The sequence below is a fragment of the Somniosus microcephalus genome, chromosome 32, assembly GCF_052327205.1.
Source record: "Somniosus microcephalus isolate GS21.2 chromosome 32, FLI_Smic_1.0, whole genome shotgun sequence".
Classification (NCBI taxonomy): Eukaryota; Metazoa; Chordata; class Chondrichthyes; order Squaliformes; family Somniosidae; genus Somniosus; species Somniosus microcephalus.
The window spans coordinates 14,381,121-14,484,514 of NC_141018.1; the positions used below are offsets into that span (position 1 = coordinate 14,381,121).

Below are 103,394 nucleotides of genomic sequence, written 5' to 3' on the forward strand. Positions count from 1 at the left end.
CTGCTAGTCGTTACAGCTGTCAACGGCATTTTAGCACCATCTCCTAGCACTAACATGTGGCGCAAACCACACGAATTTTTCCCCATTGTGCATTAAATGGTATAGCAATCCCTTCCACATAAATCAGTGTATTATCCAGCTTAACATAACTATGTGGAGGGAAATGGCACATTACATCACGGGCAGCACTGTGCTCCCCAGGACCCACACCCAGTGCAGGGGGAAGTTTAACAAGCTCACACGGTGGTCAGGGTGAGTGAAGGCTTCAACAAATGCTACGTACCATCATCTGTACCACAAGCTTCACACACTCTTCAATGCACCACACCCCCAGCACTCACCCACCAACAATCTCTACCTAGCAACACTCACACCCACATCTCACACCTTGCACACAATGGCAGCTAGTCAACTATGGCAGGCACAAGGGTCATTAGTTATTAGAATTCAAGTGATATGTGTGATATGTTTATAGATAAATTTATTAATGGTCTTTGGAATATTTTGTGGTCTCTCTCATTTCACCTTTGTGCCCAGGAGGACGCTGTGATATGGCGTGAGACAAGGATCGTATGATGGGGATGTGGTGAGCTACGGGGATCTGGGGTTTCACTCATGTGAATCGGAGTCTGATGAGCCAGAAGGCAGCACGGTGGCATAGTGGTTAGCACTGTTGCCTCACAGCACCAGAGACCCGGGTTCGAATCCGGCCTCGGGCGACTGTCTGTGTGGAGTTTGCACATTCTCCCCGTGTTTGCGTGGGTTTTCTCCGGGTGCTCCGGTTTCCTCCCACAGTCCAAAGATGTGCGGGTTAGGTTGATTGGCTATGATAAATTGACCCTTAGTGTTAGGGGGATTAAATACGTGGGGTTACAGGGATAGGGTGGGATATGTGTTGGTGTAGGGGTTACGGGGATCGGGTGGGATATGTGTCGGTGCAGGCTCGATGGGCCGAAATGGCCTCTATCTGCACTGTGGGGTTTCTGTGATTCTGTGAAGGCCGATTGTCTCGCTGCCTCCGCCCTCGTTCCTGGTCATCCTCCTCCTCATCCTTTTCTGCCTCGTCGTCCTCCGGAGGTAATCCTGCAATCCCGCAGCCCCCAAGACTGCGAGGAAGTGTTGTGAGCAGGAGCCTCTAATAAATAATGAGTGACTTCTGCACTTGAATCAACACTCCCAGTCACCAAAAAAAAACTTGAAATAACTAAAGAGTTCCAGTCGCAGGAAGTAGCAAACAGGCACTGAAACTGCAGAGCCATGTTAGTTGCAGCTGATTGGGGATGGTGCCTTTAACCATCGTTGCTGCAGCCTGCTTCCTGCTGGTAGACGCCAGCTCTCCCTGTCGTTGTTCTGTGCTGCCCTTAAGGTAAGTGGCTATGACGAAGTTGGGAGATGGGAAGTCCACTGAGCGTTGCACACTCACTCCATGATGGCGAGGTACACTTAAACCCAGGCCCTGTCTGCCCTCTAAGGTGGATGTAAAAGAATTTCGAAGAAAAGCAGGGGAGTTCTTCCCGGTGTCCTGGCCAATATTTATCCCTCAACCAACATCACTAAAAAAAAAACAGATGATCTGGTCATTATCACATTGCTGCTTGTGAGATCTTGCTGTGCGCAAATTGGCTGCCTCGTTTCCTACATTGCAACAGTGACTACACTCCAAAAAGTACTTCACTGGCTGTAAAGTGCTTTGGGACGTCCCGAGGTGGTGAAAGGCGCTATATAAATGCAAGTCTTTCATTTACACTGGAATGTCAGTCTAGACTGTGAGCTCAGTTCCTGGAGTGGGAGCTTGAACTCAAAGGCAAGAGCGCCAAAGGCCAACTGCACACAAAGCAAAAGACAACAACAGCTCACAGTACTACAGTGCTCCTACAAATACATCTCAGTTAGACAGTCAGATGGAGGAACAGTACGGGAATTCATTTTACACAGAAGAATTACTTGTATTATATTCTGTTTTTAGATTAGTTCTGCAGTTAAAAAAACTAAAACTGAAAGACTGTAACAAAGGTTGTATACATCAGTCTGTAAGGCCAGGCTGGGACATGTTTACATTTAGATATGCTTTATGACCTCCAACTGGAGACTCACTTCTCTTTCTGTGCCTTGCTATCCTGATCATCGATGCTTTCTGTAGAACTTTGGGACCATAATATTTAACAGGTCTGGAACATCTGGTACTGAAAGTGGGTAAAGGGGCATGGATATAAATCCCTATAGATAGGCGCAGCTTCGAAACGGTATAACTACGGTGAGATCCTAATCACAGGTGGGATGAAATCGGAAGGAGAGAGAGAGGAAGTTGAGCTCAGCTGGCTGTAATCTTATGTGAGTGCATCTTATGTAATCTCGATGTTGGCCGTAGTTATGTTGATTCATTTATCCTTTAGTAAACCTTCAAGTGGTTAAGATGGAGAAGTAGTGTTTGCCTGTTAGGGTTAAAATCGCCCCCGATCCTGTGCGAAAGGCACCTACGCCGCCAGCGCAGGGCTCCCGCAATACTGCTACAGTTAAATGATCAAATTCCTGAATGCGGCCTAAACCCACAGGCTCCCGTTTCAGAGGCAGCCGAGCCAAGGCCGAGACTGGTGACCGCGGTCTGGCGGTGGCCAGCGAGGCACAGGCTACCCGTGAGGAAAGGCACAGAGGAACTCTTTTTAACAACAAAATAAACACGAGAATAACGCAAGGGAAGGAATTGAAAACAAAGTGATAAAAATAAAGAGGACTGGGCACAGATTTGGTGAACAGAAACACAGGACTACAGACGTGCTCTGAAAGGTGGACTTTAGGAGCTGCACCAAATTCTGTTCTGGGGAGGGTGTTTAACAATTTCTGTTTTAGTAAGGGAGATAAAGCTGAGCTTGGGGCATAGCCGTGAGTTTAATATTGGGCCAATGCTGCTCACCATCTGTCAGTCTGATTCTGGCTCATTAGAAACATAGAAGATAGGAGCAGGAGCAGGCCATTCGGCCCCTCGAGCCTGCTCCGCAATTGCTCAGCCATTGGCTGATCAACCAAATTCAGTACCCTGTCCCTGCTTTCTCCCCATATCCCTTTAGCCTTAAGAAATATATCGAACTCCTTCTTGAATATATTTAATGAATTGGCCTCTACTGCCTTCTGTGGTAGAGAATTCCACAGGTTCACCACTCTCTGGGTGAAGAAATTCCTCCTCATCTCAGTCCTAAATGGCTTACCCCTTATCCTTAGACTGTGACCCCTGGTTCTGGACTCCCCCGCCATCGGGAACATCCTTCCTGCATCTAGTCTGTCTAGTCCTGTTAGAATTTTATAAGTTTCAATTAGCTGTTTAGTTATCGATGTTTCAGTTAAATACAGACAATGATTCAGGTCAGCGCCGAGCTCTGCTTCACGCTGTCCTGAATAAGGGTGCGACTGAACTGCAATAAAAGCCCCCCAAAAAACGCCTGTCCTTTTGGAGTGTTCGACTCATCCGCACAACCTCCAGAGACACCCATGCCTATCAATCCTCCTTGTCAACAAGACGGGCTGATGAGAATGTTTATCAAAGTGCAATTTACTGAGACAGCAGTTTCCTATCGTTACGCTTTTTTAATGACCTTGAAACAGTTTATTCTTTTAGAATTTGGGCAGAGCTTCTCGACAGAAAATGCTGCTCCCGAGGGCTGTTTGCTGCCGCTAATTTGACCCGGGTCGAATGTCACATCAGCTCAATCAATGTCAGGTCAGTTGGCAGCTGCAGCGTCTCAGCTCCTCAAGCTGCTATTCAGTGGATTAAGAAAAACATTAGATTGACAAACACCAACATAATTTCCGTAAATTACCACCAACCAGGGGAGCGTTCTGTCTGATCGGAGGTGGTACCTGGTCCAGCTGGCAGTCACGGAGCTGTTTCTGTGATCGTGATTAAGGGGGTTACTATGAAACCGCAGATTAACACTACAAGTGAGTCTCTTGTACTCGCATTGAATTGAGATGGATTCACCACCATTTATAACATGAACTGCAACATAGGAACAGGAGAGGGCCGTTCAGCCCCTCGAGCCTGTTCTGTCGTTCAATTTGATCATAGCTGATCTTTATCTCAACTCTATTTACACGTGTTTGCTCCATATCCCTTAATACCTTTACATAACAAATATCTATCAATCTCAGTTCTGTCATTTTCAGTTGACCCCCCCAGCCCCCAACAACTTTTTTGAGGGAGAGAGTTCCAGATTTCCACGACTCTTTGTGTGAAGAAGTGCTTCCTGTCATCACCCCTGAACGGCCTGGCTCTAATTTTAAGGTTGTGCCCCCTTGTTCTGGACTTCCCCCCCCCACCCCACACCATGTGGGTTGCGTCACCTTCAGCATGTACATCCTGCTCACCCACGGCCTCTAACTTTAGACACGGGGAACGTTGGTGCTCGTGTGGAGCGGAGAGTTTGTGCAATGACACAACAGGAAACACGATCCCATCCTCGAGTATGATCTGGGTGCGGCCTCGTTTAGAATACCGTGTCCAGTTTTCTCCCCCCTCCCCCTGCCCCTCAACCCTTTGGCCGTGACACATCGGCGGTGGGAATTCCTGCTCCGACGCCATAACTTTGCCATGACTGCGGTGTAAAATCCCCCCCCGTACATGGTAAAATCGCACCAGCAGCAGAAGGGGAACGGCTCCGAGGAAATTCCCCACCCGCCATCGGCCGCCATTTCCCAAAGCAGCTTTACCTCAGCTGACAGACATGATTTCACAGCACTGCAAAACACGGCGACGCGCCACGTGTGGGCAACGCTATCTTGATAAAAATGGCGCCGGACTCTTCAAAACTGCGAGGAGGGCCCTGCAGGATTTCTATGGTAACGGGGCAGTGAGATTTCTGAGAGACAGGCCATGGTTCTAGTGCCCTCTGGTGCTCACGTTTTAAGCAGTCAGCAACAATGGGGAAACTTCTCAGGCTCCTTCGTCCAATTTATCTGTCGCTTCTAAATTCTGATTGAACGCGTGTCTGTGGGTAACGAGTGTCTCAATTATTCTCCGCATAAACATCAAATCGAGTGAATTTGCGCCTCACTGTCACACTCGAATATGTTTGAACCTCAGATGTAGCAGAGAATTTAAATTTTTCCCTCATTATCAGAAACACTACAACATACAATGACTCGTGATGACCTGCGGGATTGCTGGCCGATAAAACCAGTTCAATAGTCAGGGCTGAAGCATCTTCTCCTGGGCTTTTCCCGTCATTCCATCCTCACGCCCCCGCAATACGATGTGTGCCTCTCTCTCACCACCCTGGCTCAACACAATGGCTCTGTTCCTTCCCTGTCACCCACCCCTGCCAACAGAGTCTCCTTGTCTTTTTCCCTTTCTCTTTCTGTCTCTCCCGCCTCTCCCCATTTCTATCTGGTGCATTATAGAATCATAGAAAACTACTGCACAGAAGGAGGCCATTTGGCCCGTCGTTCCTGTGCTGGTGTCTTGGAAGAGTAGTTGTGCTTAGTCCCACATCTCTGCTTACCCTGTAAGTTCCGCATCCTCAACTACCTGTCCAACTCCTTTTTAAAATTATTTATGGAGTCAGCTTCCACCATCTTTTCAGGTCGAGCGATCGAAATCCCGACAACGCTCTGAGTGAAAAAAATTCTCCTCATCTCCCCTCTAGGTTTTTTGCCAATGATTTTAAATCGATGACCTCTGGTTATTGACCCACTCGCCAGGGGGAATAGTTTTTCTCCCTCTACGCTATCAAAACCTCTCGTCATCTTGAAAACCTCGATGAGGTCACCTCTGAACCTTCTCTGTTCCAAGGAGAACAGTCCGAACTTATCCAACCTCTCCGCATAACTGAAGTCCATCATTCCTGGTAACATCCTGGTAAACCTCCTCTGTACCCTCTCTAAGGCCTTTACATCTTTCCTGAAGTGTGGGGTCCAGAATAGTCCACAATACTCCAGTTGAGGCCTAACCAGAGATTTATAAAGTTCTTTTATTATGTGTGTGTTCTGTTTTATTTATTTTGTGCTTTATGTGTATATGTTTTTAGGTTGTTACTTGTATATAGAATCATAGCATAGAATGATACAGCACAGAAGGAGGTCATTCGGCCCATCGTGCCTGTGCCGGCTCTTTCAGAGAGCTATCTAATTAGTCCCACTGCCCTGCTATTTCCCTATAGCCCTGCATATTTCTCTTTTTCAAGTATTTGTCCAATTCCCTTTTGAAAGTTACTATTGAATCTACTTCCACCGCCCTATCAGACAGTGCATTCCAGATCATAACTCACTGCTTAAAACATTTTCTCATCTCTCCTCTGTTTCTTTTTTGCTAAATACCTTAAATCTGTGTCCTCTAGTTACCGACCCACCTTCCAGTGGAAACAGTTTCTCCTTATTTATTCTATCAAAACCCGTCGTTATTTAATATGTATTTAATACTGTTCTTGGGATGCGGGTGTCGTTGGCAAGGCCCCATTTATTGCCGTGCTGAGAAGGTGGTGCTGGGCCTTCTTCTTGATCTGCTGTAGTCCGTGTGGGGATGGTGTTGGGTAGGGAATTCCAATATTGAAAATTGTAATGGTTGTTTTACAGCCGGGCCACTATAGAGGGTATCGGAGACTGGTGTAGGCCGACCGGATTGGCGTGGTTGGCGTGTTTCCCTGAAGGACATTAGTGAACCAACAATTTGGCAGCTTGCGGACTTTTATCTCTGTGCTTTTATAGGCATGTTTTGTGCATGTATCTGTTTTGTCAGTTTTTTAAAGTAATAATTTTCTCTAAATGCCCTGTCACTTTGGCCGCGATTTCGCCTACCTCGGCGGGTCCGGTGCGGCCGGGGTCGGTGGCGGGTTACGACCCCGCTGCTGGCTCCAGCCCGCTGTCCAAAGTAATCTAAAGCTGATTGGGGCTTGTTAAGCCCGCCCAGAGCTTTTCCCGGCCAATTGAAGGAAGCGGGTCTGATGACATCACTTGATGACGCGTCATCAGCCGGTTTCCTTAAAGGGACCATGCGCAAATTGATTTTGACAGTTGCGCTGTCGGTGTTCTACAGCATTGAGGTGCTGCAAACACTGACAAGCACTGCAGAGGTGCACGGCTGCACCCATGCTCGCCCAAGACTGCCTCCATATGCTTATAGAGGGAGTCAGAGCACGCAGGGAGGTTCTCTTCCCTCCCCAAGAGAGCAACACAGCCTCGCTGCATATTGAACAGGAGGGCACAAGCAGAGATGTGGTCAGGAGGACCAGCCTGCAGTGCCACAAACCTTTCAATGATCTCAGTAGATCACAAAACGTTACTGCAAAGCCACACGCAACCTCATCCTGCTGTGCCACTCTTCACATCCCCATCACTCTGCCTTCCCTACCCTACTCCTGCACATCCTTACTCATGCCAACTTACCTTGCACCTCCACCCATCCCTCTCTATCTACATTATCACTTCCCCAACTCACTAGCCACCCCTCACATTCACCCTCATCCTAGTCCAATCATACCAACTTACAACACATAAGGGTATGCACTTGGGTGTTTTAACCAAAGTTCATGTGAAGTTTCTGTTAATGTGGTGTCAAGCATTGAAATCTTTATTTTCAACACTTTGCGTTCTTGGACAGATTTGTGTGCACCTTTGGAAGTGGCTTAGTGAGTTGCAGTGAATGGTGAGACATAACGGTACCCCCCACAATGGCGATGAGTGTGAAAGGAATGGCTTGAGCATTGTAGGGATGCTTTATGGTGTTGGTGTGGGGTGGTGCCAACCTGGCGCATCATGTGGCAGCCAGGGTGTCCAGCGTCAAGTGAAGTAAATCTGGTTATGGTGAGGCCATTCCTGGCCTCCGAGCCAGCAATGTGGTCAGATGCTGATGGCCTGTGTCCTGTGCAGCATCAGTTGATTGTGGAGAAGGTTGGTGTTGTTGGTGCTGCTGGTGTGCCTGGTGCTGTTGGTGTTGGGGCTGATTGTGATGGGATTCTGAGGACCAAGATGAGATAGTTTCAAGGGCACCGATGCTGATAGAATAGATGGCAGGTGAAGTTGAGATGACAGAAGCAATCTGTCAATGGTGAGAGAGGTTGTTCCAATGAGGTGACACTGGATAGAGAGTTTTCTCCAAACACTTGCAACCTGTAGAAAGCTCGATCTGTCTTCCAAATGCAGTAAGCAACAGCTCTGAGCTTGGAAAGTGAACAGCTGTGAGATTGGAGCTTTTATAGCACATTTCCAGCTGTCAAGTTAAGAAATTATCCCATGGTAACACAACTCCCGACCTGCTTACCTGACACAATCCCCGAGCAGCGGGGAAGCTTTGGACGAATGCTTAAAATTTAAAGGTGAGCTTATAATAGTTTTTAAGCTCTTAATCATCTAAATTGCCTCCCCCGCCGCTTGGTGTCGGGTCTGTTCAGCGATGACAGACCCGACATCTGGGAAACTAGCGAGGCGGTGGGCTGACAGCGGGTTCCCTTCTCGCTGTCAAAATTTTTTTTTCCCCACCCGACCCGCCACCTGACCCCCTGAAAAATTCCCCCCTAGTTTATTTTTTGAGGCTGTGCTTAAAGCAAAGACTTGCATTTATATGGCACCGTTCATGGCCTCAGGACATCACAAAGTGCTTTACATCAAGTACTTTTGAAGTGTAGTCACTGTTGTAATGTGGGAAACGTGGCAGCCTATTTGCACACAGCATGCTCCCACAAACAGCAATGTGCTAGTGACCAGATAATTTGTTTTAGTGGTATTTGTTGAGGGATAAATGTTGGCCAGCATACTGGGGAGGACTCACTTGCTCTTCTTTGAAATAGTGCCATGGGATCTTTTACATCCACCCGAGAGGGCAGACTTGGTTTAACGTCTCATCTGAAAGACGGCACCTCCGACAGTGCAGCACTCCCTCAGCACTACACTGGGAGTGTCAGCCTGGATTTTGTGCTCAAGTCTCTGGAGTGGGACTTGAACCCACAACCTTCTGACTAAGAGGCGAGAGTGCTACCAACTTACATTATTCCAACTGTTGTATTGGCTCCTTGTAAGAGCAAAAGATTCATTAGCAATGTAAAACGCACAAAATTATAAAATCACAGAATAGTTCAGCAGAAACAGCCCATTCAGCCCATCAAATAAGTGCTGATGTTTTTCTTTACATGAGCCATCTGGTCTCCTGCACCTCCTTGGCTTCGAGAGCTAGGTAGGTCTCTAATAGCATGCTTGGGACAACAAGCAGAAACCTTTCTGTTAGTTACTTTACCTACAAGATCTATCCTGTGCCTCTACAGGTATTTTCTTTAATTTTCATTAAATGTGGCAGAGCATCATAAGAACAGACCTAATTTTGTTTTTTAAACTATCAAAGGAATTCATTAAACAAAAGATTAACAAGTGAATGTATGACTGTAACATGACTTCAATGGGGAAAAAAACGGGCAGTATGTACAGCAGGTAGCCAATCCACTACCAGCAGTTCTCCTCACCTGCTGGAGCTATTAGCCCCATATAATATAAATATTAAAAACATTACTTCTGCACAGATGTCCTGTCAACTTTTACCATTATAAATTCTAATGTCTATGTCTATAATGGAGATTACCTATGTAAACATGTCACGCTGTAATTACACTCTTCCCCCAGTTGAGGCACTGCAGCATCACCTTGGTATAATTATAGTGTGACAAGTTTACATAGGTACTTTCCATTATGAATGTGGACATAGGAATGTACAATGGTAATACAAAACTAACGACAGAATGTATGGCTTGATAATGGGGATTGAATTACGGCTGTGTTCTGTGGTCTAATTGTCCCCCGGTCTATATCCCCACTTCACCCGAGACTGTACGTGGTCTTGACTCCCTGTGAAAAATGCCACATGAGATTGACTTGTATCCATTTAACAATCTTACTTCTTTATGCACTTCCTATTTACAAAACCTTACTTCCGGTTGCCACACTTTTGCACCAATCTTTTTTTACCATTATAAATTCCAATGGCCCAGAAATTGCGCTAGGTAATAACAGTGAACGAACAGTTATTACCCCTTTGAAACTGACTGCAACTTCAGGATTTAGCGCTTGCGCAACCTAACGCGGAAATCCTGAAGTTGCGGTCAGTCATCCACTGGCTGCGCTGTGGCCCGCCCCCGCCCCATAGCCGGCAACCAGTGAAATCAGTGAAACTGACGAAAACTTGGGCTTTTCTGCAGTAATATCGCTGTTAAATACCACATTAAATGTTAAACCTTGTTGGATTAGGAATAACTGGGGTTTTAACAGCGTACTGCCTGCTTAACGAATGTATGGCCCTAAAAAGACTAATTTAAATTTTGTGGAGTGTCAAATTTCTCCATCATAAGTAAAAATTACAATTTTTAAGAAACTTTAAAAAATGTTTTTCAGATTTTTTTAAAGTTTGTTCATATTTATTGCAGATTTACCTTTTCCCCACGTTAGAGCCCCAGTCTTTGTTTTGCTCGCTAACATTTTTAAAAAGTCAGAATAAAAGGAGCTTCTTCACTTCCTGGTTCTCGGGCTGTGAGAATTCTGCATTGTGATTGGCTGCTTACACAGCTTGTTGACGTCACAGCAGCTTGCGCTATGGAATTCCCACTGAAACTGCACTGATCTCAAGTGAACGTTGGAAAAGCCGAACTACTCGCCACAGAGATGGCGAGATCTTTGTGGGAAGCTTTCTTCGGGGCCAGTGGTGAACGCCTTTGCTTCGCCGCTGGCCACAAATTACGGGCCCGTGTCTACGTTTAAACTGGAAATGGACTACGTAAGTCATGGAGACTGTACAGCGTAGATGCATCAGGATGATGCCAGGGATGGGAAACATTGGTATGAAAGAGATTTGAGACACTGGAACTATTTCCACTGGAGCAGAGAAAGCTAAAAAGAGACGTAATGGAGCTTTTTTCAAAATAATGAAGGGTTTTAATAGAGTGAATAGGGAAAAACTATTTTCTCTAGTTAGGGAGTCAGTGACAAGGAAGAAAAAAGAACTTGTACTTCATGACCTCGGAACATCCCAAAGCCCTTTACAGCCTAGATTACATGCTCAATTTCCTGGACCCACAACGCCTCGATTTTAAAATTCTCACCCTTGTTTTCAAATCCCTCAATGCCCCCCCCCCTCCCCCACTATCTCTGTAACCTCCTCCAGCCCTTCAACCCTCTGTTCCTCTAATTCTGGCCTCTTGCACATCCCCGATTTTCATCGCTCCACCATTGGTGGCCGTGCCTTCAGCTCTGGGATTCCCTGCCTAAACCTCTCCGCCTCACGCTCCTCCTTTACACGCTCCTTAAAACCTACCTCTTTGGCCAAGCTTTTGGTCACCTGCCTTAATATCTCCTTATGTGGTTTGGTGACAAATTTTGTTCGATAATCGCTCCTGTGAAGTGACTTGGGATGTTAAAGGTGCTATATAAATGCAAATTGGTGTTGTTCTGACTCAGGCACAAGTGTGCTACCACTGAGCCAAGGCTGACACAGGGTCATCAAGTTAAACCTGTCACTAACAGAGTGAGGAAAATTTAGGAGAAATTTCTTTACAGAGGGTTGTTGGAGCCAGGAATGCTTTGCCACAGGGAGTAGTAGAGGCCATTGTATATTTTACGGGAATGTATTTCAAACAGGTAAAGATACAGGGCTATGGGGAGAGAGTGGAACAGTGTGATTCATTTTGGATTGCACTAGCAAATAACCAGCAGAGAAACGATGGGCCAAATGGCCTCCTTTTGCGATGTAAACCTCTATGGTTCTAAACTCACCCTGTAATTGCAAAACGTGATCGCCAGGTGGCAGTGCATCATTGTTTCCCAAAAGGTCTATCTCCAGCTGCACATACACCACAACAACTTGCATTTATATAGCGCCTTTAACACAGTAAAACAAGTGGGGTTGCGAAGCAGTGGGGTGCCGCAAGGCTCAGTGCTGGCGCCTCAGTTATTTACAAGCTATATTAATGTCAGGTGAAGGGACCGAGTGCAATGTATCCAAGCTTGCTGATGATACAAAGCTAGGTGGGACAATAAGCTGTGAGGAGGACGCAGAGTCTGCAAAGGGATATAGACAGGTTAAGTGAGTGGGCAGTAAGGTGGCAGATCGAGTATAATGCAGGGAAATGTGAGGTTATTCACTTTGGTAGGAAGAATAGAAAAACAGAATATTTTTTAAATGGGGAGAAACTATTAAATGTTGGTACAGAAACAAAATACTGCGGATGCTGGAAATCGGAAATAAAAACAGAAAATGCTGAAAATACTCAGCAGGTCGGGCCGCATCCGTGGAGAGAGAAACAAAGTTAATGTTTCAGGTCGATGACCTTTCGTCAGAACTGGAAAAAGTTAGAGATTTTAAGCAAGTTCAGGGGCTGGGAAAGGGGGGGGGGGAAAGAACAAAAGGGAAGGTCTGTGATAGGGTGGAAGGCGGGAGAGATTGAGACAAAAGGGATGATGGTACAAGGCATTACCATCTCATTTATAAAATACTGAAAGGGCTGGATTGCACACCTATTGATCGATTATTTCAGATTGGTGAGGACCAGGGGGACATGCAGCTAAACTATGCGGAAGTAGGAAGAGGCTAGATGTTCGGCCCGTCTTCTTTTCCCAGAGCAGTGAGCCTCTGAAATGTGTTACCAGCTTTATTTCCTCCCTTATTGGCCCTGAGTTTTTTTTGCCTCTCCCGGGAGATTACACGGAAATGGGGGTGGGCTAGGAGGTGTCTAGTCACGGTGCTCGAGGCATCACGAGTGTGGGGCAGGGGCTCGGTGGACCAGCTGGTCTTTTCCTGACCATCATTTTCATATGTTTGCGTGCACTCCCTGAACTTCTTTCGATTGTATGTTCGTTGTGCGTTCACGTTTATAATGGGAGCTGCCTATGTTAATGTGCCTGTTGTCATTACAGTAAACTCTTGTTTAAACGGCACTTCATCATCCGGAATTCTTTAATAACCGGCAAAATAGATAACCGGTAATCTTGCCAAATCCATCCATTTTTCCGAGTCCGAGTTTCCCGCGGTGGCCGAGTTAGTCAGTGGTTTTTATTTTTTTTGTGTTAAAAATTGCCCACCTCTCTATTATCCGGAATTTTTCATCAACCGGCACCATCCTGGTCCCGTAGGTGCCGGATACGAAAGAGTTTACTGTATACTCTGTCACAGGGGAGGCGCTGTAGTGGCAATGACAACATCTTGCATTTATATAGCGCCTTTAACATAGTAAAAACGTCCCAGGGCGCTTCACAGGAACGCAAATCAGACAAAAACTTGACATCGAGCCACATAAGGAGAGATTAGGACCAAAACTTGGTCAAAGAGGTAGGTTTTAAGGAACGTCTTAAAGGAGGAGAGAGAGGTGGAGAGGTTTAGGGAGGGAATTCCAGAGCTTAGGGCCTCGGCAGCTGAAGGCACGGCCGCCAATGGTGCAGCAACAAAATCGGGGATGAGCAAGAGGCCAGAATTGGAGGAGCGCCGAGATGTCAGCGGGTTGGAGGGCTGGAGGAGGTTATAGAGATACAGAGGGGTGAGGCCATGGAGGGATGTGAACACATTCCCCGAGTTAGAAGTCTTCCACTTTCTAACCTTCACAGGGAAGTTATTGCTAAACCTTTACAAATCTCTTGGCTAGGCCTCGGCTGGAGTGTTGTGGCCAATTCTGGGCACCACTCTTCAGGAAGGTTGTCAAGGCATTGGTCAGGGTGCAGAGGAGATTGGCCAGGATTATACCAGGAATGCGGGACTTCAGTTCTGTGGCGAGACTGGAGAAGCTGGGGGTTGTTCTGCTTGGAGCAGAGATGGTTAAGGGGAGATTTGATAGAAGCGTTCGAAATCATGAAGGGTTTTGATGGAGTACGTTAGGAGAAACTGTTTCCAGTGGCAGGACGGTCGGAAACCAGAGGACACAGACTTAAGATCATTGACAACAGAACTAGAGGGGAGATGAGGAGATTTTTCTTACGCAGCGAGTTTTGATCTGAAATGCACTGCCTGAAAGGGTGGTAGAAGCTGATTCAATAGCTTTCAAAAGTGAATTCGATAAATACTTGAAAAGGAAAAATTTGCAGGGCTATGGGGAAAGAGCAGAGCGGGGGGTGGGGGGGCGGGACTAATTATTCAAAGAGCTGGCATAAGCACGATGAGCTGAATGGCCTCTTTCTGTGCTGTCTCATTCTTTGAAAGGAGGAGGAACTGGGGAATTACAGTGGGCCAAGTTTCCATAAACAGTTTATTATAAATATGGACACAGGAATTTATAATAGAAATATAAAAATAAGGACAGAGCGTGTGACTTCAAAATGGGGACGTGAATTACATCTGTGCGCCCTGGGCCATTTATCCCCCGGCCTCTATCCTCGCTTCACCCGAGATGACACTTGGTCTGAACTCCGGGTGTGCAAAGCCACAGAAGGTCAACTAGTATATATTAAAAAATGTTATGGCCTCGCGTGCTTCCTGTCATTTTACCATTATAAATTCCTTTGTAAACTTGTCACATTGTGATAACATTTTCTGCAGTTAAGGGGAAGCTGGATGAGGGAGAAAGAATAGAAGGATATGTTGACAGGGTGAGATGGAGGAAGTAGAGTGGGAAGGGGCTCGTGTGGAGCACAAACACCTACACAGACCGGTTGGGCCAAATGACTGCGCTGTAAATTCTGCGTAATTTCCACTACTGGCAGGAGAGTATAATTACACTGTGACAAGTTTGCTTGGGTACTTTCCATTATAAATGTGGGCACCAGAATTTATAATGAAAATAAAAATAAGGGCAAAGTGTCGAGCTTTAAAATGGGGACTGAATGACATCTCTGTACTCCAGTCCAATTTTCCCCATCCTCTGACTTTGTGTCACCTGAAGACTACACCTGGTCCTAAATCCCTGTGTAAAATGCCACCCGAGGGCACCTAGAAATCTAGAAGTTGTCATTTTTTGGTTTGTAGGCATTAGAAGCAAAGGCTTTATGAAAATTGTACAAGTGCATTACTAACCATCGGATAAAATACAAATCGATATCCATTAAATGCACAGAACCTAATGTAACTGTCTTTCAAAAAGAAATGAGAGGTGTCTCAATACACTGTGGTGCATTTAAACACCAGCTTCAGCGGTAAACCGGGAAGGGTGATCGAGTTTGAGGAGCCGGTACAAACCAGCTCTCCAAATCTGAAATGATCTTGGGAGCGATTCACTCCGTTCACATCCTACAGTGTGAGTGCAGCTTTAGTATATGCTTGCATGGAGTGCCAATAGATCTTCTAAACTCACTATCTCACTAGTGTAACTGTTAGTGCTGCGGCCTTCTGTTATGCAGCTTAAAATCCTCTCCAAGCACATCCCAGGTTTTGAAGGCAAAAATCTACCATTGTACTGCTGGGTGTTTTCATAATTCAACAGGACACAGTCTGAGAATTTTACACATCCACCTTCAGCTGCACTAACTACACTGTTGATAATGATTTGATTGCCAGTAAGCCCCATACTTATGATCAGGATTACAGAATATTAGAGACTATAAGTGAATCTGAATGAGATATGACAATACTGTACAACCGAAAAATAGAAAAGGTTCAATTCTCTAATAAAGGTCCTTTGCTTTAGTGCAGCACCTGCATCATCACTGGCATTTAAAATTTCAAACAGTGAGTGTATGTATAAGATGACCAAAATCTTACAAATTTGCGTTAATCGCCGCAGTGGAAATTTGTTCCAGTGTGTTTCAATGGGATATAGGCTCGCAGGCAGCTACCAGTGTTGAGATTCCACTAGATCTTGCCTCAGACTGATTTTCTTGAGTGTTTCATAACCAAGCACCAAGGCGAGAGTTGTTGGAGCTGTGGCTAAGATGCGAGCAGACAGTCCCTTGGTCAAGCCCCTTGCACCTTCTTCTCTTAGAAGCTGCATGAACGTTTCAATTATCGAGGACTTGCCCCCCACCTGAAACAGAAAACATTAATGGAACCTAGCCAATTACTGCACTCTGGAAAATCTAGTGTGTTCCTAATAGACTTAGCGGCTTTATCCTGGCCTCGTTCTCGCCTCGTTATCACATCTCCCTCCCACCCCACATCATATTTAGATTTAGATATCTTTCCAATAACATTTAACAAATTCTTCCCTATGTTTTCCCTTAATATTAACCTGGTATTACTTGTACTAGTCAAGAGGTTTTCCTAAAGGTTAGATATCGCACTGCAAGTTGAGCATCCATTTAGATTACTGTGAGATCTTGTCCGTCACTTGGTTCTCAATGTTACTCTCTCCACCAATTATGGAGAGCTTATTTAAAACAAAGAGAGAAGCATACCAATGTTTAAATGATATCTGCCCTAATTAAAAAAAGAAAATACTGCAGATGCTGGAAATCTGAAATAAATACAGGAAATGCTGGAGATACTCAGCAGGTCAGGCAGCATCTGTGAAGAGAGAAACAGAGTTAACGTTTCAGCTCGGTGGCCTTTCGTCAGAACTGGAAGCAAGCAGGAAATGGAACAGATTTTAAAGCAGGTTTAGGGGCTGGGAAATGGGGGAGGGGATGAAAGAACAGATGCCCCTAAACTTGCTTAAAAATCTGTTCCATTTCCTGCTTTTTTCCAGTTCTGACGAAAGGCCATCGAGCTGAAACGTTAACTCTGTTTCTCTCTTCACAGATGCTGCCTGACCTGCTGAGTGTCTCCAGCATTTTGTTTTTATTTCTGCCCTAATTAACCTCTTTTCCAAGAGAAAGTAACCGTCACTGTCTAAAGCTTGGAAATCATTCCCAGTTTCTCTTTCACAGTATTCCTTATCTTCCTCAAGTCTGAAGACAAAAACTGCATACAATATTCTAAGTGCGAGCTAAACAATGCATTACTTTAAAATTAATTCTTGGGATGTGGGCGTCACTGGCGAAGCCGGCATTTATTGCCCATCCCTAGTTTCCCTCGAGAAGGTGGTGGTGGGTCTTCTTCTTGAACCGCTGCAGTCCGTGTGGTGAAGGTACTCCCACAGTGCTGATAGGGAGTTCTAGGCTTTTGACCCAGCGACGATGAAGGAATGCGATATATTTCCAAGTCAGGGTGGTGTGTTCCGTTGTGCCTGCGGCCCTTGTCCTTCTAGGTGGTGGTGGTCGCTGGTTTGGGTGGTCCTGTCGAAGAATCCTTGGCGAGTTGCTGCAGTGCATCCTGTAGACACTACACTAACTACAGCCACAGTGCGATGGTGGTGGAGGGAGTGGATGTTTAACGAAGTGGATGGGCCGCTGTTCAAGCTGATTGCATTACCTCTCTGCATTAATTCTTTGCAACAGATCTCTTACGATCGTGCGTGTTTTACTAATTGCACAATGGTTGTGCCAAGACATTTTTAATGATCTTACACTTTCAACTCCTGCTTGTACTTTTGTCTTCAAATGTCTTCCGTTTATATTTGATTGCAAACTGTAGATTTTCCTATGTTTAAAGCCATTTGGAAAATCCCCTGCCTAAACACCAAATCTTGCTGAATAATAATTGTGTCAATGACCCCACTAGATAAACAGCTAAAATGCTGGGAGCTTCATCACCAATACTGGGCCCTGGAATCAGAAAATATATAGAAGCAGTTTTAAGCTCTGTGAACACTGACAAAACAGTGCTAACTTACCCCTTTCCCCTTCGCTATTGTTTTGTTGCCTGACATTTTGTGAAGGTAGTGATTGTTGGTGCCTTGGTGGGTGGCTGTGGTTCTCAAGTACCGCGGCGACGGAGCCATTCTTCATGCAACAACCTGGGCAATCAGTGCCAGCAGGCTATGGTTGCATGGAGGCCGTTTCGGCCAAATGTGATTCTGACCAGCACTTTCAAGGGGAGAGAAACCATTGATGAGCAATCGGAAGCGGGAACTCTGGTCTGTTCCCTCTCTTCCCCCTAGCCCACAGGCACCAGCTGTAGGATCCCCACTGCCGTAGTTACATTTGGCTAACTGCACAGGACAGGAATTGAATCTGGGACCTTCCTGACCTGTGTCTTAGTACGACACTGCACAGCCCATTCAGCCATGGAACCACAGGGAGTGTCAAGTATATGTTTAGAAACAGGAATTCCAATACCAATTAATACAAGTATTATTGGTCAAACTGCTAAATTACTTCTGTCCTTCTCTCGGTAATAAGATTCCAAGTTTATGAATTTTGAATCCTGATAAAAATGGAAGCAATGTTTAACTTAGACTTTATCCATTCCTTTTACTTTTGGAAAAACAAAATCCAAGGTCAACCACAGCATTTAGGTGAATGGAAAGGGGAGTGAAATTACACACAAACGGCAACTCCACGGTCCCACCGATGAGCTGTGACGTAAGAAAACTACTAGGCACTTGGTCAGCGTATTAAACAAGGCTTTAATCGACTGTTTCACAACATGGAAGTCTAGTTATCCTTCACTAGTTCCCGTTTACAAAATGTCCCTGAGCAAGCTGGGCCCATGCCCGAGTATTTATACTCTCCCTGGACAGCGCCACCAGCAGGCCGCCCAGTGACTAGTGGGGTACCGCAAGGATCGGTCCTAGGACCCCAGCTGTTCACAATATATATTAATGATCCGGACGAGGGAATTGGATGTAATATCTCCAAATTTGCAGACGACACAAAGCTGGGTGGGAGGGTAATCTGTGAGGAGGATGTCGTGAAACTCCAGTACGATTTGGACAGGTTGGGTGATTGGGCAGAAACATGGCAAATGCACTATAATGTGGATAAATGTGAGGTTATCCACTTTGGTGGCAAAAACAGGAAGGCAGATTATTATTTGAATGGCAATAGATTGGGAGAAGGGGAAGTGCAAAGAGACCTGGGTGTTCTTGTGCACCAGTCACTGAAGGTAAGCATGCAGGTGCAGCAGGCGGTTAAGAAGGCAAATGGTATGTTGGCCTTCGTAGCAAGAGGGTTCGAGTACAGGAACAAGGATGTCTTGCTACAGTTGTACAGGGCCTTGGTGAGACCACACCTTGAGCATTGTGTGCAGTTTTGGTCACTTTACCTGAGGAAGGATGTTCTTGCCATGGAGGGAGTGCAGCGAAGATTCACCAGGCTGATACCTGGGATGGCAGGAATGACGTATGAGGAGAGATTGTGTCGATTGGGCTTATACTCACTGGAGTTTAGAAGATTGAGAGGGGATCTCATCGAAACCTATAAAATTCTGTCAGGCCTGGACAGACTAGATGCAGGAAGGATGATTCTGATGGCCGGGGAGTCCAGAACCAGGGGTCATAGTCTAAGGATAAGGGGTAAGCCATTTAGGACTGAAATTAGGAGGAATTTCTTCACCCAGAGAGTGGTGAACCTGTGGAATTCTCTGCCACAGATGGCGGTGGAGGCCAGTTCATTAAATATATTCAAGAAAGAGTTGGATATATTTCTTAAGGCTAAAGGGATCAAGGGATATGGGGAGAAGGCAGGGACAGGGTACTGAATTTGGATGATCAGCCATGATCTCATTGAATGGCGGAGCAGGCTCGAGGGGCCGAATGGCCTACTCCTGCTCCTATCTTCTATGTTTCTATAAGTCCTTTCTACATGAATGGCACGATTTATGTCAAGCTGCATTTGCAGGGAGTGCGGATCAGAGAATCAGGACTACAATGCTGCAGCCTGACGTGCGACCCAGGCTCCCTGTGAACACAGCTCCCCATCGGGAGTGCGGGAATACGGAGTTCCCCTTGTGGTCTCCAGGGCTGTTTCTGAACACGTTCAAATTAGTCTTGTAATGTCTTGCTGGCATTTCACAAGTGTTCAGTAAGTATCCCTGATTTTTTTTCTTTCCCTCTCCCCATGGGTTTTGAGTTGGGTTCATTTTGCAAAAGGCAGTGGTTTTAAAACTTATTGAAATGTTGTGGGTGGTGTTTCTGCCCTAAACATCAAACCAAACTTAAGAGAGTCGGATACCTGGACTCCAAGGGTTAAATTACAAGGACTGATTACACAAACTAGGGTTGTATTCCCTGGAATTTAGAAGGTTAAGGGGTGAATTGATTGAAGTTTTCAAGATAATAAGGAGAACTGTAGTTAGAGAGAAGGGTCGCCACACTATAGGAAGGATGTGATTGCTTTGGAGAGGGTGCAGAGGAGATTCACCAAGACGTTACCTGGGCTGGAATGTTTCAGCTATGAAGAGAGACTGGACAGGCTGGGGTTGTTTTCCTTTGGAGCAAAGAAGGCTGAGGGGGGACCTGATTGAGGTGTACAAAATTATGAGGGGCATAGATAGGGTAGATAGAAAGGAACTTTTCCCCTTAGTAGAGGGGTCAATAACCAGGGGGCACAGTCTATGACTCGAAGGGTAGATAGAGAGAAACTATTTCCGCTGGTTGGGGAGTCTAGGACTAGGGGGCACAGTCTAAAAATTAGAGCCAGACCTTTCAGGAGTGAAATTAGGAAACACTTCTACACACAAAGGGTGGTCGAAGTTTGGAACTCTCCTCTGCAAATGAGAATTGATTCTAGATCAATTGTTAATTTTAAATCTGAGATTGATAGATTTTTGTTAACCAAAGGTATTAAGGGATATGGGGCAAAGACGGGTATATGGAGTTAGGTCACAGATCAGCCAGGATCTCGTTGAATGGCAGAACAGGCTCGAGGGGCTGAATGGCCTCCTCCTGTTCCTACGTTCCGAGGAGATAACAGGAAATTCAGGTAAAGCCATAAATGATGGCATAGAAACAAATTGCAACAGAAATCTGAATCCTGAGATTAAACTAGTAACTCGTAAACACTCTCGTGCACAGTATACGCAGAGCCTGTTGGAACAGGTTTTATTCCGTTTAGATTTTATCTTGCTATTGGCAAGTGTCATGGCCATGATAACCCACAGCTGATCACTTGAAAATAATGAGCTAAAACGATAGAAAACTGGAATAGGAGCCCTGAATGATTTTCACTTCCTTAACCCTTTTACACTTTTGTCTGAGATTAAATAACTCAGTACAATCTGGGATTAAACCTGGAGCCCTCCTGCTTAATGCAGCTCAGTACTGCAGTGGGAAGTGCAGTTACTCACTAAGCTGGCAGGGGAGATCCACGATCATCGCTGATATTAAATGGTCAGCCCCTTTAGTTCACTAGCATTTTTACAAGAACCCACGTGGTTTTTAAGACATTGGTAGTATCGATCATCTCAACGCCATCCAGGACAAAGCGGCCCATCCACCACCGGCTCCACCCCCTCCACCACCGGCGGACCGTGGCTGCATTGTGCCCTGTCTGCAGGATGCACTGCACAACTCGCCAAGGCTTCTTCGGCAACCCGTGACCTTCACTGCCTAGAAGGACAAGGGCAGCAGGCGCATGGGAACACCGCCACCTCCAAGTTCCCCTCCAATGCACACGCCATCGCCATTCCTTCATCGTCGCTGGGTCAAAATCCTGGAACTTCCCCTACCGAACAGCACTGTGGGAGTACCTTCGCCATACGGACTGCAGTGGTTCACGAGGACTGCTCACTACTTCTCAAGAGCAACTTGGGATGGGCAATAAATGCTGGCCTTGCTAGCGACACCGATGCTAGTGGGGAAACAATCCTGCTCCACCTCTACAAATGACTGTTTAAAGAAAAAAAATTCTCTTTGGGAAAAAAAATGGAAGCACATAACAAATCATAAAGGGTCTCCAAGTTAATAATCGTGAATGATTTTTTTTTTTTTAAAGTATCCTCACCTGAACCCTAGCCCTGACCACATCCATCGGGTTAGTGAGTGTAGATGCTGTGGCTGCTGCCAGTGATCCAGCCACTCCTTGAAGGACCAGATGAGGGCATTCGCTGGGAGCCCAACTTGACAGCTGCTCTGTAATTCAGACACATAAAAAGGCATCAATGTACACAATCAGACGATTCTTCATTCAGCCACCTTACTCTAATATCACAAGCACATGATGGCTTTTCCTCTGTGATTTTGTAAATTGTAATAGGTAACATACAATAGAAAGCATTTTACCTTTCAAAAATTAAATGGTTACAACGTAGGATCATTAACTTGGAGACCCTTTATGGTTTGTTATGTGCTGCAGTTTTTTTCCCCCCATAGAGAAACCTTTTTTTTAAAAAAACAGTCATTTGTAGAGGTGGAGCAGGATTATTTCCCCACTTATGTTTGTGGTCTGTGATTTTCTGGATCTACGCTAGGAATAATCCAGATGTGGTGCATATATTAGATGCGAGGAAGCATCTGGGATCTGATTAGAACTGAAATGTTCACGTTTGCAAAAGGATTGTGATACAAAAAACGATGACTTCAAGGGAGAACCAAATGAACAAAGTAAAGGTTAAATGGAACACCAAAATGGCTGGAAGATCGAAGGTAAGAAAGTGCAGAGTATTTAAGGAATGGTGGTGCAAATAGTTCTGGCCAAATTGAAACAGATTATGAGGCGAGAGCAGTAGCAGGATAAGCACAAGTATTTCAAAACATGCAAGCAATTTAGTAGGCAGGAGAATCGGAACATTTTAAAGACATGCAAAAATAGTTCAAATACCAGGGAGGCACGCAAAAAATGCGGAAGTTAAAAGAAAGAAGAGAATCCAGGCAGAAGTTTTGCACCTGGAAGATAATAGGACCTGTGGAATGAGTTACTAGAGAAAGCCATTGCAGCAGACAGTCTAAATGTGAGAGACAATTAGATGCATGTCAGGGAGAGAAGTGATTGAAGGATATGGTTAAAAGTTGGACAGCTGGAGTTGATGAAAAATGGCCTTTTCCTGTTCCTAAAATTCCATATGTTCTTACATAAGAGGAACCAGCATTTAACCGTTACTGCGGCACTGGCATTTAACCGTTACTGTGACACTGGCATTTAACCGTTACTGCGGCACTGGCATTTAACCGTTACTGCGGCACTGGCATTTAACCGTTACTGCGACACTGGCATTTAACCGTTACTGCGACACTGGCATTTAACCGTTACTGTGACACTGGCATTTAACCGTTACTGTGACACTGGCATTTAACCGTTACTGTGACACTGGCATTTAACCGTTACTATGACACTGGCATTTAACCGTTACTGTGACACTGGCATTTAACCGTTACTATGACACTGGCATTTAACCGTTACTATGACACTGGCATTTAACTGTTACTGTGACACTGGCATTTAACTGTTACTGTGACACTAGCATTTAACCGTTACTGTGACACTGGCATTTAACCGTTACTATGACACTGGCATTTAACCGTTACTGTGACACTGGCATTTAACCGTTACTGTGACACTGGCATTTAACCATTACTGCGACACTGGCATTTAACCATTACTGCAAAACTGCCACTTAACTGTTACTACGGCACTGGTATGTAACCGCTGTTGTGGCATGTAACATTTACCACGGCACTGGCACGTAACCGTTACCTCGGTACTAGCATTTAGCTGTTACCGTGACACTGGCATGTAACCGTTACACACTGGCATGCAACCGTTACTGTTACACTTTTTATACACCAGCCGTGTCCTACTTCATTCTATATTATTCATTGTACTGTGGTTACCAAATGGCTGTAATATGTAACTGCTGCACAATGCTTTAAGTCAACCCTGAAGGAAACTCAAAGTTTGAGAATGCGGCCTCAGTCTTGAAACTAAATTAGCCCAATGAAGTAGAAGTTGCTGAAGAGCGGGAGTTATTTTAGATTTTGCTAAATTCATTCTGACCAAGAGTAACGCCAAGTTCTCATATACAAGTGGTTAAAAACCACTCTCCTTCCCAAATTATTTGATGTCCAACACATTTATTAGAAGGCTGAGCTCAGGATGGGGAAAGAACAACTGCAACCTTACATACCTGCAAAGAAGTGATAAAAAGGCCACCACACTGCACTGTTAGGAATGTACGTCATCAAGGAGGCTAAATATCCTCTGTAAAACCCTCTCAGGCCGTCATTGCTGAAAATCTGAAAGATAACCTCCCGTGTCAGTCCAAACATTCGTCTGTGCGATCTTGCAGTTGCATACAGCTTGAACCTGCCAATGTCCCCTTCGTGGCCTGCCACCATCATGTGCTGAGAAATGACATCAACGGGCACTATGATGCTCTGTGCCACCAGCGCTGCCAAGCCTCCTGCTGAAAACGACTTAATGGCATTATTATCGCTGTAGTTGGACACGTACGTACGTACCAGCTCGTAGGTTGTGATATACCCTTGGCCAGAGACTATGGTGAATGTATTCACGAAAAACCCTCTGTAAAGTCCCCGTACACCCTCGGTTCGCAGGATTTTAAAGAACGCGTCATAAGTGCCTTCATAATGCCTCTTCCCCTTTTGGACCTGAAGCCTCGTCCTGATCAGTGTGGCTGGATACACCGTAAGACGGATCGACAGAGTCATTAACACACCAATAGAGTAGAATTTTGTTTTGTCCAGGTCCTCCCATTCTATTATCTGAATGTTTCGCTTTTCATGCATTTTTGGACACTGTTGCTCCTGATGTCCACAGTAATCTGTAAAAGGTCAGGAAGGGTGCTCAGTTTCAGAACTACTAATGTCATCAGGTTGACGTTAACTACTTTACAAGTTCTGAAGTCCATATGTTCTTCCCAAGATGTACATAAAATTCAGTGTGACTATAGGGCACTTGACACATCGACGCTCCTCCCTCCAGTACACGAGCTCTCCCATCACGGCATGTAATTTGAATTAACATTAAATAGCGCATTATATCAACTGAACAAAAAAGATGTTGCCTTGCTCCCACGGACCTCCCCAGCACTAATATTTTCTCCACTTACAGGGTGTTTCTCGAGGCCAGTGATTCATGCCTGGGCAAGTTGCATGGACATTAGTGGCATCTCTTTCAAGTGGCCAGTCTGAATTTGGGAACTGGGATAACAAGTGCCAGCAGAGCAGCCTATTCAACTGGGAAGGGCATCATTGCCAAGGCCTGTCTTGTCAAAATTCAGGAATTTTCCAACACAGGGGTTGTGGTCATCACTGAATAGCAGTCAGGAACAGTAAGTAATCCTCTCCCATCTCTTCCCTCACTAACCCAATTACGCCGGAGCTAATTGTAGCACCCAGGCCAAATATGCTTCATCCACGGTTGCCAATCAGGCAGATATTTCATGTGTTCACCACTGCAGTCACACCATGACTTCTTCCCTAATTGGTGCTGAGAAGGCATTTAATTTGGTAGAGTTGGACTGTCTTCTCCCCATGGTTGAGAATGGCCTTTGTAGAGACATTGAATCAGAACCCTTTACTCACACCCCATATATTTTTATTCGTTCATGGGATGTGGGCGTCGCTGGCAATGCCAGCATTTATTGCCCATCCTTAATTGCCCTCAAGAAGGTGGTGGTGAGCCGCCTTCTTGAACCACTGCAGTCCGTGTGGTGAGGGTACTCCCACAGTGCTGTTAGGGAGGGAGTTCCAGGATTTTGACCCAGCGACGATGAAGGATCGGCGATATGCTTCCAGGTCAGGATGGTGTGTGACTTGGAGAGGAACTTGGAGGTGATGGTGTTCCCATGCGCCTGCTGCCCTTGTCCTTCTAGGTGGTAGAGGTCGTGGGTTTGGGAGGTGCTGCTGAAGAAGCCTTGGCAAGTAGCTGCAGTGCATCTTGTAGATGGTATACACTGCAGCCACGGTACGCCAGTGGTGGAGGGAGTGAATGTTTAAGGTGGTGGATGGGGTGCCAATCAAAGGGGCTGCTTTGTCCTGGATGGTGTCGAGCTTCCTGAATGTTGTTGGAGCTGCACTCATCCAGGCAAGTGGAGAGTATTCCATCAGGCTCCTTACTTGTGCCTTGTAGATGGTGGAAAGACTTTGGGGAGTCAGGAGGTGAGACAGTCGCCGCAGAATACCCAGCCTCTGACCTGCTCTTGTTGCCACAGTAATTATGTGGCTGGTCCAGTTAAGTTTCTGGTCAATGGTGACCCCCAGGATGTTGATGGTGGGGGATTCGGCGATGGTAATGCTGTTGAATGTCAAGGGGCAGTGGTTAGGCGCTCACTTGTTGGCGATAGTCATTGCCTGGCACTTGTGTGGCGCGAATGTTACCTGGCACTTATCAGCCCAAGCCTGAACGTCGTCCAGGTCTTGCTGCATGCTTCATTATCTGAGGAGTTGTGAGTGGCACTGAACACTGTGAAGTCATCAGCGAACACCCCCACTTCTGACCTTATGATGGAGGGAAGGTCATTCATGAAGCAGCTGAAGATGGTTTGGCCTAGGACACTGCCCTGAGAAACTCCTACAGCGATGTCCTGGGGCTGTGATGATTGACCTAAAACCACCACAACCATCTTCCTTTGTGCTAGGTATGACTCCAGCCAGTGGAGAGCTTCCCCCCCCCCGATTCCCATTGACTTCAGTTTTACATATCCATATTATACACCAATCACCGCATGTGCCCCCATTCTACTTACAAAGAGCATTCAGAAAAAGCTGTCCCCTGGGCCCTTTCTCTTTGTTCTGGCCAATGGACCACCTGCAGTACTTATAATAATGAACTCTGTGGAACGCAAGCCGGAAGAGCCAAATACAAAACACCACTGTATGCAGGTGCCATATTAATACATATAACCAGGCTCACTGCTTCACTACCCGTCATTTCCCACATCATCAGCGTTCAGGTTACAAACCAAGGCACAATAGAGGCCATGTCTCTTACGCAAGACATTGCTGAACATATATAGAGAATTCTACTCAGATGCAGCATTCAGATACCAATCAGTATATCAGTGATCCTTACACTTGTGACCTTGCACACAAAGAACTACTCCCATTTATGGCCAGTATATACAACACCCTAGAGAAAGCAACCCGTCCATATCATTCCTTGAATGAGCAAACATGACAACACAGATAAATGTGGTGTCCCGGCTCCTTCATCTGTTCCAAGTAGCACCTGCTGGGGTTTGGTTCGATGGTTATGTGGTCTCGAGAGGTGCCTAGCTGCGTTCCTCCAGGTATGCATGTGATTCCTAAAACTCAAGGGACGCCTTGGCCTTCCAAACCTTAGCTGCAATTCAGCAGCCCAGCTTAGAGGAATTGTGGCTTGGGCAGAACCCGTGGGTGGGCACGGAGGCCGAATTCCCGTGTCTAACTTCTCCTTCGTACACCCCCAAAACATCCCATAATCACACTAACGATATCAATCTGAAAAGAGGCCTGCACTTCACTAAAGATCAGGTTTGCCAATTCTCCCTCCAAACTGGCGCAAAAACGACCTGTCAAGTCTGCTTGTTGGCTCTAAGCCTGGCACGAGAAGGGAATCCCCAGGTTGGGTCAGTTTCTCCACAGGGCACATGGCCCTTCCTGCAGCTACCAGACATATTTTAACTTCACTCAGCAGGCTCTGTTCAGGTACCTCCAAATCACACACTTCTTCGAAGTGCCAGCAACACTTCATAAGCTCCAGTGAGAACTGATTCCCACCCCAAAGCTACAGATCCTCAGCCCCAAAGACATAAATATATCCCTTCCCTGTACCCTACACTCACCTGCACATTGAGGGGCTCCACAGAAAGTTTTAACGAGAGCTTGGGAGAAAGATCCAGCCAATTACAATTTGTGTTAATGCACAAGGGGCCCCACTCCAAATCAGACACAAAGCTTACCACAGCCCGCATGAAATTCACGGATTCCACGCCTACCTGTTGCATGAGTACCGAAGAGGGTGAAGCTGGGCTGCCGTTCTCCTGCACACACTCTGATCTTGCTCCCAAGATCCAATCAGTCTGGGTAGCAATCTGAGATATCACAAAGGCCATGACCCACCACTGAGATGCCTCAGACCCACTTCCTCTGTTTGCTAGGCCTGTCTGAAGGATTCACAGACTGGCACAGCTCTCACCATTAGCAAAGCCATGCCCCCACACCCGTGGCTATGTGGACTGTGCACCTTTGGGACATGGAACATGCGGCCGTTCAAAGCACATGATACAGCCTTCACCTAAAACTGAAAGTACCAAGCAACCTAGATCTTCATTCCGGAGGCTCACACAAGCTCCATCTAACCAGCCCCACAACACATTCCTGCGCAGAAGAGTCACGCTGTTGTCAGACAGATAATGGACGAAAAACCACCACCCTCTCGCTGGTGCACACTGTGACCCAACCCACGCATGCCCTCAGAAAAGGTAGGATAGTCCTGTGCACCCGTGTCCAACTATCCACTCTGACCCTGAAGCAAGTAATATGTACAACTATGACATTAGTGTACCCGCCTGTAAATTTCATTAAATGTGCAACTGCACCCATATGTAAACAAGTGGGTGTCAGCCAGTGGCTCAGTTGGTAGTACTCTTGCCTCTGAGACAGAAGGTTGTGGGTTCAAGTCCCACTCCAGAGATGTGAGTACAAAAATCTAGGCTGACTCTCCAGTGCAGTGCTGAGGGAGAGCTGCACTGTCAGAGGTGCCATCTTTCGGATGATACATTAAACCGAGGCCCTGTCTGCCCTCTCAGATAGACGTAAAAGATCCTATGACACTATTTCGAAGTACTCCACCTCCTTCTTGGGGCGCTACTACTCAATGTCGCTACATGCAGCAGCGGCGCGTCATTGCAGGCCTCCGCCCGATTAAAGGGAAGGGGCCTAGCGCTGCACGCACCAGGGCCCTGCCAGACCACCAGGGAGCAGGGTGCCATGGAAACAGCCCAGTGCACAAGAGCGACCGCGGCCGGCACCCCGCAAACAAATGTGAAAGGTGGGCAGGTGCTGGCAGTCGGCCAAAATAAAAATGTCCGCCCGACACCTGCCCTTTAAATTGCGCCGCCACCCGCTACCGCTGCGCCCGGGCATTCGCCTGGGAACAGTTTCTCTCTCTATCCACTCTGTCCAGACCCCTGGTGATTTTGAACACCTCTATCAAATCTCCTCTCAACTTTCTCTGCTCTAAAAGGAGAAGAGCCCCAGCCTCTCCACGCAACTGAAGCCCCTCATCCCTGGAACCATTGTGGTAAATCTAAGGAGGCCTGGGCATCTTCCTAAAGCGCGGTGCCCAGAACTGGACACAGTCATTCAGTTGTGGCCGAACCAGTGTTTTATACAGGTTCATCAGTATGTAGGTCCGAGGCCGGCTGCTGCTTTGGATCTTCTATCCCGGCAAAAACAACACCTGGGCGCCTTTGTGGGGTCAGGGCTTCTCTGTTAAGGTCGGGGATGTGAGGAGAGGAGAGGCGAGGCTCCCACCGCATAGCACTGCCTGCCTGTCTCTCTCTCTCTCTCTCTCTCTCTGGCCCACCCTACCCTGGGCAGGGTTGATAAACCTCCCCCGAAATGGCTGGCGCCTTCCACCCCTCGGCATCGGCAGCCCTCATCACATCTCCTCACCGGGCCTCCTTCCCGGCTCAAACTCTGACAAGCGCCTCCTCCATTTAAAGCAAACCGACCGAAAGGAATTTGTTTTGTGTAGGATTTTTTTTTTGCTTGTCACTGGGCCGCAGCGCCGGTTGCTAGGGTGGTGGGGAGAGCGCCGGTTGCTAGGGAGGGAGGGGGCTCCGACCGGGCGCTCTGATTGGCTGGCGCGCGGGGGGCCAATGAGGCGGGCGCTTGGTGCGGGGTGCGGCGGGTCCGTGTTCGGCTCGGATGGAGCGATGGCGGCGGGCTTGGCAGGTAGGAGCCGGGGAGAGAGCGATATGGCGGGTTAGCAGGCGGCCTGCACGCTGAGGCCCGCGGAGGTGGGGCCCGGGTACGGAGGGGAAAGGCTCGGGCTTCTCCTTCTCGGACCCCCCCCCGCCGACCGAGGCTGCGGTGAGGTGACGCCTGGGGCGGGTTTAAAGGCAGCAGTGATGCCGGGCCAAGGGACGGCCTTTGATCGTGGTCCTGAGGGGGTGGGGACGGGATGGACAGACAAGGCCTCACTTCACACACACTCTGTGGGTTCCGCCTGCCCAAAGAAAGACTTGCAATTCTATAGCGCCTTTCACCACCTCTTTACAGCCAATGAAGTACTTTTCGAAGTGTGGTCACTGCTGTACTGTAGGGAAATGCGGCAGCCAGTTTGCGCACAGCAAGCTCCCACCAACAGCAACGTGATACATAGAAACATAGAAGATAGGAGCAGGAGTCGGCCATTCGGTCCCGCTCTGCCATTCAATGAGATCATGGCTGATCATCCAAATTCAGCACCCTGTCCCTGCTTTCTCCCAGATAATGACCAGATAATCTGCTTTAATGTTGATTGAGGGATGAATGTTGGCCAGGCTTTAATGTTGATTGAGGGATGAATGTTGGCCAGGACATGGGGTAAAACCCCTGCTCTTTGATATAGTGCCAAGGGACCTTTAACATCCACATGAGAGAGCAGACAGGGCCTCAGTTTAACATCTCAATTTAACTCCCTCGGCACTGCACTGGAGTGTCGGCCTAGATTTTTGTGCTCAATTCTCTGGAGCGGAACTTGAACCCACAACCTTCTGACTCAGAGGCGAGAATGCTACCCACTGAGCCACAGCTGTCTGGTGTGTGTGTGTGCAGACTCTCCGATTGAACAGGCTGCTGCCTGTTCTTTAAATAAAACTATCCAAGGGTCCCAGACCTGAAACGTTAACTCTGTTTCTCTCTCCACGGATGCTGCCTAGCCTGCTGAGTATTTCAGATTTCCAGCATCTACAGTATTTTGCTATTGTACTAATGAGAGGCTCCCCTATTAAAAAAAGTTAAACATCCACTTTAGAAAAAAAATCTTGTCCCCGTATGGTGCTGAAGCTGACTGTCAGTGCGGAGGGCAATAACCCAGTGAGCTGCTGATCCTTGATTTGTCCCTTAACTGAATCAAGGGAGAACTTTTGGGGAGGGGGTAAATGATAGTTGGTGCTGAGATTGAGGATGTACAATGTCCCACCAGAAACTGCTGGAAGCAGAATCCATCATAGCTTTTAAAAGGAAAGTAGTTTAATATTTAAAAAGCAGGGGAGTGTGTTCAAGTGGATAGATCTTGCCAGAGAGCTGGCACGATGTTCTGCCCATCAGTGCTGTAACATGATATGAACCTTAAATTTATAAAGCAATTTGCATGTTATTGCGAGCAAGGTATTGTAGTTTGCGTACGTTTGGTATACTACCCCATCAGCCTAGTCAGTTCTCATTTATTCAACAACAACTTGTATTTATATAGTGCCTTTCAAGGCGCTGCACAGGAGTATTACAGGAAAAAATTTGACACCGAGCCACATAAGGATAAATTAGGGCAAGTGACCAAAAGCTTGGTCAAAGAGGTAGGTTTTAAGAAGCGTCTTAAAGGAGGAGAGAGAGGCAGAGAGGTTTAGGCAGGGAATTCCAGAGCTTGGGGGCTAGGCAACAGAAGGCACAGCCACCAATGGTTGAGTGATTTATAATCAGGGATGCTCAAGAGGGCAGAATTAGAGGAGTGCAGATATCTCGGGGGAGGGGGTGGTGTTGTGGGGCTGAAGGAGATTACAGAGATAGGGAGGGGCAAGGCCATGGAGGGATTTGAAAACAAGCATGAGAATTTTGAAATTGCTTTGATACCTAGTTTCTGTCTTGTACTGATCTGAAAATGCTTTTACATAAGAAATAGGAGCAGGAGTAGGCCAATCAGCCCCTCGAGCCTGCTCTGCCATTCAATAAGATCATGGCTGATCTGATCCTAACCGCCAATCCACTATCACAGAACCATCTCCTGAATCTAACAGAATTAGACACACGAAATAGGAGCAGGATCAGGCTACACGGCCCCTGGGCCCGCTCCGCTACCCACAGGGCCATGACCGATCCGAACCTAGACTCATGTCCAAATTCCTGCCCGCTCCCCGTAACCCTTAATTCCCTTTACTTCTAGGAAACTGTCTATTTCTGTTTTAAATTTATGTAATGATGTAGCTTCTACAGCTTTTTGGGGCAGCATATTCCATGGACCTACCACCCTCTGAGTGAAGTAGTTCCTCCTCATCTCAGTTTTGAAAGAGCAGCCCCTTATTCTAAGACTATGCCCCCTAGTTCTAGTTTCACCCATCATCGGGAACATCTTCCCCACATCCACCCGATTAGAAATGGCCATTGTCTCTTGGTTTCCTGATTCTAAAGCAAGGAGTTGTCATCGCTACTGCAGCAATATTGCTGTCACTCCCAGGTTTATCAGCGTTTTGACATCGTCGCAAGGTATAAAAAAATTCCAGCTCAAGGCTCAGGCATCAGAAAGGGCAACACAGCTCAAGTACATTCAGCGGAACTTTAGAATTACTCCCTCCCAGTGTTTTAAGAGATTATATATGAACTCTTTGAACAATTTAATAACATTAGTCAAAGAATTCATATATAATCTCTTAAATCACTGGGAGGGAGTAATTCTGTTGTTCAGTTGAATGTACTTGAGCTAAGTTGCCCTTTCTGAAGCCTGCACCTTGAGCTGGAATTACTTTATACCATGTGACTTGATGCCAAATTACTGGAATACCTTGCAGTGTGCAGAAGAACCGAGGGACCAATGTGAGGTTAATACCCAATCCTGTTAACAGGTGCCTGAGAAATTGCTCTCCATTTTAGCTAGAATATATTCAAACCGGTTCTTTAAATTCTTAGTTTTGTGGCTTACTCTTGGCAAATCCATGTCCAATTTTTCAACGTAAAATTAAAAGAAAGACTTGCATTTAAATAGCACCTTTCACGACCACCAACGCGCTTTACAGCCAATGAAGTACTTTTTGACGTGTAGTCACTGTTGTAATGTAAAATTAAAACTTGTGTAACTTTTTTTTTGTTAATGCTCATTGCTGCTGGCCCACACGTTGACCACTGTGTGTAATGATAAGAATAGTAGCCTTCACTAAACTGTGTGGACACGTAATGGTCAAACCTAGGGTTGCAAAATTCTGGGAATTTTTAAAAGAGGAAACTTTCCATGGGAATTTTGAGTTTTTTTGCACACTGATGGTTTTTGTCTCTGACCCTTATATTATCTTTGTCGTCAAAATAGACATACTGTTCCATACAAATAAAAACAGGCTTTCAAAACTTTATTTAGGTTATAATTTTGAACTTTATTGAACCCCCACAAAAAAGACCCATCTAAAATAAAATAAAAAGAGCGTCAGCTTATTTAGCCTGTAATTTGTCCTTATTTTGTCCCTTTGAGTCTTCTACTCGTGAGTCTTCTGAGTCTTCTACTCCTCATTGCTCCTCCTGATTCTCTGGCTCTGACGTGTCCATTTCCTCCTCTGTGTCAGTGTCTAGCTGTGTGGTCGACACTTCTGTATCTGGCTCAATAAGTTGTAGGTTCGCCCGGATAGCCACCAGTTTCTCCACTCTCTTGTTAGTCAGCCTGTTGTGCACCTTTGTATGCGTATTCCCAAAAAGTGACCAGTTTCGTTCAGAGGCCGCTGATGAAGGTGGGATTTGGAGTATCACCGATGCAATAGGTGACAGGACCTCAGATGCACAAAGTCCCTTCCACCAGGTATGTGCACTGATATGCTTGCATGATTCCCATATCCCATCCCCATTCGAAAGACCTTGCTTGGTAGAGAACTTTGCCAGACTTCCCAGAACTTTGCCCACATCCAGATTGAGATGGTGAGAGAGGATAGAAATCACACTGTAAGCGCTGTTGATCTGTTCTCTGGAAAGTATTGGTCTCCCAACATGCTTTGGGTCCAGCATGTATGCTGCAGCATGAATCGGCTTGACACAAAATTCTTGACGCGTCTGTATGAATTGAACAATTGCCTTCTCCTCTGCTTTGAGCAGCAGGGATGTGGGTAGGGCAATGCTGATTTGTTCTTTTAAATCAGTAAAAAGCCTGAGAACATCTGACAAGACAGCATCATCTTCAATCTGAGCAATTGTAGATGCTACTGGTGAGAGTATTTTAAGGCTGCTAACCACTCTCTCCCAAAACACATCATCCAGCAGTATTTTCTTGATGGTGGTTTCCATATCCCCAGACTGGGATATTGCCATTTCTTGCAACGACTCCTTACCCTCCAGAAGGCTGTTGTACATTATGACAACACCACCCCATCTAGTGTTGTTGGGCAGCTTCAGTGTGGTGTTCTTGTTCTTTGTCATTTGCTTGGAGTTATAGGTTGCTGCAACTACCTGTTTTCCCCTGACATACTTAACAACTTGCTTGGCTCTCTTGTACAGTGCTTCCATGATTCTCAAACCCATGATGTCCTTGAGCAGGTTAAGCCCATGAGCTGCGCACCCAATAGACGTAATATGAGGGTAGGCCTCCTCCACTTGAGCCCAAGCAGCCTTCATATTCGCAGCATTGTCGGTAACTACTGCAAAGACCTTTTGTGATCCAAGATCGTTGATGACCGCTTTCAGCTCATCAGCAATGTATGTGCCTGTGTGTCTGTTGTCCTTCGTGTCTGTGCCCTTGAAGAACATAGAAACATAGAAGATAGGAGCAGGAGTAGGCCATTCGGCCCTTCAAGCCTGCTCCGCCATTCAACGAGATCATGGCTGATCATCCAAATCCTAGCACCCGGTCCCTACACCGACAGCCATCCCACCCAAGCCCTATCCCCGTAACCCCACGTATTTAATCCCCCCCTAACGCTAAGGGTCCATTTAAAAAAAATTTTTTTTTATCATGGCCAATCAGCCTAACCCGCACATCTTTGGACTGTGGGAGGAAACCGGAGCACCCGAAGGAAACCCACGCAAACACGGGGAGAATGTGCAAACTCCACACAGACAGTCACCCAAGGCCGGATTTGAACCCGGGTCCCTGGCGTTGTGAGGCAACAGTGCTAACCACTATGCCACCGTGCTGGGTGAGGAGTGGAGACGATGTAGTTTATGATGCCCTCCCCTCGTACATTTGACCACCCATCTGAGATAACTGCAACACAGTCTGCTATCGTTTCTTTGAGCTTTCCTTGGACTCTGTTATACTCAGCCTCCAGCAAATAAGTAGACAAAGCATGTCTGGTGGGAGGACAGTATGCAGGGCGAATAACATTGAAAAATCTCTTCCAGTACACATTGGCTGTGAGCGTGAGGGGTGAGCCTGTTGCATATACAGCTCGAGCAAGGCACTCATCTGCATTCTTCTGGCTATGGTTATCCATTGTATCAAAGAACCTTCCAAGTGGGCCAGGAGTTGCTGATGATAAGGAGCCTGATGCTGAATGAGAACCATCATCTTGAATGGAAGCAGAGGAACTCTGGGCTGACTGCTGTGAGCTTTGAGTGAAGTTGTTGCATTTGGATAAATGCTGCTGCATCTTTGTGGCATTCTTTACATATGGCTTTCTACAGTGTTTGCACATGTACACAGTCTTTCCATCTTTAATGCCTGGGGTAAAATGTTTCCACACATCCGACGGTAAACGTGGCATTGTTCTATGCAGAGAAATAAAGGGCATTCATCTCTGTGTCGAACTGCGGTCGATCAGCATGATTGCAACAGGGTGAGTACATTTTTGCTGATGCTCCATGTGATGGAAGCATGACCTGTACACACACGACGCTACATCACCAATAGTGTATTATTTTGTACATTTTAAATTGAAGGACAACAGAGTTCAACAAGTAACTGGTTTATTTGGTATAAAGTCTGATTTACTTACTGCATCATCACAACATCAGCAGAAAACAAAATGACTTCCCTCAGGACCCCTAACCTGGATCTTTAAAAAACGATAGCAGTCTTACAGATGCCTGCAGGCCAATCACAATTCGATATGCAAATATTACAAATAGAGGGAGCTAATCGCTCATCCACTCATCCAACCAATCAGGACACATTTGTTCACAGTCACACACAAAACTTGTAATTATTAAAACAAGCCAAGTAAGAAGATAAACATATATTGATTAAGAAATTCCTTAATAATTAAGATTCCATCTCTGTTAGTAATTTTAAGAGAGGACCTGTGGGGAAAAAAAAAGAAAGAAATACAAAAAAAACAATATTATGCTAGCATGTGCTTTTTTGGGCAAAATTCCCAAGCTAAACTTCCCGTGGAAAATTTCCGGAAATTTACCGGAAACTTTCCACCCCTTTGCAACCCTAGTCAAACCTAATAAAATCACAATTGTACAAATTTAACTTTATATCAAAACATATTCATTGATGAATGATGTAAATTGCAGAACTACTGATGTAAAACTTTATTTGGAGTAGTTAACTTCATTTCACTTCACCGTGGCTGCAGTGTGTACCATCTACAAGATGCACTGCAGCAACTCGCCCAAGGCTTCTTTGGCAGCACCTCCCAAACCCGCAAACTCTTCCACCTAGAAGGACAAGGGCAGCAGGTGCATGGGAACACCACCACCTCCAAGTTCCCCTCCAAGTTACACACCATCCTGACTTAGAAGTATATCACCATTCCTTCATCGTCGCTGGGTCAAAATCCTGGAACTCCCTCCCTAACAGCACTGTGGGAGTATTTTCACCTCACGGACTGCAGCGGTTCAAGAAGGCGGCTCACCACCACCTTCTCAAGGGCAATTAGGGATGGGCAATAAATGCTGGCCTTGCCAGCGACGCCCACATCCCAGGAACTAATCAAAAAAAACTTGTGGATTTTCAAGCTGTTAAGGCCTCTATGCGAGAAAGTGAGAGGCCCATGAAAGAAGAATATTAAAAATCCCTCTGCTATTATAATCATTCCCACTAAGATACTTTTTGGTGAGGCATAAATAGCATGTCATGACAATGCTGAGATCTCCACTTATATACGGTAATCATATGAAGGAAGAACTTCCTGATACCACTCCTGAGTTTGCCCTTTACTAGTTTGAACTTGTGGCCTCTTATTCAACGTTCCCCCCTAAGGTGCACGGGCTCGCCTCGGTTGGGAGGCCCCGCGCAGACCACTCACCAGCAGTTTCCTCTGGAAGCGATACCACGCATGCGGCCACACAGCAAATTTAAAGTGTCCGTGTACACACAATTTAGATGGGACGTTGATTCTACTCCTGCAATTTAATTTTAAAGTAATTGCCTGGATTTACCTATTCTACTCCAGTATCTTGTGTATTTCTATGATGATGTCGCCTCAGATGCTGAAAAGCCAAGTTTCTCGAGCAGTTCCTCATAACCCAGACCTCTAACGTTCATGGATCAGTCTTGTGGCTCTGTGCACTGCTCCAAACCTTGAACTTCCACCTTGTGTCTCGCTGGTCAGAAAAGGAAACCGCGCACAAAGTATAGTCTGATCAGAGCACTGTACAGTTTGATCATGACTGCCTCTGATTAATGTAAAGGAACAATTGAGCACCAGTTCTAGTGTTTAGATTTAATAATGTGGAACAATACAAGCAAGAGATGAATGATTTTAGTAAAGCTAGTTTCAAGTTGCTGAGGATTGAACTTGGGATGGCTTCAAGCAGGAGTATAACGCTTGAAGAATCTATTGGCGATCGTACACATTAAAGGCTTTACATGTTACAGCGGAAATAAATGGTTCAATAGGGAAGTTAAGAATGGTGTATAGCAAAACAAAGAGTTTTTAAAAGACTCAAACCAGGAAGAAGGACATTGGAAAAATATAAAATGAAACATCATAATTGCCTGGAGAGAATTTTTTTTAAATTGCAGTGTTTATTTTAGGTAGCACGCATTGTTTGCATATCTGCTATTAGAATTACGTCGAATATACAGCACAGAAACAGGCCATTCGGCCCAATATTTTAATCAAAATATCAAAAGAGCAAGTGATTATAGGGGTGAGATAGCAGGAGAGGAAATATAACGGCAGTTTAATAAAATCTAGAAGGCTCCAGGTTCAATCCCTGATTCAGTTGCTAGGAGTAGTTGGGAGCTGCAGTTTGCCTCCATGCTCCTGGGCCTGAGCCAGGATTCCCACTCCTGATCACTGTCCAGACAGTGCTGCTGAAAAGTGGACATAGGGTGAACGGCTTTATCTCCAGGATAACTTGTGGATTTAGTGCCTCGGCTCGTCAATGAAGAACAGCTACTTTTTACAAATTAATTCTCGGGGCGTCGATAGCAAGCCCTGCGTGTATTGCCCATCCCTAATTGCCCTCGAGAAGGTGGTGGTGAGCCACCTTCTTGAACCGCTGCAGTCCGTGTGGTGAAGGTGCTCCCACAGTGCTTTTGGGGAGGGAGTTCCAGGATTTTGACCCAGCGACGATGAAGGAACGGCGATGCATGACTTGGAGGTGGTAGTGTTCCCATGCACATGCTGACCTTGATTTTCTAGGTGGCAGAGGTCACGGGTTTGGGAGGTACTGGCAAAGAAGCCTTGGCGAGTTGCTGCAGTGCATCTTGTAAATGGTATACACTGCAGCTACGGTGCGCCGGTGGTGGAGGGAATGAATGTTTAAGGTGGTGGATGGGGTGCCATTCAAGCGGGTTGCTTTGTCCTGGATGGTGTCGAGCTTGTGTTGTTGGAGCTGAAGTCATCTAGGCAAGTGGAGAGTACTCCCTCACACTCCTGGCTTGTGCCTTGTAGATGGTGGAAAGGCTTTGGGGAGTCAGGAGGTGAGACACTCGCCGCAGAATACCCAACTAGAATAGTGATAGGAGACACTGTACTTGGACCTCGTGTATCTGGTTAGGGAGGGAGGAAATCAGCTAGGATTTGTGATGTTGGTTTTGCTGTAAAATGTGCACGTGAGGATAAGTTTGGGCTTGGTTGTGTCACGCCCTAATGAGTGAAGATCCTGTCGACACCATCTGTCCAAATTCCTTGAGTGATGTCGGGCTGCTGGCACTCTTTGAACTTCACAGGGGATGGGGGAAGAGTCTGAGGCAAGATGAAGCTTTAATATTCAGAAAATGACAGGACGAGGTGGTCAGACATGAGTGTTAAAAAAAAGTAGCTATTTAAATACAGGGATCGTGTCAAATTTAAATACTACCTACCTCGCAAAAAGCTAAAACATCTTGGTGTGTTGGAAGTACACGTATAGTCAAGGGGAAAGTTGGAGTATGCAAAGAAAGCCACGTTAAACGCTCAATGTAACGCCAAGGGTTCCAAACTAGAAAATGCCGGAAACACTCGGCAGGTCAGGCAGCATCTGTGTAGGGAGAAACGGTTAACGTTTCAGAAGCGGTTAACTCTGTTTCTCCCTCCGCAGATGCTGTCTGACCTGCTGAGCATTCCAGCATTTTCTGTTTTTATTTCCGCTCTCCAGCATCCGCAGTATTTTGCTATTGGTTCCAAACCAGAACAGGCTTATGAAAGGTGTTGCAAATTTATTGGGAGTTTTTTTTTTGCAGTGCTAAAGATTTTTTTAACTTTGCCTTTCAGAAGGCATTTAATGAAGTGGCTTCCAAGGTCCTTCTGGCTGAGGTGAAAGTCCTTGGATTAATAGGACGCAAGTTCAATAACCTGGTTAAATACCTCAGTGGGAAAAAGAAACAAAGGGAATGGCCCACGGTGATCATTCTGATCGGATCACTGTAACTGTGAGCACCAGAGTGCCCCAGAGTTCAGTCTTGGGACCTCCTGTTTTTATATATTTATAAATGAGCTTTGTGAAGCAGTTAAATGCAGAACAATGTCCAATTGTGGGAGGAAGTCGGGGGTTCAGAGCAAAGAAATAACATTTAACCACACAGAGAGCTTTTTGAAAGTGGGCCGATGAATTGTAAATGGTGTTTAATACTGAGAAATGCAGGGTAGCACAATTGTAAATTAAAATGGAAAATATGACTGCAAAGTAAAGGGCATCATTAAATAGGTCGACAAAACCAAGGTGAGCATTGAAAGTGTTGCAGTGTGTAGCAAACAAAATTAAAACTGGACTGCACTAGGCTAGTTCTAAGCTACGTTCCTCACACTAAGACCACGTCGAGTCCTGTCAATGTGCCATCACCCTCCTTAAAGGATTCAGAGGAGAATGAAGATGAATTTAGGTTTTACCTTGTTCAGAAATGAGATTTAATCTCATTAGTAAAAGGGGAACTGTGGCTCACAGTTTTAGTGCAATGCAAGGAGGCGATGAGTTGGATGTAGAGCGGGATCTCCTGGAGAATCAAGCTCGAAAAATCACGGGGCACGTTCCAGGCAGTGGAACCCAAACTAAGGATACATCTACAAAAGCAAAATACTGCGGATGCTGGAAATCTGAAATAAAAACAGAAAATGCAGGGTAGCTCAATTGTAAACTAAAATAGAAAACATGACTGCAAAATAAAGGGCATAATTAAATAGGTTGACAAAACCAACGTGAGCATTGAAAGTATTGCAGTGTGTGCTAAGCATTGCACGCTAAGGATGCATCTGCTTGGCGAGAGAAGATTCTGCCTGATCAGCCCCTTTTTTAGGGTGGCGTTCGTGGGGACGCTTGCGTTGGGTGGGAACACGATCAGACTCAAAGGTGTTTCTTTTTCCTGTCCTTTCTCCTGCCCCTCCCCCAAACCCACAGTCAAATAGGCTCCTGACACTGACTGTTTAGAGTCACACGTGCAGGATGACGAGGTGGATGAGGTACTTGGTGCTGGCCCCTGTGTAACTGTACTGCAGTTTGACTCCGTGTGTTGAGCGGAAATCTGAAGAAAAAAGTGGTAAATCGGCCTCCCACATCACAGTGGAAAGAAATGGTTCAATAGGGAAGTTAAGAATAGTGTAAAGCAAAACAAAGAGTTTTTAAAAGGCTCAAACCAGGAAGAAGAACATTGGAAAAATATAAAATGAAACGTAAAGATTGCCTGAGAAAATAAAATAAAAATTGCAGAGGGTATTTTGGGTAGCACACATTGTTTGCACATTTGCTATTAGTAGAGTTACATAGAATAAAAATAGGTGATCTCACGGAAACATATCAAATTCTTAAGGGGCTTGACAGGGCAGATGCAGGGAGGATGTTTCCCCTGGCTGGGGAGTCTAGAACCAGGGGTCACAGTCTCAGAATAAGTGGTCGGCCATTTAGGACTGAGATGAGAAATTTCTTCACTCAGAGGGTGGTGAATCTTTGGAATTCTGCACCCCAGAGGGCTGTGGAGGCTCAGTGGTTGAGTATATTCAAGACAGAGAGCGATAGATTTTTTTGGATACTAAGGGACTCGAGGGATATGGGGATAGTGAGGGAAGGTGGAGTTGAGGCAGAAGATCAGCCATGATCTTATTGAATGGCGGAGCAGGCTCGAAGGGCCAAAAAGGGCCTACTCCAGCTCCTATATCTTATGCTCTTATATACAGCACAGAAGGAAAAAAGTGACAATTTCACACGTGTGATAAATACTATTTTTTGTTCACCAGCATAATGAATGATTCTGTTGAAGTATTTAAAGATAATTGGATTACATTTAGCAAAGATGAGAAGGATGTGGATTTGTGGTAGGAAAATGATCAAGTTTTGAACAAAGGACAGGAATTACAGGAGAAGCTGAGTGTCCCGATTGCCTGTTCTTATCTCCTCTGTTATATTCCTGTTAACCTTCTGTGTGATTCGGACACGTTACTCATTGGGGCATGCTGTTTCTCTGTAAGCCGCTGATGAATTTACTCCCCCATCACGTGTTTGTGATTTTAAAGTTCCAGAGGCTTGAGTGGCTTCATATGTCCCACATTCCTGTTAACTTGCAATGTTTAGGCATGACATTGGCCCAAACGCAGGCGTTTGCCGATTCTTTACTGCCCAGTCTTCTGGAAGTTGCTCCAACCTCCAAAGCAGATGATGGATGCCAGCAGGAGGTAGAATCAAATAGAAGGATTAAGGTTATCTCGCCGGAAAAGAAAATGTGCGGAGAATATTACATTGGGTTAGGTAGAACAATATCGCATTTGAGTGGCTGCCGAGCTCAGTGGGAGCACTCTCGCCTCTGTCGGGCGGTTACGGATTCAAACGCGACTGCTGCTCTCGAGCACACAATCTAGGCTGTGTTGCTTCAATGTAGTTCTGAGAACGTGTTCAACTGGACGTCAAAGATCCCCCGGCACTTTTGTTTCTGGAGGACGGGCAACAAGCTCTCCTCTTCATCCCTCAACCAAAACAGATTATCTGCTATTTTACGTCCTTGCTGTGTGCGGGACCTTGCTGTGCGTAGATTGGCTGCAGCTTTTGCCCACCAAACAACAGTGACTGCACTGGCTCTGAAGCACTTTGAGGCTGTGAAAGATATAAATGGAAGTTTTTCTATTTAAAAAGAAAACCTCCCATTGACATTCAACGGCATTACCATCACCGAATCCCTCACCATCAACATCCTGGGGGTCACCATTGACAAGAAACTTAACTGGACCAGCCACATAAATACTGTGGCAACAAGAGCAGGTCAGAGGCTGGGTATTCTGCGGCGAGTGTTTCACCTCCTGACTCCCCAAAGCCTTTCCACCATCTACAAGGCACAAGTAAGGAGTGTGATGCAATACTCTCCACTTGCCTGGATGAGTGCAGCTCCAACAACACTCAAGAAGCTCGACACCATCCAGGACAAAGCAGCCCGTTTGATTGGCACCCCATCCACCACCTTAAACATTCACTCCCTCCACCACCGGCGTACCGTGGCCGCAGTGTGTACCATCTACAAGATGCACTGCAGCAACTCGCCAAGGCTTCTTCGGCAGCATGTCCCAAACCCGCGACCTCTACCACCTAGAAGGACAAGGACAGCTGGCGTATGGGAACACCACCACCTCCAAGTTCCCCTCCAAGCCACACACCATCCTGACTCAGAAGTATATCGGCTGATCCTTCATCGTCGCTGGGTCAAAATCCTGGAACTTCCTCCCTAACAGCACTGTGGGAGTACCTTCACCACACGGACTGCAGCGGTTCAAGGAGGCAGCTCAAGGGCAACTGGGGATGGGCAATAAATGCTGGCCTTGCCAGCGACGCCCAGATCTCATAAGCAAATAAAAAAAGAGGACTCTTCGTGTTACTGGAGCTGTATCTTTTCAAAACAGTTACACTGTGTGATGTTCTGTATGTACAGATTAAAAGGATGGGCCTTTAATCTCAAAAGTGGTGGGGGAATTAGCTCAGTCCTGTCACAGTGGAAGAAATGCAAACACGTTCACAGGAAGCATTGTCAGCAGAAATCTTTCAAAAAAACACCTTGGAATAGACAGGAATTGACCGTATAACTAAAGCGACACGGGTTCGAATGAGACCATTCTCCTATAGCTGAGCTGTTAAATGAACCTCCTTTTGTTGAAGGACAAATATTTCTGTCTCGGTTGCAATTTATACACTAGTCAAAACAAAAGATTTTTTTTCCCTTTAGAAAGAGACCAATTAATTCAACTTGCCAGCACCGACAGGGACCTTGCTCAGTACTGCCGTCCTTCATGTGCTTTGACAAACTTTTAATTCAATTACTGAAATTGAAAACTAGCCCTGACATGTTTTGCTTCTGGAGAGCTCCTTTCTGCTGGCTTAGAAGTGGTATCTGGAGTGGACTGTAAGACTTTCTCTTATCATCAAAAATAACAACATTTAAAGTCAAACTAGGAAAAGTATTTGGCAAACTAGCCGGTGGAAGATTAAGTATGCAGAAGTTCAAGGTTTTTATAACTTTGAATTCCTTCCTCACTGCCTGACTTTTACCTGGAATGTCTAACATTTATCTTTTGTTAATTTTCACCAGAATTTCATATTTTTAAAAAGTTCCCATAAATTTAATTTAAAAGAATAGCAAGTAAAATGCAGACATTCTCAACCCACAGACGTATTTGATTTGAGCAGGCTTATTATGCTGCAACCTGTGGCTGTTGCACGATATCGCTGTGCACAGCCCACCCAACACTCCTTCAGGTTCGACTCCTGTTTCCACCCATTTTGGCATTCTGCCCTCTCGCTGTCCTGCTTTGCTCCATTTATTTTCGCCCTGACCAACGCTCATCCCTGCCTCAACTACAGCCACTAACAACAGATGAACTAATCGTCTCTCTCCCTGTCATTTGTGCAACCCTGCCACGTACAAAATGGCTGCTGCATTGGCCGACACAATATCCATCGCATTGTATGTGAAGCACTTTGGGACATTTCCAAAAGATATGATAAGGCGCTACATAAATGCAGGTCCCAAAGTTCGGGACAAAGTCTCCAACATTCTACCGGAGTAAAGTTAGATTGCGTAGACACAAAGTTATCTGTCGTCTATTCCGGTCTCTCTTTTCTAAGGCTACCTCTCGGCAGTCTAAAGTGTCAGTAGCAGGTGACTAAAAGTATTCCAGGCTGTCCCTTTCAGGACAAGATTACAAAAGGAGGACAAGCTATGCCCCTTAGACCATTTGCTTCCTAGATGGCTTACATGAAGAGCAAGTTAAGCAGCCAAGAACAAACAAGAGGATTAGCACTCGAGGGCCCCAAGCACGAATTTGGATTTCATACTGTGTACAGTGTGCCCTTGCCTCAAAACCAAGTGTCCCTATAGTTGGGTTTGTATCTCTGTGTCAAAGGCTTTAGTTGCTGTGTCATGTAATTGTCTATTTAAGTTCACTGGCACTCGTGCTGTATATTCTTGTAGGCTAAGCACTTGCAAAATTTGCCTTGGGTATCACGATTTGGAATTAGCAACACACAAGATGAACCTGAGTCACTTGACTGACTGTCCTTATGGGCTAGCATGGCGCCAGACCTGCCAAGCAGTATTTGTTCACCAATGGCCCACATAGCACCCCACAAGCACAGGAACACATTGAGATTATCTGACGTTAGTTGGGGCCCTTGATTTGTAGGAAGCACTGGCCCATGGCCATGGAGTCTGCAGCAAGAAGCATGCCTTTCAGTGTCCTCCTCCACAGACTGGCCTGGCTGGGTTTGGCATTGTCCACATGAAAGCTGTAGAGGCAGAGCAGCTATTGCAATTGCCTTCTGACAGGAAAGGTATTTGGGGAGGGAGGGGGGGAAACAGGTAGAAGAACTGATGGATTTCTTTTAAGGAAACCAACAGAACATCTAGCTATGTCTAAAAAAAGTAAGCACCTCCTTCGTGCAACCAAAGGCGCTCTCCCTGAATCCGAACCACCGTGTAACAGCGTCACAACAGATACTCCCCTCTCACTTGGAACCCTGCCTGCGGTGGTTCGACTGATCAACAAACTAGTAGCATCAGAGATGATTAAAGAGTTCAGGCTTTTAGGAACCAAAGGTTTCTACTCCAGATATTTCGTAGTTCCCCCAAAAAGGCAGCGGGACTGTGTCCTATACTGGTCCCCCTTCCCTATCATTCAGTCTTGTTAGTCGCCACTGAACACCTTACCAAAACCCACTCTGTTCTCATTCAAAACTATCAGAGCCTGTGAAACTGATACTTTACGCACTCTAAACTTCAATCCTTTACGGATTGGCTGCTGCTGTGTTGGGGGTCATGTAGAAATAGCCAGTACGCTGCACAAACAAACCTGTAGTCTCATCCAAATATTTTCTCATTCTTAAAATCAGAAACACTCAGCAGGTCAGGCAGCATCTGTGGAGAGAGAAACAAGCATTGATGTTTCAGGTCGATGACCGTTCACCAGAACTGGAAGATGTTCGAGATGAATAGCATTTTAGCACGTGCACAGCCAGGGAAAAGGACGCAGGATAAGAATAAACAGGATAGGGTGGCGGGCAGGACTGATTAAATGGCAAAAGGGGTGATGGTGCAAGGCAAAATGAGGTGGTAAAGAGGCAAGTAAAGAAACAAAAGATGGATTCAGTGGAATAGTTACAGCAGAATAGCAGAGGAGGGGCGGGGGGGAAGCATGGATAATCTGGCAAAGAGCCGAAGGCTCCCGTGACCCAGGAGTGTGGCGGTGAAAGGTGGGTAGACCCCAGGGGTGCGGACCACCCCATCGGTTATGTACCGATAGGGGATCTCAACCCCAAGCACCAACCCACGCCTCTCCCACTGGCTCTGGCGCTGCCATCCTCCATTACCAGCACTTTCTGTCTGAGAGAAAATGGGAGCAGTGGTTAGACTCGCGTGTTAAGGCCCCAAGGCTGTAAAGTGCCTGGTAGAAAGATGAGGGGTTGTTCCGCGAGCTCGCTTTGAGCTTCATTAGAGCAGTGTTGGAGGCTGAGGTCAAGAGTGCGAGTCCGGTGTAGAATTAAAAGTGCCATGGGGAAGGAGGGATGAGGTCAGAAGAAAGCGAAGGGGAAGAAAGATCCAAAGAAGCATTGGTATCTTGGAGTTTCCTCATTCTTAGTTTGCCATTGAACAGTTGCTTTGTGCTGAGAGCGAAGTTCAGGCTAGTAGGTTTGGTACAGTTAGATTTAACCAGGGATATCTCTCTGCTAACTGAAGTACTTTGTTTTTGCCACTGGCATGTCAGGAACTTGGAAAAAGTCTGAGAAAACATTCATTCTGTTCTGTTCAAACAGGATACAGGTAGACTATCCTTTATTCGAAAACCTCGGGACCAGCCGTGTTTCGGTTTTCGGAAAATTTCGGATTTCAGAAGGTATTTTATAAGACTGGGAAATTTGTCGGGGGTCGGGGTCGGCGGGGGGTCGGGGTCGGCGGGGGGAGCGTAAGTCGTGCGCCACTCTGGTCATGTCGTGCGCACGACTTACGCTGAACGAAAAAACTTTCGGTTTTTAGAGGTTTTCGGTTTTCGGAAGTTCGGATAAAGGATAGTCTACCTGTATATTGGACTGCAGCCGAGGTGGGCTGGATGTGCCCCCGGCTTTCCCTTTTAAAACGACTTTTCTCTCTTCAGTGCCAACGTGCTTATCTACAGCCTGCTGCTGGCTGCAGTCGTTGGAAGAGCAGCAGAAACGGCAGTGTAGCGCTCCTCCAATGTTGTTCAGGCCCTCTGGTGCACGTTGACACTATCTGAAGCACGTGCTTTGCGCAAAGTCTAGATTAAACAGATTCTCTGGGCAGGACTTGGTGTTGCCGTGTCGGTTGGCCACAATGAATCAATTAACTGGAATGGGACAGACGCTTTGTAAATTCTGTTTTTTGGTAATCTGAGCACATCTGGGCATCCACCCTCATCTCCAATTGGCTGTGATCAGGTTGAGAATTGGAGAGGCTCCGCGATACCACCAATTGTTCTTTGGTGTGCCGGCCATGAAAAAAAGTCACAGATGTGAGAAACCCAGTGTTGGACCCATGAATTTCTACTAAACTGCAATTGCCCGTTGACATCCCCAGAGATATTAACCCTGTTGGATCGCAAGCTTTCATGCTGAGCTGCTGAGCTCCACACCTCTGCAGCAGGGTCACTGATGTTCTGGGTTTAGCCCAGCCACATGTTGCATCAAACCTTTGGCTGTGTCATTCACCTCTGGTTTTTATCTACTAAATAGTTTAGTCATTTTGTTACGTAGAGCTCAGGAATGTTGATGCTCCATCAGCCCAGTGAACTTCAACCGAGTTAACGATTGATCAGAGAAAACAAGTGGTCTACTGGTTTTAATAGAAAGTTATATAATGTATGCTAACTTTTTTTTCCCCCTTTCATTCTAGAACATCCCTTCCATCACTTAATTGAGCCATTAACGGCAGATCGTCCAGATAAGAAATACTTCAATGTTCTTAAACTCAACGACCCAAGATATGGTGAGATGCTTTGGGGCATTACTTCCATTTGAGAGGACGGGAAGGAGGGCAGGATTGTACTTCTGTGTGTCCCGTAAATGACTTGACATTTTAGGTTAAAGCTACGTGACTTCTCGTCGGTTATCTGGGGTCTTTTTATTCTCCCTCTTTGTCCCATTCCTTCCTTCACTACCTGGGTTCCGTTTGACATCCCTACAGCAGCGCTGACTGGCGTGCAGGTTTGTGGGTGGCTTGAAGCTGCATCCCTCTACTTGTATTTTACATGCTAAAAGCGCAGTTCTCTCATCGCCGTTTGTACCTGTAAATCGAGCGACTAGCTCCCAAAAGCTGAGTTGGCAAGTGTGCTGTTTGGTGTAATACTTGAGTCAGGCAGACCTGGAGCTCCCCGAGTTTGTTTCATGATCTGCTGAGTTGGCCAGTCATGCTATAATTGGCTCTGGGACCCCATGACGAGGGAGGGGGTAAAATTGGCCAGCATTCCTGATAGATGTGAAGATGAAAATAAGATTGGCAAAGAGAGAATATGAGAGTAGAATGGCGGTTAACATAAAAGGGAACCCAAAAATCTTCTACCGGCATGTAAACAGTAAGTGGGTAGTAAGAGGCGGGGTGGGGCCTATTAAAGACAAAGAAGGTCATATATGCTTAGAGGCGCAGGGCAAGGCTAGAATACTCAAGAGTACTTTGTATCGGTGTTTACTAAGAAGATGGATGCTGACAAAATATCAATAGAAGTGGAAAAGGTAGAAGCAATGAAAATTGATAGACAGGATATACTAGAAAGGCTGGGTATGCTTAGAGTGGACAAGTCGCCTGGTCCAGATGGCTTGCATCCCAGGTTGCTAAGGGAATTGGGGGAGGAGATAGCGTAAGGGCTTGCCATAATTTTCCAATCTTCCCTAGATGCGGGGGAGGTGCCTGAGGATTGGAAAGTGGCAAATGTGACGCCACTGGGTGTAAGGACAATCCTAGTAACTATATGCGGGTCAGTTTAACATCAGTGGTGGGTAAAGTTTTAGAAACAATAATCAAGGAAAAAATTAACGGACACTTGGAGAGGTTTAAGCTAATTAAGGAGAGCCAACACGGATTTGTAAAAGGCAGATCGTGTTTGACTAATCTAATTGAATTTTTTGATGAAGTAACAGGGAGGATTGATGAAGGGAATGCAATGGATGTTTTCTGCATGGATTTTAGGAAGGCATTTGACAAAGTACCACATAGAAGGCTGGTTAACAAAATTGAGGCTCATGGAATAGGTGGGTCAGTGGCAGTTTGGATAAGGAATTGGCTTAAGGACAGATAACAGTGAGTTGTGGTAAATGGCTGTTTTTCAGACTGGCGGATGGTAGTGGTGTTTCCCAAGGGTCAGTGCTGGGGCGCTGCTTTTTTTGATATATATAAATGACCTGGATCTTGGAATTTCTAAATTTGCCGATGACACCAAACTTGGTGGTTTGGCAAACGGTGATGATACCAATCGACTGCAGCAGGACATGGAATGGCTAGCAGAATGGGCAGACAAGTGACAGATGGTATTTAATACAGAGAAGTGTGAGGTGATGCATTTTGGCAGAAGGAACAGGGAGAGGCAATATACACTTAATGGCACAGTTTTAAAGAGTGTGCAGGGACAGAGGGACTTGGGAGTTAATGTGCATAGGTCCCTGAAGGTGGCAGGACATATTGAGAGAGTGGTTAGCAAAGCATATGGGATCTTGGGCTTTATAAATAGAAGGTATTGAGTACAAAAGTAGAGAAGTTATGCTGAACCTTTATGAAGCGCTGGTTAGGCCACAACTGGAGTATTGCGTCCAGTTCTGGTCACCACACTTTAGGAATGATGTGAAGGTCCTTGAGAGGGTGCAGAGGAGATTTACCAGAATGGTTCCAGGGATGGAGGAATCTTAGCTACAAGGACTGGTTGGAGAAGCTGGATTTGTTTTCATTAGAGCAAAGGAGGTTGAGGGGTGATTTGATAGAGGTGTACAAGATTATGATGTGTTTGGATAGGCTAGACGGGGAAAGACTGTTCCCACTAGTTGATGGTACAAGGACTAGGGGGCACAGGTTTAAGGTTTTGGGCAAGAGATACAGGGGGGACGTGAGGAAAAACTTACGCAGCGAGTGGTGATGACCTGGAATTCGCTGCTGACGGAAGTGGTGGAAGTGGAGACACTCAATGTTTTCAAGGGGAGACTGGATAGGCACTTGAGGGAAATAAACTTGCAGGGCTACGGTGATAGAGCGGGGGAATGGGACTGACTGGATTGCTCCACAGAGAGCTGGCACGGATTCGATGGGCCAAATGGTCTCCTCCTGTGCTGTTAATACTCTATGACTCTATGTCTAGTGGCCTGAAAGTTTACACATGGAAGAGTGGCTAATAGGATGAACTATCATGAGCTAGCGGACAGATGGTGACACCTGGAGAACTGTACCCAAGCACCAGTCATTGCCTTCAAGAGAGGAGGAGTCAGTGGGGAGGAGTGAGAACACTGCAAGTTAAGTGACAGCCCTGGGTGTAGAGATTTTATTTAGAGTTGGTCCTGATGTGACTGTGTGCATTTCTGCCATAGCGACCTCTCGTGTGCTTTGTTTACGTAAGAAATAGGAGCAGGAGCCGGCCATTCAGTCCCTCGAGCCTGCTCCGCCATTCAATAAGATCATGGCTGATCTTCTACCTCATCTCCACTTTCCTGCACTATCCCCATATCCCTTGATTCCCTTAATATTCAAAAAACTATCAATCTCTGTGTTGAATATACTCAACGACTGAGCCTCCACAGCCCTCTGGGGTAGAGAATTCCAAAGGTTCACCACCCTCTGAGTGAAGAAATTTCTCCTCATCTCAGTCCTAAATGGCTGACCCCTTATTCTGAGACTGTGATCCCTGGTTCTAGACTCACCAGCCAGGGGAAACATCCTCTCTACATCTACCCTGTCAAACCCTGTAAGAATTTTGTATGTTTCAATGAGATCACCTCTCATACTTCTAAACTCTAGAGAATATAGGCCTAGTCTACTCAATCTCTCCTCATAGGACAATCCCCCTCATCCCAGGAACCAGTCTGGTGAGCCTTTGTTGCACTCCCTCTATGGCAAGTATATCCTTCCTTAGGTAAGGAGACCAAAACTGTACACAATACTCCAGGTATGTTCGCACCGGGGCCCTATATAATTGCAGTGTACAAACACAAAACATAAAAGCAAGGCGCAACCAAGATAACATCCCTAAAAGCAGTGAATAATGATTGGGAAAATTCAGCAAAATAATCATATGCCGCTGCTGAACTCCTTGTGTCATTATATTTGAGATGCATGTAAAATGGCCATTAATTAAATGGCATCTTCTAGTTATTGCCGTGAAACTATAGTTGAATGCAAGACTGAAGAAATGTTTGTTGGATAAGATTGATCCTTTTAAAGTAGTTCATTTTAAACGCACAGTTTTGTTTGAATTAATTGAACTGTGACCTTAAAATTGATCTTTTGTTTCCAAAAGTGGGATTGCCGTACTCTATCCGTGTCCTGCTTGAGGCTGCTGTTCGAAATTGTGATGGGCTCCATATAAAAAAAGAAGATGCTCTAACTATTCTCGATTGGAAAAACCAGCAAAACCAAGCTGATGTTCCCTTCTGGCCCGCCCGGGTCCTCCTCCAAGACTTCACGTGAGTCCAGTAATTGTTTTGGGTAGAAAATTGAGCTTGGTGTTTAATTGCCACTTAATACTTGGAGGGAGAGGGAAAATGTATTTTATTTAAATAATACAATCCCCTGTTCACAATTTGTCGGTGGATATGCAATTTTAAAATTTGTCGGTGGATATGCTATTTTCAATAAGTGTGGCTCCTACAGGAAGTGTAGACTGTACAGAAGATTTTTAATGTCTATATACTTTTTATATATGTGTGTATATAAATTGTCATGTTTTTGTCACACTCTTGCCATCTTTTCCCATATAAATTCAAGTGTTCATATTTGTAACAGAGACTGCCTATGTAAACTTGTCATGCTGTAATTGCACCCTCATGGCAGTGTTGGCGCCATTGTGCCTCAGTTTTGCGTCTCCCAGCTCTCGAGCCTGTGCTGCCGAGAAATTCCACTGCTCCAACCAGTTTCCCAAACTGTCATACTTTGCTACTTAATTATAAATAATATCAAATCAAAATATATTTAATAAGGACAAAACTTATGACTTTGAAGTGAGGGTTGAATTGCACTTGATCCACTGAGATGAGGAGGAACTACTTCACTCAGAGGGTGGTAGGTCCATGGAATATGCTTTCCCAAAAAGCTGTAAAAGCTACATCATTACATAAATTTAAAACAGAAATAGACAGTTTCCTAGAAGTAAAGGGAATTAAGGGTTACGGGGAGCGGGCAGGAATTTGGACATGAGTCTAGGTTCGGATCGGACATGGCCCTGTGGGTAGCGGAGCGGGCCCAGGGGCCGTGTAGCCTGATCCTGCTCCTATTTCGTGTGTCTAATTCTGTTAGATTCAGGAGATGGTTCTGTGATAGTAGATTGGCGGTTAGGATCAGATCAGCCATGATCTTATTGAATGGCGGAGCAGGCTCGAGGGGCCGATTGGCCTACTCCTGCTCCTATTTCTTATGTTCTTATGACCCCTGCTCTCTAACCCCGCTTTATGTGAAGACTACACTTAGTCTTGTCTTCCCGTGTACAAGATCAAGGGAAACTGACTAGTATATATGATGGAAAAATATATTAATATTTAATAGTACACATTCTTTCAACCACAGTTATTTTTGATAAGTTGCTCTCCGGTGCAAAATACATATGTACAGGAAACTTTGTGATATCCGGCACCGACGGGACCGAGCTGTTGCCGATCTATCAGAACTGCCGGACATACAAAGTTAATGTTGAAGCATACAGAGGTTTTCATCTCCGTATCTGACAACAAACACTGTTGCTTAGCAACAGCTTCTAAAGAGTCGGCTGCAGCTGCAAGCGTCTCTAGCTGAAACTGTTGCTATAGCTACAGACCTTGCAGTGGCTGACTGGGGGAAAAAAAAGAACGAGATCTAAAAAACTTACAGAAAACGGCTCCTGATTTTTGCCGTTAGATCGAGTATTCCGGACATACAACCTTCGGATAAACCAAAGTTTCCTGTAACTGTCTGGTGAAGCCCGGATTGCCTGCGCTGTGATTCTTTTTGTCTCCTTGTACTTGGACAGGGTACCAGATGGAGCCCCACAGTTAAATTTAAGGCTCGACTTTTCGAAATTGTATTTTTGAAAGCGAGGGATGAATTTATTTGCAATATGGCCTTTATTTTGTCAAAACGTATTTAACTTTTATGAAAAATAACTTTTTTATCTTGTATCCTATCATTTAAAACCCTTCTATCATTTCAATTGTTTCGCGTCCTCTGTCTCCTCCCGCCGTGGCTCGGTGGGTAGCACTCTTGCCTCTGATTCAGAAGTTTGTGGGTTCAAGTCCCGCTCCACAGACTTAAGCCCAATAATCTAGGCTGACACTCTAGTGAAGTACTGAGGGAGTGCTGCACTGTCAGGAGGTGCCGTCTTTCAGATGAGACGCTAAACCGAAGCCTCGTCTGCTCTCTCAGGTGGATGTAAAAGATCCCATGGCACTATTTTGAAGAAGAGCAGGGGAGTTATCCCCGGTGTCCTGGGTCAATATTTATCCCTCAATCAAAATCACTAAAACAGATTATCTGGTCATTATCACATCGCTGTTTGTGGGATCTTGCTGAGTACATATTGGTTGCTGCGTTTCCTACATTACAACAGTGACTACACTTCAGAAAGTACTTAATTGGCTGTAAAGCCCTTTGGGATGTCCTGAGGTAGTGAAAGGTGCTATAGAAATGCAAGTCTTTTTCTTTCTCCCTTAATCCTTTCTTTCCACCCATCTTATAAAGCACTCATCTGGCATTCCGTTAAAGTGATGTCCATGAGCGACTGGGATGGTTAAAAATAAAGACCTTTTGGATCAAGTTTTTGGTCAGTCACTCCAGTTATTCACTATGGACAATGGGACCTGCGGGGAGAGGGAATTGCCTCAGGAATACAGATCAGGAGGGTTTTAAAAAGAGAGTAGAATGGGAACGGTTGTTGCAAATAGAAGAGGGAATGGAGTCTGAGTGAGCAGAAGTAAAGCCTTTTAAGATTGTTAACTTTAACAAAATAAGTGTTTCAGCTTTGTACGGTTAATAATACGATAAAGGCACTCTGAATATCTAGTAACAGTATTGCTGTAATGGGTTTGTTTTCAGTTCTGGTGTCAGTTGAAAATTTAAAGGGCTAGATTGGAATTTCACAAACCCACTGGCCGTCTAAGGGGTATAGGTGATCGTAGCTACCTATTCTGTTTTTACCATTGATTGAAACACGAAGTAGGTTATCGAGTTTGTTCTCGTGTTAAGGGGTATAGGTACAGCAGCAACGTACCCGTTAAGCTGTCCCCAGGGGCCGCACAGGGGTCTGGAGGTCCCGCTCAGGCCGCTCACCGACTTTTCAAAGCAAGAAACCGCATGTGCGCAAAAATTTGAATGGGCCGTGCAACCAGTTAAAGGGACCGCGCACCCAGAAAATAATTAGAGGGAACATTATACCGCTGCTGTTTATGACCGTCGCTAATGTTCTTCTACATATTCTTCCCTCTCCTTCATCCAATGGCCAATATCCTGAAACACTTTTCCTGCCAGGAGACCAGACCTGTAAAGATCCACTTGGATGACTTGCCTGTCATGTTGCTCCCTGACCTGATGCCACTGATCTGAATGACCTTCCTATTCGTGGATACTTATTCTGCCACATGAACCCAAATCCAAATGCTCTATACCCTAAAATATGAATATGCTTCTGACTGAGATCCTCTCATATCACCCACCATCCTGTTGGACATATATCTTTCTTCTTCATCATCACTGGGTCAAAATCCTGGAGCTCCCTAGCTAACACCATTTTATTTTTATTCGTTAGTGGGATGTGGGCATCGCTGGCAAGGCCAGCATTTATTGCCCATCCCTAATTTCCCTTGAGAAGATTGGGGTGAGCCGTGTTCTTAAACCGCTGCAGTCCGTGTGGTGAAGATACTCCCACAGTGCTGTTAGGCAGGGAGTTCCAGGATTTTGACCCAGCGACGATGAAGGAACGGCGATATATTTCTAAGTCAGGATGGTGTGTGACCTGGAGGGGAACTTGGAGGTGGTGGTGTTCCCATGCTGCCCTTGTCCTTCTAGGTGGTAGAGGTTGCGCGTTTGGGAGGTGCTGTCAAAGAATCCTTGGCCGGTAGCTGCAATGCTGGAATACCATTACTACAAGGACTTTTTTAAAATTTATTGATGGGATGTGGGCGTCGCTGGCTAGGCCTGCATTTAGTGCCCATCCCTAATTGCCCTTGAGAAGCTGGTGGTGAGCCGCCGCCTTGAACCGCTGCAGTCCATATGGTGTAGGTACACCCACAATGCTGTTAGGAAGGGAGTTCCAGGATTTTGGCCCAGCGACAGTGAAGGAACGACGATACAGGTCCAAGTCAGGATGGTGTGTGGCTTGGAGGGGAACTTGTAGGTGGTGATGTTCCCATGCGTCTGCTGCCCTTGTCCTAAGTGGAAGAGGTCGCGGGTTTGGAAGGTGCTGTTGAAGGAGCTTTGGCGAGTTGCTGCAGTGCATCTTGTAGATGGTACACACTGTAGCAGATCAAGGAGAAAGTCCACCACCACCACCTTGGGGCAACCAAAGTGGGCAGTAAATGAGGCCTTGCCAGTGTCATCCACATCCTGAGAATTTTTTTTAATTACTTTTACCCAGGCTAAATGTGGAAATACCAAATTGTCATATGTCCCCCTCCACTTTTTAGACTTGAAATAGCAATTTGTCAATTTATACTTCCTAATGCCACACTGCCAAAGTACAACTCTTCCTCCATCCCTCCCACCATACTGTATACTTAAAAAAAAAAAAAAAAGACTTGTATTAACTTGAATTCACAGCCAATGAAGTTCTTTTTGAAGTGCAGTTACTGTCGTAATGTAGGAAACGTGGCTACCAATTTGCACACAGCAAGCTCCCACAAACAGCAGTGTGATAATGACCAGACAAGCTGATAAATCTGTTTCAGGTGTTGGTTGAGGACACCAGGGAAGATACTGGTCAAGATAGGATTGCTTCCTTAAAAGACAGGAGGCTAGCTGTTGTTTCTGACTGTCTATTTATTTTCTTCCAGCGGGATTCCTGCAGTGGTGGATTTTGCTGCCATGCGGGAAGCAGTGAAGAAGCTTGGAGGAGACCCTACCAAAGTCAGTCCAGTCTGTCCAACTGATCTGATTGTTGACCATTCACTACAGATTGATTACAGCAAAAGGCAAGCAAACTAAACATGAGTAAGATTGGCCTGCAACCGCTGGAATTTTGCATTGCTGTACCAGTTCTTGCATAGACGCTTTGCCTGTGTATTCACTTTGTACTGCAGAGGTGACTCATTTAACCGTAACCTCAATGAATTCTGCAAATAGTTGCCAAAGAGTGTTTATTATTCATAGTAACGTCTCCTTTGCAAGTGCATGTACAATTAATTTAGGTTACTGGCAAAAGAGCCAGAGGGGAGGGGAGTTTTTTTTTAACGCAGCGAGTTATTATGATCTAGAATGCACTGCCTTAAAGGGTGGTGGAAGCAGATTCAGTTGTAACCTTCAAACGAGAATTGGATAAATACTTGAAGGGGCAAAAATGGCAGAGCTATGAGGAAAGAACAGGGGAGTGGGACGAATGGGATAGCCGGCACAGGCACGATGGGCCGAATGGCCTGTGCCAACTCTTTGTAAGAGTTATCCAAGTAGTCGCACTCCCCTGCTCTTTAATCGTAGCCCTGCAAATATTTCCTTTTCAAGTATAGTAGTGTCGGTGTGCTATAGTGTAGGCGTCCCCACACAGAAGAGTTTGAATACTACTGTGCTGCACACAAACTTTGAATCGGTTAACTTACTGCTGCAATAAGTTACACATTTACGGGTTCGGTAAATTAAGTTGTAGAATTGAACCGATACGAAAAGAAAATTCTGCTCTTGCTGTTCAAAATGGACCAGCCCAAAGAATAATTCGCAAATATAGCCATTATAGTTTTTTTTTGCAAATGTGATGTTTCCTCAGTGAGGTCCGTAATTGTACCTCTGGCTTTTTGTTTTTGGGCAGTGCCATACAAAATGCTCCGAATCCTGGCGGAGGTGATGGTTCCGGAGCAGCGACTCGAACATCCAGCGTCAAGCTAGCACCAAAAACCTCTCCATGCCGAAGCTCCCGCGGCTGTGTGAGTACATGCCACAGTCAAGCGGGCTCCGCGTCCTCAGGAAAACCCAGCGCAGAGATCGAGAACACGCCCTTGCTTTGTCCTTTCCACCTGCAACCTGTGGCCGAGTATGACCTTTTGTTCTGCTTGATCTCGATGCTGCTTAATGTGTTTTTTATGGAAGACCAGAAAGAAACTATTTTCTGAAGTTAGTGTGGACATTGGTTATTGCTTTGTAGTCTAGATTCTAATTTTGTACCATTTCAATAACGTGCCACGTTTGTCTTGGTTGAGAGAAAGCGAAGGCAGAGAAAGATTTAGAACATGGATGGAAATGTTTCTTGCCTGTCTCTCTCAACGTTCATCGTATACAAAAAATAATCAAAAAGGCTAATGGAATGCTGCCTTTATATCTAGAGGATTAGAATAAAAGGGGGTAAAATCATGCTACAGCTATACAGAACCCTGGTTAGACCACACCTGGAGTACTGTGTTCGTTCTGGGCACCACACCGTAGGAAGGATATATTGGCCTCGGGGAGTGCAGCATAGATTTACTAGAATGATAGCTGGACTCCAAAGGGTTAAATTACGAGGAGAGATTACACAAACCCTGGAATTTAGGGGTGATTTGATCGAAGTTTTCAAGATATTTAGGGGAACTGATAGGGTAGATAGAGAGAAACTATTTCTGCTGGTTGGGGAGTCCAGGACTAGGAGACATAGCCTAAAAATTAGAGCCAGACCTTTCAGGAGTGAAATTAAGAAACACTTCTACACACAAAGGGTGGTAGAAGTTTGGAACTCTCTTCGCAAAAGGCAGTTGATGCTAGGGGTCAATTGTTAATTTTAAACCTGAGATTGATAGCTTTCTGTTAACCCAAAGGTATTAAGGGATATGGGGCGAAGGCTGGTGTATGGAGTTGGGTCACAGATCAGCCATATTCTCATTGAATGGCGGAACAGGCTCAAGGGGCTAAATGATCTCCTCCTGTTCCTATTTGTAGCTAAATGCAAATGGCAATGCTTAGTTTAGTCCCAGTTAATGATCCGCTTTGTGCATCATTCTTGCAGTTTGACCGCAGTTAAGGTTTTAAAAGACAATCGAATTTGAAAGCTGTGTTATTATTTATTGTAAGGATTTCTTTCTTTTCTAGACCAGAAACATTATTAAGGAACCAAGAAATCGAATTCAACAGAAATAAGGAACGGCTACAGTTTTTTAAGGTGCGTCTATGTGTTAAAAATCTTGCATTTCCTGTCAGTTTTTTCCATTATAAATTCCTTTGTCCATAATTATAATGGAAACTGCCTATGTGAGCTTGTCACACTAAGTACAAACCCCCATTGAAGGCACTATAGCGCTATCACTTTTAACAAGTTTACATAGGTAATTTCCATTCTAAATTCCTATGTCCATTTTTATAATGGAAATATAAGGACAGAACATATGACTTTAAAATGGGGACTGATTTGTGCAGTGGTCTAGTTGTCCCCTGGCCTCTAACCTGCAGACTTCACTCGGCCGTGACTCTCTGTGTGCAATGTAGCACAGCACTACAAATCTTGGAAGTGTCGCATGACTGAAGTCTGCTTATGCTGTTTGGCACAATCAGTATAATCGCATGATGCAGAAAGAGAGCTGACAACATAGCCACTTTAAATAGTGAGGTGAAAAAACAAAGGAGCTGTTTCGAAAACAAAATAAGGACGTGGAAAAATGTAACGTTTCTTTGTGATCTTAATGTTGTCTAAACTCTCTCCCTTCCTAGGAATAGTGCAGTCAGTACTTGGGCTGGGGGAGGATTAAGGTGCTGAGACAGAATGCAGTGCAAGGTAGAATGTAAGCTTTTGGCAGCGATGCAGGATCAAACCGAACCCAGTGCTTATTTCGGGGTGGAGAGAGGAAGAGAAGAGAGAATGCCAACAAAGATACTGTGGTCTACTCCAACTGGTTATGACCATGCATGGCATCAAGGAAGTTCAACACCAATCTTTTGGTTGCAGCAAAAGCGTTGAGGTCTTTTTTAAGATTAAATTCCTTTTTAAAATCAGCTCATTCTGAAAGAAAGAACGTGCATTTATATAGTGATTTTTAAAGTCCACAAGATATCCCATGGTACTTTGAAGTGTAGCCGCTGTCATGCAAGCAAAAGTGGTGGTTAATTTGCACGCTGCAAGGTCCCACAAACAGCAGTGAGATTAATAACCTGTAGTTTGTTTTGCTGGTGTTGGTTGGGGGAATTAATGTTGGCCAGGACCTTGGGAAAGCTCCCTGCTCTTTTGTGAATACTGCCCTGGGATCTTTTACATCCACCTGAGAGAACAAATTCAGTTTAATATCTCATCTGAAATATGGTACCTCTGACAACGCAGCACTCTCACTCAGTTATTTAAGATGGCTTCACTCAATGTAGATTTTTGAAATATATTCCACCCTTGTTATAAAACAAGTCTTTTAAAGCCAAGCAATTTGTATATTACACCATGGTACATTTAGACATTTACCCTAACTCCATTCAGCCATGGCTCAGTTGGTAGCGCACTCGCTTCTGAGACAGAAGGTTGTGGGTTCAAGTCCCACCCCAGAGACTTGAGCACAAAAATCTAGGCTGATACTCCAGTGCAGTGCTGAGGGTGCCGTCTTTCAGATGAGAGGTTAAGCGGAGGTCCCGTCTGCTCTCTCAGGTGGACGTAAAAGATGCCACGGCACTATATCGAAGAAGAGCAGGGGAGTTCTCCCCAGTGTCCTGGCCAATATTTATCCCTCAATCAACATCACTGAAAAAAACATTATCTGGTCATTATCATATTGCTGTTTGTGGGAGCTTGCTGTGCGCAAATTGGCTGTCGCATTCCTTACATTAAAAAGAAAGAACTACTTGCATTTCTATAGCGCCCTTCACGACCACCGGACGCCTCAAAGCGCTTTACAGCCAATGATGTACTTTTGTAGTGTAGTCACTGTCACTGTACAACAATGACTACACTTCAAATGTACCTGATTGGTTGTAAAGCGCTTTGGGATGTCATGAGGTTGTGAAAGGCTCTATATAAATGCAAGTCTTTTTACAATAGTTCCCATCACTATATCTGTATAACGTGCTGTAATGCTTCCTGGTATATAGAATAAAGCAAAGGGTCTCACCTGAGATGTCAGCATCTGTGTTTTCTCCACAGGTGCTGCCTGACCTGCTGACTGTTTCCAGCATTCTCTGTTTCTATTTTAAGATTCCTTAGTGTCTGTTCTGTAAAAGCTAGAACATGTTCACAAAGTACAGAGCTGCATTCACACCTGCCCAACACAGTTCACAGCAACAGTGGGCAGCGACAGCAGTTTGAAATAAGCGCACTATCTTAGAGTGCTGTCTGATCATAAATATAAACTGCAAAAAGGCGAAAACACATTCTAATTTGAAGCAAACCAAAGCATAGAACGTAAAAACGAATGTTAAAAAGAATATTGATAGAACTGTTTCATGATGAAAATGAGATGGATTCTATAGCTTTATTTTAAATGGTTTTTTTCCCTCTTTCTCTCCCACTCCTCATTCTTTTCGATACAGTGGGCTTCTAAAGTCTTTCAGAACGTGACCGTGGTACCCCCAGGAAGTGGAATAGTGCACCAAGTAAACCTCGAATACCTATCCCGCGTCGTCTTTGACCTGGGTGGGGTTTTCTTCCCCGACAGTGTGGTGGGCACGGATTCTCATACGACAATGGTGAATGGTCTCGGAATCCTAGGATGGGGTAAGTGTGGAGCTGATTTCACTCACTCATTGTCCCTCATTTCTTTTTAACCACTTAAATTGTGGGACGAGAAGCGAGCGTCTTCTTGACTTAAAGTAGCTGTAAAAAAAAAAAATTGGCGACACTTGACTGTTTAGTTATTTACACTGTTTTGAGTTCATTTTTTTTAAAACTATTGGTTTAATGTGTGTAGTTTATCTTTACAATCTATATTAATGACGTAGATGAAGGGATCAAGTGCAATGTATCAAAGTTTGCTGACGATACGAAGCTAGGTGAAAAGGTAAGATTTGAGGAGGACGCAAAGAGCCTGCAAAGGAATATAGACAGGTTAAGTGAGTGGGCAGAAAGGTGGCAGATGGAGTATAATCACAGAAACCCCACAGTGCAGATAGAGGCCATTTCGGCCCATCGAGCCTGCACCAACACATATCCCACCCGATCCCCGTAACCCCTACACCAACACATATCCCACCCTATCCCCGTAACCCCACGCATTTAATCCCCCTAACACTAAGGGTCAATTTATCATAGCCAATCAACCTAACCCGCACATCTTTGGACTGTGGGAGGAAACCGGAGCACCCGGAGGAAACCCACGCTGAGGTTATTCACTTTGGTAGGAAGAATAGAAAAACAGAATCTTTTTTAAGTGGTGAGAAACTCTGAAATGTTGATGTTCAGAGGGATTTAGGTGTTATATTATAAGAACCACAGAGAGTTAGCATGCAGGTACAGCAAGCAATTAGAAAGGCAAATGGCATGTTGGTCTTTATTGCTAGAGGATTGAAGTACAGGAGTAAGGAAGTCTTACTACAATTGTACAGGGCCTTGGTGAGACCTGGAGCACTGTGCACAGTTTTGGTCTCCTTATTTAAGGAAGGATATACTTGCCTTAGAGGCGGTGCAACAAAGGTTCACTAGATTGATCCCTGGGATGAGAGGGTTGTCCTTTGAGGAAAGATTGAGTAGATGGGCCGATACTCTTTGGAGTTTAGAAGAATGAGAGGTGGTCTCATTGAAACATAAAAGATTCTGAGGGGGATTGACAGGGTAGATGCTGAGAGGTTGTTTCCCCGGGCTGGATTGTCTAGAACTAGGGGGACATAATTTTCAGGATAAAGGGCTGGCCTTTTAAGATTGAGATGAGGAGGAATTTCTTCACTCAGAGGGTTGTGAATCTTTGGACTTCTCGGCCCCAAAGGGCTGTGGATGCTCAGTCGTTGAGTATATTCAAGGCTGAGACAGATAGATTTTTGGACTCTAGGGGAATCGAGGGATGCGGAGATCGGGCGGGAAAGTGGAGTTGAGGTCGATGATCAGCCATCATATTGAATGGCGGAGCTGGCTCGAGGGGCTGAATGGCTGACTCCTATTCCTATTTCTTATGTTAAAGAGGGATTATCTCAATCAGTGGTCCCAAATTATTGGAATGAATTAGAATTAACTTTTTTAACTGTATTTTCTGAATGTTTTTGTTGACGCACTCATGACCTCACAGGAGACCAGGTTTGAATGGTTTGGAGGCTGAAAGTGAAGGAGCTAAACTGGCGGTGATTACGTGCAATGCCATCTTCGTATGCTTCTTGTGTTGTGAGCCTCAACTCTTCTGACCCACTTCTTTAGTGTCGCTGTTTAGAAAAACCCAAATCAGAATAAAGTGAAAGGCTCTTGCTACTTTTTTAAAAATGAAATTCTTTAGCAGCTGATTCACGGCATTTACATGTGTTGGAGCTTGTAGATTTGTGCCTTTACCTCAGTGAATTTTTCAAGCAGATGTTGGTTGGGCAGCACTGCCTGGGAGCAAACAGTAACATTTGTGTGGTCCCAATGTCTGTTCTACGCAGTTTACAGAAAACACACTTTTTTGTCTTGTATGAGAGAGATAGGCTGCTTTAGAAGATTTCCCTGTGAAATCTCTTTCCTTCTCATTACCCAAAACAAAATTAAAAGGACGTTAAACTCGCTACCGAGAGAAGATGGTCGCCATCGACAGTGGTAGATTGGGAGCCCGTTTAGATGTTCATCCAGTATTTAGAAGGGCAGTATTGCATTCGGAATCCCTTTTTTTGGGAAGTTGGTGACGCCGGAAAGGCTGTATCCTGCTGCCCATCCCGAGTTGCCTTAGGTAATCGCTGCAGTCCGTGTAATGGTGCTTCCGTGGTGGCGTTAGGTACAGAACCAATGTTCCCGTTAAGCTGCGCAGCGGTCTTGGGGTCCCGCGCAGCCGGCTCGCCGGCTTTCAAATGGAAAAACCGCCCCTGCGCGGAATTTTGAATGGGCTGCGCAGCCCAAAAAAAGAATTGGGGAGAACATTTTACAGAACTCTGGGATATTGGCCCAGGGACAATGGTGGAAAGGCAATCTTTTTTTTTTAATTCGTTCATGGGATTTGGGCGTCGCTGGCAAGGCCCAGCATTTATTGCCCATCCCTAGTTACCCTTGAGAAGGTGGTGGTGAGCTACCTTCTTGAACCGCTGCAGTCCTTGTGGTGAAGGTACTCCCACAGTGCTGTCAAGGAGGGAGTTCCAGGATTTTGACCCAGCGACGATGAAGGATCGGCCGATATACTTCTAAGTCAGGATGGTGTGTGACTTGGAGGTGGTGGTGTTCCCATGCGCCTGCTGCCATTGTCCTTCTAGGTGGAAGAGGTCACGGGTTTGGGAGGTGCTGCCGAAGAAGCCTTGGTGAGTTGCTGCAGTGCGTCTTGTGGAAGGTACACACTGCAGCCACGGTACGCCGGTGGTGGAGGGAGTGAATGTTTAAGATGTGAATGGGGTGCCAATCAAGCAGGCTGCTTTGTCCTGGATGGTGTCGAGCTTCTTGAATGTTGTTGGAGCTGCAATCTATCTTTAGCTTGCTTTCACATTCTTATTAAATATGCAAGGGACATCTGGTCCTAGAACGTCAGCGCTGCACCAACCATTCTATTTTCATTTAAGTTAAAGTTGGAATTAACTTACTTGGTTTTTTTTCAGCACTGTGATGCATGAAAGAAATGTAAGCTGTTTTGAACTAGCTTATGACTAGGTCTAGTGTTTTTGACCAATAAAGGGATTTGGGTTTTTTTTGTAGCATGCAGCCCACTCATTTACTGTTCATTCAAAGTATTGGAAAATGCAGTATTATTTTTGGTGCTAAAAGCATGAGTTATCTGAAGCAGGTTGCATCTGGTGTTGCTGCGTGTTTGGTTCCAGAATTGTATGATTAATAAACTTAATTGTATGATTTTTCTATCATGTAATACGATATCTAATTCCTGGGTGGAAAATAAGCTCCTGTCCGTACATTATGTGGAGCATTTATTAGATCTGGGCTAATATATACTGAATTCTGCTGAAGTTGCGCGCACACTGTGCAGTTATTTCCGAAAAAGATTTGCAACCCGCTTGCTCACGTTGCGGTAAATGATCTCCTTGTCTTTGACCCACGTGCATGAATAAAGTGAGTGTTTGTCTGCTTTCAGGGGTTGGTGGGATAGAAAGCGAAGCAGTTATGCTGGGCCAGCCGGTCACACTGACTTTACCCAAGGTAGTTGGGTGTAAACTGGTGGGGACCACCAACGCTTTGGCCACTTCGATCGATGTTGTTTTAAGTGTTACAAAGGTACGGGAAGGTTTTGGAAAAATCTTTTCTCTTTTACCCTTCAAGCTAACATTTACCAAATTACAAGCAGAGAGAGGAGTGGATTTATTTCCCCCCCTTTTTTTTTTAATCCCCCAGCATCTTCGACAAGTAGGAGTTTCTGGCAAATTTGTCGAATTCTTTGGCCCAGGAGTGTCCCAGCTGTCTGTGGCAGACAGAACAACAATAGCAAACATGTGTCCTGAATATGGTGCTACCGTGAGCTTTTTCCCAGTCGATGATGTTACTTTACGGCACTTAAAACAGACAGGTGAGGGGATCCGGAGCATTCGTAGAATTTCTCAAATTTCGCGGATTTTGGGTTTTTTTCCTTCAACTTTTTAAGACTTTTTTTAACAGGTTATGGTGACGCAAAACTTGAAGCTGTGGAAACCTATTTAAAAGCTGTGAAACTGTTCAGAAACTATCAGAATCCATCAGAAGACCCAGAGTATTCGCAGGTGATTCATTTTGGTAGGAAAAATGAGGAGAGACAGTATTGCCTAAAGGGGTTGCAGGAACAGAGACCTGGGGGTTGTGCATATGCAAATCTTTGAAAGTGGCAGGGCAAGTTGAGAGGGCTGTTAAAAAGGCATATGGGATCTGACATAAGCAAACTACTAGGCACTTGGTCTAAGCATTAAACAAAGCTTTAATCAACTGTTTTACAACATGGAGGTCTAGTTGTGTCCTTCACTAGTTCCTGTTAATGTCCTGCGTAAGCTGGGCCCGTGTCCGAGTATTTATACTCTCTCTGGACAGCGCCACCCGCAGGCCGCTCAGTATTATTTCCTAAGTCTTTCTTTCATGAATGACTGATTCATGTCAGGATCCTTTGGCTTTATTAATAGAGGCATAGAGTACAAAAGCAAGAAAGTTATGCTAAACCTTTATAAAACACTGGTTAGGCCCCAGCTGAAGTATTGTGGCCAATTCTGGGCACCACATTTTAGGAAGGATGTCAAGGCCTTGGAGAGGGTGCAGAGGAGATTTACTAGAATGGTACCAGGGAGGTGGCATTTCAGTTGTGTGGAGAGACCAGAGAAGCTGGGGTTATTCTCTTGTTCTCCTCAAAAAAACTCATCCTTGACCCTTCTGTCCTTGCAAACTACTGCCTCATGTCCAACCTCCCTTTCCTCTCCAAAGTCCTTGAATGCAAAGTTGTCGCCTCCCAAATCCATGCCCACCTTTCCTGCAACTCCATGTTTGAACACCTCCAATCAGGTTTCCGCCCCTGCCACAACACTGAAACGGCCCTTATCAAAGTCACAAATTACATCCTCTGTGACTGGCTGTGGTAAAATATCCCTTCTCCTCCTCCTCAAGCTGTCTGCCTCCATTGACATGGTTGACCACACCATCCTCCTCCAACATCTCTCCTCTGTCGTCCAGCTGGGTGGGACTGCCTTTCATTCTTTTCTATCCAGTCGTAGCCAACTGCAGTGGCACCTCTCCCTGCACCTTTAACTCTGGAGCCCCCCAAGGATCTATCCTTGACCCCCCTCCTATTTCTCATCGACATGCTGTCTCTTGGCTACCTCATCCGAAAACACGACGTCAGGTTCCACGTGTACACTGATGATACCCAGCTCTACCTCACCACCACCTCTCTTGATCCCTCCACTGTCTCTGATTTGTCACGCTGCTTGTCTTGCATCCAGTCCTGGATAAGCAGAAATTTCTTCAACTAAATGTTGGGAGGACTGAAGCCATTGTCTTCAGACCCTGCCACAAACTCCATTTCCCTAGCCACCAATTTCATCCCCCTCACTGTGTAAGGCTGAACCAGACCGTTCACAACCCTGGCATCCTATTTGACCCTCAGACGAGCTTCCGACCACCTGTCCACTCCATCACCGAGACCGACTACTTCCATCGCCCATCTCCGCCCATGCATCTGATCTGCTGCTGAAACACTCATCCATGTCCTTGTTACCTCTCGAGTTAACTATTCCAACGCACTCCTGGCCGGCCTCCCATCTTCACCCTCCATAAACTTGAGCTTATCCAAATCTCTGCCTCCCGTATCCTAACTCGTCCCGTTCACCCATCACCCCTGTGCTCGCTGACCTACATTGACTCCCGGTCCGGCAACGCCTCGATTTAAAAATTCTCATCCTTTTTAAATCCCCCCATGGCCTCGCCCCTCCCTATCTCTGTTACCTTCTCCAGCCCTACAACCCTCCATGATCTTTGCACTCTTCCAATTCTTACCTCCTGCGCATCCCATTTTTAATCGCTCTACCATTGGCGGCCGTGCTTTCAGCTGCCTAAGTCCTAAGCTCCGGAATTCCCTCACTAAACCTCTCTCTCCTTCTTTAAAATATTCTTTAAAACCTACCTCTGACCAAGCCTGTCCTAATATCTCCTGTTGTGGCTCAGTGTTAAATTTTGTTTGGTAACACTCCTGTGAAGCACCTTGGGCTGTTTTACTACACTAAAGGCACTATATAAATGCAAGTTGTTGTTGTTGGAACACAGAAGTTTAAGGGTAGATTTGATTGAGGTGTTCAAAATCATGAAGAATAAATCAGGAGAAACTGTTTCCACTGGCAGAAGGGTCGGTAACCAGATGTAAAGTAATTGGCTAAAGAGTCAGAGGCGACATGAGGGAAAAAAAATGTACGCACCCAGTTGTTATGATCTGGAATGCGTTGCCTGAAAGGGTGGCAGAAGCAGATTTAATAGTAACTTTCAAAAGGGAATATTAGATAAATAGTTGAAGGGGAAAAATTTGCAGGGCAGTGGGACTAGATAGATAGCTCTTTCAAAGAGCCGGCGCAGGCATGAAGGGCCGAATGCCTCACTCTGTGCTGTATCGTTCTATGATTCTAGGCAGTAACAGCAAGTTATATAGTGTACTCCAGAGACTTGAGCACACCAATCTAGGTTGACACTAGTGCAGTACTGAGGGCGCGCTGCACTGTTGGAATGGCCGTCTTTCGGATGAGACGTTAAATCGAGGCCCCGTCTGCCCTCTTGGATGGATGTAAAAGATCCCATGGCACAATTTCGAAGATGAGCAGGAGAGTTTTTCCAGGTGTCCTGGCCAATATTTATCCCTCAATCAACATCACTAAAAAACTGATTATCTGGTCATTATCACATTGCTGTTTGTGGGAGCTTGCTGTGCGCAAATTGGACTGCCGCGTTTCCCACATTACAACAGTGACTACACTTCAAAAGTACTTAATCGCTTTGGAACGTCCTGAGGTCATGAAAGGCGCTATATGAATGCAAGTTCTTTCTTTACTATATTGAAGCATTTTCCTAGTATTATAAACCCATTAAGGTAATTGTAGAATACTGTCTATTCAATGCAAAGTTCTGCAAAAGTGGGCAAGATATTAAAAGCCTAATTACAAAGGCAGAGATGAAGAAGCTCATGGTTGGGTATGAATTTTTCCGAGTTTTTTTTCTGGGTTTCTTGTATTAAATCTGCCAAACCTCTGTTTACAGTTTGTGTTTTTATGGTGCTGGTTAGAGACAGCTTGGGGCCAGATGTTTTGTGTCGGAGCTTCCTCTGATTATAGATTGTGAGCTGTGGCTACCCACTCCTTAGATCATTGGCACTGTGCCTTGCAATAGCACAGAAACAAGTCTTTTACATAAAGGGTACAGCTCCCATCTCCCAACTTTAACCAGAGTTCTAAAGCATAAAACGCTAGCAAGAGGCAACTGTCTGTGTATAGACCTCTTCATATTTGACGTTGTGGCAGTATGAAGCTGGCCTGAATCTTGTCATTCATGTGAAAATGACTTATGAAATAATACTGGGTGGCCTGCTGGTGGCGCTGTCCAGGGAGAGTATAAATACTCGGGCATGGGCCCAGCTTGTGCAGGACATTCTTTAACAGGAACTAGTGAAGGACACAACTAGATCTCCATGATGAAAAACAGTTGATTAAAGCCTTGTTTAACGCTTAGACCAAGTGCCGAGTAGTTTTCTTACGTCAGAAGCAATTCCGCAAAATTCCTGCATAGTTGACATTTGTTTATTTTAAGGCTGAGCAGTGCATGCTGACATCTTCTGTACCTGTTCCTCAGGTTATAGAACTAAACCTGTCAGCTATTGTCCCGTACGTGAGTGGCCCAAAACGGCCACAGGACAGAGTGGTGGTAACCGACATGAAGAAAGATTTCCAGAGGAGCCTGAATGAAAAGGTGAGTGCAGCTGGAATTATTGAAGATCTGCAAACTGCATTGGGCAGCATTTCTGAAAGGTCACGGAAAATCATTTATTTAATTTCTTTACGAAGGATGGGGAAGATGATTTTTTTTTTTTTTACACTGGGCGAATTATTATCGGGAATGCACTGCCTGAAAGGGTGGCGGAAGCTGATTCAATAGTAACTTTCAAAAGGAAAAATTTCAGGGCTATGAGCAAGGAGCAGGATATTGAGACTAATTGGATAGCTGTTATAAAGAGCCGCCACAGGTACGATGGGCCGAATAGCCGCCTTCTGTGCTCTATGATTCTAACTATAAATAAAGTAAATTGCTTTTTGTACTTTATTTGTAATGGTATTCCTAGATAGTTCAATCCAATCTGGTCTGCAGTCCCTAATGTTTGGCACGTTCGGTGAAGAATTGGCAGAAATAAGCAAAGGAAAGCTTCACAGAACCAATACAAAATTTGTATCAAATAGAGAAAGGGGGGTTTATGCTCCACATTAGTGTGAAGCTGTAAATTATAAATTATAGTCATAAAATTTGGCAGAATCACCACAGAATCCAGGTCACGTGACTGGTTATTCATCGAGTCCCTAGATCTAGGACCCAAAATACAACTGGTCTGTTTGAAGATCGTTTCACGGAAAGGCGAGTACGGATTAACCCTGTCAGCGCCAAGTGTTATTTACAGCTCCTGGGACTGGCAATGTTTCAGCCATGGGACTTGCCAAAGTAAACTGCTAATTTAACATGCCAATTGAAAGTGTTTCAAGCCCAGTGTTTAGTAGAAGATCTTTTTCTGGCGTGAAGCTGCACTATGTGATAACTGTTTATGTGAAATTCCTTTTGCCTGCTGTTCACCTGCTTAAGCAAGTTCACTGCTCCATTCAAACAAGAAGCAAGGGATTACGTGCAACGTATTAAACATTGCATGTTAATATTACAGTTTTCCTGAACCTTGAGGGCACTAGGACCTTGGGGAGCAGTCGCTCTGTCAGGTGTTGTCGGTGCAAGTAAATCCTGGTTCAAGCCTGAACCATTTCTTCATCAAAAGCAAAATGCTGAGGATGTTGGAAATCTGAAATAAAAACGCTACAAATGCTCAGCAGGTCAGGCAGCATCTGTGGAGAGAGAAACGGAGCTAACGTTTCAGGATAAATGACCTTTTCTCAGACTGCGAAAATGGGGGCAGAGGTTATGGTCTGAAATTGTTGAACTCCGTATTGAGTCCGGAAGGCTGTAAAGTGCCTAATCGAAAAATGAGGTGCTGTTCCTCAAGCTTGCGTTGCGCCTCATTGGAACAGTGCAGGAGGCCGAGGACAGAGACATCAGAGTGGGATGGAGAATTCAAATAGCAAGCGATCTAGGCCCTCTACACCTTCATCCAGGACAGGGTAGAGGAGCTTGCAGGATCCAGTGAGGGGGAAACGGAGGAAGGATGTAACGGTGGGAGAGTTAAAGTGGTGAAAGAGGAAATGAATGAAGGAAATTACAAAGTGCAAATTGAATTTTAGCTGAAGATGAAAGGGTAGAGATTGTGTTTATGCTGGATGTATTTATTAGAAAAAATAAATTGGGTGAATTTTAGTTTGAAAACTTAAGTGAACTTCATTGTATAAATGACTTGCAGTGAATTACAAGTCAGTAATTCATTCTAGATCTTTGGATGACACCTTAACTGTGAACTTCCACCAAACTCCTGTGACTGAAATGCTCTCCGAAGTAACAATTACCTCACTTGCTCTTCAGTAGGCAATATCACTCCTGTGGGACAGTTCCATAATCGTAGCCCAGGTAGCCATTCTGTGTGTGAACTCGGTGTGTGCCGGCTGGGTAATTAGCCGTGCCTTCTATCCATCCTGGATGCCAATCTCAGTGTGGCAGTGCTGCTGAACAGTGCAGTCATAGCTCTCCCACAGTTTCTTTCAGCAATGAGTAACTGAGTCCTACAGAGCAGGAAGACTCCACTTTCAATCCCCAGCATGTGCTGAGGTAGCTGATCTTATTGGGATGGCGGGTCGAGTACTAAACTTAACCTCAGCGTCTCTGGTTAAGCGCCGTATCTAGTGATCCTGTGTGTATGTCAGATGAAGACAGGATTGGGCTTGGCCATGAGCTCTTTCTCCCTTCCCCCCCCCCCCCCCCCTCCCCTGCACCTGCAGGTTGAATAGCTGGCATTTAGTGTTGAGGCCCACACATGATAATGCCCAGTTGGGCCACTGAAGAAGCCTTGGCACGGCACCCACCAAGGGGCCAATGCCTTCCGGGATAATTGGAGCAGTAGTGGCTGGAGAACTAATCTCATAATAATTATAGTTTGATTGGGTACACTGTATTAGACCTTTTTTTTACATTCGCTCCTGGGATGTGGGCTTCACTGGCAAGGCCAGTATTTATTGCCCATCCCTAATTGCCCTTGAGATGGTGGCGGTGAGCCGCTGCAGTCCGTGTGGTGAAGGTACTCCCACAGTGCTGTTAGGGAGGGAGTTCCAGGATTTTGACCCAGCGATGATGAAGGAACGGCGATATACTTCCAAGCCAGGGTGGTGTGTGACTTGGAGAGGAACTTGGAGGTGGTGATGCTCCCATGCACCTGCTGCCCTTGTCCTTCTAGGTGGTAGAGGTTGTTGGTTTGAGAGGTGCTGTCGAAGAAGCCTTGGCGAGTTGCTGCAGTGCATCTTGTAGATGGTATACGCTGGAGCCAAGGTACGCCGGTGGTGGAGGGAGTGAATGTTTAAGGTGGTGGATGGGGTGCCAATCAAACAGACTGCTTTGTCCTGGATGGTGTCGAGCTTCTTGAGTGTTGCAGCTGCACTCATCCAGGCAAGTGGAGAGTATTCCATCACACTCCTGACTTGTGCCTTGCAGATGGTGGAAAGGTTTTGGGGAGTCAGGAGGTGAGACGATCGCCACTGAATGCCCAGCCTCTGACCTGCTCTTGTAGCCACAATATTTATGTGGCTGGTCCAGTTAAGTTTCTGGTCAATGGTGACCCATACAGGATGTTGATGAGGGATTCTGCGATGGTAGGGGGTGGTGTTTAGACTCTCTCTTGTTATAGTCATTGCTGGCACTTGTGTGGCACGAAAGTTACTTGCCACTTAATCAGCCCAAGCCTGAATGTTGTCCAGGTCTTGCTGCATGAAGGCATGGACTGGTTCATTATCTGAGGAGTTGCGAATGGATCTGAACACTGTGCAGTCACCAGTGAACATCCCCACTTCTGACCTTATTGCTGGATGAAGCAGCTGAAGATGGTTGGGCCTAGGACACTGCCCTGAGGAATTCCTTCAGCGATGTCCTGGGGCTGTGATGATTGACCTCCAACAGCCACAACCATCTTCCTTTGTGCTAGGTATGACTCCAGTCAGTGGAGAGTTTACCCCCTGATTCCCATTGACTTCTATTTTACTAGGGCTCCTTGATGCCAGACTCGGTCAAATGCTGCCTTGATGTCAAGGGCAGTCACTCTCACCTCCACTCTGGAATTCAGCACTTTTGTCCATGTTTGGACCAAGGCTGATATGAGGTCTGGAGCCGAGTGGTCCTGGCGGAACCCAAACTGGGCATCAGTGAGCAGGTTATTGGTGAGTAATTGCCAATTGATAGCACTGTTGACGACACCTTCCATCACTTTTCTGATGATTGAGAGTAGACTGATGGGGTGGTGTTTGGCCGGATTGGATTTGTCCTGCTTTTTGTGGACAGGACATACCTGGGCAGTTTTACACATTGTTGGATAGATGCCAGTGTTGTAGCTGTACTGGAACAGCTTGGCTAGAGGCGCGGCTAGTTCTGGAGCACAAGTCTTCAGCACGACATCCGGGCTATTGCTGGGGCCCATAGCCTTTGCTGTATCCCGTGCACTCAGCTGTTTCTTGATATCACATGGAGTGAATCGAATTGGCTGAAGACCGGCTTCTGTGGTGGAGGGGACCTCAGGAGGAGGCCGAGGTGGATCATCCACTCGGCACTTCTGGCTGAAGTTGGTTGCAAACGCTTCAGCCTTGTCTTTTGCACTCGCGTGCTGGGCTCCACCATCATTGGGAATGTTCATGGAGCCTCCTCCACCCGTTAGTTGTTTAATGGTCCACCACCGTTCACGACTGGATGTGGCAGGACTACAGAACTTTGATCTGATCCATTGGTTGCTTGGCTCTGTCTATAGCATGCTGCTTCGGTTGTTTAGCATGCATGTAGTCCTGTGTTGCAGCTTTCCCAGGTTGGCACCTCATTTTAGGTAAGCCTGGTGCTGCTTCTGGCATGCTCTTCAGTGAGCAGGTTATTGGTGAGCAAGGGTCGCTTGATAGCACTGTCGACAATTGAACCAGGGTTGGTCACCTGGTTGATGTTAATGGTAGAGTGTTGGATGCACCGGGTCATGAGGTTACAGATTGTGGTGGAATACAATGTTGCTGATGGCCCACACGCCTCATGGATGCCCAGTTTTGAGCTGCTAGAACTCTGTTTCTCTTTCCACGGATGCTGCCTTGGCCTGCTGAGTATTTCCAGCATTTTCTGTTGTTATTTGAGCTGCTAGATCTGTTCTGAATCTATCCCATTTAGCACGGTGGTAGTGCCACACAACACGATGGAAGGTGTCCTCAGCGTGAAGATTGGTCCCTTACCAATACTGTCATGGACAGATGCATCTGTGACAGGTAGACTGGTGAGGACGAGGTGAAGTAGGTTTTTCCCCTCGTGTTGGTTCTCTCACCACCTGCTGCAGGCCCAATCTGGCAGCTGTGTCCTTCAGCACTCGGCCAGCTCGGTCAGTAGTGGTGCTACCAAGCCACTCTTGGTGATGGACATTGAAGTCCCCCACCCAGAGTACATTCTGTGCCCTCGCTACCCTCAGTGCTTCTTCCAAGTGATGTTCAACATGAAGGAGTACTGATTCATCAGCTGAGGGAGGGCAGTAGGTGGTAATCAGCAGGAGGTTTCCTTGCCCATGCTTGACCTGAAGCCATGAGACTTCATGGAGCCTTGAGTCAATGTTGAGGACCACTCCCTCCTGACTATACCACTGTGCCGCCACCTCTGGTGGAGCTGTCCTGCCGGGGGGACAGGAGACACCCAGCAATGGTGATGAAGGAGTCTGGGACACTGGCTGAAAGGTCTGATTCTGTGAGTATGACTATGTCAGGCTGTTGCTTGACTAGTCTGTGGAACAGCTCTCCCAATTTTGACACAAGTCCCCAGATGTCGGTGAGGAGGACTTTGCCGGGTCGACTGGGCTGGCGTGCTTTTGTCGTGCCGAGGTAGATTCCGGGTGGTTCGTCCGTTTTTTAAATTTTTATTGTTTCTTGTAGCGGCTTGTTACAACTGAGTGGCTTGCTAGGCCATTTCAGAGGGCAGTTAAGAGTCAACCACATAGGACATTAGTGAACCAGCTGGGTCTTTCCAACAATCTGGTACTTTCGCCATTGGTCACCATTACTGATACTAGCTTTTTAATACCAGATTTAATGACCTGAAATTCCCCAGCTGCCATGGAGGGATTTGAAATCTCCGGATCATTAGTCCAGTAACATTATGCTACTGTTCCCTTAAGCTGATTTAAGTTATCTTTTCCATATCCCATCCAGTGGTGTGTGAGGTTCTGTGCTGTTTGTCTCGAGTTGTCCTTAACTGCATTCTAAATTGCTTTTTCTGCAGGTTGGCTTCAAAGGGTTTCAGATTCTCCCAGATAAGCAGAAGGAGAGCGTTGCCATTGAGTTTGAAGGAAAAGATTATAAGCTCGCCCATGGGTCTGTTGTCATTGCCGCTGTAATAAGCTGTACCAATAATTGTAACCCATCCGTCATGCTGGGAGCAGGTAAAGTATATCTTTATAATCAAACTAGTTTACCATAAAATCACAACGGTTTCCTACCTAGAATTTCACACACTCAGGGACAAGGCGATGCAAAAGATTAAAACATTCCGAGTTCACCTTGGTTTGAACCCAGCTCAGACTGATGAGAATGGAAGTGCAGTCTTTCTCCCCGCTAATTTAGCAGCATTGGCACTCTGAGGTGGTATGAGGGAGAGACCGAGAAGGTTGGGGAGTGGAAGAAAGCCGGCTGGTCTCCTTCTGTGCTGTAACCATTTTATGAAATCACTGGTGCAAAGGCAGGAGTGTTTCTCCAAGGTTGGGACTAGGCCCATCGTTGAGACCAATTGCTCAGTCCCCCCCCCCCCAACCATATCCCCTCAAAGACATGAGTAAGATACTGGTTCCATGGGCACTAGGCACACTCTGGCAACCTGCCCATTACTCGCCTGTTTAAGCCTTGATGGTAAGAATCAGCAGACTGTTCAGCTACTGGAGGGCAGCAGCACAGCTGGTCACAGTGCACTGGGGTGGTCTTCTGAAGTAGGAGTTAAAACAAATGGGTGGGATAGAGGGGGCTTCAGTCCGAATCTGGGCACTACCTACCTGAGCGTACTGGGTCCTGTAAGAAAGTCTTCCTGTGTCAGCTGTGGCTCAGTGGGCAGCACTCTCGCCTCTGAGTCAGAAGGTTGTGGGTTCAGAGTCCCACTCCAGGGACACGAGCACATAAAGCTAGACTGACCCTCCAGTGCAGTACCAAGGGAGTGCGGCAGTGTCAGATGAGACATCTTTCGGATGAGACGTTAAACCGAGGTCTCCTCTACCCTCAGGTGGATGTAAAAGACCCCACGACACTATTCGAAGAAGAGCAGGGGCGTTCTGGCCATATATTTGTCCCTCAACCGATATCAATAAAACAGATTATCTGGTCATTCTCACGGTGCTGTTTGTGGGACCTTGCCGTGCGCAAATTGGCTGCCACGTTTCCTGCATTCCTACATCAGTTACTACGCTTCAAAAAGTATTTAATTGGCTGTAAAGTGCTTTGGGATGTCCTGAGGTTGTGAAAGGTGCTATCGAAGTCCAACTTTTTCTTTTTTTTTTATGCAGCTTTGACATTCCTCAGTCTGATCACATCAGATATGCACCTAGATTCATTGCCCTCTTTTTCTATAAAGTGTACTGATTCAATGTTTCAATATTTCCACCAGGTTTGCTGGCAAAAAAGGCCGTTGAAGCAGGCCTGGCTGTTAAACCTTACATTAAAACCAGCTTGTCCCCCGGAAGTGGGATGGTGACATATTACTTGAACGCCAGCGGTGTACTGCCTTATCTGCACAGTCTCGGGTAGGTGCTTTCAAATGCTCATGTCAGTGCTCCGATTCAGTAATGAAGTTAAGGTGACTCTGAATTAATTTCTTCTGTTAAAGTGAGAGGAGAGAGTAAGCCAACTTTTAATGTTTTCAGCATATTTGCCACATTCTGGAGGAGATTTAAATTGCTTATTTGTGGGCAGCGAACTGTCACGGCTAACAGAAGCTTCCTCCCTCCCAGCCCTGCAGGATACTCTGCACACTTTCTAATTTAAAACATGCATTTAATTGCAATGAGTGAGACCTGATAGCGAGTTCACTAACCGTACAAGTGTTGAAAGCTATTTGTAGCTCATGCATAAACAGCTTGGTGACTGAACAGCTGCTAAACCACGAGAAATGTTATCTTATTCATTCACGCGATGTGGGCGTCACTGGCAAGGCCAGTATTTATTGCCCTCGAGAAGGTGGTGGTGAGCTGCCTTCTTGAACGGCTGCAGTCCGTGTGGTGAAGGTGCTCCCACAGTGCTGTTAGGGAAGGAGTTCCAGGATTTTGACCCAGCGACGATGAAGGAACGGCGACATACTTCCAAATCAGGCTGGTGTGTGTCTTGATGGGGAACTTGGAGGTGGTGGTGTTTCCATGCACCTGCTACCCATGTCCTTCTAGGTGGTAGAGGTCGCGGGTTTGGGAGGTGCTGTCAAAGAAGCCTTTGCGAGTTTTTGCAGTGCATCTTGTAGATAGGTGTTGTCGAATCAGACACTGTGAGTAAGGATGTAAGCGTGAGTAAGGTTTTGCTGGTGGACTTATTCCACGAAATCTCATTCTCCTCAGTTCAAACATTGTATTAAAACTATCGGAGTACATAGGCGGAAATGAGATGCACACCACTTGCAGTTCCCTGTTGAATGGACTTGTATTAGGCAATTGTACTGGCAGCCTACAAGTACAAGCCACCCACAGGTCTAACAAATGAGCTGTGAATGGAAGAAATGATGACAAATACTTTTATGATAAATGCAACGGGTGTGTTAAAAGGGTAAGCAACACTTGTCTATCTTTTTGAAACAGGTTTGAAGTTATTGGCTACGGCTGTGCAACCTGTGTTGGGAATACTGCCCCTTTGCCAGAGTCTGTTGTCGCTGGTATCAAACAGGTAAAACCAATTGTTTGCTTTGTAAATGTCAATGCACCAAGAGGAGTGTCCTTTACGACAGTGGATATATGTGCACTGAGAAACCCGCTTCAAAATGTCCCTTAACACCTGCTTAACGCTTTCACCGTATGTGGACAAAATGCGCAATATTTGTATAGTAGAAAACATTTGGAAATGTTTATGGACTGAGGATGGGGAAACATGTCCCAAGTAATTCTCAGCCTCTTTCAGATTTAATCACTGTTTAGTGAGATTGATACCTCAATTAAGGTGCACTTACATTCAATGTTCCCGTTAATTTTTTTTTGGGTGCGCAGCCCATGCAAAATACTGCGCACGCAGGGTTTTCCCCATGAAAAGCCGGTGAGCCAGCTGCGCGGCCGCGTAGCTTGAAGGGAATATTGGTTACATCATCAGCGTGGTTACATTGTCATCGGCGAGGTTACACCGTTGGCGTGGTTACACCATCATCGGTGAGATTGCAGCCCCTCTGTTATTTGAAGGGGCTGCTCCTCGATTTTTGGCTGCACTTCAGTCCCACGCTCCTGATCTTTGGTCACCCGTGGGGGGGGGGGGGGCGGTGGAGCAGGTAGATCGGGGGACCTCCTCGTGGGACTGCTCCTGGGCCTGGCCAAAGTTGCCATTAACTGGTCCGGGCAGCGGGCGGTCGAGGGGGACGTCCGGCCCGATTGCCTGCCTCCTTTCCACGGCCAAGTTCGTGCCCGGGTGGCCCTGGAGATGCAGCATGCGGTGTCCGCCGGCACGCTTGAGGCCTCCCGCGACCGGTGGGCGCCGCGGGGACTGGAGTGCATCATCATCCCGGCCAATGAAATTTAAATTTAATTTGTTAAGATTCTTATAAACTGTAACTAATAAAACTTTAATTGTTTTAAGTGTGCACAACAAGAAGAGTACACCGTCCTCGGCGCGGTTACACCGTCCTGGCGCGGTTGCATCATCCTCGGCGCGGTTATACCGCCATTGCATGTTAACTTACAATCTGCAACTGTATGAAAAGCTGTTCACTTGTTATTTTTAAATCCGGAGTCGTCCTATTTTTTCCCCTGCTGCTTTTATTAAAGATGATTGTAAGTCTGATCGATTACTGACTGACTCTCCCTCTGGTACAGGGTGACCTCGTTGCATGTGGAGTTTTATCTGGAAATAAAAACTTTGAGGGACGCCTCTGTGACTGTGTTCGTGCCAACTACCTCGCCTCTCCTCCATTAGTGGTCGCATATGCCATTGCTGGCACAGTTAACATAGACTTTGAAAAGGAACCTTTAGGTAAGTATTTGGTCTCTCGATGGATCTTTGCCCATTGAGTGCTTTTTATTTGGTTAACTTGATAAAATGGGAGTAATATTTTGCCGTTATTTTTAAGGTGTAAACTCTGACGGGAGAGAAATCTACCTGCACGATATATGGCCCAGCAGAGAAGAGATCCAGCAGGTGGAGGAACAAGAAGTGATCCCATCCATGTTTAGAGAACTGAGAGAAAAAATAGAGGTTGGTAATTACACGGCTGAACTACGAGGTACGGTAGCATACTGGACTAGTAAGCCAGAGAGAGGCCTGGACTAATGATCCGGAGACATGAGTTCAGCTGGGGAATTTAAGTTCAGTTAACGAATAAAGAGCTCGTACCAGCAATGATGACTATGAAACCATCGGATTATCATAAAAACTCATCTGGGTTCACCAATGTCCTTTTCGGGAAGGCAATCTGCCCTAAGAATCGACCACATTGCTGTGGGTCTGGAGTCGCATAGAGGCCAGACCAGGTAAGGATGACAGAAATGGCCTAGCAAGCCACTTAGTTGTACCAAACCGCTGCAAAGAAGACGGACTGCAGCGGTTCAAGAAGGCAGCTCACCACTACCTTCTCAAGGGCAATTAGGAATGGGCAATAAATGCTGGCCTTGCCAGCGACACCCACATCCCATGAACGAATAAAATGTTTTTAAAAAGGAGACAAAACCAAGAGGCCCCGATTCTCTTATTGTATATTATGTTTTTTTGGGTCTGATGCCAGATATTCTCCTTGGGTTCAGTGTCACCGACCACTGCCAGCCCCCCCCCCCATGAACCAGTGTGTACCTGTACCTGCCCAATCCCCAGGTAAATGTAATGAGATCGAAGGGTTGATCAGTGAACCCTTGTACTCCAGCTTACTGGAATATATCGCATGCTGCCACATCTTTGATAGGCAGAAGAATATGCACTCTTACCAGACTGTGACTCAGACAATAAACCAACAGACACATTTATTGAACATTAAACAAGTAACCAGTCCAAGAGGTATACTTGTAGTAAATACAAGCTTTACAAATCTCCCTCAATATCAAAACAGCAAAGGTGTGTCTCCTGCATAATCTTCATTGTTAAGCTCACTCTTAAAACTCGGTTGTTTACACCCCTGGCTGTCTGCTACCACAGAGTCCTCTGATGTGCCACATACCCTTCATGGCTCCAGACTGTTTTCTGTGCAGTATCGTATAGGATATAGCTCCAAAAACCTTTTTGAAGATACCGCAGAACAAAATGTAAAAACTCTTTCCCTTAACTACATAGGATTTTAAAGTGTTTTCCTTCCATAAGCATACAGCTGCCAATTAACTGTGTACTGTAAACAGCCCCATTGGATGCTTGGAATTGAATGGAATTGGTTTGACCCGTTGATCAGTTCCAAACACATAAATGACCTGTTAGAACATAAGAAATAGGAGCAGGAGTCGGCCATTCGGCTCTTCGAGCCTGCTCCACCATTCAATAAGATTACGGCTGATCTTCTATCTCAACGCCACCTGCCCACCCTATCCCCATATCCCTTGGTTCCCTTAGTATCAAAGAAGGGTCTCCGTCCAAGGACAATGGAAACAATCGATCCCCATATATCAATAAGTATGGGAAGTGTAGTCTCTCGCCTGTAGAACAACTAGCCGTAATAAATTTTGATCCTACTGAAAAAGATTCATCATAGTACTACTAAAAATATTGTGTAGGGTGGGTGTTTCCTGTGCACAAACTTTGCTTCTTGTTATCATGATTTGTTTGTCACACTTTTCTGTCAACTTTTTCCGTTATATATTTCTATGCCAACATTTCCCATTCAATTGTCATAATATAATTTCAGGCTCTGGCCACAAGGTGGCTCTGTGGTTTGAGTTTCTGAGTCTCTTTCCCCAACTCTCATCAGCATCTTGTATATAAAAAGCTTCTATTCACCAGCTGACTGGGCAATGGTTCTGTCAGATTTGCTAATCATAGACCAAAATGCTTTGGTTTTGTTGCACGTGATTGGCCCTTTTGCTTTCTGCTTTAGCGACTGCAAAATGTACGGCTGGATGCAAAACCTTTGCTCATATTGTGGCAGTAGCAGTTTTCGGATACAAAAAAATCATGAGTAAACAATTTTGTTTCTTTTTTTTTAACGAATCTGAAAATATCAGTTGTATTCAACAGAAATTCCACATTTTTTTTTCTTCCTAGAAAGGAAATAACCGCTGGAATGCCTTGGACGCTCCGGAGTCGCTTCTGTATCCCTGGGATTCAAAATCAACCTATATCCGATGTCCTTCATTTTTTGATAAATTTGTAAGTAATATCAATTTGATAATCAGCGCTGTTCCTTTGTTTGCTATTATGTCCTTATTTTTAACTCGGCTCAGTGTCAGCTGTGGCTCAGTGGGTAGCCCCCTCGCCCCTGAGTCAGAAGGCTGCGGGTTCAAGTCCCACTCCAGGGTCTTGAGCACAAAAATCCAGGCTGACACTCCCAGTGCAGTGCTGAGAGAGTGCTGCACTGTCGGAGGTGCCGTCTTTCGGATGAGACGTTAAACCGAGGCCCGGTCTGCTCTCTCAGGTGGATGTAAAAGATCCCACGGCACTATTTTGAAGAAGAGCAGGGGAGTTCTCCCCAGTGTCCTGGGCCAATATTTATCCCTCAATCAACATAACAAAAACAGATCATCTGGTCATTATGACATTGCTGTGGGAGCTTGCTGTGCGCAAATTGGCTGCCGTGTTTCCCACATTACAACAGTGACTACACTTCAAAAATACTTCATTGGCTGTAAAGTGCTTTGAAAGTCCGGTGGTCGTGAAAGGCGCTATATAAATGCAAGTCTTTCTTTACTATATATCTCTCTCTCCCACCTTTAAACATGTTTGCGATGGCTGCAAGGTTTTTCATATCGGAACGCCGGTAGTGCTAACCTGGTAAGGTTTAAACCAGGTGACCAGTACAGATTGCAGTCTGCAGTAACACTCCCACTCGAGCCTTGCCGGACAACACATTTGCCAGTCTCGAGTGGGCTGCCTGCGGAAGGGAGAAGTACAGAGCGACTGTCATCTGCTCCCTCCCTGTTAAAGGCCAATATCCTGGGAGATTGACCAGAGAGCAGCCTTTCGCAAAGATGCACAAGGGCCAGATTGTGCACATTTTGGCAGAGGCCCGCGCATTATGTTAAGTGGAGGGGGGAGGTTTTTAATAATGAAATGAATACAAAAGTGGATGGAAACCATTCATGCAGTGCCAGTATCACGAGCTTCATCCGCAGACAAGCTGCAAAGCGCTGCTCCGGGTGAGAAGCTGTACAGAAGCTTCTCGTTCCTCTTCAGATTAGCTCGAAAGACAAATGTGGTTCCGTATTCAAGAGCTTTCACCGCGAATCGTCTGAGCGCGATCCAGGCAGCTCCCACGCTGCTCTTCTAACGCTTACATGTTCGAGTTGTCCAGCTACAAATTCCTCCAACGATTAAATTAAAAAATTGCTGCATGAAAGCCGCTGGAGGACTTAAACTGAATGTGTACTCTTTTTAAAACCATATTGTATTTCAAAAGAAGCTTTTTTAATGTTTCCAGATTCCATGCAAAGGTATTGTGGTGCAGTTTTTAGTTTAAAGTTTTGTCCTGGAAGAGTGTGTTGTGTGTTTTTGTAGATAATTTGAAACCAAGCTTTTCATATAATGTAACAATTTGAATTTTATTTTCAGTAGACTATGTAGTGAGTGTTTTAGCCCTGTAGTGTAGTGTTAGTGCATTCCATTGCTGGAACTGAGACCCAAATATCACTAGTAACAGAACAGGAGCCACATTTACAAGTTGCAGAGATCACACTGCCCATTATATATTTTTTTGTTATTTCTTCTCTATTTTTTGCCCCACCTTGTACAACTGACCATTTCTTGCCCAAGAGCCAGCTGACAGTAGAATGGGAGCCAGCTGCCTGCTTGTAACTAGATGTTGGATGACCGAGAGAGATTGTGTGGTGACCTGGTCATTGTTTCATTATCTCTTACCTCTAGGAACATGGGAATGTGCAGGACTGGGAAAGGCCATTTCTGTCCACCTGATAACCGATGTATAATTTGTGAAGAATAAAATATAATGCTCTTGCATCATCTACCTGTCGAGCTTCACTCCCCCAATTCTTAATCTTGCCTACACCCTCCAGTTTATCTAAAATAAAAACAGAAAATGCTGGAAATACTCAGCAGGCCAGACAGCATCTGTGGAGAGAGAAACAGAGTTAACGTTTCAGGTCGATGACCCTTTGTCAGAACTGGAAAAAGCTGGCGATGGAACAGGTTTTTAAGCAAGTGTAGGGGCAGGGGGAGGGGAGGTAAAAACAAAAGGGAAGGTCTGTGATAGGATGGAAGGCAGGAGAGATTAAGAGACACAGATTAAGAGATGGTGCAAGGCAAAAGGAGATGGTAATGGGACAAGTTAAGAAACAGAAGATGGCTCTAGATGAAGTGTAAATTTTATTTTATTTTTTTTATTTAAAAAAATAGGGGCAGAGGTTATGGTCCAGTTTATCTACTTGCTTCACGTGTGAGTTTGACTCCTCTCATCCTGTCTTTAGACCAAAGAGCCCAGCTGCCCGCAGTCCATTGAAAATGCCCATGTCTTGCTACATCTTGGAGATTCTGTTACCACTGACCACATCTCCCCTGCAGGCAGTATAGCCCGTAACAGTGCTGCTGCTAGGTACCTGACCTGCAAAGGGTAAGTGATTTTATTTTAGTCATGGAGAGTATTTTCAATTGCTCTCCATTTATTGTCTTTCAAGCATGGTGTTTTTTTTTTAAACAATATTTTTTATTGGATCCCATGCTTCTCAAACTTCCTGACCAAAAACAGATGGGCCTGGAATTTGCGGCCAGCGACGAAGCAAAGGCGCTCGCCGCTGGCCCGGAAGAAAGCTGCCCGTCTCTGTGGTGAGAAGTTTGCCTTTTTGACGTTCAAGTGATTTCAGCGTTCTGTAGTGGGAATTCCCTAAAGCGATGTTGCTGTGACGTCGACAAGCTGTCAAAGCAGCCAATCACATTGCAGAATTCTCACAGACAGCAAACCAGGAAATGAGAAACTGATTTTATCTGGACTTTTTAAAAATGTTAAAGAGAGCAAAACAAAGATTGGGACTCTCACATGGGGATAAGGTAGAACCTGAAATATGAACAAACTTTAAAAAAAAAAAAAATTGTTTAAAAATTGTCATTTTTATCATCATGGAGAGATTTGACACTCCGGAAATAATAATTTTTTTTCAGCACCATAACGTTTGTTTAGCAGTCGATGCGCTGTTAAAACCCCAGTTACACCTAATACAATAAGGCTTAACATTAACAAGTCTTGACAAAGGGTTTTGACCCGAAACGTTGACTCTATTTTCTCTCCACGGATGTTGCCTGGCCTGCTGAGTTTTTCCAACATTTTCTGTTGTTATTAAGACTTAACATTTAATGGGTATTTAACAGCGATATTACCGTGGAAGAGTCGGGGCGGGGTGGGGGAGGGGGGTGGGAGCGTGTACAACACAGCCAGTGTCGGAGCAGTGAATGACTGACAGCAACTTCAGAATTTCCACGTTTAGATGCGCAAGCGCTAAATTAACGCTGTTAGTTCACTGTTATTACACACGGCAAGTTCCGGGCCGTGAAACGCTCTGGTGAATTGTCAGTAAATATAGACAAGCCAATATAATTCAATATTTGGGATTTGCTTTCTCGGAACATAGGAACAGGAGTAGGTAATTCAGCCCCTCAAACCCATTCCGCCATTCAATTAGATTATGACTGATCTGTATCTTATCTAGCTGCCTTAGTTCATTATCCCTGATGCCCTGACCCAACAAAAATCGATCGGTCAATCTCAGTCTTGAAAGCTCCATTGACCCAGCATCCACAGCCTGTTGGGGGAGAGAATTCCAGATTTCTACTACCCTTTGTGTGGAAAAACCCTTTCTGGAAACACGCAGTTACTGGAAATACTAGTAAAGGGACTGAATGCAATGAAAACTAGCTTCATTCACAAGTCCAGCTCAAAGCTGACCAGTTTCCTTTATCAAGGCCAGATTGCTCGGAGCATGGCGACTGTTGGGAGTGCTCTTGGAAAGCAGACACAGTTCCCCTTAACATTTTTTTACCGTCTGCTTTTGCCCTAAACACTAGGAGGGTTACTAAGCCAGACAGCTCAATTATCGTATATAATGGGTGATTCTGCACTCGGAGAGCGCGTCTTTACGTGGAATCTGATGGGTGGAAAGTCGCAGGTCGCGCATCTGCGATTTCCCCCATGTGGACTCTGCGAGTGCCACTCCCCATGGGGAGCGCGAATCGCTGAATTTACTCCTGTGCAGTTCATATCAGCAATCTTCTTGTACGAGGCCCCTTGGGTCAGAGCGATCATAATATGATCGAGCTCTCAGTCGAGATGGAGAGTGAGGAAATTGAATCAGAGACTAAGGTCCAGAACTTAAATAAAGGGAATTACGAGGGTATGAGACGGGAATTGGGTAAGATTGATTGGGTGATGTTTCTGGGGGGATTGACAGTGGATAGACAATGGCAAGCATTCAAAGATAGAATGGAAGAATTCCAGAACATGTTTATACCGGTTTGGCATAAAAATAAACCTAAAAAGGTGACTCAACCGTGGATAACGAGGGAAATTAGGGACAGCATAAAATCAAAAAAAAGGGCATATCAACTGGCAAAAAAAAGCACCAGACCGGAAGATTGGGGGCAGTACAGGATACAGCAAAAGAGGACAAAGGGATTAATCAGGAAGGGGAAAATAGAATACGAAAGTAAACTTGCAGCAAACATAAAGACAGACTGCAAAAGCTTTTATCGGTATATCAGGAGGAAAAGACTGGTAAAATCCCAAGTCGGTCCCTTGCAGTCCGATTCGGGAGAATATATAATGGAGAATAAGGAAATGGCAGACCAATTAAACTCATACTTTGGTTCTGTATTCACAAAGGAGGACACAAATAACCTCCCAGGAATATCGGCAAACATAGGGACTAATGAGAGGGAGGAGCTGACAGAAATTAGTATCTCTAGGGATATGGTGTTGGGTAAGTTGAGGGGACTGAAGGCCGACAAATCCCCGGGGCCTGATAAACTACATCCTAGGGTACTTAAGGAGGTGGCCCTGGAGATAGCAGATGCTCTAAGGATCATCTTCCGGAACTCCATTGACTCGGGAACAGTACCCGTGGATTGGAGGGTAGCTAATGTTACCCCAATATTTAAAAAGGGGGGTAGAGAGAAAGCAGGGAATTATAGACCAGTAAGCCTTACATCGGTTGTGGGCAAAATGCTAGAGTCCATTATTAAGGATAAAATAGCGGAGCACTTGACAAATGGGGAAAGGATCGGACAGAGTCAACATGGATTTACAAAGGGTAAATCGTGTTTGACTAATCTGCTGGAATTTTTTGAGGAAGTAACTGGTAAAATAGATGGGGGAGAGCCAGTGGATGTGGTGTACCTTGACTTCCAGAAAGCCTTCGATAAGGCTCCACACAAAAGATTATCATGCAAAATTAAGGCTCATGGGATTGGGGGCAAAGTATTAACGTGGATAGAGAACTGGCTGGCGGATAGAAAACAGAGAGTTGGAATAAACGGCTCGTTTTCGGAGTGGCAGGCAGTGACCAGCGGGGTGCCGCAAGGATCTGTCCTGGGACCCCAGCTGTTCACAATATATATAAATGATCTGGATCAGGGAATTGGATGCAATATTTCCAAATTCGCTGACGACACTAAACTAGGAGGAGGGGTGGGCTCTGATGAGGATGTCAGGAGGCTACAGTGCGATTTGGACAGGTTGGGGGAATGGGCGGATACGTGGCAGATGCACTATAATGTGGATAAATGCGAGGTTATCCACTTTGGGGGTAAAAACAGGAGGGTAGATTATTATCTAAATGGCAATAGATTGGGAGATGGGGAAGTGCAGAGGGACCTGGGTGTTCTTGTGCACCAGTCACTGAAGGAGAGCATGCAGGTGCAACAGGCGATTAAGAAGGCAAATGGTATGTTGGCCTTCATATCAAGGGGGTTCGAGTATAGGAATAGGGATACCTTACTACAGCTGTACAAGGTGCTGGTGAGACCGCATCTGGAGTATTGTGTACAGTTTTGGTCGCCCCATCTGCGGAAGGATGTTCTTGCCATGGAAAGAGTGCAACGGCGATTCACCAGGCTGATACCTGGAATGGCGGGAATGACCTACGAAGAGAGATTAAATAGTTTGGGCTTGTACTCACTGGAGTTTAGAAGATTGAGAGGGGATCTCATCGAAACATATAAAATTATGGCAGGCCTGGACAGGCTGAATTCAGAGAGAATGTTTCCAATGGCCGGGGAGCACAGAACCAGGGGCCACAGTCTAAAAATAGCGGGCAAATCATTTAAAACAGAGATGAGGAAGAATTTCTTCACTCAAAGAGTGGTGAGCCTGTGGAATTCCCTGCCACAGAGGGCTGTGAAGGCTAATTCAATAAATATTTTCAAGAGAGAATTGGATATATTTCTGAAGGCTAAGGGGATTAAGGGTTACGGAGAAAAGGCGGGGACGGGGTACTGAACTGGTAAGATCAGCTATGATCTCAGACGAAGATCAGCCATGATCTCATTGAATGGCGGAGCAGGCTCGAAGGGCCGAATGGCCTACTCCTGTTCCTATCTCTATATCGGAGCAGTGTTGGTTTAATGACTATACCTCTACTAATCAGCTCCCTCACAGTGTGAATTCATTCAAACCAGTAACCCTGATTTAAATGAGAAATCCAACCATCAACAGAATAAAAGATATACTAACTGTATTCTTTTTTTAAACTTAGCCTCACGCCCCGGGAGTTTAACTCGTATGGAGCGCGCAGGGGTAATGATGCTGTGATGACCCGAGGGACCTTCGCCAACATCAGGCTCCTGAACAAATTTATTGGCAAAGCTGCACCTAAAACAATACACATCCCGTCTGGGCAGACAGTAAGTATTCGGCGTCATTGGTGCTTTTAAACAAAAGTAAAGGTGTTCTTATCATTTTATTTTGTGTCAGCCGTGGCTCAGTGGGTAGCACCCTCACCTCTGAGTCAGAAGGTTGTGGGTCCAGGGACTTGAGCACAATAATCTAGGCTGACACTCCAGTGCAGTGCTGAGGGAGTGCTGCACTGTCGGAGGTGCCGTCTTTCGGATGAGACGTTAAACCAAGGCCCCGTCTGCGCGCTCAGGTGAGCGAAAAGATCCCACGGCACTATTTCTAAGAAGAGCAGGGGAGTTATCCCCAGTGTCCCGGCCAATATTTATCCCTCAATCAACCTAACAAAAAAAACAGATTAACTGGTCATTATCACATTGCTGTTTGTAGGAGCTTGCTGTGTGCAAACTGGCTGCTGCGTTTCCTACATTAAAACAGTTAAACATTTCAAAAGTACTTCATTGGCTGTAAAGCGCTTTGGGACGTCCGGTGGTCGTGAAAGGCGCTATAGAAATGCAAGTCTTTCTATTTTGAAATAAAGAATCCTTGTTTGATAGCATTGTTTGTGCCTTTTATCTTTACAGCTCGACGTGTTTGATGCAGCTGAACGGTACCAGAGGGATGGCTTTCCATTGATCATTTTAGCCGGGAAAAAATATGGCTCGGGTAGTTCGAGAGACTGGGCTGCCAAAGGACCTTATTTACTGGTAATGCTCGATTTGTGCACATTTTTGTAAGGACCGCCCCGGGTTGATTTCTGCTTTAAATTGCCGGTGTAATCATGCCCTTCCGTTGCAGGGTGTGAAAGCCATCCTAGCGGAGAGCTACGAGAAGATACACAAGAACCACTTGATTGGTATGGGCGTCATTCCCCTTCAGTTCCTTCCAGAGGAAAACGTAGACAAGCTAGGACTTACCGGAAAGGAGCGGTACACAATAATAATTCCTAAAGAACTGTGCCCCAGAACAACAGTCAATGTAACGGTACGAATATAAAATCTAATGTGGATTAACTTATACTTGTAGGGGGTGCTCATATCGTTTATTATAGTTTTGTTCTGCGTGCATGCCATGGGTAATGTTGAAAGGAAGGTTTCCAAGGAATATTTTCTCTTTTTCCTTCCTCCCCCGCCCACCCCACCAAGAATCAAATCGTGTGTGGCTTTTCTGTGACCACATGTTGGTTGGCTTTATTGTATCAAGTTCTATGGAGCGCATGAGAGACAGGAACTGTCTTTCCTTATTTGCCTTTCTCTTTACTGCTGTCTTCCTTCTTTCCTGAGGGAATAGTTCCTTCCAGGAGCACAGGCCCATTCTTTGCGTGTGAGCCTGGGCAGATAGTGTCGGCACACTTGGGGGGTGGGGGGGCACACCACAGCTGAGCCCGATCCCATCCCATCCTCAAAGCCCACGTGCTCTTTCCCCCCCGGGGGCCACTGGAGCAGGAATCCTGCCCTCTGAGCCAAGGCGTTCAGGCTGTCGCACGGTTAACAGCAGCTAAATTATTCGCTTGAATTCAGAAGAATGAGAGCGGATCTCATTGAAGCATACAAAAATTATTACAGGGCTTGATAGGGTGGATGCTGGGAGAATGTTTCCATTGGCTGGGGAGTCTAGAACCAGGGGCCACAGCCTCAGGATAAGGGGTAGGCCATTCAGGACTGAGATGAGGAGAAATTTCTTCTCACAGAGGGTGGTGAATCTTTGGAATTCTCTACCCCAGAGGGCTGTGGAGGCTCAGTCATTGGGTATATTCAAAACAGAAGTCGATAGATTTCTGACTAGTAAGGGCATCAAGGGATATGGCGATAGGGCCGGTGAATGGAGTTGAGGCAGAAGATCAGCCATGATCTCATTGAATGGCGGAGCAGGCTCGAAGGGCCGAATGGCCTACTCCTGCTGCTATTTCTTAAGTTCTTATGTTAAATCGGCAGAGACTGGGGATCGAATCTGATGCCTTTCTAGATCGGCGTGACCCGATTGTTTGTTGCCGTCAGCAGCTGAACATCAGCCACGACTCACCTGCTGGTGCCCCGGTGGTGGAAGGGATTCATTCTAGTGATTTGCTAACGTGCAACAGATGCAAGCGGCTTTTCCGTTTCAGTCACCGTTTGGCTGCAAGTCACCGTGTGCTGTAGGAAGTAACAACTGGCAGGGGAAGAGTTGCCGCAGCGCAGTGAGAGATTCATTTAAAGGAGTTCCTTTCAAAGGCATTTTACCAAACGACCACTCGTAGTAATTCTTACGCTTTGTCAGTGTTACAGCTGAAACATGAGATGGCCTGTCCTCTTGTGCTTAAGGGAACACGTTCTCTTTCAATGGGTTATACTACGTTAGGAAAAATCCTTATACTGTATGGAGCTCTTTATCTCCTTACTCCTACAGTCTGTAAATCACAAGCTCGATGCCGCCTAACCTCTTACTTTCCTGAAACTTTCCCTGCGATATTGACGAGAAGTTTGAATCATTTGGGGAGTGCCCATCGCACGTGTTTAGTTAAATGGGTTCCTGACCTTTCCTAGTTCTGCGTATCGTTCTGTGTGAAGCTCTGAACCACAAAGGTCTACAGTTTACAACAGCAAACTACTGCGGATGCTGGAAATCTGAAATAACAACAGAAAATGCTGGAAATACTCAGCAGGCCAGGCAACATCCGTGGAGAGAGAGAAACAGAGTTAACGTTTCAGGTCTGGGACCCTTCATCAAGGATCCCAGACCTGAAACGTTAACTCTGTTTCTCTCTCCACGGATGCTGCCTGGCCTGCTGAGTATTTCCAGCATTTTCTGTTGTTATTTAAGGTCTACAGTTTCGTGAGTCTGAGCAACGGATGGTGAAATCTAAATTTTACGGAACTATTTTGTCTCTAATTTAGTCTTTCAGTAACATTGTTATAACTGTAAACAATTGCAACAATTTGCAAAGGAAGAAAGTATCCAAAACAGTTCCCCGAGTCCACTCCGACCTGTCGTAAGCATAGCCGTTCTCCTCCCACTCCCAATACTGTCACCTCGGGAGTGCCCAGAGATTCCATCCTTTGCTGCGCCCTCCCCACGATCCTCATTGACGTTATTGCTCGGCATAGACTCACCTTCCCTCAGTGTGCTGACAACCCCCAGCTCTAACTCTCCACCACCCTCAGCTCCACAGCCATCGCTGTGCTGAGCGATTGCTTGTTCAACATGAGATTGGGGCTGAGCCAGAATCTCTTCCAACGTAACGTTGGAAAGATCAAAGCTATCCAATTCAGCTTCCATCGAAAGCACCACACCCTAGCCCTGGCTCCTTGCTCAAACTGAACCTGATGGTGCACAGCCTCAAATGGCCCGGAGCTGAGCTTCAAACCCTATATCCTATCTACCAAGAATGCCTTTCTTCAACTTCCGTCTCTGCCCTTGACTCCTACCCAACGCTGCTGAAATCCTTATCCTCACCATCACCTCCAGCCTCGACTTCTCCAGTGCTCTGAGTTACAACCAACATAAGCTTCACTTGTCCGAAACGCCACTGCCTACATCCTACCTGCATGAAGTCCGATTTGCCCTTCACCTTTTCCTCGCGACCCTCCATCGCCCCCTCCTCCCCAAAACATGGAATTCAAATTCCTTGTTTAAAGATCCCCTCATGGTCTCGCCCCTTGTACAGGGAGACTGAATGTGGCGCCCCTTCTTCGGTTACCCTCAGTCAGCTCATTTTAGTGGGGAGGGGTGCCCACAATAGGCAGGAGCTTTGGGTGACGTTCTTGAGGATGTGCGGACTGCGACTTGACCCTGCCTGATGATCCACTGCCAGTGTTACCCATTCGGACTGCCCCTTTTTTATATATGGATCGATCCAGTCGGCAAAATCTGCTTCAAACACTAAAGCAAAAATACCGCGGGCGCTGGAAATCTGAAATAAACACCGAAAATGCTGGAAAACGCTCAGCGGGTCAGGCAACATCTGTGGAGAGAGAAACGCAGTCAACGTTTCAGTTCTGATGAACGGCCGTCGAGCTGAAACGCTTCTCTCCACAGATGCTGTCTGACCCGCTGAGTGTTTTCCAGCATTTTTGGTGTTTCAAACCCAATTAAGTTTAAAACCTTAATCCGTAAAAGCGTGAAAAGTAAGCTACTGCTGTTTTTCCCCACGATATAATCTGATGTTCAATATTCTGTCTTGCAGACGAATACAGGGAAGACATTCAGAGCGCTAGCTAAGTTTGACAATGAAATGGAAGTCACCTTTTACAAGCAAGGTGGCATTTTGAACTATGTCGCTCGAAAGATGTTATAATGGCTGCTGCATCTTTTGACTTCATCCGCACCTGTGATCTAACCATGTCTTGGGTTCCCGTCCGTAGGTGACATCATTGCATCCAGCACTCTGAGTGGTGGGTATAGCTGTTGAAGTCCTTCATTCTAGGTGTACTGTAAATTTCAGAAACTGTCTGCTTGCACCTCAAGAGACCGGCTGTGAATGGAGTCCTTCCCTTGCGAGTACGCTTGATTTCTTCCCCTAAGTTTATAATCACTGTGTTAATTTTTCATACGTTTCTTTTTGTAACTTAACCTCGTGTGTGTGTGTGTGCCACAAAAACGGACCCATTCAGATCTAAAGGCGAACCACTGACATTGCCCGTTCAATTCACCACTGCCGCCTTCCGCACAAGATTTGGTCGCTGTGGGGTATCTTGGCTTTTTTTTTAACTAGCCCTATTCAACAGCAGACATGCCGATTTTTAAGCCCTGCTTTTCCACATTTTAGCCTTGTTTTAACCTTCTGTTGTAAGCAGTTTCCCAAACTTTAAAGCCAAAGGCAACGTGAGTATTCAGAATGCCGTGAAATAAAGCTGGAGGGAACAAAAAAAAAACCAGTGAAAGACTTGGGATAGGAGCAGTGTGGTGAATGTTTGGAGATTTTGTTTGCAGTCTGTGTAGGTGGGTAAGAACCATATCGCAGTTTAAGCGTCAGAATGTTTGGTATTGTATGATAAGTGTCCAAGACAAATGTATTTCAGTGATAATTCTAACGTACAAATGCTACTGATGAACTGTACATTCTTAATAGGTTGTAAGAATAAACTATCCAAACCATAAACCTGGGTCATGCTGTTTGCTTTGCTGGTCTGTGAAATGTCCAACTTGCACAAAGTATTCAAAATTTTGAGCTTGAGATCAAGATTCCGCGTGAGTGTACTAAAGTTACATAAGTGAGTCATTGCTACTTGTTAGCAGCACTTTTTAAAATTCATAGCACTTTTTTTTAATTCATTGCCCTTGAGAAGGTGATGATGAGCTACCTTCTTGAAGATCTGCAGTCCATGTGGTGATGGTACTCCCACAGTGCTGTTCGGGGGGCGGGGGGGGGGTGGAGTTACAGGATTTTGACCCAGCGATGATGAAGGATCAGCCAATATACTTCTAAGTCAGATGGTGTGTGACTTGGAGGTGGTGTTCCCATGCGCCTGCTGCCCTTGTCCTTCTAGGTGGAAGAGGTCGCAGGTTTGGGAGGTGCTGCCGAAGAAGCCTTGGTGAGTTGCTGCAGTGCATCTCGTGGATGGTACACACTGCAGCCACGGTACGCTGGTGGTGGAGGGAGTGAATGTTTAAGGTGGTGGATGGGGTGCCAATCAAGCGGGCTGCTTCGTCCTGGATGGTGTCGAGCTTCTTGAGTGCTGTTGGAGCTGCACTCATCCAGGCAAGTGGAGAGTATTCCATCACACTCCTTACTTGTGCCTTGTAGATGGCGGAAAGGCTTTGGGGAGTCGGGAGGTGAGACACTCGCCACAGAATGCCCAGCCTCTGACCTGCTCTTCCAGCCTCAGTATTTGTGTGGTTGGTCCAGTTTTGTTTCAGGTCAATGGTGACCCCCCCCACCAGGATGTTGATGGGGGATATTAGACTAGTATATTAGAGTAGAAGTCCAGTGCTGGCTTATTAAGAGCAAACTAAACAGTACCTGCCCCAGTTCTCCTTTCTGCCTTTGTTCAAAAGCAGTTTGCATATTCTTTCAGTACAGATGTATCTGGTATCATGAGGAATCATGAAATGTTTGTTCTGATATTTACTAAGTGATTTTTTTTCATGAAATGTCTTTAATGCAACTGTTGCTCTGAGATGCAACTAACACTGCAGCTAACTTTTTCCAAGGACAACTTCTGCAGTCGGGCTGGCTCCCTCAGGAAGTCTCCACCGATTTAGAGTTAACGCAATATCATGCATTAATTCTGGCAAAGGGTCCTCGGAATTTGGTTTTATTGAATCTTAGAATTTTACCGCACAGAAGGAGATCACTTGGCCCATCGCACCTATGCTCGCTCGTCCACTAGTCCTACTTCCAGGCTCTTCCCTATACCGTCTTTTACATCTTTTATTCAAATATTTACCCACTTCCCTTTTCAAAGCTCTATCGATTCTGGTGATCCCCCTCAACCTCCCCTTGGATGCTGACTCGCAGCAGAAGACGACTCAGGTTCGACAGGATATCTGGATTTCCCAGGGCTCGGGGGCAGTCGGAGTCGCCTTTGTTGCTGCAACCTCATAACTGAACCTCAAAGGGTTACATTGCCTCAGTTCAGCTTCTGTAAGTTCACCAAAGCACAATAATGGCTGTCAACGTTAGATACCCAGGGAGCTGCCATAACTCATTTGTGTTGGAGTAGTCATGCATACTTGCCACCTTGTGGGGATAGACTGGAGTTATCAGCTAGCTGTTTGAAGAGCAGGGATAGCCAGGAATTGGATATATACTTAAAGGAAAAAAATTGCAGGACTATTGGGGAAAGAGCAGGGGAGTTGGACTAATTGGAGCGCTCTTTCAAGGAGCTGACACGGGCACGATAAGCTGAATGGCCTCCTTCTCTGTGCTGTATTATTCTGTGATTCTACTCTGTACAACCGTGGTTGATAGCACTCTCCGGTTTCCCCGGAGCCCAGGCAAGTAACTGTCTGATGAGGTGTACATGCAGCATCTCAAGTCATCGTTTAACATGCTGAAGTCCCATGTCCGATGCTGTGATGTTTCTGGGGGTGTCCTGCACAGGTCTCCCGAGTAATCGTGGTCTGCTGCGTAATTTTGCCCTGGTTTGCGGGGATCCCACGGCAGCTGCCGGAGAAGCAACAAGGTCAGGAAGGAGGAAGCAAGGCCTCTGCAAAAGGTAGATGACAACATCTCTCCTGTTGCCCAGAACACCAGCAGCAAGCTTATGAAGACCAATTTCTAATGATCTATAACCATTGCCCTCCTCCCAACATTGAATAACGTCTTACAAAGCCTTTCCACTGAAGACACCTGATAGTGCAGAGCGATTCAACTCAAAGTTATTAAGCTAACAAAAGTCATAGAATTACTTAGAAATTGCACATGGAAACAGGCTGTTCGGTCCAACCAGTTCATATTGCTGTTTGTCCTCCACATGAGCAATAGTCCTAATAGAAACATCAAAGATAGGAGCATTTAATGAGATCATGGTTGATCATCCAAATTCAGTACCCTGTCCCTGCTTTCTCCCCATATCCCTTGATCCCTTTAGCCTTAAGAAATATATCAAACTCCTTCTTGAATATATTTAATAAGTTGGCCTCAACTGCCTTGTGTGGTAGAGAATTCCACAGGTTCACCACTCTCTGGGTGAAGAAATGCTTACTCATCTCAGTCCTAAATGGCTTACCCCTTATCCTTAGACTGTGACCCCTGGTTCTGGACTCCCCCACCATCGGGAACATCCTTCCTGCATCTAGTCTGTCTAGTCCTGTTAGAATTTTATAAGTTTCAATGAGATCCCCTCTCATTCTTCTAAACTCTAGTGAATATAAGCCTAATCGACCCAATCTCTCTTCATACGTCATTCCTGCCATCCCAGGTATCAGTCTGGTGAATCTTCGCTGCACTCCCTCCATGGCAAGAACATCCTTCCTCAGATAAGGCGACCAAAACTGCACACAATACTCAAGGTGTGGTCTCACCAAGGCCCTGTACAACTGCAGCAAGACATCCTTGCTCCTGTACTCGAATCCTCTCGCTATGAAGGCCAACATACCATTTGCCTTCTTAACCACCTGCTGCACTTGCATGCTTGCCTTCAGCGACTGGTGCACAAGGACACCCAGGTCTCGTTGCACTTCCCCTTTTCCCAATCTATTGCCTTTCAGATAATAATCTGCCTTCCTGTTTTTGCCACCAAAGTGGATAACCTCGCATTTATCCACATTATACTGCATCTGCCATGCATCTGCCCAATCACCCAACCTGTCCAAATCATACTGGAGTTTCTCTGCATCCTCCTCACAGCACACACGCCCACCTAGCTTTGTGTTGTCTGCAAACTTGGAGATATTACGTCTAGTTCCCTTGTCTAGATCATTAATACATATTGTGAATAGCTGGGGTCCTAGCACTAATCCCTGCGGTACCCCACTAATCACTGTCTGCCACTTGGAAAAAGACCTGTTTATTCCAACTTCTTGCTCCCTGTCTGCCAACCTATTCCCTATCCAAGTCAGTACCTTACCCCCAATCCCATGTGCTTTAACTTTGCACGCCAATCCCTTATGCGGACCTTATCGAAAGCCTTCTGAAAGTCCAAATACACCACATCCACTGATTCCCCCTTATCTATTCTACCAGTTACATCCTCAAAAAATTCCAGTAGATTAGTCGAGCACAATTTACCTTTTGTAAATCCATGTTGACTTTGTCTGATCCTGTCGCTGTTTTCCAAGTGCTCTGTTATTACATCTTTTTTAATGGACTCTAGCATTTTCCCCACTACCGATGTCCGGCTTACCGGTCTGTAATTCCCCGTTTTCTCTCTACCACCTTTTTTAAATAGTGGGGTTACATTAGCTACCCTCCAATCCATGGGAACTATTCCAGAGTCTATAGAATTTTGGAAGATGACCAGCAATGCATCTACTATTTCTAGGGCCACTTCCTTAAGTACCCTAGGATGTAGATTATCAGGCCCTGGGGATTTTTCGGCCTTCAATCCCGTCAATTTCCCTAACACCATTTCCCTACAAATACTGATTTCATTCAGTTCCTCCATCTCATTAGACCCTATGTTCCCCGACATCTCTGGGAAGTTATTTGTGTCCTCCTTTGTGAAGACAGAACCAAAGTATGTATTTAATTGGTCTGCCATTTCTTTGTTCCCCATTATAAATTCCCCTGATTCTGACTGCAAGGGACCTACGCTTGACTTCACCAATCTTTTTCTCTTCACATATCTATAGAAGCTTTTACAATCAGTTTTTATGTTCCTTGCAAGTTTACTCTCATATTCTATTTTCCCCCTCTTAATTAATCCCTTTGTCCTCCTTTGCTGAGTCCTAAACTGCTCCCAATCCTCAGATTTGCTACTTTTTCGACCAATTTATATGTCCTCTCCATGGATCTTATGCTATTCCTAATTTCCCTTGTTAGCCACGGTTGAGTCAACTTTTTTGTTTTATTTTTATGCCAAACAGGGATGAACAAATTCTGTAGTTCATCCATACGATCTTTAAATGTTTGCCATTGCCTATTCACCATCAACCCTTTAAGTAATGTTCCCCAATCCATCCTAGACAACTCACGCCTCATACCATGGTAGTATCCTTTATTTAAATTCAGGACCATAGTCTCTCAGTCAACTACTTCACTCTCCATCTTCGCACAACAACATTTCTAATTAATCCTTTCTCATTACATAATACCCAGTCTAAGATGGCCTGATCTCTAGTTGGTTCCTCGACATATTGGTCCAGGAAACCATCCCGTACACACTCCAGGAATTCCTCCTCCACAGTTTTGTTACTAATTTGGTTAGCCCAATCTATATGTAGATTAAAGTCACCAATGATAACTGCTGTGCCCTTATTGCACGTGTCTCTAATTTCCCATTTAATGCCATCCCCAACCTCAGCATTACTGATTGGCGGTCTGTATACAACTCCCATTAACGTTTTCTGCCCCATGGTATTTCTCAGCTCTACCCATACAGATTCCACATCATCAGAGCTAATATCCTTCCTTACTATTGTGTTAATCTCTTTAACCAGCAATGCTACCCCACCTCCTTTTCCTTTTTGCCTGTCCTTCCTGAATATTGAATACCCCTGGATGTTGAATTCCCAGCCTTGATCACCCTGGAGCCCTGTCTCCGTAATTCCAATTACATCATATCCGTTTACATCTATTTGCGCAGCTAATTCATCCACCTTATTACAAATGCTCCTCACATTAAGACACACAGCCTTCAGGCTTGTTTTTTTAACTCTTAGTCCTTTTAGAATTATTATTTACTGTAGTCCTGTTTGATTTACACCCTTGATTTCTCTGCATTCCACTTTTGCTTTTCTCCTTCCTGTCTTTTGTTTCTATCCTTGCTTCCCTTTCCTCTGTCTCCCTGCACAGGTTCCCAACCCCCTGCCATTTTAGTGCAAACACTCCCTGTCGGACATCAGTCCCGGTCCCGCCCAGGTGCAAACTGTCCAGTTTGTACTGATCCCACCTCCCCCAGAACCGGTTCCAATGTCCCAGGAATTTGAATCCCTCCCCCTTGCACCATTCCTCCAGCCACGTATTCATCTGAAATATCCTTCTATTTCTACTCTGACTAGCACGTGGCACTGGTAGCAATCCTGAGATTACTACCTTGGAGGTCCTATTTTTTAATTTATCTCCTAACTCCCTATATTCAGCTTTTAGGACCTCATCCCGGTTTTTACCTATATCGCTGGTACCTATATGCACCACGACAACTGGTTGTTCACCCTCCCCCTCCACAATGCCCTGCAGCCGCCCCGAGACATAGAAACATAGAAGATAGGAGCAGGAGTAGGCCATTCGGCCCTTCGAGCCTGCTCCGCCATTCAACGAGATCATGGCTGATCATCCAAACCCTAGCACCCAGTCCCTACACCGACAGCCATCCCACCCAAGCCCTATCCCCGTAACTCCGTAACCCCACGTATTTTAATCCCCCCTAACACTAAGGGCCAATTTTTATCATGGCCAATCAACCTAACCCGCACATCTTTGGACTGTGGGAGGAAACCGGAGCACCCGGAGAAAACCCACGCAAACACGGGGAGAATGTGCAAACTCCACACAGTCACCCGAGGCCGGATTTGAACCCGGGTCCCTGGCACTGTGAGGCAACAGTGCTAACCACTATGCCACCATCCTTGACCCTTGCACCAGGGAGGCAACATACCATCCTGGAGTCTCGTTTGAGGCTGCAGAAATGCCTATCTATTCCCCTTACATTGGAATCCCCTATCACTATAGCTCTCCCACTCTTTTTCTTCCCGTCCTGTGCAGCAGAACCACCCATGGTGTTAGGAAGTTGGCTGCTGCTGTCTTCCCCCGATAAGCCATCTCCCTTAAAAATATCCAAAGTGGTATATCTGTTTGAGAGGGAGATGTCCACAGGGGATCCCTGCACTACCTGCCTGTGCCTACTACTCTGCCTGGTGGTCACCCATTCCCTTCCTGCCTGTGCAGCCTTTACCTGCGGTGTGACCAACTTCCTAAACGTGCTATCCACGATGTCCTCAGCATCACGAATGCTCCAGTATGTATCCATTTGCAGCTCCAGCGCCGCAATGCGGTCTGTCAGTAGCTGCAGCTGGATACACTTCCCGCACACATGGTCGTCAGGGACACAGGAAGTGTCCCTGAATTCCCACATAGCGCAGGAGGAGCATGCCACGGGGCCGAGCTGTCCTGCCATGACTTAACCTTTAATTAATTTAAATTATATCAAATCAATACCACTAATTACACTACAATTAAATGATATACTCAAGGGCCCTTGGTTACTAGCACTCCCCGATACACAACAGAGACTTTAGAAACTATAACCACAAACATTAAGACCTTCTAAATTTTATAAACTATTAATCTTAACTGTCAAACTTTAGAGTAGTATAAATACTCACCTGGCCATACTCACCCAATCAGCTGCTTCCTCTTGTCCACGTCACTTATTGAATTGTGACGTCGCTCCGGAACGCCGCCGCCGGTCTGTGAGATTGGTAAGCCTCTAAAAAAGCCCATGAAAGTGAGTTTAAATACTCACTGTACCGCCGCTCTCTGCTCTTCCCGACACTGGCCTCTGTGTAAAAAGAAAAAAAGCCCGCGAAAGTGAGTTTAAGTACTCACTGTACCGCCGCTCTCTGCTCCTCCCGACATGTGCCTGCCCTGTTCCTGTATGCCTTTATTCCTTTTTCCTTCAACCACCTACCTAATCCATTAGTCAATGTTAACACAGTCTCTGCTTCAATCATTAACCCCAGTAAAGCATTCCACAGCCTCACAACCCTGTGTGTAAACAAAAAAAATACTCCTGCTCTCTCCTAAATCTCTTACTTTTAATCTTGTATCTCTATCCCCACATTCGAGGTTCCTTAATCACTGGAAATAGTCTATTTATATCTACTCTGTCCCATCCCTTCATAATTTGAAACCCCTCTTATTAATTCACTCTCTAATCTCCTCTGTTCTAATGAAAACAGCCCCCCCATTAAAGAAAGCCTTTCACAACCTCAGGACATCACAAAGCACTTTATACCCATTGAAGTACTTTTGAAGTGTAGTCACCATTGTAGGAAATGTGGCAGTCAATTTGTGCATGGCAAGGTCCCACGAACAGCAACATAATAATGTCCAGATAAATTGTTTTAGTATTTGTTGGTTGAGAGATAAGTATTCTACACTACCACTGCAGTGCTTTTTCTTTGGTTCCTGTGGATACTCTTCTACCTGCTCAAAACCTCCTGCTTCCTCTGGGTGCTATCCGAGTCCCTGGAGTCAGTGAGGTGGCTGGCTGTTCCTCATGTTGAGCTTCGAGCGACTGGAAGGGCCTTTCCTATCGCCACCAGTATTCTGAGCTGTACTTGCTAGAGGCTGCACTCCCCACTTCCTCCAGTGCCGCATTAACTCAAGTGGGTGATTCTTACTTTAAACTTTATGGGCGCAAAATTCAGTAGCGTCCCGTTTCCGGGCGGTAACGTTGGCGAGGCGGGATATCCTGTGCTCGGCGAGGAAATCCCACCACAGCCGCGAAATTCGCCTTACCGCCTGATATACCTATCAATTTATCCAATGAAAAGCGACGAGTTAAGAAAGTAACTATAGGTTTTTATTGGCTAAATAACAGAGCCCACCCTCGTGGGTGATCGGATCCAACAAGGAGGAATACCAGCCAGTCGACCACCTTTATACCTGGGCAGGTAGGTGGAGCCGTGGGCGGAGTCAGCAGTGGTCAGCCCAGGTATAACAGTGTGACAAGAGGCGACCTCGTATAGTGATACAACAGTGTGAACAGTGATAACCATAGAGTAACGATATAACAGTGGTAACTATAGTGTAACGATAGTGAACGATAAAAGTGGTTTACCACATTCACCCCTTGTTTAGATTTGAGTCCGGCGGGGTGAAGTGTACTACCAGTTCTGGTATGTCAGTCTGTCCGGAGGCCTCGTAAGCCTTTCTGATCGTTGCAGCGGCGGTGTTGCATTATCCGGTGTTAATGCTGGTGTCTGCGTGGTCGGCGAAGGCTCATGGGGTTCCGGCATGCCGTCTACCTCGGGTGGCATTGGGGGGGTGGTTGGGGGGGGGGGGGGGGGTAACGGTGGTGTCTCAGGAGTGCCCGAGGGTGCGAGGTCTCGTAAGGAGACTGTGTCCTTCCGCCCGTCTGGGTATGCCACATAGGCCTACTGGGGGTTGGCATGCAGGAGGTTCACCCTCTCGACCAGGGAGTCCGTTTTATGGGCCCTCACGTGCTTTCGCAGCAGGACGGGCCCCGGAGAGGTCAGCCAGGTTGGTAGCGTGGTTCCTGTAGTCGACTTCCTGGGGAAAACAAACATTCGTTCATGGGGGGTGGCGTTAATGGCAGTGCACAGTAGTGACCGGATGGAATGCAGCGCTGCCGGGAGGACTTCCTGCCAGCGGGAAGTTGGGAGGCCCTTAGACTTTAAGGCTAAGAGGACGGCCTTCCATACCGTCGCGTTCTCTCTTTCCACCTGCCCGTTCCCTCGGGGGTTGTAGCTGGTGGTCCTGCTTGCAGCGATACCTCTCGCTAGTAGGAACTGACGGAGTTCCTCGCTCATGAAGGAGGAGCCCTGGTCACTATGTATATAGTTTGGGAACCCGAACAAGGTGAAGAGGTCGTTCAGGCATTTAATGACTGTGGTACTGGTCATGTCTGGGCAGGGGAAGGCAAAGGGGAAACGGGAGTACTCATCAACAATGTTGAGGAAGTACACATTGCGGTCAGAGGACGGGAGGGGCCCCTTAAAGTCGATGCTCAGGCGCTCGAAGGGGCGGGTGGCCTTGATCAGGCTTGCTCTGTCCGGCCTAAAGAAGTGCGGTTTGCACTCGGCACAGGTCTGGCAGTTCCTCGTCATGGTCCTGACCTCCTCGATGGAGTAGGGCAGGTTGCGGGCCTTAATGAAGTGGTAAAGTCTGGTGACTCCGGGGTGGCAGAGGTCGTTGTGGAGGGTCTGAAGTCTATCAATTTGCGCGCTGGCGCATGTAATTCGTGAAAGAGCATCAGGGGGTTCGTTCAGCTTACCTGGCCGGTACAAGATATCATAATCATAGGTGGAGAGCTCGATTCTCCACCTCAAGATCTTGTCATTCTTGATTTTGCCCCTCAGCTTGTTATTAAACATAAAAGCGACCGAACGCTGGTCGGTGAGGAGGGTAAATCGTTTGCCTGCCAGGTAATGCCTCCAGCGTCGTACCGCCTCCACAATCGCCTGGGCCTCCTTCTCGACCGACGAGTGTCGGATCTCAGGGCCCTGTAGGGTCCTTGAGAAGAAGGCCACCGGTCTCCCCTCCTGGTTAAGGGTAGCGGCTAGGGCGAAGTCGGATGCATCGCTCTCCACTTGGAAGGGGATGGACTCATCCACTGCGTGCATTGTGGCCTTGGCAATGTCTCCCTTAATGAGGGAGAAGGCTGCGCACGCTTCCTCCGTAAGGGGGAAGGATGTGGACTTCATGAGGGGTCTGGCTTTGTCCGCATAATTGGGCACCCATTGGGCATAGTAGGCGAAGAGCCCCAGGGTTCTCTTTAGTGCCTTTGGACAGTGGGGGAGGGGTAGCTCCATGAGGGGGTGCATTCTTTCGGGGTCGGGGCCGATGACTCCGTTCTCTACTACACAGCCGAGGATGGCAAGGCGCGAGGTGTTAAACACACATTTCTCCTTATTGTAGGTGAGGTTCAGCCGTTGGGCTGTACGGAGGAATCTCTCCAGATTAACATCATGGTCCTGCCGGTCGCGGCCGCAGATGGTGACGTTATCTAGGTAGGGGAATGTGGCGTGCAGCCCATTCTGGTCAACCATCCGGTTCATCTCCCTTTGGAAGACCGAAACCCCGTTGGTGACGCCGAAGGGAACCCTAAGGAAGTGGTAGAGGCGGCCATTCGCCTCGAAGGCGGTATACTGGCGGTCCTCAGGGCGGATAGGGAGTTGGTGGTAGGCCGACTTAAGGTCGATGGTCGAGAATACTCGGTATTGTGCGATCTGATTGACCATATCAGATATGCGGGGAAGGGGGTATGCGTCCAGCTGGGTGTACCTGTTTATGGTCTGGCTGTAGTCGATGACCAGGCGGTTTTTATTGCCGGTCTTAACGACCACGACCTGGGCACGCCAGGGGCTGGTGCTCCCCTCGATGATGCCCTCCTTCAGGAGACGCTGCACCTCGGAGCTAATGAAAGCTCTGTCCCCGGCGCTGTACCGCCTGCTCTTGGTAGCGACGGGTTTGCAGTCGGGGGTGAGGTTAGCGAACAGGGAAGGTGGCGGGACCTTGAGGGTGGATAGGCCGCAGGTGTTACGCGGTGGGCGGTTTAAAATCTGTTGGTTGTCGACTGTGAGTGGGGGGAGGGGTCCGCCGTATGCTAGCGTGACGCTTTGGAGGTGGGATTGGAAGTCTAGACCTAGTAGGACGGCAGCGCATAGCTGGGGCAGGACGAGGAGTTTAAAATTTTTATACTCCGTGCCCTTAACCGACAGGGTCACAACACAGTAGCCGCTGATGTCTGTGGTGTGGGACCTCGATGCCATCGAGATCCGGTTGCGCGTTGGCCGGACAGTGAGGGAGTAGTGGCTCACCGTGTCTGGGTGGATGAAACTCTCCGCGCTTCCGCTGTCGAACAGGCAGGTCGTGGCGTGGCCGTTTACTTTGATGTCCATCATGGACTTGGACAGGTGGTGCGGGCGGGCTTGGTCCAGTGTGACGGAGGCTAGTGTATAGCTGAGCGAGTTGCTATCGTCTGCGGGTGAGGCGGTGGTCGGGTCTGGAGGCACGGTGGCGGTCGAGCGTGGTGGGTGAAATGGCGGTGCCCACGAGGTTGGACAAAATGGCGGAGAAGATGGCTGCCCCCACAACTCACATGAGGCACTGCTGGTGTCGGTTGCCTGGATCAAAGATGGCCGCCCCCATGACTCACATGTGGGGATGCTGGCCTCTGTGGCCTTGATGGAAGATGGCCGCCCCCACAGCTCGCATGAAGCACTGCTGGCCTCTGTTGATCTCCCTCTGCAGGCCTTTGCAAAGTGGCCTTTCTTCAGGCAGCTCGAGCAGGTCGCGTTTCTGGCTAGGCAGCGCGCCCTCGGGTGTTTCGCCTGGCCGCAGAAGAAGCAGCCGGCGGCCCGATCGCGGGGGTCCGATGTCGCAGCCGGTACCGGGGGTGGCGGTCCCGATCGGGTCCGGGACGCCGACGTTGAG

The 103,394-nt window shown here is 46.0% G+C and overlaps 2 protein-coding genes across 2 annotated transcripts; one reads left to right on the forward strand and one right to left on the reverse strand.

Moving 5' to 3' along the window:
• Window positions 1–9,237: 9,237 nt before the first annotated feature.
• LOC147097279 (solute carrier family 25 member 44-like) lies at window positions 9,238–29,336 on the reverse strand. The gene is made up of 4 exons (XM_085972099.1): window positions 29,253–29,336; window positions 23,759–24,415; window positions 21,640–21,767; window positions 9,238–15,902 (listed from the first exon to the last, which is right to left on the reverse strand). Exons 2-4 carry the CDS (start codon window positions 24,378–24,380, stop codon window positions 15,711–15,713), a joined length of 942 nt encoding a protein of 313 aa, XP_085828225.1. The 5' UTR covers window positions 24,381–24,415; window positions 29,253–29,336; the 3' UTR covers window positions 9,238–15,710.
• Window positions 29,337–29,430: 94 nt separating this feature from the next.
• ireb2 (iron-responsive element binding protein 2) lies at window positions 29,431–91,769 on the forward strand. Its single transcript, XM_085972098.1, has 22 exons — window positions 29,431–29,534; window positions 47,215–47,307; window positions 50,813–50,978; window positions 55,527–55,664; window positions 56,492–56,713; window positions 57,742–57,811; window positions 60,151–60,334; window positions 63,801–63,940; window positions 64,058–64,229; window positions 64,319–64,419; window positions 68,006–68,122; window positions 73,790–73,949; window positions 75,158–75,293; window positions 76,332–76,416; window positions 77,547–77,703; window positions 77,801–77,925; window positions 79,909–80,013; window positions 82,284–82,426; window positions 86,556–86,703; window positions 87,277–87,399; window positions 87,491–87,676; window positions 90,855–91,769. The coding sequence occupies exons 1-22, from the start codon at window positions 29,459–29,461 to the stop codon at window positions 90,963–90,965; spliced, it is 2,958 nt and encodes a 985-aa protein (XP_085828224.1). The 5' UTR covers window positions 29,431–29,458; the 3' UTR covers window positions 90,966–91,769.
• Window positions 91,770–103,394: the final 11,625 nt, after the last annotated feature.

Coding starts and splice junctions, on each gene's coding strand:
- ireb2 (XM_085972098.1), top strand. CDS start 29,459: ATGAGGCGGGCGCTTGGTGCGGGGTGCGGCGGGTCCGTGTTCGGCTCG. Junction 50,979..55,526: donor GTCCTCCTCCAAGACTTCAC/GTGAGTCCAGTA, acceptor ATTTTCTTCCAG/CGGGATTCCTGCAGTGGTGG. Junction 56,714..57,741: donor CACCTGCAACCTGTGGCCGA/GTATGACCTTTT, acceptor TTTCTTTTCTAG/ACCAGAAACATTATTAAGGA.
- LOC147097279 (XM_085972099.1), bottom strand. CDS start 24,380: ATGCATGAAAAGCGAAACATTCAGATAATAGAATGGGAGGACCTGGAC. Junction 21,768..23,758: donor TTTTTATCACTTCTTTGCAG/GTATGTAAGGTT, acceptor TCTGAATTACAG/AGCAGCTGTCAAGTTGGGCT. Junction 15,903..21,639: donor TGGTCAGGGCTAGGGTTCAG/GTGAGGATACTT, acceptor TTTCTGTTTCAG/GTGGGGGGCAAGTCCTCGAT.